The sequence below is a fragment of the Cyprinus carpio genome, chromosome B19, assembly GCF_018340385.1.
Source record: "Cyprinus carpio isolate SPL01 chromosome B19, ASM1834038v1, whole genome shotgun sequence".
Lineage (NCBI taxonomy): Eukaryota > Metazoa > Chordata > Actinopteri > Cypriniformes > Cyprinidae > Cyprinus > Cyprinus carpio.
Genome location: NC_056615.1, coordinates 3,259,831 through 3,404,009, shown reverse-complemented (window position 1 = coordinate 3,404,009; position 144,179 = coordinate 3,259,831). Strand labels below are relative to the sequence as shown.

Genomic DNA, 144,179 nt, shown 5'->3' with positions numbered 1-144,179 from the left:
AGGCTTTCTTCTGGAGATTAAACCTGAATGTTTCCTAAAGCCCAGAGATTTTTTATCACCTTGTCATTATTAAGTTTTAATGCTTAGTCAGTCACTAAAATAATATAAATAATTCAGCTGCAACTGTGATTTCACTATAATTGTTATGCAGCATTAGCAATCACAGAGTTAAGTATTGACATAACATCTGATGCATACTGTAATGAAATTCAAACTAACACTTTAAGTATAGGGACTGATTCTCACTATTACCTAGTGGCTTATAAAGCATGGCTATTATTACCATATTGGCTGTTTATTAATAAAGGACACATTCTGCATGACCATATTCTACATCCCTAATTCTATCCAATACCTAAACTTAACAACTACTCTTCTAACCATTAACAATCAGCAAATTAGGAGTTTATTCAGGCTAACGTCATAGTTAATGGCTTGTTAATACCAAGAATTGGACCTTAAAATAAAGTGTGATCAAATTCAGGTATAAGTTCTTCTCCAGGGTGTTCCTTTTTCAGCACAGTCATGGACATTTGTGATAATGAGCTAAGTTATTTAATAATTTCACATGGACATCATGTGTTTAAGCCCTGTGACGAACTGGCCATCTGTCCTGTGAGCCCCCTCCCTATGACCCAAGACGCTGACGCAGACTCCAGCCCCCCGTGACCCTAAAGAGGATCAGCTTTTTGGAGAATGGATGGACGGGTCATGTAGTTAAAGTAATTCCAAAACACACAAGAACTGACTGCACATAATCAGCTCCATATGGCTTTTCAGAAGTAGTAAACTTGCTCTGTAGCACACCCGGTTCAACAGTGCATTTGCACACTTTTATGTCCTGTGAAACACGAGTCATGACACTTGATAAAAGAGTTCGAAAAATTGATCTAAAAGTCCATGACTGCTTAAGCAATTGAATATTTTCTAACATTTGCTTTTGCTACCACTATTGGTTAGTTTTAGGCTAGGGTTTACGTAATTTTTTTTATACTATTATTAATTACATGATAGAGCATTAACCTTTGCCGCCACTCACCGGACATTTATTTTACAAACTTCTGCAACAATCAGCGTAATAAAAATTCATCACATTCGGGTTCGTCTGTTTTGAATAACAATAAATACACTTTTAGCACCACTCACTGGACATTTTACTTTTAATGCTGTGAAACATGCAAAAAGATTTGCATTTTACAGAAATCTCACCAAAGGTCGCGTTTGTCCAAAAAGCCTTGGTTGCAAAAGTCATGGTAATTATTTATATTCAATTACTGCTGTATGTTCATTTGTGTCCAATGTTACGGCTAAGCAACTATTTAATAATTATAATGTAGTTAAGAAATGACTGCACAAGAAATATATATTTACATATATATATTAACATAATCACAAATATTTCATGACCCAGTGAAAAAACAAAAAACAAAAAAACATTTTTTTTTTTTTTTTTTTTTAGTAATTTCAATTGTAATGAAAAAAAAAAAAAAAAATTAACAAAAAACATTCCAAAGCTTGAGCAGTCATATACATCTCTGAGGGCACCATCATTTATTTCTGATATTGTAAGGCTGCTATGATTAATATGCTACAGAATGTTTAGTGATCATGTTGGCTTGTGCATTAATATCTTCTGTACACTCCTTCCATTTATGCAGATCTTCTTCTTCACTTGTTTTCGGATCCAGAAGTGCCGCATTATTTCAGATGATCCATAACAGTGCCCCCTACAGTATAACAGTGACAACACTTCCGGATTGCCAGAATAACTTGCCGTTGGTGGGGAAGCGTTGTGTCAAAAATGACTGAAAATTGTAACAGAGAAATAGTTGATATAATGGTTTAACTGTTAAAATCCGTCCACCTCCATAGTGGTTCAGATCAGAGTGTGTGAGTAGTGCTGTGTGGAAACCGGGTTGTGTGATTTTGCCTGGAGCGAGGAGAAGATTTTTGAAAGTTGGTGCATCTGTGTTTTCTCTGGTCCCAAGATCGCTCGGAGTTGATGTGACTCAATACCCTTTGAACGAGGAGGAGAAATTGGTGTCATTCCAGTCTGTTTGTTGCTTGATGCTTTGGCTTGTTTTGTACCTATATTTTATAGTGGATAAAAATATATGAACTAACTGTCCACATTTGCTCGGAAACTTTCACTTGGTGGTTTGGCTAAACTCTTATAAAACATGCCCTATGACATAACAAATCCACATCAAATCCCATGTAACACTGGGCCTGCACTAAAACGGTATGGAAAAACCCTTCTCTTGGTTTTAGGATAAAGCAAGCCATGCTTTTTGCATCACTGTGAGTCATTTGACCTCTTGTTCCTGGTCCATGCTCAGAGCAGTGCACCCCGATACGTAACTGTGACCCCTCTGTGCTGTATGCTAATTCTGTCAACTTTCCAAGCCTTCAAGATGGGTATCTGTGTCCCTTCATGTCTGTCACATCATGGAAAACGATAACAAGTTGTTGGAGGAGAAAGACTGTTTTTGAGCAGTGGAAAACAGGCCCAAATTTAGCAGACCTGACAGTCTGGAGATTGTCATATAGTCACACAGGAAAATGGAACAATGGCTTCCAGCTACAGAGGAATCTGGGTGTACCCAGAGGGAGCGCAGACTGACTTGATTTGGAGGGCGTTTCAGGACAAGAGTTTAATGGAATAGAAACTCCAGGTCATCACACTGGAGAAAGCGGGTCTCAGATGTATTGTGGTATGTTTATCTATTACCTAACAGTGGGTCAGGAGCGGACAACAGTGAAAAACAATTAGATCATGACTCTGTGGCAGAAGATGTAAACACCTCATGAATGTGAACAGCAAAAACAAGGTCATAGTTACTTTAATCAAATGTAATTCCTGCAATATTCTAAAGATGCTCTGTGTCACATTTACAGGGGAGCTCATGGTTGCATTTGGGATCTTTAAAGGGATAGTTCACCCAAAAATTATGTTGTCCCATGTTGTTCCAAACCTGTATGAGTTACATGTAGAACACAAAAGAAGATATTTTGAAGAAACAGCTTTTTCTCCATATTATGGAAATCAGAAATTACAGAAACTCATGCAGGTTTGGAACAACTTTAGGGTGAGTAAATGTAATTTATGGGTGAACTATCCCTTTAATAAAACTGTTCTTTTCTTATAAACTACAAGCTTTAAAAAAAAAAAAAAAAAACGTATAAAGTAAACTTCAGTGTGGGTTTGGTAAGACTATAGCTAGGGTTTAGTGAGAGTTTAGTAATGATTTATAAAGGGTGGTTACAGTAAAGGTGTTCACTTGGTGCTTATACAGTATGTGACTGTGTGACAGATCTCAGAAAGAAGAGGGTGAGATTTCATCCGGGACACTAAAGGACACTTACTTTTAAAAAGAGTAGCCTACTTATTATGGAAATAATATATTTTAGAAGATATACTTCAGAGTGAAATTAATATGATTTCGGCACTTCTTTTCATTTTAATTGCATTTAAATTAAAGTGTATTTTAATTTTAATTTTAATTAAATGCAGTTAGCTGAACTTTACAGTGCTCTGGTAGTTTATTTGGGAGTCATACTTGTGTTGTTCGTGGTCAAAAGTGACCAAACACCTGATATGTTTTTTTTTGTTTGTTTGTTTTGTAAAATCAATGTAATATATTTTTGTTCAATTATATTTTTTCTTGTGTATTTTGAGAGAATTTCAATAGGACTAAATAATATTTATGCAATAATTATGATACATTTTTTCCCATTGAAAATAATACTATATATACTTATATATATATATATAAAAAAATAAAAAAATTTAAATAAATAACTATTTATATCTATTCAATCTCTTTTTCACCAATATATATATATTCAATTACTTTTTAAGTGGAGTGTGTCTGTTTTGCACTCTTGATATTTTAAAGTGTCAACCCTTTATTGCTGTGCAATTGCTGTGTCTGCATCATGAATGATTTGTAGATTGTACACACACACACAAAAAATTCTCTGTACTTTCATATTTTTGTGTATTTCCCATTCATTTTAAACAACACAAGTGTGACTATTTTTTCTGACCATTTAGCTTTTTCAAACCAAGTGCATGATTTTTATTTATTTATTTATTTATTTTTTAGCTATTTAATTTTTTATTTTATTTTATTTTTTTATGGTCACAAAGTGACTGCCATAAAAGTCATTGAGTTTCGTACCATTCCAACGAAGTAGCGATTTTTAAAAATTTGAAAACTTTTTTTTTTTTTCTCCAGTCTAAAATGACCAAACATCAACAGAGGGTTAATTCACTTGTGTACAAGCTACAGTACATGCATCATTTTTGTTGACATAACTAACTGGTCAGTAGACATGTAGTTCCCAGAATGCTTTAGGACAGTAAATTTAAGGATTAAGTATTATTTTATGCAGAACCATTATGCAGACGTGTGTATCGCCTAATGTATGTTTAGACTGTGGACATTCAGTGAGTGATCACTATTCTTGTACAAATATTGACATCATTTTTTATTATTATTATTATTATTATTTGTTCATTATGTATATTGTGCATTAACACAATTGCTCATTTTAAAAATTTAATTCATTATTGAAACTAATAAAAAAAAAAGATTTGATCCCACATAAGAAAATTTCATTTTTTCAGTGTTGTCTGTCATGTATCTAACTATTTTGTAATAAAGCATTTGTAACAATGAAGTTGCAATTTAGTGTTTTTAAAATGTTTTGACTTTGAATGTAATAACATTACAGGTAAAATTATAATCAATTTAGTATGTTGGTCAAAACATCAAACGTAATTTTTGAAGCACAACAAAAATTATTAAAACATAATGATTTAAAATGTACTTTAATTTAGAACTTGTAACTTGTCATTATTACCAAGTGCACTTTTTTTAAATGTAATGTGTGTTAAGAAAGAGTCTTTAAAGTGAACTCTCTTCAAGTACACTTAAGTATCATTTATTTTTTAATCAAGTTGCCTTTTATTTAATTAATATAATATTATATGCAAATACAATTTTTTTAACCTTTTAAAATTTGAAGGACACCTCAAGTGCAACTTCAGTACAATTAAGCACACTTCTTTTTCACCAGGAGAGGTATGACACCCCAAGCAAAATCAAGTTCTTTCAAGTCAGCCAGTCAAGTGCCTTCTATTGGTATGTTAAGAATTTAGTAAGGATTTAGTAAGACTTTGCTAAGGGTGTGACATATGTCATTAAAGCCATTAAGGTCGTCTGTTCTCAGAATGACGTCATTCCATCATTCCAGATCAGTCACAGTTCATATACAGAAAACCACACCAAACACTGAAAAAACCACACTCCTTAAACGCAAGAATGACATCCTTTAATATCATGTGAGATGTGTGACTGTTTCAGAAACTTGTGCTACTTGAAACGAGAGAGATTACAAGAAATCATTTGGCATTCTTTCTGGTAAAGCACCACATTTTAGGAAACAGTTAATGTTAACTTGTTGATATTAACAAAAAAAAGGTGTCAAGAATAGCTTTGGGGCAAAAGTTATGAATAATGATGTTGCCATATGACGGTTTTATGGTTTGTATTGTTGATTCATTTGTTAGGGGTGGCACAGTGACTCAGTGGGTAGCAATGTCAGCAAACACAACAAGAGTTGTGTTTCTGGTTCGAGTCCTGGCTGAGCTTAAAAATATAAAAGAAGAGTCATTCTGAACTCTTTAAAGAACTTTTCTGTGAACTTTCAGTTTGTTTATAATTGTCTGAAGAACATTTTAATAATCTAAAGATTTTTTTTTTCCACTAAAAATAACCTTTTGTGGTAAAGTATGGTAAACTAAGATATATTTCAATTCTATTGAACCTTTTATGTTATGTATTTAAATATATTTGTAATTACACATTTGTAATAATGAAGTTGCAGTTTAGTACATTTAAAGTCTATTAACTTTAAATGTAAATACTGAATAACAAACTACAGTTAAAATGATAATCATGTAATTTACATGTGTTTTATATTAGTCAGCACATCAAAATTGTGTGAAAAATGTCAAAATTTTGAGGTATAAATTTGCAGTGGTGAGTAAAAAGTCAGAATTGTGAGATATAAATTTGCAATTGTGAGAAGAAAATCAGAATTGCATGAAAAAAGATTGCAAGATATGAATCACAATTGCGAGAAATAGTCCGAAGAGTAAGGTATAAATTTGCAATTGTGAGACAAAAAGTCAGAATTGCAAGAAAAAAAAAAACTGAATTGCGATAAACTAATTTACAATTGCAAGAAAAGTAAGAATTGCAAGATATAAACCCATATTTGTGAGAAAAGACATAACTGCAATACAAAAGTCAGAATTTCAAAAAACTCCCAATACAATTAAATAAAATATATATATACAAATGAACTCATACCAGCCTTAGTCTGTCCAGACCACGGCGTGCCTGCGGCATCAGCTGACACTCAGCTGATCGTAACTCCTCCCACTACAATTAATAAGATATATAAGTTCATCCGTACTCACACTTGCCATAGTCTGTCACACAGACATCACCCTCCTCCATCCCCAACTCCTCCTTATGCAGATACACGATCACTTAACTGCTTGCACACAGAGATACATCATCTGTCCAGCTCATTGCTAAACTGTCCAAATTTATTCACAGGACTGTATAGGGCTGTCACGATATTAGATTTTTTGTATCACGGTTATTGTGGCCATAAGAATTAACAATATCGACATATCGTGATATCTGTAGAAACCTTGGGGGGGAAAGATATCAATCCAAAATTTTTTACTTTGTTTATTGAGTTTTTCTTTTTCACCCAACAAACATAAACGCAGGGCACAAGACTCTGGCTTTCTCCGTCTTCTTTTGAAGCTCCTATGAAATAACAACAAAGAAAACACTCTCAACTTCAACAGTATGATGAATAAATATTAATGGTAACACTTTACAATAAGATGTAATTTGTTAACATTAATGTATTAACTAACATGAATGAACAATGAAGAATACATTTATTACACAATTTATTAATCTTTGTTAATGTTAATAAAAACAGAGTCATTCATTGTTCATGTTAGTTCACAGTGCATTAATGTTTACAAACACAACTTGTGATTTTAATAATGCATAAGTAAATGCTGAAATTAACATGAACTAAGATTAATTAATGCTGCGGAAATATTGTTTATTATTATTTATGTTATTTATACATGTTAGCTAATGTAATTAACTAATGTTAACTAATGAACCTTATTGAAGAATGACCGCAGATGAGGCATTAAGTGCATGGTACTAAGACCAACTTAATATTTTACAGAGTTTAATGTAGCGATGTGGTCGCTCAGTTTTTCAAGACCAGTTTTAATTGTGTAACTGTTAATAAATTTGAACAAAGAAATAAAGTGTTACTATGAACAGGCCGTATTGATTGCAAAAACAAAAATAAAACAAGTAAATAAAATGCAGTAACGTTACTTAATTAAATAATCACCCTTTACTTAAATATATGAACACAGAAAACCGCTGTTAACAGGTTAATATAACGTTTCCCATTCTATGACTAGTACAATAATGGCAACTTACTTTGCCGTGAGCACTGCGTCTTCTTCTTGTGTGACAGGTGTCAGCGTTAAGGCACAATACTGCCACCTGGGAGCTCAACCAGGTACTGGCGCTGGAGTATTTACCTGTGGTGTTATCATAAGAGAACTGTTCATTTTAAATATTGTGGTTATCGCTAACCGGTATATAGTCACACACTAAATTAACACAATATCAATAATTGTTGCTTTGAATATCACGGTTAGTCAATACCGGTATATCGCGACACCCCTAGTACTGTATTACTCTACTTGGAATATATAACTGTAACATCTAAAATACTGTATCTAGGAATTGCTTCGGCTTCAGTGGGGTTCAAACCTCAGCGAGGTTTGCCTGTTTATAGCTCAGAACTGAATCCTTCATAGTGAAGCCTGCCGCCAAATATAAAGTTCAGGACCTTAACAATAATCTTACTCAAACAGAGTGGTCCTGACTGAACTGAAAAAAGTCAAATTTCTGAAAAATGTCAGAATTTTGAGATATACATTTGCAATTGCAGGAAAAAATCAGAATTGCAAGATATTAATGCACAATTGCTAGAAAAAAAAAGTCAAAATTGTGAAAAATGTCAGAATTGCAAGAAAATTGTGAAAAAGTCAGAAAAAAAGAGTCAGAATTGTAAGATAGAAATTTACACTTGGAAGAAAAATTTCAGAATTGCAAGAAAAAAAGTTAGAATTACGAGGTATACATTCACAATTGCAAAAAAAAAAAAAAAAAAAAAAAAATGATTTTCAAGAAAAAAGTCAGATTTACAGGTTTATATCACAAAATTTTCAGGAAAAAGTCCTGAACCTATAGTGAACCTTTATTTTAAGAGTGTAGGTGTGTGTTGGATGATGGATGCTACAGGCTACAGGCTGAGATGCTGGGAAAAGCTCCACAATCACTGTGACACTGTGTAGGACAAGTCAAGTCAAGTCAAGTCATCTTTATTTATATAGCGCTTTAAACAAAAAAGATTGCGTCAAAGCAACTGAACAACATCAATTAGGAAAACAGTGTGTCAATAATGCAAAATGACAGTTAAAGGCAGTTCATCATTGAATTCAGTGATGTCATCATGCAGCTCAGTTCAGTTTAAATAGTATCTGTGCAATAATTTGCAATCAAGTAAACGATATCGCTGTAAATGAAGTGTCCTCAACTAAACAAGCCAGAGGCGACAGCGGCAAGGAACCAAAACTCCATCGGTGACAGAATGGAGAAAAAAAAAAACCTTGGGAGAAACCAGGCTCAGTTGGGGGGCCAGTTCTCCTCTGACCAGACGAAACCAGCAGTTCAATTCCAGGCTGCAGCAAAGTCAGATTGTGCAGAAGAATCATCTGTTTCCTGTGGTCTTGTCCCGGTGGTCGTCTGAGACAAGGTCTTTACAGGGGATCTGTATCTGGGGCTCTAGTTGTCCTGGTCTCCACTGTTTTTCAGGGCTGTAGAGGTCCTTTCTAGGTGCTGATCCACCATCTGGGCTGGATACATACTGAATCTGGGTGACTGCAGTGACCCTCTGACTTGGATACAGACTGGATCTGGTGGCTACTGTGACCTCAGAATAAGAGAGAAACAGACTAATATGAGCGTAGATGCCATTCTTCTAACGATGTAGCAAGTACATCGGGTGTTATGGGAAGTTTTCCCGGTTCCGGTTTACCTAATTCATGCAGCCTAAAATCCTTTAACGGATTTGGATACTAGAAGTGTATTAGTATGTTATGTGTAAGCCAGGTTAAAGAGATAGGTCTTTAATCTAGATTTAAACTGCAAGAGTGTGTCTGCCTCCCGAACAATGTTAGATAGGTTATTCCAGAGTTTGGGCGCTAAATAGGAGAAGGATCTGCTGCACACAGTTGACTTTGATATTCTAGGTATTATCAAATTGCCAGAGTTTTGAGAACGGAGCGGACGTGGAGGACTATAATGTAGCAAGAGCACGTTCAAATACTGAAGTGCTAAACCATTCATGGCTTTATAAGTAATAAGCAAGATTTTAAAATCTATACGATGTTTGATAGGGACCCAGTGCAGTGTTGACAGAACCGGGCTAATATGATCATACTTCCTGGTTCTAGTAAGAACTCTAGCTGCTGCATTTTGGACCAGCTGGAGTTTGTTTACTAAGCGTGCAGAACAACCACCCAATAGAGCATTACAATAGTCTAACCTTGAGGTCATAAACACATGCATTTCTGTATTTGACATTGAGAGCATAGGTCGTAATTAAGATATATTTTTGAGATGGAAAAATGCAGTTTTACAAATGCTAGAAACGTGGCTTTCTAAGGAAAGGTTGCTATCAAATAGCACACCTAGGTTCCTAACTGATGACGAAGAATTGACAGAGCAGCCATCAAGTCTTAGACAGCGTTCTAGGTCATTACATGCAGAGCTTTTAGGCCCTATAATTAACACCTCTGTTTTTTCAGAGGTTTCGTCATCCAGTTTTTTATATCGACTATGCATTCGAGTATCATCAGCATAACAGTGAAAGCTAACAAGTCACTGAAGCAATTGTAAAACAGTTGTTCTTCATTATTTTTTTTAATATTCACATTTACCGTTAATCTTCTTACTTTTTGTTATTTTTTCCCCACTAAAACTGGATGTTTTATGGATTTTAGCTTGAAGTTGCTAGTTTAAAGCTGTTTTATGTTTCATACGAGCTTGAAAGACAGAAAAGTGTGACATTAGCAAGGCCGTTTATGATAGTTTATGACTTTGATCTTTTATATAAATGGAAGCTGTTTATCTCGAATGCTATCTTTGGATTGCTTGAGTCTCTAATGTGTCGTGAGAGGACCACTTCTGTGGAATCCTCCAAACAATAAATTCTGTAATTAAAACCATTTTATTATTATTTTATTATTATGTAGCTTTTTAATATTATTCATAATATACTGTATGTATACATATATATATACAAACCCGATTCCAAAAAAGATGGGACACTGTATAAATTGTGAATAAAAACAGAATGCAATGATGTGGAAGTTTCAAATTTCAATATTTTATTTAGAATACAACATAGATGACATATCAAATGTTTAAACTGAGAAAATGTATCATTTTAAGGGAAAAATAAGTTGATTTTAAATTTCATGGCATCAACACATCTCAAAAATGTTGGGACAAGGCCATGTTTACCACTGTGTGGCATCCGCTCTTCTTTTTATAACAGTCTACAAACGTCTGGAGACTGAGGAGACAAGTTGCTCAAGTTTAGGAATAGGAATGTTGTCCCATTCTTGTCTAATACAGGCTTCTAGTTGCTCAACTGTCTTAGGTCTTCTTTGTCGCATCTTCCTCTTTATGATGTGCCAAATGTTTTCTATGGGTGAAAGATCTGGAATGCAGACTGGCCATTTCAGTACCCGGATCCTTCTCCTACACAGCCATGATGTTGTAATTGATGCAGTATGTGGTCTGGCATTGTCCTGTTGGAAAATGCAAGGTCTTCCCTGAAAGAGACGACGTCTGGATGGGAGCATATGTTGTTCTAGAACTTGGATATACCTTTCGGCATTGAGTGGTGCCTTTCCAGATGTGTAAGCTGCCCATGCCACATGCACTCATGCAACCCCATACCATCAGAGATGCAGGCTTCTGAACTGAGCGCTGATAACAACTTGGGTTGTCCTTGTCCTCTTTAGTCCCGATGACATGGCATCCCAGTTTTCCAAAAAGAACTTCAAATTTTGATTCGTCTGACCACAGAACAGTTTTCCACTTTGCCACAGTCCATTTTAAATGAGCCTTGGCCCAGAGAAAATGCTGGATCATGTTTAGATATGGCTTCTTTTTTGACCTATAGAGTTTTAGCCCGCAACGGCGAATGGCACGGTGAATTGTGTTCACCGACAATGTTTTCTGGAAGTATTCCTGAGCCCATGTTGTGATTTCCATTACAGTAGCATTCCTCAAAGATCACGGGCATCCAGTATGGTTTTCTGGCCTTGACACATAAGCACAGAGATTGTTCCAGATTCTCTGAATCTTTGGATGATATATATATATATATATATATATATATATATATATATATATATATATATATATATATATATACATAATACATAATATCATTTATATATCTATCTATATAATCTATATATATATATATGCTTTTCTTTGATTAGCATTATTCTGTCTGCATGTCATAGAAAATGTGTTTATAAGGTCCTGCTGCTTATGTTGCTTCCTACTAAGTGACTGTAGGACTATACAGACACAGCACTAAGTCCACCCCTGTCCACCCAGAGAGTGAGTGTTTAGGTGTGTGTCTATTTGATATCTCCTTGGTAACTAAACATTTCCTAAATACTGTATCTCAACAGAAATATCAACACACCAAAGGTTCACAGCACAAACCGATGACCTGAAATAAGAGCACAATAGAGCCAAAATACATAACAGGCACTCACATGCCACAACCAGTCCATCAACCTTAATTACATTAGATAATAGCGATAGCATCTATATACAGTACATAGAGCAAAACAAGTGAGCTTAATGTACACTTGTAGTGTACTTCAAAAATCACATGCAGATATTATATTAATGAAACAAAAGTCCACTTACAGTAAGTGTACTTAAAGTAGTTCACTTTCATGACTGCTTCTTAACACACTTAAGTACACTTTGTAATAATGTCAAAACAAAGTTCTGCATTAAAAGCAGAGGTGTAAAAAGTACTGAAAAATTTTCTTCAAGTAAAAGTACAGATACTTTGTGAAAATTTTACTCAATTAAAAGTACAAGTATCTGGCCAATAACATACTTCAGTTAAAGTAAAAAGTACAACTTTAAATTATACTCAAGTGTTAAAAAAGTAGAAGTACTTTTTTTTTTTTTCTAACAGATGTAAAGAAGTTTTGTTAAAAGGAGAAAATGAAATTATTTAATTAAATAATTATTTTGATTAATTAATAAGCAAATCGTATAATCACATGACATAATATCCACTACCTGGCAAGAACATCACTAAACATAAATTACAATTTATTTAACATAAAATGTTCATTTAAACACTTTTTTTGTTGTTGAGACTTGTAACATTTAATATAAAAAAAAAAAAAAACATTCCCACAAAAATATTTATTGTATTTAAATTCTAATCACTGATTTATTTGCACTCAATCTTGTGCATTACACAGCTAATGGCTCTACAAAAACAGAAAGAATAATGAATAAACTTTTTTGGGGGAAATGCAACTTTGCTACCTCAATATGCTTCCTCAGATTGGATAGTTAACTTTTGAAGCCAGACATTTACCGGATGAAAGTCACAACTGAAGTAGAAATGTCTGTGCTTGATGCGTGAAAACAGTGATCATTGGTTCTCACGTCAAGCACACACATTTGGACATCTATTTACCATATTTATTGTGCATAAGATACAATAAAAATGTTATGTACTTTTTAAGATGAAATTAATTGTAAGGAGTAAAAATGATGTTTTTTACTCCAGAAATGTAATCAAGTAAAAGTACAAGTAACCATTTTAAATTGTACTTGAATAAAGTACAAATCCCCCAAAATAAAACTTAAGTAAAGTAATCAAGTAAAATTACTCAAGTATTTTACACCTCTGGTTAAAAGTACATTTTAAATCATTATTTTTATTAATCTTTTGTCAAATTTTAAAGTAGTGCGCTTATTCTGATTTGTTGACTGACATACTAATGCACATCTAAAGTACTTGCTTATGATTTTAACTCTAGTGTGTTGTTTGATATTACATTTAATGGGTAATATATTTTAAATGTATTAAATTGCAACTTTAATACAAATACGTAATTACAAACATTTTTAAATACACAGTGGTGGCCAAAATTGTTTGGCATATGTTAGGCAACACTTGGCATATTTAAGAGGTTTCATTTGTTTTGGTTGAATTGACCATTGCAATACCCATAAAACGAACTACTGCCGGTGTTCTGTCGATTTGTCCTACCCTGTCAGATTTTGCTACCTCCCATTAAAACAGTGGGTAGTACGATTTGACAACGAAAAATGCTACTGTAAAGTTATGGCTTATTAACGTCTACACCTACCACAACCCTAAACCCACCCTACAGTGATGCAGATACATTAATTATGTGTTATATTCACAGTTGTAACTAGAAGGGATATAGCTACAGGAAACCAACAATAAATATTTTTTTTTTCTACCTATTAGATTGTGTTTTTATTAAAGTCTACACCTACACCAACCCTAAACCTACCCTACAGTAATGCAGATACATTATACCCTGGTAGGAAAATCTGACGGGTAGGAGAAAATGTCAGGACACCGGAACTACCTGCAACTGAAGGAAGGAATCTGCTGGAACATTGAAAATGATGGAATGGCCCACTCAAAGTCCAGACCTTAACTACTGAATCTATTGTACATTGAATGGAAAGCCTTTGGCTTGAGTTAAAGAAGGCATGGGATAACATTAGTGTTGAAGTTCTCAGGAAATATATTGACCCTATTCCAGAGAGATGTGCTGCTGTAATTGCTGTAAATATATTAAATAAATAAATAAATAAATATTAAAGTTAATAGTGGATAAAAACAGTACGACTCACTTCATCAGATATTTGTTGTGCTCAAAGCAGCCATCTGAATGTTTCATGAACATTATGAAATGAAATCATGTTTTGGAGGCAAAAAAGGTCAATATTGTCAGATCTGTCAGGTGTTCTAAAAAAATTTTGGCCACCACTGTACATGCAGCTTAAATAGAACCAATTACATTTAATATAAATTTAAACTACAATTAATTTTCACTTAATTGCCTTTTACATGCAATGAAGTAACTGACATTAAATTCAATTTGCACTTTAGTATATTCTTTTAAATTGTAAACTTGTAAACTTGTAAAATTGTACTCTTTTTTTAAAATATGCTCTACTTAAAAAAAGTAAATACTTTTTTTTTCACAAGGGTATACATGCATATTTACATCTGTCCAGAAAAAAAAAAAAAATCCTACTTTACTATACATCTTGCAACTACTGTATGTGTCAACTAGTGGCAGAACTAATCTACTTTGCATCTGTTGTGATTTACATGCATTTGTCTGTGCTTCTGTAGTTGAATATCTCTCAGTGGTGTGTGTTTTGGTGAGAGAGTATTCTTTAGAAACACCAAGAAGGTAGGACGTCTTTCATTAGAAATAGATGCTTCTCTTTCTACAAAACACATAATATTTCCCTGAGGAAATGCTCTATTACGTGACTCCCAAGGAGACAATTGCCACAGTATTTCTTCTTTTCACAACCTGCAGTAATGACTTCCCACAAAAACAAGTGTGTTTGCTTCTTCCTAGTGTTTAGACCTGCTATAGGAAACAACTGCATCTGCAGTCAACAGCTGTATCTTCATGCACCTGCTCGCAGTAGACGTGACTGCCTGCATTCGTTCGCAACATGAATCCCAGCAGATTCCAGCGTCCTGCACCAGGAGGCACTGGGTTTCCCTTCATTCTCTGGAATGTGGATCAGGGTCAACCGCAGATGGTTATCACTGCCAGCTTTGAATGAGAAATTAAGATAGTGATTCAATGCAATTAAACTGACAGACTTGACTGTTTACAGAGCTGGCTGAAGGTTGTTTATAAAGAAGGTCTGGCTGTCTCCAGGTTAGAGAGTCTGTCTATCCCTTTAGGCTATCTGCTGTACGTGTGCCACAACAAAGGAGTGACCGACCGTGATCTGCATCTTGAGCTGTTATTCTCAAATATGTCTCAAGTCCAGACATGATAGAGAGAGCTGTTTCAAAACAGGATCCTTATAAGATACACTTCTTTTGGCCATACACTGTATGCATCCTTTAAGGAGAACACAATACCAGAATGTGCTGCAACAAAAAGTGATTTTTCAACAGGATATGAATTTTTGTGGTTTTAAATAAAAGATTTTGGTTATAAGACAATACATTTGTGAATCAAAACCACTCCTTTCCTGGTAAGAATGAATAAAATAAAATAAAATAAAATAAAATAAAAGGGGGAAGTCGTGGCCTAATGGTTAGAGAGTCGGACTCCCAGTCGAAGGGTTGTGAGTTTGAGTCTCGGGCCGGCAGGAATTGTGGGTGGGGGGAGAGTGCATGTACAGTTCTCTCTCCACCTTCAATACCATGACTTAGGTGCCCTTGAGCAAGGCATCGAACCCCCAACTGCTCCCCGGGCGCCGCAGCATAAAAATGGCTGTGTGTGTGTGTGTTCACTGCTCTGTGTGTGTGCACTTCGGATGGGTTAAATGCAGAGCACGAATTCTGAGTATGGGTCACCATACTTGGCTGAATGTCACGTCACTCACTCACTTAAAATAAAATAAAATAAAATAAAAAGAAATACTAAATTTTCAAAAGTTAACAAATCTGTGACAGCTGAATGTATCTGTCATAAAATAATGTACACAATACACAGTTGTATTTCGAGAAGCCTGCAAAATCCAAGGGAATACACACATTTTCTGGAAAACCCACAGTTTGGGTGTTTTTGATTATTCCACTGCTTTCCAAGAAGGAGAAAATGGCCGCCTGAACAGCTTCAGCATGCTGTCTGTTCTTATCTGACCATTATCAGTTTGTAGCAATGAATGAAGCAAATATCATATCGAGGTATCATATCGAGTTCACTATGGAGTGCCACAAGGCTCAGTACTAGGACCGTTACTTTTCACACTTTACATGTTACCCTTGGGAGATATCATCAGGAAACATGGTGTTAGCTTTAACTGTTATGCTAATGATACTCAAATTTTGAAAAAAATAAATAAATAAATAAAAATAAACAGAGGTGTCAGACCAAAAACCTCTGCATGTAATAACCTAGAATACTGTCTAACACTTGATGGCTGCTCGGTCAATTTTTCATCATCAGTTAGGAACCTTGGTTTGCTATTTAATTGCAATCTTTCCCTTGAAAGCCATGTTTCTAGCATTTGTAAAACCAAATTTTTCCATCTAAAAAAAACTCTCAATGTCAAATGCAGAAATGTTAATTCATGCATTCATGATTTTAAGGTTAGATTATTGTAATGCTTCATTCGGTGGTTGACACTTAATAAACACTTAATAAATGAACTCCAGCCAGTCCAAGATGCAGCAGCTAAAGTTCTTACTAGATCCAGGATGTATGACCATATTAGCCCGGTTCTGTCAACACTGCACTGTCTATTGCTAATTTCTTATAAAGCCCTGAATGGTTTAGCTCCTCAGTGCTTGAGTGAGCTCTTATTTTAATTGCATTTACATATATCCACGAAAACGGCCAAAGATGCTGTATTACGTACAGTATGCCAGGCCAGTAGTTGGCACTGTCACTTTGTTAGTAAACAGTAACCTACCTGTAGGGAAGTGATGATTAGCTTTTAGCGGGCAGGAGTTCTGTCACTAAAATCACAACACCAACTGTTGCTCTACTCCTCATTCATAGCGATAGCAGCTATAGCTGCATTAGCAAACTCTTAAGCAGCAAAAACAGTACCATGTACTCTGCAATTGTTGTGTATGTTAGTTCCCACTTGCCTTTAAAATCGACACGTACTGCTCCTGTCTACATACCTAACACTGTGTTGTTAGTAGATTACCCACACCTGATCATCAAGTTATGTAGACAAGTTATGTTGTATGTAGTAGTAACCATTTTATAAGAGCAACAAGAGATAACACATAATTTCAAACACATATTACATCCTTTGAGCAGCAGAGCTTCACAAAACACATGTTATGCAATTTCACACATCATTTCTCCTGAACTCAAATGTCCTGTCACACACTCACACATTCGTTCAGATATCATGATGGAGACTTCATACTGACTTTTACTGTTTTTATATTCGGTTTAAAAATATGGACTTAAAGTACAACTAACATGAATTTTACACTTCATTGCATTGTGTTTTAGAGTTAATAGAAATGTGCGTAAAATTAATGGCTATTGTCATGTGTAATGAGCTGCCGGTACTTTTTCTGTTATTTTATGGATTTATTTTTTACAGTGCATTTAGTGCAGACTAATTCTATCCCTAAAAGAAGTGCTCTGCATTTGCATTGCCCCCTTTTGAGAAGACAACCCCAAAATGAGATTTTGCCAGATTTAGCTAAGCTCTGGGGACCTTTTGTCCCTAATGTAAAGCACACACACAGACACACATTCCTGCAATGAAAGAGAAGGAAGACTAGGAAATTTCAGTCTGTTGTAATCACCACAGTCTGAAGAAAAAGAGCAAAAAAAATATAAAATGTCCTTAAAATGAATGCTAACCTGCAGACATACATGCACCTGCATCCACTGCTAATGGCTTAAATGGCACAGAAAATCTTAGAGAACACAAAGGCAAAGAAACAAAGCACGCAGTGTTATGACAACCACAACAAATAAGTCGTAATCAGTTTCCGTCCCAGCCACATTAGTTCCTCTCACAGAGTGTTTTTCCACTGTTTTTCCATTTTTTTCTCCTGTTAGTTTGTTAACTGTGCGTCTGAAGGAATGCGACGGGAATGTGCAGACGGCATCCTGTTTTTTCTTACACTTAGTCAGCTGTTTACTCTCAGTGAGCTGTGTGAGCACAAGGTGCTTTCATCTCTGTTGAAGAAAGAAAGACAGATGAAGGGGGGAAAGTTTGTTTCACTGTAATTGAGGCCTAGTTGCACATAATGGTGTAAAATTCTACATTTAAATGTTAAGGTCCAATTGTGGTCATTAACAAACTATTAATTTGCTGCTCATTAATAGTAAGGTAGTTGTTGGTAGTTGGGTAGGATTAGGGGTGTAGAATATGGACATGTAGCATATGTGCTATATAAGTACTAATAAACAGCAAATATGGTATTAATATGCATGCTAATAAGCAACTACTTAATAGTGAGAATTGGTCCCTATTGTAACGTGTTACCAAATGTGTTGTATTAAAATATAATCAAGATAGAAAACCTTACTAAAAACACTCCTATTGCTGGTAATTACACTAAAAAAAAAAAAAATCGGTGTAGAAGCAATTTTCACTCATAAAATTGCTAGTTTCATAATTAATTATAAAGAAATAGCAGATAACATGGAGGTAAATATGATATTTTTACATTTTTGAATTCAGAAATATTTTCTTGTAAAACGAAACTCCGATAATATTTATTTACATCTTTAAAAAGTTACCAGTTAATTTGAATGTTAAAGGGTTAGTACTAGAAACCTATAAGACCTTCATTCATCTTCCAAACACAAATTAAGATATTTTTGATGAAATGTGAGAGCTTTCTGATCCTCCATAGACAGCAACGCAACTGAAATGTTTCCAGGTCCAGAAAAAAAGTATTCTCGCAGCTTCACAAAACTGAAGTTGAGCCACTGTAAGCTCTCAGATTCCCTCAAAAATATCTTAATTTGTGTTCCGAAGATGAATGAAGGTCTTACAGTTTTGGAACAACATGAGGGTGACAGAATTTTCATTTTGGGGTGAACTATCCCTTTAATTTAGTGCAATTATAAAATTATATTAGAAAACAATATTTAGTAACTATAAGATTTTATAGTTATAAAAATCTAAAAATATCATAGAAATTGTGGTTAATTTGATTAATTAATCAGCACATCATGTAATTGATCTAATATAAATTGCAATCAACTTATGGCTCTGATAGTTACTCTATAGTAACCCATAATAATTATGCATGGAATTCCAAACATTTTACATAACCCAAATTCTATAGGTCGACCCGCATCATGAGGGTTTCCTCCTGCATTAAGGGAACTTAAATCTTCCTCGGAATTTCAAAACTGCATGTGTTGAGTAAACATTTGGGCAGCTGGAACGGGCTGGTAGACAAAGAGACTGCACATCTCAACAAGATAAAATACCATCTCAGACGACTGTCAAACACTGCTTAAAAAAGAAATAACACAAATGCTCTGGCCTCACCTACAGCTAACCTCTCTGCTGACTTTTGAGAAAGTATGTTGTGCACCTGTCCGGATGGACATGTGGAATTCGCAGTTCTCCGAAGTTCTACATTCATCAAGGGCATCTAAATTGTATGAAATATGACATTGGCTGAGCAATAACATGACATATATGTAAGCAGAAGTCACATAAGATATCCAAATATGTGCAACTGTAAATATCGTTTATGTATGGGTGCACATTCCATAAATTTGCCTGATGTGATTTTGCTGACAATAAGATTGCCATAATTTATACACACCCCAGAAAATACATAATAGAGCACACAGAACCTTCCTAATCGAAAGTGTATTGCTCATACATTTACAACCCACACAAGTGGATCGAACAAATTATGCATGAAGTCACTGGCCATTATGGGATTGTGTTAGATTCGTTTTTGAGGCAGGTTTGTAAAATGTAATGTACTGTTGAGGAGTTTAATGTTTAACAAGAAGTGCAGTGTTATATTTTACACATCTGAACATGACTGATTCAACAACACAGAAGACAGAGTAGTTCAATACAGACTTCTTTGTTATTCGGTAGTATATTGTTTATTTATAGATACAATAATACAAAAATAAATTTCATTCAATAAATTAAATAAGTTAACAAATTGACAGCTGGTTGCAAGCAGTGTTTCAAGTTTAAACATTCAAGTATCTATGAGTAACTAATAGTCCTTTCCTTCACAAGAAGAAAACAAGAACAGGTACAGCAGATCTAAGTGCATATTTTACAAGAGTCAAAACTCTGGTTGTATAATTAAAGTAGTCATGAACAGATTGTATTTAATCGAGGCAGTAATGGGAATTCTACACAGTAGCTAGTACAGTATTTATATAATGGAGCCGGCAGACAGTAGCAGCCGGGTTTTACTTAACAGCATTTTTTGGCAAGCTTTGAGCTATTGAAACTGAATCGGCTGGTATCTGAACACGCCACTGGAAGTATGCAATAAATATTTCCGCCTTCACTGAAGGGAAAATTAGGAAAAAAGGGGGGGAAGTAAGAGCCATAAAAAAAAAAAAAAAAAAAAAAAAAAAACAACAACATTCCTCACGGCTTCTTTTTTTTTTTTTTCGTGAAAACATTTGGACACTTTCTTGAGCAGTTGATCACAGAAAGCATCAGACACATTCATTTGCAAATAAAAGAAAAATAAATACGTAAATAAATAGATAATAAAATTAAACTCTGATACAGAGAAAACCTAATAAATAAAGGACAAAAAAAAAATCAGTGTCAAGAATAGAGATTAAACAGTATCTAAAGTCTTTCAGGCAGGGGTAAAGGGGTTTCACCTTTCCCACATTATTTCCCAGATGGCAAACTTAAATGATGTTTGCAGTACTTCTGCTGTTTTTAACTCACTCATTCGGAAATGTCACCATTTCACTGGTGCAGAAGGTGATCTTTTCTTCTTTTCACCACCTAAATCATTGTTTACTCTGGTGAACAGACCGTTCTGCTCCTCTTCAGCTGAAGTACCCGAGGGTTTGTGCCTCAGCAGTTCAGCTCGGTCTTGAACTCAGTCAATCCATCCTCTTCTCACGAGGCAGATCCTCTTCATCCAGGACTTTGTTCAGGCGCTCCATCAGACGACCGTCACCTCATCCCTCTCTAACTGATCAAGAGATTCCTGAGTCTGGATTTCTTCTTGGTTGAAGCTGTTCGTGAGGCTGTCGTTAAGTTGTATTTAATCGCCTTCCTGCAAATGAAAATAAAATGTAGTTTAGCCCCAAAGCAGGATATTTTGTGTTCACTGACGCAAAAAAGCATGTACTAAATGTGTTTATGTTGATAGACAATGATTTACCTGAGAGATGACAGTAAGTAATCGCTAGTTTTGCCAATGTGATTTGACTGGTCTTCAGATTGGGTCACAATCTCCATATCTGGATTTTCTGAACTAAATAAAATTTGAGAATAAGGTTACATACTGAATTCAGCAGTTAAAACTTTGGTCATTCAGATGTGTCCAAACTTTGACTGGCCGTACGTGTTAGAAAGCTATGGTACAAAAGATTAAAATAATAATAATAAAATAATAGTGACTTGCTCTTGTGAAACCAGATCTAAATGTCTCTCACACATAAATACAAGGGCTAATGCCATCCCTGAACAACCACAGGAATCTTCAGATGCTATTAAACTTGTCCAAAAATAGGTGACTCATGACTCATAAGTGCTTTAGTCGTTAGACGGTTTCTCATTCACTCCCTTATTTGCTTTCATCTCAGAAAAGAGCATGCGTATCAGAGCTTGCTAAACCCCCCACACAAGCTGCCCTGATCTCCGCAGGTCACACATGGCTGCCTACGGCATCCGCGACTGACGAAACCAGGACATTTTCATCTTCAGAGTCTGAGCTCACCTGCTGTGACAGAAACTGGAGCAGGTCCGGTCGGCGGGATTGGCGCATTCACAGCGGCCCGTGGAGCGCCGGCGACGGGACAGAGGGCTTCCCAGACCGAAAGGAGTGATCTTACTGTAATGAGACGAGAGGGAGAGGGTTAACAGAGAACTGTGAGCGGACAAATGCAAACACGGAGTCATATTTAGACCCCTACAGGTGATAGCAATAACATATTATGGATTCCAATTCTTATAAATCATTTTCTATTCCCTACATTCACCCTTCATCATCTAAGATGTACTCACTTTGGTGTGTTGACCCAGATGATGTCCAAATGGCAGAAATAGATGCACTCATTGTCTGACCAGCTGCTACAGGAGCAGCGTTTGGTACGGACCCGTTTGAGAGCAGGGGGATTGCTTGATGCTTCAGACTGATCGGATATTGGATATCCAAACCCTAGAAAACACAGACACTGTGATTAAAGCCATTCCCAAAATGTTTATGTACTTTGTGTCAAATTTACTGCCTCTGTTGAAGTTTTATATGACTAAATCAATCTGTATACATTAGGTTACACCACCAAAAGTACTTTTTACTGATCCAACTGCACAAATTTTGGTATTATTCCATATTATACGTTTCTGAATTTCTTTCTGCTTAATCTGATCAATACACAAACACTACAGATACAGTATTCTGTCATTACTCTATATAGATATGACACTAAGTTATAAGTGCTGAACTTATCTGTAAAGATAATAAAGCATAATGATTTTCTTTGTGTGTGAAGTTTTGACTGATAGCCACCAGTGGGGTCATGAAGTACAGGAGAATATCACTACATGTAGACTGATTATTAAAAAATCTGATAAGCAAAATTTCCATTTGGGCTCCATAAAATCTCATCACTAAAACAACTGAATTTTGTATGTAGTCTCTCTGATAAATAATGGCACAGAATTGTGTCAAACCACAGAAAACACACATGCTGTGGAAAACGAAAGTGCATTTTTTTCTTCTAAAAGGTAAAAGTGTCTTACCTTGCTGCAGCACACAGAGTGTAACTGAGATAAAGACAGCAGTCCACAGTGAGCAAGCCATTCTCGAGAGTTGAACACGTCTGTTAAATCCAGTTAAGTGATGATATACAGCTAGTATCTGCAGTCCACAGAGACACTGACAGGTGCTTGTGTTCAACTCAACCTGCCCGCCTTCATTTATCCTCCCTGAAGCTCCGCCCACTGGCTGTTACTCATGAACGAGGTGGAGGGGAGAATGAAAGACAGCCGCTGATGTCAGTGACTCCCCCTGGACGAGTCAGTGTCACAGAAACAGGAAACCTGTATTTCCGCAGGGGAGGCCGTGTGCTGTCATCGTCACAGGAGATAGTGTTTAATGGCATGTTTTGCATGTGTCCCGGGATAGACTGCACAAAACCCCGGAGGAAAAAGCAGGACTGATAGTGCATGTGCAGGATATCCAGTTAAGTCCAGGAACACAGATTGTGGATACGGAATGGGTGCTGCAATGATTTCGTATTGATATCAAGCTGAAAAACATGCCAATGCAACATTTCACAGTAAAAGCACACATCAATCTAATAGATATTTTGTAAGAGAAGAACTGTTCAATGTGATCTCTACTGTATATACAGTAAGCATATCGTATAAGTTTGTGGTCAGTAGGATTTGTTATAGTGTCTTCTGCTCATTAAGACTGCATCTATTTTAGTTTAGTTTGCTGTCCAATTCTCACAATTAACTGATATATTACTATTAACTACTACTGTATATTAACTTTTATATTATAACCATATTAATTACTACTACTACTTTAGCCTCAGTAAACTCCCCCTAATTTGCTGATATGGTCATAAACAAAACAGCAAAAATAATTAATAAATTTACACTGTAAAACCGAACAGTGAAATTAATAAAAAAATGAAAGTTAATTTCACTCAAATAATAATGAAAGTTCATTGGACTTAATTGAAAAAGTAAGTTTGTAAACTCAAAATGCTGTTGTAGTGAGGTTATTATTGCATTTTCAAGTTCCCAGCATGCATAGCATCAGCAAACAAGGAAAATAAATGTAGAAATAAGGTGCTATTTTGTGTGTTTTTACACAAGAATAACATAGAGAGACATAAGTTAGTACTTAAATGTTGTGTTATGTTAGGATTTACATATGTTTCTGTTATGTTAGTCTTGTAGTGTACCGTTGTGGTGAGAGTAGAGCCTGTGGTTAGGTTGAGGATGGAAAGCAAAAGTATAGGCTATATATACTGCAAGTGCAAGTATTGTGAGTCTTTTTTGATAACTACATTAGTAGTTGCGTTTTGAGTGTATTTCCCCACATTATAAGGGTTGAAAAATAGCGAAAATTTTTAGTGAATTACTCCCTAATAGTAAGTTGAAAAATATCAATATTTATAAGATAATATTTAGGTAATTTAAGGCAACTGTAATATAAATTTTATTTTATGTAAACTTAAAACATTAAAAACATCACTTAAATGTTTTTGTGTAATCTGTTACAAAATATTTTTTGAGTTCTGTGAACATATTACATTCTACAGTAAACTAATAAACAGCCATTATGCTAGTAATATGCATTATAATAAGCACTGTTAGTTAACATTAATAACTTGTCCCTAAGTCTTACCATATCAGATGAGATCAATGTCTGAGCAATAATACTTTCCTTCTCAATATTGTTTTAAGGCATGGAAGCTACCCTATGTATTTTACCAATGAGATAACACTCACAAAATATGCAAATCACACAAGAAACCCCCTCACTGGAGATAATGGCAGCCTCATTTGTCTGTCATTAATATTATCAGCACACTCCTGTTAACAAATGTCACTGATTCAAATATGCAAAATATTGTGACCTAGAGGAAGACATTGTATTACACACTGGAAATGTGTGCTGGAAGATCCTCTTGCATTAGCTGCGCTTCCAACTAGTGAGTGCTATTAATATCCATTTTTTCCTTATTATAACTCTGTAAAATAATTGCAGTGATAAAAGTGTGCAGTGATAATGATAATTATATATATATATTGTGTGTGTGTGTGTGTGTGTGTGTGTGTGTGTATGTGTATATATATATATATATATATAGATATATATATATATATATTACTGTTAACTTTATTTATTTGTATGCATGCTTATTCTTGTATTTATGATAGATAGAATGCATGGATATGCCTTAAAAATATAAAACAAAGCAAAACATGCCATGGCACCTTTTTAAAGAGTGACTTTTTAGACTAGTTTAATGATTTGATATGTTTAAAAAAAACACCATTAATAATATTCATAAGGAATAAAACAGAATTTATGATATGTAAACAGCAACTGTTCCATTAAACAACATTTTTTTCCCTCTATGAACTGGGAAAATATTAAACATTCAAGTCACTGCGGGGGGCAGGAAATGCCAGAGTGATGTCACAATCCACTAAACAATGGCACCTCACAGATTGTTTGTCCTGCTGAGGTCAAAAACATAAAACAATAACTAAAGCAAAAAATTTTTAATAATTACATAAATCACAGACAAAAAAAAAAAAGTGGCAGTTTTTCAGCTAAACCAAGATATTTGAGGATTATGATCCATCTTGTGTGATTACATCATCTTTGTTTTCCAAGCAAATGTATTTCATTCATGTCAGAATAATGAGCTAAGAGCCAGTAAGAATGAGATTAATGATGCTGTATGACATTTATAAACCGATTTGTCCTGAGACATATTATTGTGCTTCATAATAAGTTAATGATTGCTCGGGTCACCGTACTCCACCTCAGACCCGCTCTTTGTTTTTCTGTCTCAGTTTCTAGTCACAAGCTAACAATGTGGCCTTATCCATTTCCTCTTCCACTCAGCGCAGTGGATTGCTGGAGGAATGTGGCGCTGTGTGCTGACAAACACACAAACAACTGAAAGCGCCTGTGGAATTCCTCCAGAAGCTCTCAGGAATGTGCTGCTCCACTGCACTTTGACACCTTACATGCCCCTTTAGACTTTCCTGACCAAAACTGGTCACTGAGAGAGAGAGAACAACAAAGATGACATGCAGCATTCGTTTAACGATGCTACAGGAATAATGATGTCATTGTTGAAACTTAGCTGTGGAATTGAGATGCATGATATTCCACGCAGACCATATTAAGACAACGCATAACAGCGACATATTAAAGGGAGAGTTCATCCTTGTATGACAATACAAAATCATAGAAAGATAATTTTTTTTTTCATACAGTGAAAGTGATTGGTATGGATATGGAAGCCCATTTCCGCCACTGAAAAAACAACAACAACTGATTTTATAACTCACAATTGAGAGTTGATATCTTGCAATTTTGACATTTTATCTCAGAATTGTGTGTGTGATATAAACTCACAATTGTGAGTTATAAAGTCAGAATTTGCGAGTTATATACTGTAGTCAGAATTGCATGATATAAAGTCAGAATTGCGAGTTATATACTGTAGTCAGAATTGCATGATATAAAGTCAGAATTGCGAGTTATAAACTCGTTATTCTGAGAACATATCACCCCCCCCCCCCCCCCCCCAAAAAAAAAAAGAAAGAAATTGGACTTTAACTTGCAATTGTGAGTTTATATCTCACAATTCTGAGAGGAAAAAAAAGTAAGAATTGCAAGATATAAACTCACAATTGCTAGAAAAAAATTTCAGAATTTTTATCTTACGATTGTGACTTTATATCTCAAAATTCTGACTTTATAAGTCGCAGTGGTGAGTAAAAAAAAGTCAGAATTGTGAGATAAAAAGTCGCACTAACCATTTTTTTTTTTTTTTAAGTGGCAGAAACGGGCTTCCATAGGTTTGGAACAATTTGAGGGTGAATTATTTTCATTTTCAGACTTTTTGTGCTTTGTGAAAAAGAAGGGCAAATTGTCCTTTTTATACAAAAAAGTACAGTACGCAGAAAATATAATATTAGTGAAATAAAAAAAAACCAAATTCAACATAAAAAATGTACACACAAACACATCTAAACACAAATAAAACATTGTGTATGCACTAAATGAGCTAAATTGCAAATTCATCATTATAAATGTGCTTACAAACATATTTAAATATTTAAGTTTCAATAGAAACTTCAATACATATATATTTAGTTTACCATAACTGCATTCAGCAGTAACTTTAACCATATATCAGAGACAACTGAAGTATTTATGAAATTATAAAGATGTACTCAAGTCTAAGCTAATTGCATTTACTGTAATGTAAGTTTAAATGGTACATTTCCATATAATTGCAATTAACATTAACACAGTGTTTAGCAACATTACAGTTCACACGTAAGTATATTCCTTATTTCTGTAAGTACTTTTTAACAGTGTACTTTTTCACAAGGGATTCCTCAACGCTCTCTCTTTTATATCTTTTATTTTGTGAATAAAATATGAGTGATATAATTTGCTGCTATAACTCAAGGGTGTTGTATGTGCTTGCTAATGCAGTAGGTGGTGTTTTGGGTGTCACAGTGCAGGACGAGCGTAGTTTTGGTCAAATAACTAACCTTCCTTATGTGAGTAATATCTTATCTGGTGAATATACTTCATTGTGCCATCAAACATGACACTGTTAGGGGTTTTTGAACAGGTGAGCACACCCTTAAAATTGCAAAATGCATTGTTATCACATGCTACCTGCAGCTAGAATGGCTTTGATTGTTATGCCCCTGTAACAGAGGTGTTTGAGGAATTCCAAACAATGAAAAATGCATTGATGATTCAGTTTTTGGCAAATGTCTAAGAAGGGTAATGATGGTAGATGATAGTGCACACACACACACACACACACACACACACACACACACACACACACACACACACATTTGTTTTTTGTGAATTGTGGGGACATTCCATAGGCGTAATGGTTTTTATACTTTACAAACTGTATGTGATATTGCCCTACACCAACCCTAAACCTAACCCTACCCCTTACAGGAAACTTTGTGCATTTTTACTTTCTCAAAAAACTCATTCTGTATGGTTTATAAGCGTTTTGAAAAATAGGGACATGGGTTATGTCCTCATAAGTCACACTCTCCTTGTAATACCTGTGTCATACCCATGTTATTATACAAAGTTGTGTCCTGATATGTCACAAAAACACACGCGCACACACACACGCACACACACACACACACACAGTGCAGTTCCGTTTCCTGTGCATTCCTCTGGTGTGAGCTATGACCTGCATCACAGTTACGAACGTAAACAGCATTTGACGATCTAAGGTCTGGAACTCAGGCTTCATGGGGGCTTTACTGATAAACCCTCACTTGTCTAATTAGAACACCTGCATATATTAAATATGAAGTCAATACCGACACCTAGGCAGACCTGTAACAATGTTGCTGTGGATACCAGCGGTTCACTTTGGCGCCATTTGAGTTTTGACAGAATGACAGAATAGTTGCACAACCATAAAAACAAAAAATGTTGTAATGTAGGCCAATATATTTACATTATAAAGCCTATTTAATGTGCACACACATAACATATTTATTCAGCCATCGCAGTGAGGACATTGCATAGACTTTCATTGTGTTTCCATCAGGTTAATGATATTTTCTATAACCCAACCCCTACTTACCCATCACAGAAACATGTGCAGAACACTAGATTTACATCTAAATATTTTGAAGACTATTGAGGACCAGTAAACTGTCCTGACTACTGGGTTGTCATAGTAATTGCAATATAAGTGAGGACATTTGGCCCTAACAAGTTTAGTCAACATAACACACACACACAGACACACACAGACACACACACACACACACACAGACACACACACACACACACACACACACACACACACGCACAGTAGGCCTATGTATTTCATGTAACTCGTCTTTTTAGCGCATTTGCAGCGACATCTAGTGGCAAGCTGAGAGTAGACACTCCATTTATTACGAAATTTATTGAAAACGAATGTTTTTTTTTAAAGAACATGTTATTAATGACTTAAAAGCCTGATATTCTTTATATATATATATATATATATATATATATATATATATATATATAAAGAATATATATATATATATATATATATATAGGGAGACTGAAAAAACCTTTCAGCATTTTTTTGTTCTAAATAATTGAAGGACGACATTTAGAGCTATGATCACACCAGCAGGGGGCGATATTTCCTCTGAACCTATTCCTAAAATCATAGACTAACAGCGTCTTCAAGTGGAGTCAAAAAAAACAAGAACGAGGTTAAGTGCACAGTTTTGCTGGTTGGCATGACCCCGTTAGCCCTTTGCTGGAAGATAATGATGTTTAACAAGAACAGATGTCTTATCCTTATTAAATACCAAAGACATTCACTGGCTGAGACGACTTTTTAGAGGTATCCTACTCTTGGTCTGAAATGAACGAAAATCACTGTATAGTCTTAATCAGAAAAATTCGAATTAATGTATTTTAAATGACATATAACATTACCAAAGCTGAAAATGGTCAGATTAAACAGTTGCACAAACATTTGTAAACAAGAATGCTATTAAAATGCTATTAATAGCATTAATTAATAGAAACATGAAGATGATAATCCATGAATTAACAACATATTTGCATATAGTATTTGCATATAGATATAATTATGACAGAACACAGGAACATTTTGTGCATAGTTTATCGAATAAAATAAACATAGGTAAAGCAACAACAGACTCTTGAAACTACCTTTTAATGTGAATTCCTGTTACTCTTATATTTCTGATAATACTTTGTCCTGTCTGAGAGATTACAACACAGACTGACATCTTCCCACATCTGAATAATCAACACCACAAGAACAACTGAACCATCAACCAGAGCTGCTCATCTTCTGGGTTTGACCACATTCTAGCCTATTTACTGGAAATGCATGAGTGTTTAAAATGCTGGCCAAAAGCAGTCTACCGACCATCACATACAACAAAGAAAAACAGATGCTGCAATGCCATAGAATATAGTATAAATGCATATAAAAACATACATTTGTACAGTAGGATTTCTACTAAGATTTACAGTCGATATAGATATATTTTCTTCATGATGAGTGGAAAATTCCTTAGTTGAATGCTTCCATGCTGTAACACAATAAAATGTGAAAATGGGACTTGGATTTTATTGGCACCTCATATAATATATGTATTGTTTTATTAAATACATGTAATAAAATGTATTCATTTTACACCGCATATCATACACACACACACACACACACATAAATGTGCATGTGTGGTAAGTCTATGTAAAATGTGAACTGCAGACAAGAAAATATACATAGATCAGGAACGTAATTTATCTACACATCTACAGAACTAGCAAAAATTATTCAGCAAAGCTTAGTCCAATGATTTGAATCATGGTCTAGACATTTTCTCTGCTACCCAAAATCTGACAGACCCATAAAAGGATAGTTCACCCAAAAAATAAAGCTCTGTCATCATTTACTCATGCACCCTCGCATCCAAACCAGCATGTTAGGCAGAATGCTACAAAAAGCATCCTATAAAATACCCTAGAAATACACATCATGTCTCCTAAAACCATGCAATGGTCAGAAACTGCATTTTTCAGTTTTTTATGCTTCCTGAGCTGCACTTATAATGTTAACAGAATTTTTACACCAAAACTGTGATCCTTTCGAGATAAAAGGCTATTCAATTTCAACCCTATGATTTAAACACTCTGCTGTGTCTCCTTTAAGACTTCACTGTCAACGGCCACTGCTATAATTGTTCAACAACTTTGCATATGATATAAGAGTCACATGTGAAACTCTTTTGAAAACTTTTAATATCACAGCTGCCCTGGTTAACTAATTGTAAAAAGTGTTGATTGTTAGCATTAGAGCTACAGCTAGCATTGTACAGTAGGTGCAGTCTGTTGAGCACACAAATGCAATGATCTGCCAATGCAGTTTGACTTCTACACTCTGATGCTTTCACCATAACTAGCACAGTGAAGACATGAAGTAAACCTGGACTTTTGCTGAACTGAATGCATGCAGGCAGGTATTGTTTGTAATCAACCTATTATGGCATGCGAGAAGGTGGGGTCTAAAGATAGTCAAAGCAATGCAAATATGTGCAAATATAGTCTATGAGAACTGTACACTCTCAGAAAAAAAGTTACAAAAGCTGTCACCCTTTCAAATAGTACATATTTGTACCTTATTTGCCCCCAAAAGGTGCATTTCAGTACTATTGTACCTTTTTTTCTGAGACAGTAGAGAGCAAAAACCCAGATATCTTAAGAAAATTAAGAAATCTCATGCGGGGCAATTCTGGAAAATAGGCTTGATTCACTACCACAAAAACAACAGTTAACAAAAGAACATCTGACTGTAAATGAGTCCTTATATTACCATTAACACGCTTACATTTGGTGGGTCCATAATCTTTCTGTAAATGTCTGTTTGCAAAGCCTGCAAAAACTATGATCCTGTTTTATTATTTCTCCTGCATGTGGGCGGGCCAAAAAAATCAAAGATGTAGAATTGAAATCTGCTGATGTTTTCATGTCTATTATGTCATAAAAACCCAGAGGTAGTTCTTCTGGCAGCTTAGTTTCAATAAAAGCTGTTTTGGACTAACAAGATTCCATAAAATCATAGTTTAATTCAAGACCCATATAAGTTGTTATTCAGTGACAATCTTCCCTTCCGATTCAAGTATCTTTAAAAGTAGCGCATGATGAAATATCTTACATGTTGGACAACATGGTCAGAAATTAACTTTTCCACTAAGGGGCAATATTTGCATTTGTGGATATTTAGGGTATTAAAAAAAAAAAAAGAAAAGAAAAAGAAAAAAACTTATTAAACATATCTGTATTGTCTTAAAGTGCCCCTATTATGGGTTATGAAAGGTCATATTTTGGTTTTGGGAGTCCCCAACAAAAGGTTGACATGCATGCAAGGTCAAAAAACACTTTCATTGTCTTATAATATGCATTTATTTTTACCTTACTTGCTCAACAACTCCCAAACGATTTACTCAATGATTAATTTTCTTAAATTTTCTGCGGTGATTGGTCCGATTTCATCATACCTGTAACGCCTGATAAAGCTGCGTTTGTGAGCACAGTGCTGCTTTGTGTACAGCGTTTCCGGGGAAACTGCTATTTTTACGTTTCAAAAGCGGCACCTAGTGGCAAATAATGAATATGCAGTTTCATCCAGAATAATGCGAAAATACCAACAAGTGGGCGGGCAATATGCTTATATTTCATGTTGACGTCAACATGAAATGGCTGGGATTCGTTTTAAAAATGACTCATTTCAATGATTCAGAGTCGACTCTTTTGTTTAAGAGACAATAACTTTATACACGGTGCACTTTCAGATTTAAAACTTTGCAGGATGTTTTCATTTACTTCGATCTGCGTTACACACTGCATGAAAGGTAATTTTCAAAAATCTATAATAGGGGCACTTTAAATGTTTGGGAAAACCGCACATAATAATCTGGCTACACAGACAAAACAAGCTTAAGAACCATTTATGAATTAGTTTATTGCTGTTTACACTTTAGAAAATCAAGACTCTTTGTACTGCATCTGCACATTGTTGTTTATGATCCGAGTATTTGACAAGAGAGCACAATTCAGTCAGAGAAGGTGAACGCTGAACAAAACTGGTGTTTTCAGCAGTGACCAATCTAAATGCCTCTGACTGGTCATAGCATTCATGAGCTCAACAAAAAACGTGTGATTGGTTATGATGCTCAATTCTGCAAAAAAAAAAAAAAAAAAAAAACACTGATGAGATCTGATGAGAAGCAATCTGATGCAATATGAGCAGATCTAAACGTGATGCCAAAATCATCACTTTTCATTCATTTTCACATTACAGAAATAATATAGTTTCACAAGTTCTTGTGCCCATATAAACTTAGCATTAGTGGTAAACAGATTTGACTTGATGTCTGCAATAGAGGGCTCAGAGAGACTATTCTACTCAAGGTCCGATAGCCCCCATATAGACAGAAAGATAAATAAATAAATATGCATAAAAGGTGGAGATGGGGAGGAGGAGGGATGCCGAAAGTACTAACCACGGAAGTGGTAAGAGGCTCTATTCAAACTCAGATATTAATGTTCCCCTCCTGAAATTACGTTAATAACTTCACTAGTTTAATTGTGCAGGGGCGATTTTTGCACCCTTATTTTGAATTTGGGGACATTTTTGTTCCTTTTGGTTGCATTTTGCCCCAAGCTCCCGTTAATTTCCAACCCTGTTGGCCAATACCAAAAGCTATTGTGTGGAAAGAGCAAAACTGATCATTGTGCCTAACACGCAAGTTTGAAAAGACAAATGTGTGCATAAATCATGAAAACGTATTCATTTTTGGCTGAACTTTTCCTTCAACACTTAGCATCCATGGATGTTCTTGAAGCGTCCACTGGCTGAGCCTTCTTGGGACTTCGAGAATTCTTTCTATTGTTTCTTTGAGAGATACTCTTCCAGGTGGTCATGGGAACACTGGGAACCTCCCTCTTTTTTGATACGAGCTCTGCTTGAACCACTCCTTCATCGGAGGAAGCATCGCTCTTCGAGCTCATCTCCACCACAGGCTCTGTGAACACTATCAGCTGATTTCTGGGATGAGGAACTTCACCTGCAGGACTCCCATCGGCCCCTTTCTCCTTCGTCAGCACGGTGACGGTCATCTGGGCCACGCTGTGGTTCAGAGATGCGCTTCGGAGCAGCATATTGGAGCGTGGCTGCACCATCTGGATGCCGCCGATGGGAATGGTGAGGCTGAGGCTGGGAATCATCACCTGGGGCTGCGAGTGCAGGGGCAGGTGACTTAACACACGCTGGCCTTCCCTGGGCTGCGTGTTCCTGGAGAGACACCCCTGTGCCGGAGGCCAAGACTGTGTCATGCCGGTCCTTCTCTGAGGACTGTGTGTCTTCTCTTGGGAGGAGCCAGAAAGACATTTTTAGTGAAATCACCATGTAGAGTGAGCACTAATGCAGTCATCTTTATTTTAGGCGAAACTGTGCGGTAAGTCTTGTTTTGTGGCTATAGCTAAAGATAGTCCTGGTTCATCCCAAATGTGTATTTCAGACAGTAGATGGTAAACAGACGTGTGTGTATTTAAGTTCAGCCGTCTGTTGAACTGAGTTAGTATCTTAGGTTTTGGCTTCAATTGTTTGTAGAGACTGGCGGCCTGGCTTCTATTGCTAATAAAGGTGTGACACTAAAATAACACAAAGTGTGCTTTTGGAATCAGGATATTTGTTTTGGATGTTTATCTTGGATATATTTGTCTGTCTTGTTTTCAGACTAATTACATTTTGTGTGCTAATAAAAACTATCATTCTATCCTTCAAACATATTTAGCTATCAAGACTAGAAAAGCACAGTTTACTCACTATTGAAATATGGGTGAATGTTTGGTAAAAGAGGTGGTAAGGGGTTACATGGTTCGGTCTGAGAAACTATATATATATATATATATATATATATATATATATATATATATATATATATATATTATATATATATATATATATATATATATATATATATATATATATATATATATATATATATATGCTGATTTTATCTGTTCTGTTCATCCCCATAATTCTGTGGTGAGTTTTTTTTCATTATTTGATCTTTCTGGCATCAAAACATCTTGGATCATATGGTTCAAAACACTGTTGTTACTAAAACTATAACATTATTTTATAAAATCATTTTAGTTAATTGACATAAAGCTGAATGAAATAAAATATAAATGTCAGATGAAAACACTTAAATTTACAAAAGACAAAAAAAAACAACAACATTTGTTTAGGAATATTGCCTTAGCGGCTAAATTAAATAAATAGTTAATGGTAAATTACTGAGATTACTACACTAAAATAAAAATAAATTAAATAAGTTACTTTGTTTTGATATATATATATATATATATATATATATATATATATATATATATATATATATATATATAAATATATATGTATATAAACAAAAACAAACACAAACACACACACACACAATTACCAAAACGTACTTTGCAAATATAAAAATACAAATTCTAAATAAATAATAATTAATAAATATTATAATAAATAATACGGGTTATATATAAATAACACTAATTGACAAGAAAATAATACTTTGAACCATCTAAAAATACTCTAATTTGCTCCAGCTATGTATTAGTTTTAATCATATTTATGGTTTGGTTTAGATTTTATTTTATTTTTTTAAATAATTTTTTACTTTTAATTTTGATTTTTTTTTTTTCCAAAGAATTTTGAATTAATGCAAAGTAAAAAGATAATTTATTATTCAAACAATATATCAATACTCTTTCTTTAGACATAAGCCAAAATGTTACTTAATTAGTCAATATAATATAGTTTTAAGAATAATTTTATACTAATTATAACTATAAATAAGACAATTTTGAAATATTATGATGTCTTTTTTAAAATATGAATTACATTTTCTGCTGTTTATTAAAATAATAACAATAATAATAATAATCCAACCGACAAGCTTTATTGCAGTCAGTAATTCTAGCCGGTATGTGTTTTGCACATCAACGCTCTGTTGTCAAGCAAAAATACTATTTAAACAAAACTGTTTGTTTTAGTTTTTTTTTTTTTTTTCTATGGGGAGCATTATTTGCTTTTAGACAAACTGAACAAAACAGGTTTAAACTGGAAACCACAATTTCAGATTAGACTAATATAAAAATGCACTTTAAATAACTGACATCATTCATAAGTGTTGGTCTTTTAGCAGTATTTGATTATAGTTACTTGGCACAGAAACCATAAATAAGCCAATCAGTAAGACAAAGCTACATTAAGACACTCACCAGTTTGGTCTTGAGGTGTAGTCTGCTGGACGGGGCTTTTGTTGAATCTCTGGGTTTATCGGCAGGGTACTGAATAGTCACACTGGCCCCGACGGTCAGTGCAAGGGGACAACTGGGAGACACAGGTTGTATGGGGGACAGGGCTCTAATGGGGGACACACGTCTCTCTGGGAAAGACGAGGCTGGGTGGTTTGAAGCAGACAAAGAGGATAGACAGGATGCCAGAGAGAGACTGAGTCTCGGCGAGGGACAGCGTCCAGGAGACTGCGGTAAAGCAGGGGACATTTGCAGGCCAGGAGACAGGCTGCGGACTGGGGAGGAGCACTTCCCTGCTGCGGGTTCGAGGAGTGGAAGGGTTACGACAGACTTGGTGGTCTTAGGAGAGGAGGCTTCTCCGTAGTGGCTCGGTTTGCGGGGGCTCATGCTGACAGGTGCTTTGGGATGCTGCTCCCAGCCTGGGTTTGACAGGCCTGAGACGCCACAGGAGCCAGGAGGGTCTCTGGACAGAGACGGGGTCTTCGACGACGAGGACGAGCACGAAACTTGCTCATCACCTTCATCATTATCTTCAGGCTCATCCACATCTGTCTCCTCTGCATCTGAGAACTGATGCTCCTCCACCAGCTCCGTCTCGAGGAGATGCTTATCGCTGTCACCTACAGCACAGGACAGTGTCTCTATCAGCACTCATTTGACACAGTTAATTCATCAAAAAAAAAATATCAATAAATATTATTAAACCACATGCCACAATAATCTATTGTATTCACAAATACTAGTATATATTATTATTTGTAATTAATCAAATTGATTATTCTGTGTATTTTATAATTTGATAATTTTTTAATCTAAGTGACTGTCAATAGTTTAATGCTTTCAATTAGCAGTACTATAAAAAGAAGTTAATTTTGAGAAACTGACATTATATAAATGATACATGTGTGCTACCAATCAAAATTTTGGGTCAGTAAGTTTTGTTTTCATAATTAAATTAAAATTCATAATATTTAGCAACGATGCAAGTCAATTTATCAAAAGTGACAGTAAACATTTATATTTTTATTAATATTTGAATCAAATATTAAGCAGCACAACTGGTTTCAACATTGATAATAATAACAACAAATCTATTATACAAATAATAAATCTTAAGCATATATTAGCATCAAATCAGCATATTCGATTTTTTTCTGAAAGATCACGACATTTGAAAATATATTCAAATAGAAAACAAAAAAAAAATATTTCAGAATATTACTGTTTTTACTGTATTTTTGATCAGAGCTTAACTATATTACATAATATAAATTACAGCGTTTTATATATATTGTTAATATACATTTTATATTAAATAAATTAAAATTTGAAGCCTTTTCCCCATTCAAAGTTCCTCAAGGTGTTTTTGTTTTCTCTCACCTCCCTCATCTGTCTCAAGCTCACACTGGACCGGTCCTGGAGCAGTTCCCTCTGGACATCTCTTCCCATGAGCCTTTGACTTCATATGTTTAGTAAGATTCCCTGAGGAAAGCCGTTTCATCATGGGAACACAAAAGAAAATATGAAATGTATTTATATCATGTGCATCCCTGTGAGGGTACAGGTGTAGACTTAACCATGTGCATACTGTATAAACAACGTCTGATGTCATAGAACTAGTGATATTATAACATCTTTATAAACCTCATAAAAACAATTTTAACCATATCTGCTAAAAATGTTCTTTTTTAGTTGTACACTAATGTATACAGTAGATGCGCTTATATTGGCTTTTTATCTAATTCATACATGTCTGTTAGTAATATTAATGAAATGTAATATGGGCAGACATGGACTAAATGCCTCAGCTGTGCAGCATACACTACCTTTGGTTTTGAAGGCGATGTTGCAGTGCTGGCAGACGTAGGGCCGAGCGTCCGTGTGCAGTCGTATGTGTTTGCGCAGCATGCTGGGTTTCTTACAGCGAATTCCACACTCTTCACATACATATCGGCCCCTCCCACGGCCCCGGACATACACGTACTCCTCACTCGACCTGAAGCTGGAGAACACAACATAACAGCTGAAAGAACGTCACCATCACTGACAGATGAACTACTTGAGCATAAGACTATCGATAACCCAGAAATCTCTTTTTTTGTGGAACAGAATAGAAATATAAAATAAAAAAATAGGTATTGCAGGATTTTGAGAGTGCAGTTTATACCATAACAGGGTCAAACTCTAAAAATTGTCTTTAAAAAAATCACAATTAGAGCTAGGTAACAGAAGGAAACTTGTTGGGCAATCCTAAAAATTCTGTACACATGGGCTAAAAAACAAAACACAAGTTTTGAATTACAGACTTGTTTGGAAAAACGGAGTCAAATTTATTCAATAAGGCTCAGAGGTCAAAGGTCATTGCCTTGCATATCTTGTGTGATCAATGTATTACACCTGGTGACAAACACAGGATATTTGAATTAAATTAGACTTAAGATGTATTGCAGAGTGGAGAAAGAAAAAAAAATCCACCAATTGATGCACAATTTTTTGTTCCCTCAACAATGGCTTCAGAAGTCTTGGAATATAATGCACAAGCAGTATGGGCCACTTTTGCTATTTTTGGTTCTTATTATAAATAATAGTACTCTGGGAGCCTTCTAAAAAAGAATATAAGCATACTTTTAAAAAGAGTTCTTACTTATTATGGAAATAAAACAATATACTTAAGTGCATAATGTAAGGTTTTCAGAAACTTAATTGCCTGTTAATTGTTATTCGATTAAACCACATTAGAGTTCAAATTTAGATGAATTTTAGAGTGTGTTTGACCCACTTAAGTAGGACCTAAGCACATCTTTATATGTACAGTTTTTATAGTTAAAGTGTACTGTTGATTGTACTGATAAGCATTTATGATAGACTAAAATATAATGTAATTTCTTGTGAAACTTGTATGTCATGTATTTGAATGTATTTGTAAATACAGATGTGTAATGATGAAGTTGCACTTTAGTGCACTATAAACTACAATTTATTAACTTAAACTAAAAACTATACTCAGGTATGTTAATCAACACAAAATAAGTGTACGTCTGTAAAGCCTGACAAAAGATTATTAAAACATTTATTTAAAATGTACTTCAAAATAAAGTTTTTAATTTGACATTAGTGTAAAGGATGCTTTTAAAAATGTATTTAAGTGTGTTAAGAAACATAGCCATGAAAGTGCAATTAAGTGCCTTTTGATTTATGTCACCTGCAAGGTTTATGTTTTTTTGTTTGTTTTGTTTTTTGTTCTTTTTACTGCACTTTTGTAAGATCTGAAGTACACTACAAGGGCACATTAACCCTTTAACTGTCACCCCCATTTTTTAAAATAGGCATTAAAGTGCTCTATCCAAACTTAAATTGTTGTAATTTATGAACACTTTGGAATATAGACCTAAGGTTGGTCTCTTTTTAAAGAAGAAAATTAGCAATTTTGGCAAAAGTGGAATAAAAAAAAAAATTAAAGTATAAAAAAGTTATAGAAGTTTACGTGTACTGTAAATAAAATGCGCTATATTAATTTTATTTTATTTTATTTATTATAAATATTTTACATAACAGGTTTTACTCTAAAATTGGTATAAAATTAAAGTCTTGTGTCTAAATAAGCTATGTTCCAAATTTGAAGTTGATATGAAAAACATTAAGGTTCCTCTGAGATTTTATTTAGGGCGTCATACCACAAACAGCCACTGGGAGCCATCAAAACTACTTTGAATTTTGTCCAATGAATTTGTCTCTAGATTTCTCTGTCACTTTTACTTCTATCTCAAAATAACCACCAAATATGGAATCCTGAGACTCAGACCTTTCCAGTGATATGTTTGTTGCCAAGATTATAAAAAGTTTTGATTCTAAAAGACCGTGATGCATTTTGTAATATGACACTTGACTCCGCCCACTAAGGGGGAGGAGACCGCCGTAAGATTTTAAAGTACCACTTCCATGGTAACGCAATGTCCGATTTCAAAATGGATTTCACAGGATGAATCTTGGGCTTCTAAGCTTTCAAATGATATATAATTCATGATAATTACTAAAAGATTTTATAGAGAAAAAGGACAACAAAAAAAGAGCGCCAAGCGTCCCACAGGTGAGACGGTGACAGTTAAGGGGTTAAATACAATTAAGCACACTTATTTTCGTAGCTCATGTATTTCAAGAGATTACATGTGGATTTGTTGATTAAATAATAATAGATGCTGAATTTTGGAACTACATACAGTATTAGTATACCACTCTTACTATTTGTAGCATCTCTTTCTATGGCAGAAATAGTAAGAATAGTATGCTAGCATGCAATTTTGAAATCAGCAACCTTAACTGGCTGAAATGCGTCCAACCAAAAGGTGAAACATATTAGACTAGCAATATTTATTCAATGTTACACAAACAGAATATAACAGAAAACAGCACATGTAGGTTGACATTGAAGCTGTAAGTTCTCAACATCACCTCTAGGTTAATTAAAATAGCAGCGGAGCATAGCCTCTGGGCTGGAATACATGCATAAAGAGGCCTATACATTGATCTCACAGGTCTGTGTGGGAGATCTGATCTCCAATCTATGGCACCTGCATGCTACACTTTTAAAGGTGCTCTTAAACAGCTTGATATGCTTGGCACAGTCCCTCTTTCAGACACCAGGCATGCATATATATCCATACACACCCCCTCCGCCTAGTCTGGCAGGGTATCCACCCTGTTTGTGTCCAGAAAGTCCCAAAACGGGGCCTCCACTTGACCTCAAACAGAGGGCCATTTATAATGTCAAGAACTAGGGCCCCCCTCCCTTCCGACCCCCTTCACCACCACCCCGGCTCAAACCTGGGGTTCTTGCAATGCCGCTCTGTGCCCAGAGTCCATGCGTCTGTGCCAATCCAAACAGCTGAGTGGGGAGGGGGACCCTGGTACCAACCAGATGCTCATAGCCAATGATATGAGCACAAATCAAGAACTGTGGGCCAGCTTTCTTAAAAATAAGTCATAACAGAGTTCAATTCTGGGGGCTTAGTGTTTTAATTTTAGACTGTGCAGCTATTTAATATGTGGTTTCCCAAAGTAAGAGACTACTGTTCTTCACAGTAAAAATTTCATTAATGTGATCCAAAAACAAATATCATACCAAACATACACTAATGTACAAAAGTTTGGGATAAGTTAGATTTGTAATGCTTTTTTAAAGTCTCTTTAAAGTAAAAACAATAATATTGTAATGGTTTTCAATTTTCATATATTTTATTTCTTTTTCAGAAATAATTCTAATATGCTGATTTATTGTCAGTGTTGGAAACAGTTGTGCTGCTTAATATTTTATTTATTTGTTTGTTTGTTTATTTGGAATCTGTGATACTTTTTCCAGGATTTTTTGATGAATAAAAAGTAAAAAAGATCAGCATTTATACACTATCATTCAAAAGTTTTTTTTTTTCTTTTGAAATTAATACTTTTATTCAGCGAGGATATGTTAAATTGCTAAAAAGTGGAACCTACAAAAGATTTTCTGATATTCTGGTGTCTAGAATATTGCTTGCATGTGTCCCTCCTTTAATGAAAGTCTGTAAGATTTTTTGCCCAATTTATCATCTGCCAGGTCTAAGAATAATCATGATTTGATTTTAAATCTAGATTTTTAAGTGTCAATCATGTCTGTAGCAGGGTGTGGGGTAAGTTATGCACTTAAGTGCAATACTTAATGCCTAAAGAAAGAGCTTCAATCTTGATGTTTTAAATAGAGATTAATTGTGCAGAAACCACATAATTAACCTCCACCTGAAACGCTTACTAAATCCGTTTTCTAGACTTTCACGCAAAATCACTCAGCTCATTCATCAACTTAAACCTCAGAGCTTCCATTTTAAGATTCACAAACCACCTTAACCACCTTAAGCCTTTTCATTCTGAAGCGACAGAAATGTGTCCTAAACTGTTTTAACGCTCCCCAGAGATCATACTTGCATGGTGGAAGAGCACAGCCAAATTATGAGTAAATGTCATGGCTGCTGTGAAGAGTATGTTGTGTGTTACAAGTGCCATCATTCCTCAGAAACACCACAGATGGTTGTTTCTAGGAAGATGTGTGCCTGTAAACTGATCTCAGTCACGACAGACTACATAACCTTGAAAACTTACATTCCCTTCTTGTATTAGTGTGTATGACTTCTTTTGTAGTTCATATAAGGCTTGAAGCTAGACTGATTAAAAGTTCTAATGCATAGCTCAGATTATTTTATTATATAGACTTCCCTCTTTCATTAAAAATAACTACTTACTCTAATGAACATCCCTTAGATCTTGTAAAGCACAGAGCGTGCTTCGGTTTTTATATGCTAAGGTACAGTATTTGAACTGAGCGTACCATAAATTTCATCATTAGCAAAGTATGCATAAACTCTATGCATGCAGTCAGAATTTTTCATGTACCTTGTTTTTTTATGAACTAATTTATGTATTTTTGCAATAATTGATTTGTCCACAAGGTGGCAACACCATTGTTTCACAGTCGAAAAAGAAACGGAAGAGAAGTGACAACAACAATTGACAACCACGTTGCCAAGCACTTGGTTACAAGATACTGGTTTAAACCAGTGCAAAGACATTTTATCAGTCATAACTTATAAAATAGCACAGATACTAGATTAAATGTGCTGATCATATGGAGTATACTCTGAAAAACTAAAGTTTACATTATTTTTTACACATATGCTTTGGTATGCGTACAGTATGCAGATGACAATGTGCATTATGTCACATAAGCACGCACAATCTGAATTTTCTAATTACATGTATACTGTACATGTAGGCTGAACATGTGCATTGATTTTTTTGCAAAAATTAGATTGTCCACAAGGTGGCAACACTGGCCCGGGCTGTTATTTCACAGTCCGAAAAAAAAAATAGTAGAGATGGAGCTAACACTAACAACAAAATACTGGAGATGCCAATAAGATGCACACGATGATAAGCACTTTTGTGAAAGGGGTTAACAGATTGCTGCAACTCTAATAAAAAATAAATAAATACAAAGGAATTTTACTGGTCATAACTGGACAAACATGAAAATTTCTAGAATGCATGTCACGCCCCAAAGTAAACTTCAGGTTTTACATGTGCACGCTCGCAGTGAACTTACTTTTTTTTTATGTTATTTTTTTGCGCTAATTGGTTTGTCCACAAGATTCCAACACTGAATAAAAACTGAAAACTTTATCTCACAATTATGACTTTTTTCTCACAATTGCGAGTTTCTCACAATTTGAACCTTTTTTTCTCGGGATCGAATGATAAAAAACTTGCAATTTTCAAGAAAAAAGTCATAATTGAAAGATATAAACTCACAATTGCGAAAAAAAAAAGTTTTGTAAGTTTATAGAATATATTACACATTTCCGACTTTATTATTCAAAATTGCAAGTTCATTTGTAACTCGCAATTGCGCTTTTAGATCTTGCAGGTCTGAGAAAAAAATGTCAAATTGCGAGATTTTGCGAGTCAGAATTGTGGGACAAAAAAACATTATTACCCTTTTTATTTTTTTATTCAGTGTTCGAAGTAGAAAAAGAAATGGATAAAACAGAATAACAACAAATTACAGGAGACAACAACAGATGCCCATGCTGATGAGCATTTGTATTAGAGAGTTATGAGATACCTGCAACTTTATTTTAAATGAGTACAGGAGATGAATGCACACATTTGGCAAATGTGAAACGTGTGCAAGTGCACGTGTTGAGCGTCTGTGTTTGCATAAGGTATTAAATTCAGTATACTGAAGGCTATATGTTCAGCTGTGTGCAAACGCTAAGTACTTGCATCAAAACCAAAGTATGCTTTGGGCTTTAGACTGGTGGTTCCCAACTGGGTAAAGATCCAAAAATGGTCTGTTTTGATTGAATCTTGAAATGCTAAATGCCATGCATCCAATTAAAAAGCTTCCAAATGTTATCACCCAGATTACATTAAATATGGGTTTAATTGCAACAAGTGTTAAAATCGTTCAATCCGTGGCCAAGTTTTAATTATTTAAAACAGAAGAATAATATCATAACCTGTTCATTGTGCTGTCAAAGAAATTTTGAATGTTCAAAGTCATAAATATAATATAATATAACCATCGTAATATAACCATGGCTTTATGCTAACCATAATGGTTTTGTGAAGTGAATTACTGGCTGCCGAAAACATTTTACTTTTGTATTACAAACAATTTTGGTACTGTGTTTTGTTGCCACTAAGAATCTTGGTATTGAAGCAAACCAAGTTAAAAAAACTACTGTCGTAAATCTCTTAGATATTGGTTTTCCATTCATATAAAACACCTCAAAATGTGAGTCTACTACATCTTGGCCATCTCCATATGCCTTCAGCTCAATGACCAAAATCATTGATGCAGTATGGTGTAAATGGGACTCTGTGGGGTTCCACAGGAAGTGACCGCCAGGCTAGGTAGTTTCCTGGCTCGGGCTGTGTAACAGACGGTCCGTGTTGGCTCTGACAACCAACCGATCTCCTGCAGCGGGGCAAGAACAACACTGCTCAAAATACTGACAAACTGGTGACAGAAAGCCACCATACATACAGTAGCCTATGAGCAGGGTGCACCGTGCAGAAACTACCACAGAAGTGAAAGACTCTTGCTTTCAAATGGATGTGAAGAAGAAGGAAAAACCACAGCTGCTGCATCTATGTCAGTATTAAAAGCCAGATTTGAATAATAATAATAAAAAAAACATGCTGCTTGCAAAGTAGCAAAATAATTTTATAAAGTTACATTTGCAAGATATAAACTCACAATTGCAAGAAATAAAGTCAGAACGGCAAGATATAATTCTGAGTTTTTTCTCACAATTCTGACGTCTTTTCTTATAACTGAGAGATATAGTCTATTAAGTTATTAAGTCCAGTTCTGAGGGAAAAAAATACAAATTTGACTATAACTCACAATTTGCAAGTAAAAAAGTCAGAATTGCTAGATGTAAAATCACATTTACCTTTTTTTATTTTTTTATTTAGTGGCGGAAACTTGCTTCCATATATATCGGACTTGGCCTTGCTGTTTTCATGATGAATTGAAAATTATTATGCAAATATTTCAATGATATTATCATTTTGTTTTATTTAGTATGGCTAAATAAGCCTAACTTTAGTATTACATTTTACCAGTATAATGTTTACAAAAATAGACAGCACATACATAGCATGCATGAGAATTAAGTAGCTACAAAAAGTTGAATGGACGTTTAAGCTGAATTGCTTGCAGAAAATTGTGAAGAAAAGCAACAAAAAATGTATTAATATACAGTGCTGACTTGCATTCACCATAGCTAAGATAAACTGCAATCATCTACAACATCATACTTTTACACATTGCATCTGTACAAGTGTTATGTATCAGTATGACTTACCCTCCCTCACAAATCTGAACCCGTGAGCTGTATTTGGAGGTAAATAGTTGATCCTCCTTCTTCTCCGATGTTTTCTTTTCTGCCTCTGTCAACTCAGCTTGCTGGGTTTCTTTCGGTTCTGTGGGCTGGGTGGCATGTACCTACACTCGAGAGAGACACGGGCAAGTTCACCAACCCTATTCCAGGTGCCCAGGGAGACAGAGATGGGGGAAGTCTCATTCAACATTTTCCAGATAGCATTAGGTCTGACTTACTTTTACGTTGTCAAGAGTAAGTTTAAAAAAAAAAATATTAATAACATAAAAAAGACTGGAATGTGGACTGTAAATCTAATTGTGATATTTTTAAGTATTTTTTTTTTTTTTTTTACTTTTTATGTTACTAAAACACTCATATACATTTTAAAATACTTAGCTAAACAAACATAAGCCCCCAAGTTAATAAAAATCAATGTCAGCTACCATATTAGTCATTCTCCCTCAAATTTTTAATGGTCGAGCTATTTTGAGAAAATGGTAACTGGTTAAACAACTAATGACCAGCTTGGAGCAGATTGGAAACAGCAACCATGTTCCAAAACACAAGTGTAAGAATTTTCATGCATTGACTATAAATTCAAGAGTTGTTACATTTACCTCAGTCACGTTAGGCTTTTGGGAGTCAGGTGTTTCTTGTTTCCTGTCCAGCGAGGGTGACATGTCCGCCGTGGTGTAGATGAGTCCTGAATGTCTCTGCTTGCAGTGCAACAGGGATAGCATGTCCTTGCTTGTCAGGCCAGGAGGGTATGGGTTGCGGGTACTTGTACACCATGAGGAATAGACTGAGTTTTGTTGTTCACTCTGTATGGATGGATTGGGCTTTATGTAGTTTAGATAGCACCAGCTAAAATTAAGGTTAGTGTTAAGATTCGGAAATGATGGTTCTTTGTGTTCTATAGGGAAGATGACACTTTGCTCACCAAGTCTGTCTTCCTTCTTGCATTCGATCAAAACTTTATCATTTCTACTTTCATTTTCCTGATTGTCCTCCTCCTCTTTCACTCGTTTTTGTTGTTGCTCACTTTCTGGGATGAGCTCCTCACTGTTCGTGGGGGACAGCACACGTTTGGTTGCACCAGCACTTGCTGATTTGGATCCATCAGATATTGGCTGTTGGTCCATGATTTCAAACTTCGACGCCACTGCAACTGAACTGACTCCAGAGCAGCAAGGTTCCTGAGGCCTTGCGGTAAATGTTTGTGAAACTGTAGTGTAAATTGAGCCTGCATAATGAGGAAGGTGTGAATTGAGACGGACTGGAATTCTCTGGGCTGGTAAAGGTCTCAGTGGTTCTGGATTTGAAGTAACATCAAAATCAAGATTCTGATGGTGATAATGAGTGAGGTATGGTTGGTTGACCCTTGTATCAGAATTCACCAGTTCATTCTCCAGTGGAATTTCAAGCTTTAGTCCCGTCGACATTGAAGAATAATGAGCTCTGGCAGCACCTGATGGACAAAGAAGACTTCCCACTGTTGTAAGCTGATCAGTGTGAATCATTGGGGTCAACTGCAATGCATTCTGCTGGGTATTCTCTGATAAAACATACTGTGATTGCATGGCCTGCTTCTCACCAAATGAATGTAAAGTATTGCTTAAGGTCACAAGATGGGTGGTGGTTGGACTGTAGGAGGTGCCTGGGCTATAGCTAGGTGATGTGTTAGTCCTTCGAGTGGGATAACTGGTGTTGATGGCTTTAGAAGATTGGTCTTCCTCCTCAGGTTCCCTCACTGCACTATGCCTCATTAGAAGGCATTTCCGCCTTTCTCTCCATCCTGCAGGGGTTCGATCTGGAGACAAACTACTGTAGTCAAACGACTTACTGCGAGTTTCCGTAATAAGGTTAGCATGTTGAGGAACATGGGGCGCCTGCTCAGATGCAGAGCGCCTCATTTCCCGGTGAGAATTTGTGGGAATTGTCAAAGTATGAGTGGCTCTTGATCTCCTAGTTGGTGTCGTGTCTGCATCACCTTTGCAAGCCTCTTCAAATGAAGTTGATCGACTGGACGTATGAGACACACAACTGTCTTGACTTGGACTATGAGGCAGGGACATTGATTCAAAGCTTGAGTCCCCTGATGACTGGGCAGCTTCTGCGAGACGAAGACGTTTCTTTTTAGGTGGTAACTTCTCAATTGGAAGTTGGGCCAAAGTTGTACTTCTTTGGGGCCATTGGAACTCACTGACTTTTTCAACGTCCTTTATTTTGGGGACAGTTGGAGGGGGTGATGCTGCCATGATGTTGGTGTTTGAATCTTCAGTCACCAGGATTTCTGGCACTTGGACATTGTGTTGACGTACAAGTTTACGGAAGGATGGTTTACTTGCCTGCTGCTTTGATTGTGAGTAAGGAGAACAGTGAGAGACATCATGAGAGTGAGAGACCTCATCTGGTCCAGGGGTTTTTAAAGTACTATCATGTTTTTCAAATGAACTAGTATGCTGTATGACAGATATTCCTTTCAAAGCACCTTCTGTACCATGTTCGTGAGTGGTCCCTTTAACAGGCTGTTCACAAGATGGTTTATAACCTTTCAGTGGTATATAAGAAACAGAAGGTAAAGAAGGATCTTCAAGTTCAACACTCTCTTCTTTCCTTCTTTTTCTAAATGCAAAAGCACCAGGACGAGTTGTGTGTGTTCTTGTGGGTTCTTCCACTTGATAGACTTGACTTTCAGTTTGTTGAGAAATATGAACCATGCAGCAGTGCTGTTTGTGTGTTTGATATCTCTCCCAGTCGGTAAAAACTATACTACATGCATCACATTCAAATGACTCTTGTTTTAGGCTGGGATCAGGCACTGTAGAAACTGAGGGATGCAATGGTGAGCTGGAATAGGATTGTTCCTCCATGGTCATTTCAGCACCTATGGGCAATTCAATGGCAGGCTGCCGTCTTAGCATACCGTGACGCCGATTCTGAACTGGCTGCTGGTCATCAAAGGATTGGCTAAGGCGAAGGCTACGAGAAGTTTCAGACACATCACTAACACCTGCATCTGAGGGCATAGAGTGACTTCTTAGAAGAGGAGCAGTGGTGGTCGGGTCAGCTTGCTGGATACTAAGAGAATGGTGCTGAAATTTCTCACAAGGAACACCAAGAGTAATGGAACCACTGCTCTTTGCACTCAGATCTATTTCTTTTGGACTATGAAGAAAGGACTCTTTAGAAGAGGTTGGCTTGACTTCTGTGCTGCTTCTCCTAGAGAGTGAAAACCTTCTGGGTTTGACACTGTCAATCTTACTGGTGTCTACCACAGCCTCATTGATGGTAATGAGTTTAGTTATGTGGTCAATAACTTGCTTTTTAGGCACAGTGAATGGAATTCTTTTCCCTTCTTGCCCAGCAGGATTGCCATGTTGTTCATGAGCATTCCTTTGTAAATGACCAAGGCGACCAAACTTTCCAAGTATGACCTCTGCATAGCTTTTGGCACTTGTGTTTGGTGGACTATCTTGAGAGACTTCTGTGCTCTCAGATCGAGAGAAATAGCCAGACTCTGTGCTACCTTTGCTACTTAGACCAAACGATGAGGACGCTTCATCAGATGATCCTATAGGTGTTCGTCTTCCTCTGCTAAGTCTCATTGCAAGTCTCTTTTTAACTGCATGGGAGTCTTCTATACCTTGTAACTGTCCCTCAGAGCCCTTGTCTGTGACATTTGACTTTTCAATGGACATTCTTTGCTTTTCTAAAAAGGAAGATGGTTGGCTTTCTTCATCTGATTCTGTAAGTGGCTCCTCTGAAAAACTTATACCTGGTCCCTCCGTTTCTGCAGTCAGACCAGCTTTCACCCTATGAGTGTGGGACTTTCTGTGTTTGTAAAGGTTACTTTTAGTCTTGAACGAGAACCCACATGGTGCACAGGGGTAAGGTCTCTCTCCAGTGTGGGATCGAATATGTTTCTGAAGCACACTGGGCTTAGCACAAGCCCGACCACAGTATGAGCACACATACTTTCCGGGCTTTTGAGGTTTACGCTCACGTTTTTGTCTAGGTGTACCTTCCAGGGCCTCATCCGTGGAACAGGACGGTATAGCTGATACTGCTGAGGATGCAGCTCCAGATGGCATTTCACTAGGCTGCCTCATGTTAGTGTCAAGACATTCAGATCTTCTCTGTGACGTTCCATCTTCAACAGTCTCTGTCTCCTGAGCAGTTTTCCTCTGCAATCTGAGACGTTTTCTCTCAATATTAAGATGCTGTTGTTTTTGCTGTTGTGCATGCTGCTGCTCGGTGACAACCTTGTTCTGTTCATGATACTGTGGGACTAAATGTGGCTGGGGGCTGTCCACCGGAGTCTCATTCTGCTTTTCTAAACCTCCAGATTGCTCCCCTGTGGTCAACGGGCTATGCAAGGCCTCCATAAAATAAGATGAAAGCTTGAGGTACTGTTTATTCCAGACTGTATGAACGATCAGTTCACTTATGTCCATTCAGAGCATCGCATAATATTTTGTACCATATAGCATATGCATGGATTGTACAGTTTTGGAGCATTCTGTAAACATTATTGCTTAATGTGAGAAGAGCTTCTTCAAAGGAATAATATGAAACGCTACAATTTTTACAATTATACAATTTCTTTTTTCATTTTTTTTCAGTTAGGGGAAATTCTGCCTCTCCTGTTTCTTGTTCTTTCTTGTCCTTGGAAATCCATGGCAATTATGTTTTTCCATGAATGCTCTCAAGTTGCCTTATTCTGCAGATGCTTTGTGATGATCCACTTCAGAGATTTGAATTCTGTGAAATATCAGAAGACAACATTGTTACAATTGCTAATAAAATACAATGCACAACACACTCTATATTCATGTGTGTAGCAATGCTCAAAACCTCCTGGCCACATAGCGCATTCACACAAACACATATGCGAGCAGTAGAAAGATGTCAACTGTCAGTCAAAAAGATCCAGCAATGCAGGGTATTGTTCCAGGTTGTTTTTTTGTTTGTTTTGTTTTTTCATATCGAACTTGGTACTAAGGTACCGACACTTTTGACATTGAATCACAATGGATTGTTTATAACCTTCTTCCATTTCGGTTTTAACAGTAGATCACTTTGACTGTTAAAAGTAAACTGGTTAAAAAAATAAATCATCTCACTGGGCTTAAAAGAACATTACAAGGTATAAGAGCTTCTATAGGTTTATGTGTATATAAAAGAGAAAAGGGGTCTAAGTAAAGAGTGAAGACGTCAGGCTTCTTTGGTATTCTTAAAAAAAAACACTATTTAAGATAGCATGGAAGCTTGTGAAAATAAACTCTGACACTGTTTTCGCTGGAACACAATAAGGAATTAGACATCCCACTCACTGACCAGCTGGTATTGGCACCCACGCTTTGCTTTAGGGGGCGGTTAGGTGTGGAACCACAGGAGATCCTGCTGGTACATATCAAAATCACTGCCAACTATACATTCCAGCACAATTCTTGTGTGAATCTAACTCCAAGTGTTTACAGACTTCCAATTACAGTGAAAACAGAACATACTGATGAGTGTATTATTAAAGAATGCTGTAGTGTGTGTACATATAATTATACAGAGTGTAGAGAATCTGACAGGTGACATTCAGTTAACCAAAAGAAATGATCCATGGAAAATTAACCGATACCATTGAAGCTATAAACAAATCTTTTTGTTTTAATGAAAAGGTTTGAAAAGCTCAACCCAAAAAGGTTGAAACAATAAGACATGAACCTCGGTTTTAACCAAAATAAGATAGAGCTGCCTGGGTTGTATTCACATATCATTCTTTGGCTCACGGTTTGTTGGGTTTGATGAGGATATATAGGTCGGACGGATAGTGTAGGAGGCCTAAAACATGGTGGTTGTCTGGACTTGGATGTGAGTCAAGCAAGCATTCATCTCTCTAGAACCACCTGTTCTGTCCTCCCACTCAAAAACACTGGCGACCTTGAATCACAAACTGCAGTGGCACATCATAATGACTCATTTTAGTTCGAACAGAGTTCTATAACCAGTCCACAATTCTGTATTCAAACTACACACACTGCTTCTACAGAGAGGCCCGATCTGTCTTCTCTGTACTGTTTTTCCAAACATGTTCTTGATTAGGAGTCAGGATTAGAATTTAACTCGAAAAACTCAAGGTCTTTTGAGGTAAACTCATAAAATCTCTGCAGGTAATCAACTCAAGCCATGATGATATCCTAGATTACAGAGAGAAATGTAAAATTTAAAGGGATCGTGCCGGCAACAGGGAAGAACCATAGGCACTGATTTGTACCCACTTGATGAGAACATGAAAACAGCCAATATGTGTCAAACAGAATCATCAAGCTGCACTGTGAATTATCACTGGGCACCTGTGAGCATTTGAAAATATTTTATAACGATGTCAGTGATGAGTCTTCCCAAACCACAGTGTAACCCTGCCAGGCTCAGATGGTTAGAATATGCGAATAAAGCTTTGTCCACTCTGTCAAAACCACAAACATGTGAAACATAAGCTTTACACTGTACTTAACCAAATCTAAAATATGTCGTTTAATACGTTTAAGAAAGCTCGCCAATTTTCCCTCTCGCTCACTAATGGGCACCCAGTGGTGGTTTCTATGGCAACGGCCCTAAACCATGCAATGGCAGATGGAAGCAAAGCTGGAGGACTAAATTTATCTCCCAGCATCCTCCCTGACTATAGAGTGAGCGCCTGACAAGCCAAGGTGCCCCCCCGACACCTTCTCTCCAAAAACCCTCATCTCTCCAGATAGAAGCGGATGGACAAGGAAATCAAAATCTAGTATTTATTTTCATTGTTTCATTAAAATACTAAATCAAATCAAATCTTAAAATCAAATGACATATTTTCAAATTCAGTTTCAAAAGATGAATGCAAAAGAAAATTAAATTCAAAGTAGAAGACCGCAATAAGCAAAGCTCATGATAAATAAACAACTTCACACATAGATGCCACTTACAGACTTAACTATGAGATCAAGACAAATAAAAAGTGCATATTTGAACCATACTGGAAAAATTCTGAGATCTCAGTGCAACTAATGCTCTGTCTGCGTTTGCTGCATGGTCATAATGAAATCTCTTGTAGAACTTCACATTACATAAACATTACTCACGCAGACAGAGACAAACACCACAAAGCATCTCAGCTGTGCAGTCATTCTCTCTCTGTTGCTGCACTAAAACCCTGTGTCAGGCATTCCAGATAAGCAGTCTTTTGCCTTTTCTATACATCTGTCTCTTCCGTACACATTCGCAAACCATCAGCCGAATCATTTCCATCTACTAGGATTTAAATTTCCCCTCCCTCCAGTGAAAGAGCCCAGGGCCACCCCCGGCATCCATCCGCCCCGAGTCTCATTCATACGGCAGCAGTGTAGAGGAGGACACATACGCAGTACAGTCAGTCCATTCATCCTCTGTTTGCTTGCCTTCTGTACTGACACACACAAAACACACACACACACACAGTACACACACGGTACACTACAGGTTGCATGCAGCATCACAGACTCAACGTCAGCCGGTACACACTGTACAACCAGTATGTATAACTCTAACAATTCAGCATAACACATTACACAAAACACACAGACTAATGCTAAGAAGAGCAGCATCATGATGCTGTGAGCCCTGCAGGAGTGGACGCGTGTGAAATCTGGTGATCAAGCAGATTAGACTAGTAATCATCAATCATCAATCATCATTTTACCTGGTACTGTAGCTGCAGGTCTCCTCTTCAGCCCTGCTAATGTGTGAGAGCAGTCAGGCTTTGAGTGAAGGCTGAGAGTGTGTGAGTCATACTGTAGCGAGAGAGAGAGAGAGGCTGAATGTATGAATGAGCTGCCGTAGTCTAGCGCACTAACCGTGAGGCGAAGGGGAGGTGAGATTATGCTTTGTGTAGCTACGGTGGACGGACAGCAGATATTTTCAAAGAGTGGGAGGCACAGATACCACTTATCAAATATTTTGAACATATCACCTGCATGCTCTTATTGAGAACTATTCATTTACATTTACATAAATTTTCATAAATGCTTGTTGCCTCAGAAATGGTCAGTTTCTGTTGACATCACATAGACCGTGCAAGCTATTAGGTCCTTTTTTTTTGCATCAAGGTTTGCTTTCATTCTAGTAATGCCCATCCAGTCAATTCCCAGCGGAATACAGACAAAATGAAGTCTCCTCAACATTATTTTCTTATTCAATACATTGTTTTGCTTGGAAATACATTGCATCATGTGAGTAGAACGGGCGGCAATTCACTGTAATGAGCTGTAATGCAATGAAAGCATCCTTGTCAGAAGAAGATCGGGTCTGTCGAATATGCATATAACATGGAATGAAAAAAGAGAGTTCAACTAACTGCACCCTCTGACTTTAGATTGCTGGATTGTAAAATGTTAAAGGCTGACGGAGTACAATGATTAAAAGACATGTCTTTCCAATTAACAATCAGATATTCGTTCAAATGTTCTCACAGACTGCCAGTGAAGCATGACATCCAGTTGGGACACATAATGATGTTTTTAGAGACTGTTGTCTAGCAAACGCCAAGAAATAATTTCTTAGTTAGTATGTCTATCTTTTTTATTAAAGTATTTAATGTTCTATATACGAAACAATAACTTGTTTTTTTCTGACTCTTTTTTTCTTTTTCATTGATTTTGATAATGGTTGATCATGAATGTACAATGCTGTGTGATATTTTACACAAAATGTGGGCTTAATTGTATTGTATTTTGAACGTGCTCTTGTAGTGTACTTCATACCTTAAAAGTATATTTAAAAACTACTTGCAGATTGTAAATCAAAGAAATAAAAGGCCACTGAAAACCTTTTTAAAAAGTACACTTTGTAATACTGTCAAATTCAAAGTTTTACTTTAAAATACCTTTCAGAAAAAAAAAATACTATAAAGTCTAACTAATTGCATTTAATACATAAATATATTCTTTAAAAGCATATTATTTCCATAATACATACTATATATATTTTTTTAAGTATGCTATTCTTTTTCACAATTATCATAGATAATTTTTTAGTCATTGCTGTATTTTTGATGAAATTGTAAGAGAAGGTGCGTTTCCCACCTGAAAGGTAATGTGGTCTAATGCACATCTGGTGTCTGTCGACACATCATTTAGAAGAATTTAGTAGGATTCCCTCATTCACTCCAGACAGAACTGGACATTTCTAGTTGTTTTGAAAAGCTGCTTTTTTCTTTTTTTCCAATGTGGAGAGAGTGAGGGAAAAGACTTCAAGTACACTTTCCCATTCAGCTCTCTGCTGCACCCATCAGTCCTGAATCTGCACAAGATGGAAAGAATCAGGCCGCAGGTGGAAAAAAAGGGGGTCCAGTTAGAGAATGGCTCTGGAGAACTTCCACATGTTACTGCCCAAACTCTCTGAAAAACCTCCGCTCCAGCTGAAATAAGACCAGGAACTCTGACATCACCACAGTTTTCGGTTTCTTTCCATTCATATAGTTTGAAGGAAGCTGAAGCACAGAGTGCAATACTGAAGGAAATAGGCTGGTGGGTGAGAGAAAGTGCAAACTAGAAACACGTCCATGCTGAGAAGATCTTTAATTGCATGCACTTGCAATGCAAACATGTTGATTTGAATTGACAGGTTTGAGTCAAGGTAACAGCTAAAATTTTTCATACTGATAATTTGTTTCAATGAATTGGAAAAGGAAGTGAGAAATTAAATAATGCAAATGGACAGCGCGTTCCTGTTTTATTCATGGTTAGAAAAAACAATGACCTTATAAAGGCAAAAATAAAGGAAAAGCAAAAGTTCTAACAATGGTTTAAGGTCTTCCCATAAGCATTGTTAGCCAGCTATGGTCGCAAATCCCATTGTTATCAACATAGTTGAGTGATTCTGTGTTTCCCGAAACCATAGTTCAAATGAACATTCACAAACAGCATTGCAAACTAATTTGGTTGGAACTACAGCTCTCAACCTGTGGTTAGAAGCAGTTTCTTGTTGTAACGTGGGAGGCATTGTGACAACAATCCAATGCAGGATCCAAATGCAGCTTTTAATGACAAGAGTGGTCAAAACAGGCAGGGTCAAACACCAGCAAACAGCTACAATCCAGGGTGAGACAAAAGAGTAATCCGATAAACAGTCCAAGGTCAAAAAACAAGGCAAGGCAAGACAAGGCAAGTAAACAGAGACAAGGAACAGGGTACAGGCTAAACAATAATCAGCAAAGTGTGTGTGGACGTGTGCAACCTTTATAGTGTCCCTGATAGGAAACAGGTGTGGTGCAATAATGAGTTCCTAGGCAGGGGTTTATGGGAAATGGAGTCCGGAGAGAACAAAGACAAAACCCCTTATCGTGACAGAGCCCCCCCAACTTAGAGCGGATTCCAGACACTCCAAACAGAATTACGAGAACAATTATCCATCCACGGTGGAGTTGATGGATGGACGAACCATGAGGGGAGTGAAACAGGAGGTCTAAGGGGTCCGACTGACAGAAACAGAGCCGGTGGACGGGGTGCCCAAGGTGAAGACGGAGATATGAAGAGCCAGGGTGAAACTGAGGGATCGGAGGGCCATGGTGGAGCTGACGGCTCTGGCAACAGAGGCAAAGGTGGGGTTCCAGAAGGCCGCAGTGGAGCCAGAGCAACCAAGGACCAAGGCAGAGCCGGTGGGAGAGAGGAGCCTAACGGAGCCAGAGGGATGTAGGGACGAGGCAAAGCCGGAGGAATGTAGTCCTGAGGCGAGGGAAGGTTGACGAATGACCAAGGTGGAGCCGGAGGAATGAGGAAGCATGGTGGAGCCAGTGGACTGATGGGCCACAATGGAGATGAGAGAGCTTTGAGCCAAGGTGACACCAAACGGTCGATGGACCAAAGTGGAGTCCAGGCCTCAAAGGCCAGAGACAAAGATCTGGAATCCTCCAAGCTTGGTGCAGCTGGAAGCTGGCTGTCCCAAGGTGAATCCTGACCCTTCACCACCCTCAAAGGATGACCTGAGGAACAGACAGACAAAAGCGGAGACAGAACAAACAGCATGACAGGTAGAGGAGGAGGAATAGGGAGGTTGGGTCGTTTCAACAAGTTCAACATTGATTATTCAGCATGGTAGAGCAGGCAAAGAATTCTTGAATGGCCTTCGTGGCCATGACAGGACAGACATTGAGTTCATGAGTGGCCTCCTTGGCCTTAACGGGACAGGCATTGAGTTCATGCACGACCTTCTTGGCCATAACAGGACATCTATGACCATGGCAGGACGCCTCCATGGGCGTGGCAGGATAGGCAGAGAGTTCATGGACGACCTCCTTGGCCATGACAGGACAGGCAGAGAGTTCATGGACGGCCTCCTTGGCTGTGACAGGGCAGTCAGAGAGTTCAAATGTAGGCGCCACCACCTCGAGAGGTACTGCAGTGGAAGCCACCACCTCTGGACGTTCTGTAGTGGACGCCGCCAACTCAGGAGGCAATGAAGTGGATTCACTGTCAGGAGAGGCCTCAGGAGCAGACTCGTAGACAGGAAAGGTCTCTGGAGCACAGTGTGCAGCCAACACACTCAAAATGGTGACTGCCATAACAGGAAGCACTGAGGACAGGGGAATAGTCTCTGTGACAGCCAGTGCTGAGGCCCTGGGGATACCAGCTGCTCGCACCGACATCAATGGTGGATCCATCATACTGGCAATCAGTCCTGGCCCAAGCTCCGCATCTGTGGAGGACTCAGGCCTGGCAGCCATCTTGGCCGGGGACTCAGGCCTGGCGGCCATCTTGGGAAGACACTCTGGAGTGGGAGATACTGCAGGACTGCTGTGTTCCTCATCCACAACACCCATAGTAAATGCAGAGCCACTTAGTTGAAGTGCCAGATCTATGTAAAACGCCAGTGTCCACTTTGGATCATGCAGTGGCATAATCGATTTCAGCGGTTCAGCTAGGACTCCTTGGAAAAATATCATGAGGCACATCTCGTCCATAGATGTTAAATGGGCCAGTTCAATAAAGTCCAACACATAATCCACAATAGACCGCTCACCTTGACAGAGACCAATTATTTTTGATGCTGGATTCATGGCTGGCCTGGATATACTCATAAAGCTGCTGGATCTGGGTGTTGGCTGATTATCCTGTAACGTTGGAGGCATTGTGACAACAGATTTGAGGATCCAAATGCAGCTTTTAATGACAAGAGAGGTCAAAACAGGCAGGGTCAAACACCAGCAAACAGGTACAATCCAGGGCGAGGCAAAAGAGTAATCCGATAAACAGTCCAAGGTCAAAAAACAAGAAGACAAGGCAAGTAAACACAGAGACAAGGAACAGGGTACAGGCTAAACAATAATCAGCAAAGTGTGTGTGGATGTGTGCAACCTTTATAGTGTCCCTGATAGGAAACAGGTGTGGTGCAATAATGAGTTCCTAGGCATGGGGTTTATGGGAAATGGAGTCCGGAGAGAACAAAGACTAAACCAGTGCTTTTAAAGAGTGTGCATGTGCATAAATGCATAAGGGAACCTTGGGTTTGCTGTAAGAGAGAATCCATGATGAATCAAACATCAAATAAAACAAAATGACCAGGAACAAAAAATAATGAAGTAGTCGTGAAGTGCCATGTTCATTAGCAATCGAATCAATTATTTTGGATTAGTTATTACTTATTAGATTTTACCACTTGGGTCATATATAGCATAACATCATTCCTTTATTTTTGAATCAATGTGGACCAGAGGTGCGACTATGTTACTATGGTTTTGGGAAACAGTTGTGACTAGTTGGTTAGTTTCACTTATAATGCGCTATACTATGGTAGATAAGCAGCGAGTTACTTCGTTGCACTAGAAATGACCCCTGGTCAGTTAGGGCTGTCACAACAATGCTTACAGAAAACAGAGGCAGCAAATGAGCCATTCTGCCTCTGAGGCAGTGATAAAACAGACAATGTGTGTCTCTTGCTGCCAGAGCCAGAGCAGACAAGACTGTCTGTGCATTTACTTTGCAGAAATCTAAGACATAACAAGCATTTAACTTATGTACAGAACAGGGAAAAGAAATCAGTCAGAAAATTATGAATAAAATTGGTGTGGTACAGCTATGACAAAGGATGACCTACTAGCAACTTTAATCTCCTATGTGGACAAGCAAATCTAAAAAGAAAAGTCAAAGTATCACACTGTTGGAGAATATAAAACATCCACATCATATGATTCGCTAATGTAGAATTGACTAAGTGTGTGACTATGGTGTTTACTTTCAAGTCAAAACTGCCGTTTAGGGTACATGCGTTGGAATATAACAACAACATTGGCAGTAAGTATTTAGTTAAGTCATAGGTCTATGTAATTGTCCTGAAAAACACTTACCTTTTTCACTGAAATGGTGCTGGTTCTTTTGCCAGAGGTGAAACTAAAGTGGGGGAACCACATACTACTCTGAATAATGATATAACTTATTACTGTATGCTACTACACAACATGTCCATAAATAAACACAGCAAATTATAGTCTTAGTTTACTCTTAATTTTAAGTAAATATTTTTAGCCAATGTTCAACACGCCAAACATGAGAATAGGATGTATGTCATCTAGACATATGATGCATTGCAACATCAGGCATTTCCAGTTTAAACAGTTCCTGTTTTGTTTAGCATTTGGAGCAACCATACCAGCAGCAGTAAACTGACAGTGGAAAGGGGATATAGGGTACCTCAGGGATCTGTCCTGGGACCTTTTATTTTATCCATTACAATGCAGCAACAATACCTGCATTAAACTCTGTAAATTACTGTAAAATTTTGGATTCTGTACACACAGAATTTGAAATACTATTCACACATCAGCAGCAAAATACTAGTAAACTATGATGTCAATCATTGAAAATTTACTTTTACCTTTTTTACCATCTGCTCTGAATGAGATATGTGTTTTAGTTTCTGTCTAATCTGATATGGTTTTTTGATTTACAAGTGACAGAGCCATTCACACAGAACACATTTTTACCTTTAAAAATGCAAGATGCTGGACAACAGCAATTTTAATAAATAAAGCAGAGTCTCAAGAGGGTTTTTTTTTATTTTTATTTTTTTTTAAATGCGCTGCTCACCTGCAAGATCTGGCGCAATGGACAAATTGATAGAACTGATTTACTGGTATATCTCAAAAAGCTCTGTTCACACATGATTTCTAAACCATTTACTAGTAATTTTCCAGAAAGTGTTGTATGTTTGAAAACCCCTGATGTCCCTGCACATTACTAAATAAAATATACGAGGGATGTGCACCAGCTCTCTCCAAAGCAAGGAAAACAGCACAGCAGACAGACCCTGAGTTACTCAACAACCTCACACATCCCTTAGATGTCCTTGTCATAGATCACATTCAAATTGTCCTTGCCTGTCACGTCACATTAGACTAGAACATCAGACACTAGGTGAGTCTCTGTCTTACCCGTGTACTCCAGCTGGGTCAGTCTGAATATTCTGTTCTTTGTGCCAAAGGAGAAAACTCTGGGCTCAATGTCACCTGCAAAACAGAGAAAGACAATCACTCACTCAGACAGTCTATACCAAAAGCTAAATACACACCTCAATATAATAAATAACTGTAAGCCAATCTGCTATTATATATTGAACTGCTTTTATGTACAACACCAAAACTCAAATGTTTGGATACACCTGGTCATTTTAATTTCTACAATTTTCCATATCACCATGTAGAATTGTAATGTCAAAACTATGAATTAACACAAACATATACATACCTGTATATTGTGGTGATGATATAAAGTGTCTATCAATAGAGAGTTTGCTATATTGTGTATATTTTATTATCTGAATACATATGAACAGTGCAAGACTGCATAAAATATTAAAGAAACATGCATAAATGAGAAAGTAAAGTGCGGGACATACTTGATGTTAAAAAGTGCTGTTATGCACAATAAACCGTGAACTCAATGTGTACTCGCACTGACACAGATCTGAATCATACGCGCAGAAAGCCATGTCCCAGATAACATGTGATAACAAATTCTTTGTCTTTCGTGGATTTTTGTGGCAGAACAATCAAACATAAAATTGCCAAAATACCTGTCTTAGTGAGTATTAATGTAAACACAGTTGGTTATGTCTTCAGTTAACTTAAGAAGTGTGTATTGGATCAGTGCATTAGGTCTTAAAGTGACAGCAGTCTAATATACCTGCAGATATCTATTAGGGCTGCATCAAATAATTCAAAAAAAAAGGTTAATCTAATGATTATTAGAATGATTTATCAACTAGTTGTCAATTTTTAACCAATTAATCAGTAGGCTTTGATTAATTATTCATCTTTTGGAATTTGTTAAAATAGTTATACATATTCTATACACATTCATATACAAATTGAGCTGTTTTGTAGTAGAAAATCAAGTTGTAATTTTAACTGAAAGTGATATTGACACTTTTTTCATGCTTAATACTGTAAAAAAAAAATTTGCTTCAAAGCAGTCTATTGCATACTCCACTTGCATATCTTAATTTGCACTTCTCATAATTATGTCTTCTTTTATTGGACTGCATCCAGGAGAGCTGAATTACAATCTTGCAGTATAGTGCCACGCTGGTCAAACCACATCACAGCAGGCCCTTACATTAGGTCATATGAGATCAAACAACTATTTAACAAAAAAAATATTTGCTGACAATTTTTTTTGTCGAAGTTGTTAATAATGTCGACTAATCATTTTAGCCCTATTATCGATCCCATTAATGTTAATAAAAAAAAGAATGAAACTCAATCACTGCTCGACTGAATAACATTTGTAGCTTTAATAATTAACTGTGTATATTTAATCTATACAATCAAGATTTTTAAGTGTTTTGTTTTCACATTTGATAATTCAGTTTCTTAATTGAATGCTACTGTTAAATAGAACTACTTACTGAACAAATTGAAAGCACTGTTTACTTAATTTCTTTCTTTCATGAATTGTATTTTTGTCCTGTTGTTTCTACTTTGCATCTTTCACTTTTAGAAAAAAAAATATATATATATATACGTGTGTTTGTTTAAGAGTGTGAGAGAGTATGTGTGTGTGCCATATATTCACAATAAATAAGGGTCTTTCATTTCCCTGTGAGCATCCAGAGGGGCACCTAAGAGGGGTTAAAAAAACGACCATGTCTGGGGTGAGGGCCAGTCACACCCCTTGTCCATAAACCCACATACATACAGTAAAACATGAAAATATGTACACACACGCATACAAACAGCCTTAAACCTGAGGCTATGATGCACTTCCCAGCATGTAACAAAAAAACCATAGACTGGACTACTCCTTCAAATAAAACTGTGATATATAATTAAAAAAAAAAAAAAAATCAAGCACAGAGTCACTTCAAACACATATTTGTAGCCACAACGTACCTTATGGTGAGGCTTTCTGGAATATGTGTTATTAACTATAAAAACAACACTGTTTACACAGTATCTAACACTGAAAATATTTGTCAAATAGTAATAAAATCTGTCTAGGAAAATGTGGGCTCAGCATATTATTGTCACTGCTGTTAAAATGCTGTCACAGCACAGGATCACACATCTGGACCATGGCGGATTAAACCAAGATGGATCAAACCAACTGTATCCGACCAGAGAGTGCTGGAGAACTCAAAGAAAATTCATCACATATGAGTCACCTTATTTCCAGTAAAGAGTCTCACTGAGCAGTCTCATTCCTGACTTACCACTCTGTATTACTGTTTCTTGTGTTGCTTACTGGAAAAGCCCTGATTATTTTCCCAAAAGATTTTTTATTTTTTTTTGGAAAAAGTAGTAAAACACTTACAAATGGTAGTTCATTGAGGAGACCTTTGAAACAGAGAATAAGAAAAATATACAGAAGAGGAAAAAGGGCAGTCGCGTATACCATTCAAAATAAGTGGGTGGGGCTTGTAATTGATTCTAAAGATAAAAATGAAAATATTTACTTGTTTTGACAAAAACTAAAGAAAATCCATCCTCCACCCACAAAATACACAGACCATACATTCATCATATACAATATCAGTTTCATACTATACAGTACAGTTTCCAAGACAAAGAGCAGGGCTCTTCACCAAACTTTTCTAATCTAGCTATCCTAATCTGAAACTCAGAAGCATATTGCTTTACATCAGGCCTGCACACACTTCTATTACACACATATACAGTACCATGTGCTTATCACCTAAAGATAGTAGGTGTTGTCTTTAAAGTAACTGTTGAGTAAACCAGTTAAAGTGAAATGATGAAAGCAATTAATGTGATGCGATTCATGCGATTTGTGTCGTTTCAAACCCGTAAGACCTTCATTCATCTTCAGAAAACAAATTAAGATTTTTTTTTTTTTTTTATGTAATCTGGAGCTGTCTAACCCTGCATAGACAGCAATGCAACTGAAATGTTCCCAAGTCCAGAAACATAGCAAGGAGATCTGTGAATGAATCCATGTGACATCAGTGGTTCATCCGCAATTATACGAAGCTACGAGAATACTTTTTGTATTACTTTTTGAATAAATGACTTTATTCAACAATTTGTTTCCTCCGCCTCACCCTGGTGCCATTTTGGAAAATATCTCATCTGCGTCACGCTGGAACTGTTTCCTATGTTGTTGTGATCTGATCTGATTTTTTTTTTTTTTTTTTCGTACAAAAAGTATTCTCGTAGCTTCGTATAATTGCGGATGAACCACTGATGTCACATGGATTAATTCACAGATCTCCTTGCTACGTTTCTGGACTTGGGAACATTTCAGTTGCATTACTGTCTATGGAGGGTCAGACAGCTCCAGATTCCATCGAAAAAAAATCTAAATTTGTGTTCTGAAGAAGAACGAAGGTCTTACGGGTTTGAAATGACACAAGGGTGAGTAATTAATGACAGAATTTTCATATTTGGGTGAACTAACCTTTTAATATAACATTGGGTTGATATGCAGCTGTTAATGCACTAGTTAACCACCATACAGTAGTCGTTTGAAACTGTCTGAACGTGCTCAGTGTATGTTACTGCAGATGGGGTGCTGAATGGATCGATGCTAATGGTGTCAGGCAGGATGCATTATCACTCAGCTAATGTTAAACAGGAAACAACCTGAAATTTGACAATCACTGAAGCTGTTTGATGCTCAAACCAGGCTCGCTGGAATACATGCCTGTGGCAACATTTCAGCAAGTTGCTTCTTCATTGTTTTGCAACACACTCAAAGTGAAAAAAAAAGGTATGTTCAGTTAAATCTAAAACAGATCAACATGAATCTGGCATGGTTTTGGTTGTTGTCCAGAAATAAACTCTCTGGTGAGTGGCGCTAAACTTTTAACTTTTGTTAACACTGCTGGTTAGGTTTAGGTGTAGGTGGTACAATAGATCCTTAACATGAAATAAAAACTACCATACTATCAAACTATCAAAATCTCTTCTATCATAAGTGCAATGCTGCACCAGGTGCACTACCGAGCAAGTGTACCACACCAAAGAAGCCATGCACACAGAGCTGGTTATGTGATCCAAATGTTAAAATGTATTTAAGCAGGTCTTTGGTAATCAAGAATCTGCCTATAATCATAATTTGCGCTAAACGTTGTTGGTGTTTTACTGCCACTAGTGTTTATTTTAGCTAGAAACTGCAGCAAATTGTAAGCATGGACATGCATTTGGAGTTTTCCAAAAATTCAAGTCACACTCCAAGGAGTCTATGTTGTTAATGGCACAACTTGTGTTCACCAATTTAAACTGAATTGAAACAAAGCAGCTAGGAATCTATTCTCATTTAGTGTTGGCTATCCTGGTTTTCAAATCAAATAAAATAGTGAGGGAGTAGAGGGTTTTATTATGAAAGCGACTATGGTTCCACCCCATGAGAACAGCCCAGGCAAACAGATCAGTTCTGATAGCAAGGTGATGTCATGCGGAGAGGGACCAGACATATGTTCTCTCATTTCACCCACACTGAATCAAGAGACAGGCTACGGCACAATTCCAAATCCCTGCTGCCCCGAAATCTATAGCATTCATAGTACAAGAGATGGATAGATTAGGGTGGGTGATGGGGCTTTGATATGTTTATGTAACTACATCCATAAATTCTATAATTGTCTGAACTTATTGGTTTTAGAAATAGCACACTATTGTTACTCTAACAGGCATGACCGATGTGCTTTTCATTTTCTTATTTTTAAGTATTTAAGCCACCATAAGACAATGATGAAGATGATTTCACTATTCTAACCACAACAGGGGGAAAGAGGGAGTGTGCTTTCTTTTGCATTTCCTTCTGCCTAACTGGCTGTTCTGTCCAAAGCAGAGAGACAGTCAGAGGAAACAGGAAGATAAATATGCTATGAAAGCTTGACAATTACATATTGTCAGGTCAAACCTCCTGTACACTTGTCAGCGTTGCTCCAGGTTCCAAACAGGATGTGCTTCAGCACCGTGGACAGGGGCAAAGCAGGCAGGCCAAGGACACAACATGGACATTAAACCACTCATCCCTGATCACAAGAACAAGCGCTCCAAAGACTGGCTCCAACCTAGACAGGATTCACTTCTCTGCTGCCCCCACCAGTTCTGGAGTACCCATGTGACGGTACCACAGGTTGATCTTTGAATTCATCTTAAGTAGTGCTGGATAAACCTGTATATTGGTTTCAGTTTCACATATGGTATGTGTTTTTCAAATCTCGCCATAATGGAGCATAGCTGAAACAATTATCTTTTTTTTCTGGACTTTACTGTTAATACTGTAATAAAAGTTGCATAGTACAATGAATCAAATTGTGATATATACTAGTGTCCTTGAATATTAAACCACAAAAAACTGTTATGTAACATGAAGTCGGCATGTTTTGCATGTCTGTGTGAATGAGTGACACTGTTTCATGTACGACACATATACTGCAGCACACGTGACATTTGTGGTGTTTTTAGCATCTGCTGTTTCACTACATGAGGACAAGAACACATGAAATTAATCTCTAGGGCTGTCACTTCAACTGCATTTTATCATTTCTTTAAATAAAATCTCTCAACATATATATAGAAACTCAAAGGAAATGCTAGGTTCGTGACAACTCATCAAAAAAAAAAAAGTTTGGACTAACTTGAAGAAATTTACTAATACATTACCATTGTAAAGTAGAATGTAGCAATAGCATTTATTTAAAGACACAGAAACACAAAAGGTCTTCATTACTATACAGACCGACAAAATAAAAGTTTGGACTAACTTGAAGAAATTATAACAGACTTTGTACTTCTCAAATTAAAGTAAACCTTCCAAAAAAAATTAAAAGAATTAAATTAAATTATTAAAACAAATCGATTTGATAGGATTTGACATTACAATAGTTTTATATTCTATATCCTCCTGACTGTGGAACCCCAAGAATCCTAAAAACATACACTGATACAGATTTTTGGTCATAATACCTGTAGATCAAGCATGAATATCAATTGTGTTTATTAACTTGCAAACTGCTAATTGCGAGACATGATAGGACATGGTGGCTACTATGAGGGTGCGGCTGCTTCAATTCGAATAAAACATATTTTAAATGATTTTAAAATATATATTTTTTAATTTATTTTTTTTTTTTTTTTTTTTACACATCTGTCAAATCTACTGGCTTAATTATTAGGTACAATGATGACCTACATTACTCTTTCAGTTACCCATCAGAACTACAGTTTCCTTTGTTTCAATGTTTTTCTTAGCTGAGCATACAGAACTACTGGTCAAATCTTTGATTCCAGTTGAGGGGTTAAAGGTTGGCAGTGCAGTAGGCTATTTTTTTTTCTTGTGTGATGTATTGCTAAGGTGGGCTGGACAGTAGTCCAAGTCCCAGTTCTCCAGAGGAGCCACCTGACTGACAGATACTGAAATGTGAAAGAGACGTGAATATCAATATAGACTTCACTGGGATTTGTTGTGCACTGCTATGATTGAGGTGTAATGTAGCTGTAGGGAACTTCACAGTACAGAACAATTAAAACAACTAGGGATGAAAGTGACAGTACTTCAGTACCAAGCTGATGCTAAAATCATTGGTAGTATTGGCAGAAACCTAAAATAATAATTTAAAGTTTACTCTCCGTATTAATATCCTTCTAAACCTGTAGGGTCATATATATTTGTGTATGGGTGTGTGTATTTGTTCAATTGCTTTCATTTATTACTATAAATCAACTCAAATCAATTTATTACTGAATAATTACTCAAATAATTCATTTGTTATTATGATGGAATAATTATTTTATAATCATCTTGACTTTGTGGTCAAAGTGTGCTATATTGAATATAATACAGTTCGATTAGTATCTGCAGGCTAGATTGAGATGTTTTAATTTGTTAATATGAACACCCCATCTTTACTTTAAATGAAGAGTGTGCTCAATAGTGCATTTGTTTTCCTTGGTGATTAAAATTGGTAGCAAGAATAGTGAAATTTCACCGGTATCACCGCTGACATTTAGGCATCGTGGTAACCCTGAATTCAACATATTTGGCCAACCGGGATTTACTGTAATCTCCTCAAGTTCAAAACTTTGGCGGAGTCAACAACAAAGACAGAGCTTCATCGTGGTGCACATCACCAAATATGAGTCATGTTGTCATTACTCTCATTCACTTATCAAACAGCTCAAGCACTAAAGCAGATTTGGCCCTCGCTTGGCTCTTGTCTGGATAGAATGGGTTTAATTCCTTCTGAACTGTGCCTGTATCAGGTATCAAGAAATCAAACTCCGTATTGGCTCTGATGACACACCTTCAGAGTGCCATTTGGGCTCTGGGCCTATCAGTTTCACAATCGAGGCTTTATTCCTCTGGACTATGACGGCTGAGACTTTAAGTATGATTACAGAGGGATTGTCTTAAATAACCTCCGAGAGAAAAGGCACTGTGAGCTAAATCTTATGCTGGCAGAACACATTTAGCAAAGAGGAGAGCCGAGTTACGAGAGTTACGGGAAGGACAGTTAAGCATCAGGTTTGAGTTTAAGGGAATACTTGGGATTATTTGAGGTAGCCATTGAGCGATGTAAGAAGTAGCTTTATATTTGGTTACATAAGCAGATACCATTCGCTTTACACACAATTTAAGGCTGTCATTAAGAAACCAGTGTCGCTTCCACTTCGTCCTCTATTACTTTAATGTTGTCGTTTAAAGTTTACCAGTCATTTATACACTTCTGGCATGACTCTACTGGCATTTTGCATGTTGATTTGAGCCACAAACTGCACAGACGGAAGCAGGCCAGTGGTTTATACAGAAAGTAGGCTGTGTAAGGTAAGATCCTGGTCGATCTTGAGCAGCATTGAACTTATGCACTCTTTTTCAAGGCTCGTTAAAGAGTAAAATGCATTCATTTCCCTGTCAGTTGTCTTTGACATCACAGTTCATTGAAAGGTTTGGGACAGTGCGTGTTAGTTTTTGTGGTACCATCAGCCAATCAGTGCTGTCATGACATCACTTTTCTGCAGCTGCAGAGTTATTGCTCACATGACATTTTATTAAAACACAGTATACTATCAGTATATATCTCTTAATATTTAAACATCTCTCAGACACAAGAAACTGAACAATTCCAACCACAGTGCCAGACCGTGTTATGTGTTATGATACTCTTGCACACTGTACAGCATGGAAATGTCCAGCTAACAACTGGGTCAAATGCAGCAGGTACAATATCAGAAATACTGTGTATTTGTCCTGAAATGCTCTCTGCCTGACAGCACAGACGTCTAGGTTTCTGGATGATGGGTAATGGCAGTTTTACAGTAGGTAAAATCTAAATGAATGGTTTCATTTTTCAACAATCTCTCATTTGCTCATATTGTAATCATTTTGAATACTGTGCCTTTGGCTTTTTTCATGCAGAATGTGACTGGAAATGACAAAAAGGTAGGCTATAATTAGGCCACATTACCATAAATCACATGAGCTATAGGCTAGCGTCATCCACAGCGCGAGCGAGCGACGCGACGCGCCAAAAACGCTGTATTGTTGTAATCAGCGAAGCGTACGCTATTTAGGGGGCGTTCACAGAGAACGTTGCGTTCAGAAACAACAAGACAGAACGCAGGGTTGTGGAGACGTTGCTCACAATACACTTTGTCTAAAACGCGACGCATCGGCGAACGATATCCGTACGCGTGTGTACCGAGAATGAAATTAGCGCTCTGTGAAACATCGACGCTTATTCTGAGGGTTAGCGATTGTACTGTTAAGGCGCTCATATTCTCCTGCGATAATTATTGTCTTGTACAATGCGATGCACTCGCGCGTATTGCACCGCTGCGCGGATGTCGATGTAACAAAGACGATGAGCAAACGACGCGACTGCTTGGTTGATTGACTAATCGTCATTACGAAGTGACACTTCGCATCTTTCTAGGATCGACAGGATCGCAATGACCCCCGTTTAACCCAATCCCGCATTCTGCGATTATGTAACATTATTGATGATTTCATCGCGCTCTGGACAATGCCGGGAATTCTGTGCGCCTGCAATACTCCAGCACTTTAAAAACGGCACGCTATCCAGATCAACGCTGACTAGGCACTATATTAATTCTGGTATTCATATGCAGTAATGTTGATTATTTATGTAATAATGCTTCCCAGAGAGACTGGATTTCCTGGTGACGCTAATCTGCACTTGAAATAATAACCGGTAGGAAAAGAGCGATGATGTCATTATACTTCAGTGTCACTATATTAAGGTTTAACAAAGAGCTTGCATGTTAAAATGCCTATCAACAAGAGGATGGCAGCTGGAAAACACATGACTGTATTCTTCCTGAAGCCACTGAACATGTTTGGTGACCCGCTTTACACCACTGACAATGCAACATATACCCACCCTGTGCCTTGGCACCTAGAGTGATGCTCGCAACGAGCATGTGACTTCACAGGGTTATAAATCACTGACGCACTAAACGCTCCATTTTGGCGTCATATTAAAGATCTAGCACATGCATTATTCTTTAAAGGATATTTACACGCCGCGTGGGACAGGCTTGGTTTCTTCAGATGCAATGCTCTGTCACTGTACCCTGCAGGAAAGATCTGTGAACACAATGAAAGCGATGTCAGAAAAGAGGCTTACCTGACAGTGCGCCCGTTTCTTCTCCATCTATTAGTCCACGATGACTCGGAAACCCGATTGCTTTGCAGCATTTAGGTCCGGAGAGGCAGGTCTGTCGGATGCTGGGACATGTCCCTCCTCTCGTCCCGCGGATGGCACTGGCAGAGCTGCAATCTCGCGCAGGACACGCTGCTTCGCTGAGCGCAAGCGCCGCGCGCCACGCTATCCCGCACGAGCCCATTGAGCGGCCCGCGCCACGCCCCCTTCAGTGAGCTGTCAGTCCCCTGCATGCTTCCATATTACAGTCGCTTACAGTATGCTTCTCCATGCAGACCTACAGTGGCCCCAAAACGTGTTTGTATGCTTAAATCAGCTTTAATGTTGAATGTTATTCATGTTATTAGATAATATATAGTCAAGTGGCACGTGCAAAAATGTGGAATGTGTTGCTAGAGCTCTAAAGGGGTCATGACAGATTTTTTTATTTTTTTATTTTCGGTGCACACAACAACAAAATACAACAAATAATTATGTGGAAAAATTATTATCTTCAACCCTCATTCGGACCCTCTGTCTAAAACAGCCTGTTTTTAAGGGGCGGGTCCTTTAAGGCATGTCAGTAATCAGCCACTGTTATTATTGGCTAATTTCACTGCACAGGAACAGTATCAACAATGTGACGTCACCTTGCCCCTCAGATCCAAAATGAGCCATTTTTTGGAGTTTAATTAAATAAATGCTTTGTTTTGGAGGATGTTTTAACCTATGAAACTTGTAGGATGTTTAATGGTACAAAGACCTTTTATACACCAAAAGATTAAGCCAAATTGGATTTCTCAAGTCATGACCCCTTTTCCCCAAGGTGCCCAAACGTTTTACTGTGAAGAGCCAAAACTGAGGTCTGTGGGTTGCATTATATCTGTCACAAATTCAGCCTCTGTGGCTACCTCTGATCACCACCAGAGGGAACCATCACCGGAGTACTAGTAAACCTTTCGGACTTCATTTCCCACAATGCCCCGTACCTGAGACTAATCACCTGCACAGGTGTTACCTATTGCCCGGCCTATTTAAGCTGTGCCTTCCCTGTGCTCTTTGTGAAGTCTTGTTTTGCCCTGCATACATTTCTGAGCATTTCTCCTGTGTTTGACTACCGGTTTATGATTGATTGCTGCCTACCTATTCTGACCCTGCCTGCCTTGTGGTATTGTACTATTCGCTTGTTAAGTCTGACATCACGTGTCACCTCTTCCGTGTCCAAATGCTCTATCAGATCCCACGAGAAAACAACAAAAGGTGCTAATATACACTCACAATGCGATATAATACTACCAAAACAATTATAATCCTAACCTTTAACTCCATACCGAAATCCCAGAAAGACAATGAAAATAAAAATAAAAATAAATAAATATAAAAATTATTTGTGTTTGGGACGCTGTGAGCATGGAGACTGTAGTGTACCATAAGTTTGAAAACTTTTAGCTTAAATGTTTAATATAAATAAACAGTGCTCATAAATGGCCGCTGAGGTAGTGAAGCGAGTTGAGGCTTGGACCCGGAAACAGCGCTTCTTACGTCACCACTTAACAACTGAATCGTCTGTCTGCCGCCTGCCTCGACCCTGCTTACGAACTCCGTTTATGATTCTGCCCAGCCTTTGTTATATCTGAAGCCAGTTACTGATCTCTGCCTGTCTGACCTGCCTTGTGATTTAATAAAGCTGCACATGGATCCCAACGCCACTGTCTCCTCGTTACAATATCCATCTATCAGTTCAAATGTACATTTCAAAGCAAAAATAAAACAAAAATGATAATGCTAAAGATAATGCTTCAGTGTCATATTATTTATGTATTTATTTTTTCGGGCCAAATCAAAAGTTCGGGATAACATTATACTAAAATCTACTTGAAGGTTAATCAAGGCAATGATAAAATCTTTATTTACTTTTTTTGTTGTTGTTGTTGTTTTGGACACTGTATTAATATGTAGTACAATGACTCCTATCTACAGCTGCAACCAAATGTTCTGCATGGTTTGCCACTGTTCAAAAAACAGAAAAAGAACAAAAATTTGCATGAATGAATCTTTCTCAATAACATCAAAAACGTGTTTTGAAAAAAAAAAATTCATCCTCAAAGCTTTTTTTTTTTTTTTTTACCTCTCCTCTGGTGTACTAACCAGACTCCTAAAATGAGCTCTGATGGACAACACAATGAACACCATTAGGAGCAATTACTGTTGTTATGGAGCAGGTGTAAACCGTTGCTGTTTTCCCGCTACATAACCATAGCAGCCTCCCCACACACCACACTGTTGTCTCAGAGGCAGGCAGCTGAACCTTTAATTACCCTGACAGCAAACACACAGATCTGGAGAGTGCAAGAGGGTCCCTAACCAGTGCATCATCCTCTATTTGAGTCAGTCCCTTAAGAGGGACTTTGATATTGTGAAAAGCCGGTTTTGGGCCTTCAGTTTCCCGTGCTGACGCGATGGCAGCCGCTGAACTCAAACAGACAGACAGTCCTACTTTAGACTATGTTGTGGTGTAGTTACTGGTTATATAACAGAATTAGATTTGCCTGCTGCTCCCTGGAGTGTGTGTGCGCGCGCTGACATTAAACCATCAGGAGTAACGACGAGACAGACAGGGAGATACCCGCACTGTGACAGCAGTGGGTGGAAAGTGAGCAAGAGCACAATTAGTGAGGTCACTGCAAAGTGATGCGTAACAGGAAAGGACTCCTTAGTGTTGTACCTCAGCCACGTCACACAGCCACTTCAGGATCTCACTGTTACATAACTGATGCTTAAAGGACAGCAACACATATTACAGCTTTACAGGGTTTCAGTAGACGCTAGTGGAGTTTTTGACTCTCATTTATCGAATATTTATATATACATTTTACATTTCTAAAATAGTAATGTAAAAACACAAGTAACCAACAATGACTGCAGTATGAACAATTAAATCAGCTCATAAACATTCAATGCATACGGCATAAATACAGAGTTGCTTCAGTATATAAGGAATTATTCCTGTTTGGGATCTAGGAGTTCACAGTCTCCAGCTGTCACATAGTTTGAGGGTTCACAAGTAAATTGTTTTAAAAAGTTACAACATAAATATACAGTATATATAAAAACATACACATTTACTCATCCATAGCTTTCTAGTGATTGTGCAGTTGGGACCCTCTTTTTTAATTTATATATTTTTAATTTAGTTATTTAAGTTTTAATGTACTTGTGCCGTCGTGTGTTTATTTTGTTCTAATTTTTATTTATTTACTGTTGTATGTAATTGGTTGGTGGGATGACAATATTGCAGAATTTTAACTGGCAATTGGCTCAGTTATTTGTGTACTTATTTCATGGATAAAAATCCAATATAGAAATTGCAACTCACAACTTGGTTCTCATAAGCAGTGTTGAGTAAATTGAACTGGGAGTGCCTTTGAACTAACGCCTTTTGTTTTTTACAGTGTTCTTTTTACACCTTGCAAATCCTTGACAGTAAGGTTGTGCATAATTACATGGAACTAACCGTAACCAAACTCTAATCCTAACCCTATAAAAAGGATAGTATATGGATAAGTATAGGACATTGGTTATTAATATTTCTGTCAGGATGTCCAGCTGCAGTGCCCATGAGCTCCTCTAGAGGGCACTCCATCCCATACCTTTGCCATTCAATCCTGGGCTCCATTTTCCATAACCCCCTGCCCAGGAACTGATTACAGACACACCTGTTTCCCATCAGGAGGACTATTTAAGCTGCACACTCTCACACACTAATTACTGTGTCTGGTTTAACTCCTAGAGGACATTTATAAATGTTTCCTTGTTTCCCCATGTTTTCCTCTTGCCTTGCCATGCCAGTGTGTTTTTTTTTTTCTTTGGACGTTTTCCTTGTGTTGTGATCGTTTGCTGCCTGCCCTGACCTTTGTCTGTTTCTTGGATTACTCTTTTGTCTTGCCATTGGATATTGTTGTTTGCTGGTGTTTGACCCTGCCTGTTTCGACTACGCTCTGTAATAAAACTTGCATTTAGAAGCCCCTACTCCATTATCACACCGTCCCTAACAATTTCTTTGTTGCATGTAATTACACACCTTAAAATAAAGTGTAACTGCCTTTTATATTAGAATTCAATTTCTGAATTTAAATTGTGGTAGTAAACAATGAAGATACATTGAAATTCAAAGAGATTTATGCAAGTGTAATTTTTAAATAAAACAATCAGATGAAACAATCAAAAATGAACTTGACTTATAAATAAAGTGTCTTGAAAGGGGTCATATGACGTTGCTAAAAAGAACATTATGTGGTGTTTTGGTGTAATGCAACGTGTTTATGCGGTTTAAGGTTCAAAATCACATTATTTTCCACATTATTGTTGCTCCTCTATGCCTCGCCTTTCTGAAACACATTGATTTTTACAAAGCTCATCATTCTGAAAAGCGAAGTATACCTCAAGCTTGTGACGGAAATGTTACGTCCCTTAACATACTGTGATGCTGTGTGTCCCAGCAGGACGAGACAAAACCAGTAAAACCCATTACAAACGAGGCATTTGTTGCATCCAGTGGGGACATAATTACTGATTAGAATGTCTTATACTGTGCTTTTACACGTTGCATTGCGTATCGCGCTGCAAAAACATAAAACCATGTCTGCATTTGTGATCTGAGAAACGACAAACAAGTTTTACTCTACACTGTATAAAACTTGCGATTGAATCATAAGTGGCAAATTCTTTAAATATAAAGCATGTACTTACAGGCTGTTATTTCTCAATCTGAGCAGTCCTTAGCCATCTTCAAGAAAAAATAAATAAATCCCTGCCATTTTTAGACTTGCACTCTATTCATTTACAAATTGCTTGTTTTCTTAAAAAAACAAAAGAAAAAAAATCCTTACTCTAGCTTCTATAATCTTTTTTTTTATTCTATCCATTTGGAAGAAAAAATTGCTTCCATTGTCCTAATTTGTAAGTCGCTTTGTATAAAAGCATCTGCTAAATGACTAAAGGTAATGTAAATGTAATGTAATGTAACTAACCCTTTCTGCAGTCATAATTAAATGGGCTTGTTCAAATTTGTAACTACAGTGTACAGGTCCTTCTCAAAAAATTAGCATATTGTGAAAAAGTTCATTATTTTCCATAATGTAATGATAAAAATTAAACTTTCATATATTTTAGATTCATTGCACACCAACTGAAATATTCAGGTCTTTTATTGTTTTAATACTGATGATTTTGGCATACAGCTCATTCCTATCTCAAAAAATTAGCATATTTCATCCGACCAATAAAAGAAAAGTTGTTTTTAATACAAAAAAAGTCAACCTTCAAATAATTATGTTCAGTTATGCACTCAATACTTGATCGGGAATCCTTTTGCAGAAATGACTGCTTCAATGCGGCGTGGCAGGGGGCAATCAGCCTGTGGCACTGCTGAGGGTGTTATGGAGGGCCCAGGATGCTTCGATAGCGGCCTTAAGCTCATCCAGAGTGTTGGGTCTTGCGTCTCTCAACTTTCTCTTCACAATATCCCACAGATTCTCTATGGGGTTCAGGTCAGGAGAGTTGGCAGGCCAATTGAGCACAGTAATACCATGGTCAGTAAGCCATTCACCAGTGGTTTTGGCACTGTGAGCAGGTGCCAGGTCGTGCTGAAAAATTAAATCTTTATCTCCATAAAGCTTTTCAGCAGATGGAAGCATGAAGTGCTCCAAAATCCCTGATAGCTAGCTGCATTGACCCTGCCCTTGATAAAACACAGTGGACCAACACCAGCAGCTGACATGGCACCCCAGACCATCACTGACTGTGGGTACTTGACACTGGACTTCAGGCATTTTGGCATTTCCTTCTCCCCAGTCTTCCTCCAGACTCTGGCACCTTGATTTCCGAATGACATGCAAAATTTCGCTTTCATCCGAAAAAAGTACTTTGGACCACTGAGCAACAGTCCAGTGCTGCTTCTCTGTAGCCCAGGTCAGGCGCTTCTGCCGCTGTTTCTGGTTCAAAAGCACACGCTGTGCACGGTGGCTCTGGATGTTTCTACTCCAGACTCAGTCCACTGCTTCCGCAGGTCCCCCAAGGTCTGGAATCGGTCCTTCTCCACAATCTTCCTCAGGGTCCGGTCACCTCTTCTCGTTGTGCAGCGTTTTTTTGCCACACTTTTTCCTTCCCACAGACTTCCCACTGAGGTGCCTTGATACAGCACTCTGGGAACAGCCTATTCGTTCAGAAATTTTCTTTCTGTGTCTTACCCTCTCGCTTGAGGGTGTCAATGATGGCCTTCTGGACAGCAGTCAGGTCGGCAGTCTTACCCATGATTGCGGTTTTGAGTAATGAACCAGGCTGGGAGTTTTTAAAAGCCTCAGGAATCTTTTGCAGGTGTTTAGAGTTAAATAGTTGATTCAGATGATTAGGTTAATAGCTCGTTTAGAGGAACTTTTTCATGCTATGCTAATTTTTTGAGATAGGAATTTTGGGTTTTCATGAGCTGTATGCCAAAATCATCAGTATTAAAACAATAAAAGACCTGAAATATTTCAGTTGGTGTGCAATGAATCTAAAATATATGAAAGTTGCAATAGCAAATGACTTTTCAGGTAAAGGAAATGTACTTCTGTAAGAACAACACTTCCACCTAGAGGAAAATATAAGCAATAGAAAATGACTTTTCAGGTAAAGGAAATGTACTTCTGTAAGAACAACACTTCCACCTAGAGGAAAATCCTTCCTGTATTACAGCATCAGGATAGGAATAGCTGGATTAAAGACCCATAACCTCTCGTGTACAATTTTTTAATCATTAGTTTTATGAGAATGGATTAAAGTACAAAAGATCAACTGATCTGACAACCTACAAACTTTTGGTCAGAAGTGTCATCATAAAGCTCATAAAATAAAGCTTCAAAACTAAATGGATACAGCTCTAGATAAACATCTTAAAATGTATGAGGCAATCTAGCAATCCACTGAACATTCATCTTTGATTTGATCAGACAGTGCAATTTGTAACAAAACTGGACCCAAGACAGATAGAAAGGACTATGAAATATCCAAAAATAGATGTTCAAATTGTGTACATATATGAATGGAAGTTTACATAATTCAAAGAATTCAAGCTCAGAATCCTGGCTTTCTGAGGTGTACTATGGGTAGAGTTTAGGATATTGTTAAAAGATTATGATTAAGTAACAACAAAAAATATGAAAGGTGTCTTGTGAAAGTATACAAGTGTGCAAAGTGCATACAGCTCAGCGCATCTTAAAGATTAACAAAAACTTCTATAATGTACTAAATAAGTGAATTCTGCATATGGTTATAAGGGGTATTGCTTCAGTACAAGGCCACTTTTTGTGTTTAGCTGAAGTCTCGGTCGCTCAGGATTAGCGGAGCCACCAAGGTCCAGAGGTACAGCACCAGTCCCAGCCAACTCGAGCAGATCTTCACCCACACAGATGGCATGCTGGTTTTCATGGCTGTGTAGTCTGTATCAGGTCTGAGAAGTAAAGAGAAAAAGATAATTTTTAAAGAAATACGTCACTCAGTTCTCAATTGTTTCAAATTAACATTTATACAGAACTCTCTAAAACTCCCCAGCAGTATAGAGTGGAGCAGCTGATGGGGCAGAGAGGATACTCTGAGAGACACTCACTGGTACCAGTTGGTCAGGGTCATCATGATGTAGAGGGAGGCCAGGAGCAGAGAGAAATGGAAGAAAGAGTAGCTGTATGTGACGCCATCCTCTTCGTTATCCACAGCGCGTCTCGCGCCGTCCTCAGAGTCGCCCTCGCTGGCATCGGCGACCACCAGCCCCTGAACATCCTCTGTCTGCATCAGCCTATTCACTTGATTGTTGTTTGAGGAGCGAATGCTAGAAAAAGACAAGAAGCAATCACATATAGATGGCGAAGATAAAATAATTTAATTAAAAATGACAAAAAAAAGTTTGGGGTCAAAAGATAATTTTAATTGATTGATTGATTTTTTTTTTTTTTTAAAGAAATAAATACTTTTATTCAGAACAAAAAAAAAAATGAAGCAGCAACATGTTTTCAACATTACTAATGACAAATGTTTCTTGAGCAGCAAATCAACATTCAAATGATTTCAGAAGAATGTGACACTGAAAATTGGGAAATAAACGAAATATTTTAAATTATATTAGGACAGAAACAGTTATTTTAAATTGTAATATTTATTTACAATATTACTATATTTTTGATCAAATAAATGTACCCTTAATGACCTTTAAAAACAATCTTAGAGCCAAAATTTAAAGCAGTAATGTGAAATACTATATATATATACACACATACATACACACAATATATATATATATATAATATATATATATATATATATATATATATATATATATATATATAAATATATATATATATATATACATATAGCAATGATTTTAATGTACTTTGTATTTAATCATTATTTTTCCAACAAATCAAGTCAGTAGACATAGCAGATTTGCATTATATATATATATGTTTTTTTTTTTTTTTAGTTTAAGCCATTTCACAGCAAATACACCAATAAACATTTATTTTAATGCAATTATAAGAAAGAAAGAAAAAAAAACAGAAATATTTTAAGATATACTGTTCAGCACAGCTTGTATTAATTTAGCTAACGACATTGCATGAGGATGATCGTAACCAGCTGACCTGGCATATAGTGTGCAGAGGAGGAAGATGACCAGCCCCACAATGCTCTGGGCATCCCACCACTGTGTCTGGACGCCGGGGGCGCTGGTGGGAGTGACTGCTGTCGGCCCGCCGTGGACCAGACTCAACAGACTCGGGTTACACTTACGATCTGTGCGCAGATAAGAGCAATGCAACAAATGAGAAACAGGTTATTTATGAGCATAACATAGCACACTCTAAAACAGATAGTGATTCTGTTATTAATTTTACACACGCTACCTGGGCTATTAAGCACTGGCTGTGAGTTAAGCAGTGACAATTATAGATGGGATTGTTACACAGAATTTCCATACTGCACTCCACAGCAAAACAAGCTCCTTTAAACTTTAATTGCATTACATCCCATTACATTTGGCCTGGAGGTTGCTGAGGTTTGTCATTTTTTCCATTCAAGCAGCTCCATGTGTTTATGCAAGTCTTATTTCCCAGAATCCAATTATGTAAACAAACAACCTGCTTCTGGAATTTTTGCCATGTCTTTCTGAGAATTCCTTTGTTTTGGTAAAACGTGATCAGGCATGTGATTTTCAGTTTTGGTAGCGAAATGAAGTTTGAGACAGCATACAGATTATTAACAGACTATCAGAAAATGATAGCAATGAAACTACCTTAAAGAGAGTTTGGGTCTGTAACATTATTTTTTTATTGTATATATATATATATATATATATATATATATATATATATATATATATATATATATATTATTTATTTATTTATTTTTGATTTTTTTGAATGGAAATGTACATAAAAAAATAGTGCTGGGCAGTGATTAATTGCATCCAAAATAAAAGTTTTTTTGTTTATATAATATATGTGTGTGTACTTGTATATTTATTATGTATATATAAATACACCCACATGCAGAGCTGGGTAGTAACGGATTACATGTAATCTGGATTACGTAATCAGCTTCCCCAACTCAAGTACTTGTAATTAGAGTCACATACTTTTTAAAATACTCCTAATAAAACTACAGTTACTTTTTTATGGATTACATGATTACATATTATTTACACAATGGTAATAAGTCGTTCACAATTCAATGATTCACCTAAGTTTCCTGTTTTTAACGTTTATATTTTTCCTATTAAACACAGAACGTTCCCCTATTCGTGATTCTTCGAGTTTTTCCGGCTGAAGGGGGGGGGTGTCAGAATCGCGCTCAGAAGAAATCAGCAGCAAGATGATGGAAAATGGAGGGTGAAGAACGCAGCCTTTAATCACTGGATGTACTGACATCATTTCATTTTTAAAGAAAGACACGGGAAAAATGTCACTGTTCAGTGTAAGCTCTGCCTACCAATGACTAATTTGCTGTGAAACCGATATTTTTTTGAAAGCGGGTCCCAGAGTGGATCAATTTGAAAACGCAGCCTTTGCGTTTTCGTGCAGACAGCAAATCTGTTTATTTTCTGAAACGATGACGTCATCAGCCCACGTCTCGCCCCCAGTCAGACACGTAACAGCAACAAAAACATGAACAAACACTGAACGATTGTCTTTTTATTAACTAACATTAACACATATTAATAAATGTGTTGTTCCATGTTCGTTTGTATACCACGCACAAGGTTTATGCGCATAGTCCATGTAGTCTTCTCCGTTTTTAGTGTATCTCTGTGGCAGAATTACAGCGCCACATACTGGTCTGGCATGTATACTACATCGTTTTGTGTTGGTTTTGTGGTTTCGTGTGGACGCAGATATTTCTTGAGACGAAAAAAAAAAAGATCAGATAGGAAAAGCTGTTTGAGATGAAAGATTTGACCCAGAAATGGTCTTTAATATATATATATATATATATATATATACCAGTGTTATTGTTGTGAGTTTCATGTTCTTTAATATTAATTCCTCATTGTTACTATGCACTTAAAATGTTTTGAGATGGATAGAAATGTCATTGCTGTGTGAATTTATTCTTTTTCAAAATTCATGTTTGCAATGTAGCTATTGTTTGATGTTTTTCATTGATACAGTCATATACACTTCTAATGTTTTTTAGATTAAATATTTGACCTAGCAGTGATATTGCTGATGAATTTCATGTTTTTCAATATTGTTTTTTTTAATGTAGCTGTTTTCTAAATTTACTTAATAAATTTCTTAAAAAAGTAAATATGTTTTAAAATCATAAGATGTGATTTTGTTTTATTCAGTGTTACTAGCAAACACTGACAGCAAGGTACATTAGTGTTTTTTAAAAATAAAAACTCCACACACATCACACTAAAAAAAAGATATAATATCTCTCCTCTTTGAAAAAAAAATATTTTTTTGGAATATATTTTTTCTTCTTTGTATCTGTCAAAATAGTACAAGATTAGGCTAATTCAATATAGCCTATGGGATATCAAATTAGGGTTAGCACAAATGTAATCTAAATGTAATCCAAAAGTAATCAGATTACGTTACCAAAAATTTGTAATCTAAGAGATTATATTACTGACTACAAATTTTGTCATGTAATCTGTAATCAGTAACTGATCAAAACTAACAAAATGCATCAATGTTCACGTGCACATGCATGTAAATATTTAAGAAAAAAAAATTATGTTTATGTATTAAATATATTTATATATGTATATAATATAAATTATAGGAATATATATATATATATGTAAATACATGCAAATATTATATGTGTGTGTCTTTATATATACATAATAAATATACACAGTACACACACATATATTATATAAACAAACACTTGTATTTCAGATGCGATTAATTGTGATTAATCATAGCCCAGCACTTATAAAAATTAATTTCTGCAAAGGATCACAGAAACAGGTGTCACTTGTTTCTGTGAAGGCCTCCTAGACTCTTTCTCTCTTTGCTTGTCGGTCATTTTGCACATTCAAGTTTGAGGTGTGATGAGGTGTGAAGATGAGGGTGCTTATGAACTAGATTCTCATGAATTAAAATAAAATCAGAAAGTTCGGAGCTACAACAAACAAGCATTTCTTGAAGTTCATCTCATACGGACATGTGATCTGTTTGTGAGACTCACTGGGGTTGTTGCTCATGGCAGACCATGTGAGATACATGATGTAGAGAGAGATGAGAGACGCCTGGAGCAGGCCAGAGCTCGGCTGAGCCTCCTGTAACACAGTTACTCACAATCTAAATCATTCTGTCAGTTTATGTGATGTGTGCAGATATGATGATAGGCAAATGTTCACAATCTGACAGACTTGTCTGCTTTATCTTGTTTGCATCCATTCAGAGAGAAAATGAAGAAAACAAATGGAGCAAATGAGCGTGGTAATGACCTGCACTTTTGGAAGAATAGCCACCACAGACACAATGATGCAGAAGATGAGGTTGAGACTGATGAAGGCTTTGTGCTCGGCGCAGTCATCCGGCTGTGTGTAGAAAATATAGAACAAAACCACAGCGGCAAAGGCACAGATATAGTGCACCAGTGTGAACGACAGCAGGGCTGTGGAGAAAAAGGAATACAATTTTAGCCAATAAGCTCATATTTGATATTTAATATACAGTTATGAGGATTTTGGGTCAAAGAAAGACACGAAGTGACTAACAAATTGGACCCTTTTCACAGTCCTCGGGTTCTTAAAAGTGGAAGTCTACATAGTACGTAAACTTTAGGTATTGAATAGGGTTAAGGGATCTAGAATAGGGTCAGAATATGGCATTAATATATGCTATTTAAGTACTAATAAAGAGCCAATATGCTAGTAATATGCACATTAAGGTGCAGCTAATTCAGCTTTTGGCAACCTTTTGGGCAAGAAGTGCCATTTAAATTTTTCTGGTTAACCACTGTGGCTCGTATGCGTAGCGGTCATGCAAATGGTTTTCAAGAGCCACATGCATCTGTAGACTAGTGCAGGTTGATTCTCACATGGTATTTATAGCTCCTAACAGGATGTGTGACTCAAAATGTACGTTGATAGCGTGCCATAGGTTGGCGACCCCCGAACTAGTCCATAGTGAGAACTGGTCCATAATCTAAAGTCTATATATAAAGTATATACATATATATATACACCGCTTGCATAATTATTAGGCACTTTATTATTCTGATGCTATTTTTTTCCAAGCACATTTTACCAATTCCAAACCACATCAATCTTAATAACTACTATTAATTTTGTATTTAATCATTTATGAGTGATATATAATTGTCCCTGAAAGCTGGAAGAGAAAAACTCCTTATATTCAGGTGTGCAGAATTATTATGCATGTCTTCTTTTACAGATAAAATGAGCCAAAAAAGAGGCTTAACTCACACTGAAAAGTCAAAAATTATTAAATCCCCATGAGAAATATTCAATATTAATGCAATATATCAATTGCAAAGGACAGCAAAATGCTCACTGGGTCAGCAGGGTCAGAAAAATAATGATAATAATAATAATAAATAACTATATATATATATATATATATATATATATATATATATATATATATATATATATATATATATAATCAGGTCCACTGCTTGTCAAAGCTGCAGCTGGTTTGAAGAGAATGTTATACCAAAGACAGCTTATATTGCTTGTGACTTTAAGATGACACCTGCATTCAGCTCTTACCTTTATCAGTTTAACAGCTTAGTTACACAGACATAATGTTGCTGAACATACCTGCATACCAGCATTTACTGTTCCCGTTCTCAGCGTTCTCCACCCACTTCTGGTTCCAGGTGTGAGCAAAATCCACCAGCAGAATGAGCTGGATCAGAATAAAGATGAAGGACCCAACCACGCCGAAGTAGTACCACACTGCAACAGACAAAATGTAGGCTAAGTAAGACATCCATTCCTGACTTATGAACTGGCATGACTTCAGCAGCTGTTCCTGACAGCTGGGAGGGATTTCTCAATTTATAGAGACTGCACTCACAAAGTGCCATTTCTAGTCATTTACATTTAGTCATTTAGCAGACACTTTTATCCAAAGCAACTTACAAATAAGGAAAATAGAAGCAATCAAAACCAACAAAAGAGCAATAAAATGCAAGTGCTATGACAAGTCTCAGTTAGTCTAACGCAGTACATGTAGCAAGGTGGGTTTTTTTTTTTTAAGAATAGTAAACACTAGTGTTAGAGTTTTTTTTATAATAAACATATAAAAAAAATCATTTTATAAGAACAGTGAAAGCTAGTGTTAGAGGGCTTTTTTAAATAATAATAGTAGAATAACTTGATACACAAATGGCTATATTCAGTGATTATACTTAATTCATATTTTGATTAATAAAAATCTTCTACATACAGTATGTAGTATGAGTTAAGGCTACTGTGCCTGCTCAAAATTCTGTGTAAGGACAGACAAAAATATGCCTGTTCTCACACCTCAGAATAAAAGTATCCAGCTGTAATTGCTGTGCAATTGCATTCATACTACCTCTGAGCCATATTAAACAGTTTGTGTACAGACAGCTAAATGAAACTTCAGAAAGCACTTCTGTTACAACTTTACATTGTGACTTTGGAAGACTTTGGAAGACTTTTGTCAAGGAAATATTTAAAAGCTGAGACATTATTTTATCACTTTTATAATTTTTTTTTTTTATTTTGGGACTAAGATTAATTACCAGACTTTTCAGGTCATCCAGTCTTTTACATTTTTAACACACTCTATTAGTTTAAATAATTTGAAAGTTTCATCTGGTCTTGTTGAAATATATAGTTGAGTATCATCAGCATAACATGGAAACTAATCTCGTATTTTCTAATAATATTACCAAAGGCCAACATGTATATTGAAAATAGCAGAGTGCCTAGGACTGATCCTTGCGGCACTCCATACTTTACTGGATTTAATTGAGATGATTAATTAAATGAGTAATCCACCTATGGATTAATAGGTGGACTGGATGAAAAAGGTCTTGATCCACCTATGATAGGTTGACATTTTTAGGTTTTCAATGACAGTGTGAATCCTGGTGTATGCATGGGATTTATCACCACTTTTAAACATTCATGTAACCAGAGAAATGCAATGTTAAATAAGCAGTTGGTCATTCACTGTGTTGTCTAGGATGCATGAGGAAGCGATAGTTTTTACTCTACAAATGTGATGTGGTCACACGGGTATCAGGTGTGAACAGGGCCTATAAATGTTGTTTGCTTGCATTCCCAACTGGTTGTACATGAGAAACTGCTATTCCTCCTGGGAACTACAGAGCACTGAAAAACAACCTACTAGTTGTGAATGTCAATAAAAATATATATATATATATAAAAATATATATATATATATTAATATGTAATATAGCCACACACTCAATGGTTATGTACCATAACCTATAAAGAGTGGGAAAACAGCTTTTATTAGTCCTTATTTGTGACCATGGTCCATGACCACAGTCATAAGGGTCAATTTTTTTTTAAATTGAGATTTATACACCAGCTGAAAGCTGAATAAATAAGCTTTCCATTGATGTATGGTTTGTTAGGATATGACAATATTTGGGCGAGACACAACTATTTGAAAATCTGGAATCTAAGGGTGCCAAAAAAATCTAAATATTGAGAAAATTGCCTTAAAAGTTCACCAAATGCAATGCATATTGCTAATCAAAATTACGTTTTGATATATTTAAGGTAGGAAACTTACAAAATATTTTCATGGAACATGATCTTTACTTAATATCCTATAATTTATAGTTTTGACCCAAACATTGTATTGTTGGCTATTGCTATGAATATACCCCCGGGCTACTTAAGACTGGTTTTATGGTCACATTTATCAGCTGATGTACCTGTGTTGAATGTTCCATCTGGAATGAAGAAAGCTCCCACTGTAAGAGCCACCAGAATCAAGAACTTGAAGAACCAGAAACTGAAAAACAACATACACAGTCACATTGGCATTGGTGATTACGTAAGACTTCCCAGGAAAAGTAAAACTATTGTGCAAAAATGTAATTTTCCATATTTCAAAAACCCCAGCTTTCACCAGCAGAGGTCAGCACTGTTGCAAACATTTTCTGAGAACGCCCTGTCCATCTTTCATCCATTCAGTAAAAAATACAACAGCTACAACAAAAAACAAAAAAACACCATACCCGAATTGAATTGCTCGTGGACCCTTGCATCCTTGCTGCTTCTCACACGGATCATGATGATGGAGAAGAGGAAGAAGAAACAGGCCATGGCAAAGCACATCCTGTAGACCGACTTATAGCCAACAATGATCTCACAGTTCACCTTCCCATGAACTCCAGGTATAGAAGCGCCTCCTTCACAAAAACCAGGAATTTTTGATAAATTAAAAAAAAAAAAATTAAATGCAGGTTTACACAGGGGTCAAACAAATATAATATTTCTCTCTTTACATCTTGATAACATACTGTGGCTGTTTATATGTTAAAAGACATTAATACATATATATAAAAAAATTGAGATTATGAACGTGAGATTATAAATGTATAAACCACTAAATAAACTTAAGCTTGCTGTGTTTTCATAAAGCTACTAAAGCATAGCACAAATGAGAGAAAGAAAACAAACCAGCCAGAGAGCAGTTTGATGTATTTAGAGGTGGGGGAAAAATCTTGTTCACTTGCTTTTCATACAAGTATGAAAATATAAGCACACACAAATATTTTTGAATTATGTTGTTAGTAGTCTAAGGTAATTTTCCCATAACCTGGAATATATCCATGTCAACATCAAACAGAACTGAAACGTGGATTTATATGAGGCTTTGAAAACTGCAGAAAGGGGACTAATCTAATAATTTAATTATTATTAGAATAATTCAACTAATAGGCCTACTGATTTCAGACCACTACACTGCCCTGGATCTAAACGTAAAAGTTTATTTTACTTACAGTGGGTTTCAGATTGTCAGAAATTCACTTACATTTCATTATTTAGAAATAACCTAGAAATACTGCAGAAATAATTATGTACACTACCTGTCAAAAGTATGGAGTAGTTACGATTTTCGTTTCTGTTTTTACAGTATCTAATAAAATAAAATGCAGTCTTAATGAACACGTGACTTCTTTCGAGAACATATCTTAAATATTTCAAATTAGTGACTAGTAGTGCCAGTATTTAGAACATAAATATAGAAACTCATATGCTTTGTTTATTTCCATGTTTGTTTTCAGATTAAATTTGAATTTCAGAATCAGGATTGGAAAGCAAGAGAGAAGAAATGGGATCAGGCCAGAATCAAGCTTTAAGAGATAGCTAGTAGAGCAATCGGATTCCATCAAAAAATATCTTAATGTGTTCTGAAGTCTTATTGGAACGACATGATGGTGACTAATTAATGACAGAATTTTCATTTTTGGGTGAAGTATCCCTTTAAGCACACCAGCTCTGCATGTGCTGCCATGACCCCTGCACCAGTGGTCTGTGTACCTTCTTCAGCTGTGTCTCCATGCCTGGCAGGATCATGATGATGGACACTATAGTGCCCAGCAGCATGAAGAATGAGAAGGCCAGGCGGGTCACAGTGGAGTTGTGTGTAGAAGGACAGCATCTTGATAAAAGACATGATGCAGAGCCGCACAGACAAGACGCCTACAATGACAGAAACACACTCAACACAGAAAATACACACATTTCTTCTCTGCACTACAGGGAGAACAAACCTACTATATGTGACCCTGGACCACAAAACCACTCATAAGGGAGGGTCTTTTTTTTGTTTTTGTCTTTTTTAAATTGAGCTGAATAATAAAGCAGAACAAATAAGCTTTCAATTAATGTATGGTATGTAAGGATAGAACAATATTTGGTATACAACTATTTGAACATCTGGAATCTGAGCATGCAAAAACAACAACAACATCAAAAAAATCTAAATATTGAGAAAATCGTCTTTAAAGATGTCCAAATGAAGTTTGTAGCAATGCATATTACTTATCAAAAATTAAGTTTTGATATATCTACAGTAGGAAATTTACAAAATATCTTCATGGTACAGGATCTTTTCTTAATATCCTAATTATTTTTGCAAAAATCATTAGGATATTAGGATATTAAGAAAAATCGATAATTTTGACCAAAACAATGTATTTTTGACTATTGCTACAAATAAACCCTTTCTTCTTATGACAGGTTTTGTGGTCCAGGGTCACATATGAGTTCAACATTTATATTAATAGTACTGGTAAAATTGGAAATAATTGGACTGAAAGGGACCTGCGTGTGTGGAGTCAGATGTGCGTCAACTAAGTTAAAGTTAATCAGAAACTCGAGAAACTTATTAACTAATAGTTTTAAAGTAAGTTACGTCTTTTACATATATTACAATATTAAGAGCAAACAAAGTCTAAAAACATACAGAAATGCCATCATTTATATATGTTTTCTCAAAACTTTACAGTTTATTTACGTAAACAAAAGGAGGAAACGGCCTCTAAAGCGCATTTATGAACAAGTCGGTTTCAAAGGTTTAAAAAAAAATAATGATAATAAAATGCGTTGCTGTCTTCAGCAGATGATATTTGACAACATGAAGAGACGACATGAGTTTTAGTCGAAATAATATTTTAGACTTACGCAGCTCGCCAGCGAGCACAAGGCCATGCACGCACCCATGATGACGGAGAAAACAGAAACTAAAGCCAAAACACGGAAGTCACTTCTTCCACCTCCTTCGAGTTTCTTATAAAACTCTAAAAAGTGAGCAATGATTGGCTGGGAGACGCATCGCAGGACTTGCGGACCAATCAGACGGCGTTACAGAATAATCGCTGAAGTAACAAACCAATCAGATGACAGTCTGGCAACTGCGCCGATAGGTTTGTGTTTGGAGACACAGGCGTGTGTCTGACTTGTATCCAGCGCTGGAAAGGTATACGGATTTAATAGGTTAAAAATTACAAGTTACCCTATCTCAAATGTAATAAGTAGTGTAACTATTTCAATTACTTTATTAAAGTAATGTAACTGATTACATTCTATTACTTTTTGATTACTTTTCTAAATGTCTAATGTTTTCATCTGTTAATCATTTTTAAACATGAAAACCAGGCTCCTTACAGTAGAACTCAACACTGATTACTGTCATTTTCAAAATCCTTTCTCCCTTGAATTAAGATTATAATAATTTAATTTTAAAGCACAAAATCAGACTTACTTTGAGATCATTCTGAGGTTAAAAACAGATTTAAAAGTTTAATAGCTATGGCACTGTTTTTAAAGTTAAAATTTTGCATATCTATGACAGGAAACACTGGCATCTAACAATGGCTGAGGAAAGAACAGTTAAACTTAAAAAGTAAAGCATATACCCAAATAGGAAATAAAACAGTTATCAAATAATAATGTGTCCTATATTCTGCGTCCTCCTGAAACATTGGTCTCTCATATTTTAGTGCCGTCTCTGCAATTTCTGAAATAAATCAATTTAATCTATATGTGGGTGTGTAAAAAAATAAATAAATAAATAAAATCCAATGTAACCCCCTTTGTAATCATTAACATTTTCAAAACTAACTAATTTAATTACACATTTTTTCCCAGTAACTGTAACTGATTACAATTACATGTATTTAAATAAATTAAATTAATTTGTAATTAAATTGTAATTAAATTACGTAATTTAGTTACTTGTAACTAGTTACTCCCCAACACTGCTTACTGTATATCCACTGGCAGCTCAGTTTACAGTATTGCATTACATTCGTATTTATGTTCTTGTTGAAGCGATCTATAAGTCAGTAATACTCAAATAAATATAACCAAAAATATATCAAGCAAAATTCCATAAAACAGTAATATTGTGAAATATTATTACAATTTTAAACAACTGTAAAATTTATAATGTAAAATGACATTTATTCCTGTGATCAAAGCTGAATTTTCAGCATCATTACTCCAGTCATGTGACAGTTCAGGTTTGCATTATAGGATAAATTGCATTTAAAATATATATATTCAAAAATAGAAAATATTTATTTCAAATTGCAATAATATTTGAAAATATTACTGTTTTTTACTGTATTTTTAATTTTTTCAAATAAATGCAGTCTTGGTGAGCATAAGAGACTTTATTAAAAACATTTAAAAATCATAATGTCGTACAAGTATTGAATAATTCAGCAGAATAAGTGAAAAATAACAATGCAAATCAAACACAGCACCCCAGGGACATACAATTAAAAGGCAAACATATCCTCTGAATTATTTATTTTTTAATTTAAGAGATCACTTAACCTATAGTTATGAACAATGAAATGTAATTGACGGAATTCAAAAAAAAAAACAACTGAATTACAATAACTCATGAATTAAATAATAAAAACACCATTAGCAACAAGCAAATGGCATTCTGCCCAAATTCTGAGGCAGCATCTTTCCCCAAGGGTTTCACTTCAACTTTTCTAATCACAGAAATATAATTTATGTCCACAAATTCAGCATTAACAGGCATGAATTTTAATAGCTGTAGTGATTTTTGCTTTCACCAACCTAGGGAGGCGAAATAGTGTAGTAATGGGTACTCGCGTCACCAATGGTGTTATGATATTTGGATCACGTGTCACTTAAGGTGTGGTTATGAGTACATCACATAAGAAAGATTGGTGGGATCCCTAACTTGTAGGACCTCTTTCTGTATCATCAACACAAGGAAGACACAAGTGTAATAAAATAGATTTTATTAACAAAAGATAGACAAGAGAATCAACAACTACTAAATGAATACCATAAATGAAATGGGAATAAAATGCAAGTGATTATGTTGGGTGTTGCAATGTCAGAGCTATGTTATCTGGAAAGATAAACTGATGCTACTCTGAAATAAATAAGGTGAAGAACCCTATTATGCATCAAACAAATACATGAAAGATTTGCTATAAACTGCAATCAGCTATCTAATATCTAATGCAAATTAGAAAAATCATATACTGATAATATCTAACAATTCCAAGGTCTCTGGAAGAGGTTTGGATAAGTGATATTTACGTTCTCTGTGATCGAGTGAGCAGTCCGGTAGTGGTGACTTCATCCACTGGTTGTGCTGGTAGCAATGCAGAGGGGAAAGGAGCAGGAATCCGTTTCGACAGCCTTGAACACGAAGCACTGGAGGATGCTGATCTCCTGGAGCATCAAAGGGTCCTAAAATCTGGAACACGCAGAAGTGGCCCTGGAGTGGGTGCAGAAGGTCCTTAGCCTGGACACGCAACCAAAGGCTCTTTGGAGTGAAAGTTTGCTCACCAGAGCTTTACCTTGTTGCAGATGTCTGTGTGTCTTCTGCCTCTCTGGGCTAGAGACTTAGAACTTGGTCGATCCGCTTTGTCTCTCTAGGCTGGAGACTGTTGTTTGTGCTGCATCTGTTGTTGTCTCGCTGGACGAAGACTCCGAATGAAGTCTGAACGTAGATTATCTCTTTCCTCGCACACTGGAGGCTCAGAACATGGTTGTACAGTATCTGTTGCTGCCTCGAAGCTGGAGACTTAGGACTTGGTATCTGTTATTGCCTCTTCCCTCACAGGCCCGAGGCTCAGAATGTTGGTGATCTTTTGCAGTCCTTTCCCTGACAAGACTCAGACTCAGAACAGAGGTTGATCTGTTGCAGTCTCACCTTCATAGGCAGTACATTATCTGTTAGTGTCTCAGCTTCACAGGCCGGAGACTCAGAACGGTTGTTGATCTGTTAGTGTCTCCTGGATGTGTCAGAGACTCAGAACCAAGGTTGATCTGCTTTTGTCTCACCCACGCAGGCCGGAGATTCAGAACGGGTTGTTTCTGTTGCTGTCTCACCCTTGCAGGCCTCAGACTCAGAACTTGCTGTGTTAGTGTCTCTCCCTGACAGGACTCAGACTCAGAACAAGGAGTGTGTTTTGGGAAGGTACCTTTATCTCTTTCCGATGAGGAGGAGATTGCAATCTGGCACTTCTCCATTTCCAGGCTGTGATTGGCTGTTTCCATCAAAGTGGGGGGACACGGTGTGGACCACCCATCTTTCCTCCTGTGGAACTTATTTGCATGGTCCAAACACACATTTAGAAAAATGTCACTAAAGCTTTACCAATGCATTATTCACTTACCAAACCACAACCAGAATACATTTGGCAATGTTACGAGCACATTAAGTCCAAACATGATGGATGGATTCATTGAGTTTGTGTAAGCATTCATTAGTCCATTAACAGCTGAGTTTGTGTAAGATGTTGCACTACACGTTGCTGTCACTGCGAATACTTATTTCTCTGAATAAGTATGAGATGTATGTGTTGTAGTTTCATCACTTTAAGGTTTGAGAAAATAGTTGTGAATGGATTTGGATGGAACCCTGTGATCCCTTTGTTTCAACCCACTACTGCCGCATCCAGAGGTCCTATGGAATTTTTATGGCAGTCACAGGCCAAAACCTGAGGAATCAGTCTGTTGGTAGGTGAAGGGCAGAAACTGCATTTTGACCAATAGAAAGTCCCGTCCTTCCTGGGCTTTGTACCAAAGGTCTTCTTCTTGCCCTCTAAGAGGTGTCTGGCTGTTGTCCTGGCATCTTTATCTGATGGCATTGGACAGTTTGCTTATGTTAGTCAACTAAGATCCAATCAAAATGTAGCAAACCTTTGACCACTATTGTGGTCATAAAGGGGCCCTGCCATAAAATGGGCCCTGGAATGTGCTGTCCACTACATTAAATTAAATTTTAGCCAACATAAAATAAATGTATGGCACATTAGATCATATCATAACTGGTAGATGTAGTAGTTCTCACAGTCACAAATACTGATGTTCAGAGTAAATGGCAACCCAGATTCACACCAGTCAGTCATATGTAATTTCCACATGTATTCTTTTTCCATCTTTACACTACAGTTATCAGATGAATCTGATTATTATGATTAGAATAAACTGCATATGTCAGTATACTGGACATCTAAGTTTTACTCAAAATTGTTACATTAAAAACTACAAAGTTTATACAATAAGTTGTTTTCTCAAATTTTATAACAGTAAGACACAAAAATATTCAGGTAAAACATGGCATAATAAAAGCTTACTTTTCAGACAGTGTGAGAGATGAGGAAACTATATCAGTTGAAAATTACACAGTTTCAATGATGATTTATGACTAACCAGAAACCTGGGATAGAGCGGGTCAGTGAATGTGGTCTGGACTGTGTGGATGAGGTTCATTGTGTCAGAGATGCTGTAGAAGGACAGAGTTCCTGCTCTGTGATCCACATACACTCCTATTCAATAGCAGCTGGACGGAACGGGGAGTTTAGTCCCTTTGTTATTGTGCCAGATTGAGAATCTGGAGGGAGAGCAGGACAAACTCCAAGACTGATCATTACGTCCAAACACACATTGCCAGATCCCTTCCTGCTGATGCTCTTATATGACACTGATATACCCACATAACTCCCACTCCCCTCAAGCTCCCAGTAACAGCATCCACACACACACTCTCTACACAACACCTGAAAACAACCATAAAATCTGTCTGGATGATCAGGACACGGCTGGAGTGTGTCAGTGTAAGTCACCACTCACACAGATGGAGGCATTTATGTGCAGTGCTTGGATGCAGAGTGAGCTGATGGGAATCTGATGATATAATGATTTAGAATATTTTGATTGTAGCTTAACACTTCCTTGCTCATATTGAGTGTATGCGCATCAAACAAAAGGTCATGTATTAAATGTGAGCTCTTTAAAGTTTCATGAGTTTGATTTGAAAAAGTAATTTGATATGTGTGCATTCACATTGCTGGTTCAAGTTTGGAGCACGAGAGAATATGAACTGTGTTCACATAAACTTGAAACATGATTGCTCACCGCACCGCAGACACCTCTCTCTCATGCATGCTCCACGCATTGTGACATATTAAGTATTGTTACGGTCGTGTTTACAAAGATGAACTGACGGTGTGGAAACTCCCATTAGATTTGAATTCTCTACTGTAAGAAGACCTCATGCATAATACAGTGCAGGGATTGGATCATAAGAGTTCATTTTAATGAATAATACTGAGAAAAGCTTGTAAAACGGATGACGTAGACTCTCCAGCCACGGCAGCCAATCACCACTGCAACTGAATGCATATACATCACTTTTCGTGACGTTGGTTCAACTTTTCTTTTTAAACCGGAAGAACAAAATTGTTCAAAAAAATAAAAAATAACCACTTTTCACTTAATAATAGACATAATGAGTGATATTATTGTTTTTGCTTAGCTTTTGGCTTTGCTACTGTTCGGACGCTCTTGCTTATTCCTCTGTACTTTGCTCCTTGTTTATGCACTTTTCTCAGGTTTTTAGATTGTAAGATTTTAACTTAAGCAGATTAGTACAGTGCTCAAACAATAAAATTTTTGGCACAAGCACCAAAACTAAAAACTTTTTGGGATTGGAATAATAATACGAAAAAGAAGACTCTGTGCCTCCCACTGCCAGCAGCGTACATTCCCGAGACGGGAAAAAACAGCTGCCTACATTCAAACAGACGAGAAAGAAAATGCCTCTTGTGGAATCTACTTGCTGCATGAACTGCCACAGACTTCTACAAAGGATCGCGGTTCTTGAAACAAAGTTACTTGCTGGACTTCCAAAACAGGTGGAACACACAGCAGAGTGTCATCACAGACCCCCTCAGCATACAGCCGGTGAGCCCTGTCAATCTGGTGAATCTCAACAGGTTATTTCAAGTGTAAAGAAACAAGCCAAAACTGATTGACACACTAATCGATGGCACAAACAGGGAGTGAGACCCAAAGGCCAGTGGGGGATGAAGTACACAAGTCAAGTACTTAAGTAAAAGTACAGATACGTATAATAAAATATTAGTCCAGTAAAAGTACTCCTTTTTCAATTTTACTGTGTGAAAGTACAAAAGTACTCGGTTTTTTAGGTACTTAAGTAAAAAAGTACCAAAAGATAGATTTTGCAATTTCATATAGGCTACTTAATTTAATTTTATATTAGCACATATTTTGTATGATCCTACTGCTCAAAAAACCTGGGATTTTCCCAAAATAACCACTATATGGATTCAAGATATATTTTTGTTGTTGATATGGACTATGTTGACGAGAGTAATGTTCACTGTGAAGTTTACACTGCGATGTACCTGAGAGAAAACAGATTTGACCATCTGATCTTCACCAGTAAGAAAAAAAGTGTTTTAAAGTTTGTTGTTGTGCAGAACATCACAGTTATATATGACATGAGAATAAGGCCTGAAGTAAGGAAGAACATTTTAAAGAAAATATTTTCATAATGATTTTTTCCTTCTTAAACCTTGTCTGTGGTGTAAAAACACCTCTGGCCAAATGCCCCCAGAGGGCATCACTTCCCACTTCTATAATTACTGTAGTTACCATGTTCTGAACATCTCATCCTTTCTTTTTCCCCCAGATGTAATCTATCTAGGTGGTTGAATAAAAATATTTGTACTTTATATCGAAAAATTAGCTCAACTTAGCACCAGCAAGCTTGCTAGCTAGACAGTTAGCATCAGCTAACAATATTTACTTATTTCCAGTATGGTTATGAATAAACATTAATATCTGTCTACTAGGCTAGTTAATCCAAAACAATATAAAAATATATACTGTTGATAAACAATATAAAAACAGACGTCACATAGGACTAAATGCTTAGCATTTTAATAAAACTTTTAACATTACGGCAGCGGGGAATTTGAACGTGCATGAGTTATTTTATTTAATCTGTGGTATTTTAATGTTTCATTTTTTTTTCTTTTTACCTAAAACATAGAGACACTGATTGATGTGTCTACATCGTCTGCACTCAAGCATTTCAGTGGGCTTAAATAGATCAGTCTTTACAGCAGATTTAGTTCACAAACAACTGACAGTTTTGACCTAAATATGATTTTCAGTTACAATAATTAATCCTACATTTCGACATTAATAACTTACTTTTAACAGCATCAGTCACGCGCGCACTCAAAAGATCTTCTGGTTGTGAATTCAGTTCACTGGAGACTCACATTAAACGGTTCATTTAAATCAGTGAGTTGACAACTCGAGAACAGCTGCAATCGGATTATTCTAATTCGTAAACGAATCGTTCGGTGCGATTTGCGATCCGATTTGAAAGGTTCATTGAAAACACTCAGTTCGTTCATGAATCAGACACTGCTTCTTCGTGTCGGAGCATGTGATATATTATAAGGAGTAACGATATGTTTTATGAAATGTAGTGAAGTAAAAAGTACGATCTTATGCTTTGGAATGTAGTGAAATAAAAGTAAAAGTTACTCAAAATAAAACTACTTCAGTAAAGTACAGATACTTGAAAAATTTAATTAAGTACAGTAACGAAGTAAAGCTACTCCGTTACTGACCACCACTGCCAAAGGCATTTGGAAAGAGCAGTCAGCACTCTTTAAGAAGGATTTTAGTGAGCTCCTTAAAACACTTCAAAGACTTAAAGTTTAGTCGTTCATCAGTGGACCACTTCCAGCAAGGGGAACTAAAATGTTTTCATGGTTGCTTGGGCTGAATACATGGCTACAAAGAACCTGCAGTATAAAAGGTGTCAACTTCATCGACAACTTCAATCTTTTCTTTGCCCATAGACAACTGTTTAAACTGGATGGCCTCCACCCAAACAAAGTTGGTGCAAGAGTGCTAAAGGACAATATCTGGTTTTCCCTCCACCATCCTTCAGTAGTGTGTGCCAATCCACTCAACATGAATGGCACACACACCTGGACAAAGTATGTGTGGCTCATGAGTGCTCATGGACACCATCCCGGCTGAGCTCTGTGCACAGAGCTCATCACAGACAGAATGTGACATATCAGAACAGCTCCAAGACTCAGCACCCAAGGACAACTTTCTGAAAAAAAGCCAGGGAAGCCAGTACAACATATCACAGCCACTAGAAACACATGAGCCAGAGCCCCGCTCACCAGACACTTTATCCCACTCTTTAGCCTCTCCGCTTCTAAGCTTCTCACAGAAAATGGAGGAACTGGTGTGTGCTGGGATCAAATTCTCCCACTTTTTCGCTGCAAGCCCCCAACCACCAAAGCCTGTGGGCCCAGCTTGCCCTCCTCCTCTTGTGAGAGCTATCTACCCGCTGCCACAATGCCAGGGCCCAAACCCTCCTCCATCTGCTGTAGGACCACTGATATCAGCTGTAAACAACTGATATATGCTCTCAGTGATATGTGTCTGTTCCTCACTACAATAGCAGCAACTTTCACAAATGTTTACAGAACAAGTGGGAACCCAGTGTGCCTATAGCTTTCCTTATTTCTGTTTTATCATGAGATAGAAAGTCTGAGGCCTTCTCAAGCCATACAGCTGATTGATATAATCTGCAGCCTATTATGTGTCAAACTAAGATTGCTGAGGTGACAAAAAGTAATTCCATTAAGTTAGCATTTTTAAACATTCGCTCACTAAAAATAAATCATTGCTGATCAGTGACCACAAACAACCTGGATTTTATGTTTCTAAATGAAATGTGGCTAGAAGACAGCTGCAGTGCAACAGTCCTCAATGAAACAGCCCCTCCTAACTTTGCCTTTAAACATGTCTGCAGAGCTTTTATGAGAGGTGGAGGTGTAGCTGCTCTATTTAAAGATGTCTATCAATGCAAGCAAGTGTCATTTGGTCAGTACTTGTCTTTTGAATATATTCGGCTGAAAGGTATTCCACACATTCTATTTATTATTATTTACAGGCCTCCAAAATACTCTCCAGCCTTTGTTGAAGAGTTCACAGTTCCCTATCAAATGCTACTCTCGATGCTGCATTCAAAACACTAACGAGAACATTCTTTGTTCGACCGGTTGTGCAATTCTCCTCTGGCCAGACAGAACCAGCAGTTCAATACCAGGCTGCAGCAAAGTCACATTGTGTAGAGGACTCATCTGGTACCTGTGTTCTTGTCCCGGTGGCCTTTAAAAAAAGAAGGAATATAATAATACCTTTTCTAGTATCTTGGACAGAATAGGGAGATTTGAGATCGGTCTGTAATTAACTAGTTCTTTGGGGTCAAGTTGAGTTTTTAATGAGAGGCTTAATAACAGCAAGTTTGAAGGTTTTGGGACATATCCTAATGGCAACAAGAAATAAATAATTATCAGAAGAGGATCTATGACTTCTGGAAGCACCTCTTTTAGAAGTGTAGATGGAATAGGGTCTAACATACATGTTGTTGGTTTAGATGATTTAACAATTTTTACAATTCTTCCTCTCCTATAGTAGAGAATGAGTGGAATTGTTCCTCAGGGGATCTATAGCACACTATCTGATGCAATACTATAGCTGACGGATGCATGGTTACAATTGTATCTCTAATGGTATCTTGGAAGTAAAGTAGTTCATAAAGTCATTACTGCTGTATTGTTGAGAAATGTCAACTTTTCATTATTTTTCATTAATTTAGCCACTGTATTGAATAAATACCTGGGGTTTTGTTTGTTCTCTTCTGAAAGAGACGAAAAGTAATCAGATCTAGCAGTTTTTAATGCTTTTCTGTAGGATAGGGTACTTTCCTGCCAAGCAATACAAAATACCTCTAGTTTTGTTTTCCTCCATCTGCGCTCCATTTTCCGGGCTGCTCTCTTTAGGGTGCAAGTGTGCTCGTAATACCATGATGTCAGACTGTTTTCCTCAATCTTCCTTAAGTGTAAAGGAGTAGCCGTATCTAAAATTAAAAGATTAAAAGCCCAGGATAATAAATGAGATTTTAATCAAGCTTTAAAAGTAGATATTGATGGAGCCATTCTGATATGCAGAGGTAATATGTTTCACAGTTTAGGTGCAGCGACTGAGAAAGCTCAATCACCCCTAAATTTCAGTCTGGATCTGGGAATAGTCAAGAGCAGTTTATCAGAGGACCTAAGAAATCTAGCAGATGTGTGCCGTTTTAATAAGCCAGCAAGGTATGGTGGAGCCAGGCCATTTAATGATTTAAAAAGAAATAATAAAAGTTTATATTCAATTCTGAAACATACCGGCGACCAGTCAGGCGACAATAAAATTGGTGTAATATGCTCATGCTTGCCTGTACTTGTCAGTAGTCTAGCGGCCACATTCTGGACTGCCTGCAAACGCAGCAGTGCTGTCTGGCTGACTCCTACATAAAGAGAGTTACAGTAGTCAAGCCGTTAAAAAATTATGGCATGCATGACTTTCTCAAGATCATTAATAGAAAGAAAACTCTTTACTTTCACCAAAAGTCTCAGATTAAAAAAGCTGGATTTGACGACGCCATTTATTTGTTTATCAAATGTAAAAGCTTTGTCAAATAATACACCCAGATACATCACAACTAACTTATTATATGGTGCCAGTGGACCAAGCTTGAGGTTAGGAGGCACAAAATTATCTGATGGCCCAAACATTCAATTAAATTCAATTCAAGTTTATTTGTATAGCGCTTTTTACGATACAAATCATTGCAAAGCAACTTTACAGAAAATTAAGTTTCTACAATATTTAGTAGTAACTTATCAGTGGTGACTCAGTTTATGTGCATATGGCGTAAATGTTCAGAAAAATCAATAAAAGACGTAAACAAACAGACGATTAACACTATTAATAGCAATTATGGAATCAAACTCATAGCAAAATGTGGTAGTTCTGTATGTTGTCTCTGGGTTGGCATCATCTGAGGTCCTCTAAGGGGTTGGCATTATCTCTTCTCAGGTGTGCTGGATCCAGACTGGAGCTTGTGTAAATCCTAGTTACCACAGGATGTAAATCCCGTGGCAAAACAGAGTAACAAATAGAGACATAATTAGCATAGCTGCTGTTCCAGCCAAGTAAAATTAATTAGTTTAACCCAAGCTAAAGAATAATAATGTGCATTTGATCAGATATAACTGCAGTCCAAAATTATGGGATGCATTATTTGAATGCTTGACCAAAAGAGATGTGTTTTTAATCTAGATTTAAACAGAGACAGTGTGTCTGAACCCCGAACATTATCAGGAAGGCTATTACAGAGTTTGGGAGCCAAATGCGAAAAAGCTCTATCTCCTTTAGTGGACTTTGCTGTCCTAGGTACCATCAAAAGTCCAGCGTTTTGTGAGTTAGGGAGCGTGATGGATTGTAGCGTACGCAGGAGCTAAACCATTTAGGGCCTTTTAAGTAAGTAATAATATTTTGTAACTGATACGGAACTTAATGATCTCTGTTTTTTATCATTCATTTTTTTTTTTAATTTAAGGAAAATCCAGCTTTTTATGTCATTTAGACAGGCTAAGAGGGGAGTTAGAGTACTCTTATTATTTTGTTGCAGTGTTAGATAAATCTGCATATCGTCAGCATAGCAATGAAAATAGACACCATGCTTCTTAAAAATAGATCCCAAAGGAAGCATATGTAATGAAAACAAAAGAGGAGCAAGAATGGACCCTTGAGGAACCCTACAATTTAGTGGAGCTGGAGTTAAGAAAAATTCATTCCAGATTAACTGCAAAGCTTCTATGGCTGCTATGGTCTCCACAGAGAGACACCTGTTTATCTGAGATGAGAAGCTCAGAAGGAGAGTGTGGCAAGTTGTGCGCCTCCTCAAAAACACTGGGGAGCGGCTCGCCACCCTCCACAGACTGCTTCTAAGAAGCCAGACCTGAGGAGCTTCATCTCCTCATAGAAAAAATCCTGAGGCTGATGCACCCAGGACCGTGGTGATGTGTCCCTTCGGGGAGGGGAGCGAAAAGTTTTAAAAGAAAGTAGAGGATTCTTCCTGGCACCCTGTGAATTGTTACATGTTCGGTTTCAGGACACCAGGCATCTAACATCCCCCCAACAAAGCAAAATGTCAAAACTATGTTATATTTAAACTAATATTAAAACTAGTGCAAACTGAATCCTGTAGCCTTTCTCTACAGGATTCAGTTTGCATATCGTCCTCCACGTTTGAACGGCGTGGTCTCCACTTCCGTGTAACCAGACCGAGTTCATTTGTTGACACAGGAATTGCAAGCCCTGCTGGACAAAAGGAGCCATAAAATGTGTTCCCCTGCCAGACAGAGAGTCAGGCTATTACAGCCAGTTGTCAGAGTTTTTGCTTTGCAATGTTTTATTTTGGCCACTAGAAGTCCCCATAGTACTCTCACATCAAACTTGCCTCTTGTAATCAATGCTATTGTTTTAACATGTGACTTATTCTGGGCTGTGTATCTTTGCTTGGTTATTGTTGTTCCTAAGCCAGTTGCTGCCGTAAATCTGCTCTAGTTCTAAGAACTATTCTTTGAAAGCCTTTTGGATTGTTTCCCTATGTTTATTTTATTTTATTTTTTTGCTGTTTTTGTATTCTTTTTCCTGAGTTTTTGTTTTGAAAATAATTTTTGTACCATTTTTGCTGTTTTTGTTAACCTGTTAGCCAGCACCCCCCATTATGGGAATCACAGCTGAAAAAGCCCTACCTAACTTAAAATTGCAACAGTTCCTTACTTCATGTGCTACACACAATTTTGGTGTCTTTGAAAAGAAGACCCTTTGGGCTTTACTTTTCATCATCCAGAGTTGATAATGCTCAAAAAGATTAAAAGTTACAGACAGAAGAGCCTTGAAAAAAAATTGTACCACACTTAATATTTTTTTTTAATTTCATATAAAAATACATGAAATCAGTCCTGGAGCAACCTAGAAAAGTAATGTGTTGAAAGTCACATGTCCCATGAGTTTCTATTTCAAATCTGAAGAAGATACGATGAAAAATTTGATTCCTGCAACCATTTTTCTGATAATATTAAACATACCAGTGCATAGTGCTTGAGGAAAAATATTTAGCAAATGTATCGAAGGGTTCTACAAACTATTTTAGTCATTAAACATACCAATGCATAGTTTTTTCAATTATAAAACAATAGACAGAATCTTAGACCTCATAGAAGTGATTTATTTGAGCACTAGAAAAATAAAATAAAAATAATTTGAGTAATAAAAATAAAAAAGTATTAACTATGTATGCCAATTACAGTACATCCTGAGATTGCTAGAAATACAGCATTTACACTGATAGATGCTCATATAGTCAATTATCACGTGCTGATGTGCTGATGGCCAGTTATAGTGATGGTAATCATACAGATGCGCCATAAAGTCAATAATCACACTCTATTCATAGTAGATGGTGTTTACATTGAAAGCTGTGATTACACAGCAATAACATGCTAATTTGCGCTCAAACAGATGGTAATCATGCAGATACAGCCACATTGCCCACAAAACACACACACACACATATATGAAAAATGTTGAAGAAGAAAAAAAAAGATAATTATTTGTGCAAAAAACCAATCGCTAAGTTACGCCTCCATCAGATGACAGGGAAGTCACAAGAGAGCACCAGAATTCAAATAAGCAATATTCCGCCTATCTTTGACTTTTTTTTTTAGTGGATCATCTCATTCTGTTTGTGACATTGTATGCTACAAAACCATGCTGCTTTTTACTACCAAGACGCAGTTTTTTGAGAGTGAGTTATTCCATAACGGACACAAACAATACTGACCCTGAAGAACGGAAATGTAAACAAAGGAATTACTACCCATATTACAATGTTATTGCTTCGTTGGACTAAACGTGCTCTTTGGGATGTCGTTCAGTGGACCCATACCTTTCTTACTAAACCGGGATTTACAGCTGTGGAAACTCTACTGATTTAATTTAAGAACACATTTTACTATTGGGTTCAACTCCCTTCTGTGGCTCAGTGGTGGAAATTAAGACTCTTGAGTCAGAGACCCAAGTTCAAATCCCGGCTCTGACAGAATAACCAAGCCACACTATGAACCCAGAGACGCCTAATTCTCAAGAACTCCTTGCCACATTTGCTCAGCATGAGTCCACAGTCCAACGCCATGAGATAACACTAGTTCAACAAGAGACTTTGATGGTTAAACGCTCACAGGTGCTGTCTGATCTCATGACTTCTGTTCGTCAGATCTTTGACCGGCTGAATATGTCATAAAATTTCGGACAGTTGCAGCAGGGAGCAGCTGGAACGATAAGGCACTCATGGTGTGTTACTTGAATGGTCTGTCAGAGGCAAGCAAGGATGATCTGGCTACCAGAGAACCTGCTCGTGATCTCGAAACTTTTATGGATCAAGCAATCTGGCTGGATAATCACCTGAGGGAGAGAAGTCTGAACCAGTGTTAATTTTGACAGGAATTTTTGATTTAGTCTTAGTCTTTATCTTGAGATGAGAATGCTTAATAGTCTTAGTCACATTTTAGTGACTAAGACTATTCGAAAAGTCAACTTGCATTTTTGTCAACTTTTAGTCATTACTTTTAGTCAAACTGCAGTTACCAACATTTATTTTGGTAGCTATTTTATATTTATTCTTCAAACAAAAATAGTTATCTTAAAAAAATATTCTCTCTTTAGACCAAATCAATTAAGCTTATGAGAAATTTGAATCAAGATTGAATTTGGAAAAACTTGAATAAATTATGACAATTTTCATTTTTGGGTGACCTATCCTTTTAACAGTAGTGAAAAGGGAACAACTTATAAAAATTATAGTTGTTCATATATATATATATCATTTTGAAAAAGAAGCAGAACAAGACAATAAGACATCTATGAAAGAGATATAAATTAAACTCATTTTTCAGATACAGTAGATTTACTTAACATATTTATTTAACATCGGAAGGCATGCATGTAATACTGATACACGTTCAGTTTTCACCCACCTGTTTGTGTTCACTTAATCCATAACCGACTGTATTTATGTGAGATACTCTACACGATAGATGTTTGGACTGCTGTGTGTGTATTTGAGCACTGAGAACTGATCGTGCGCTGCATATGGGAACTGAAGAAGTGGAGTGTTCTTGAGAGAGAGCACTTCTATCAGCGTGATTCCACCTATCCTGCCTTTACTAACTTAAGTTCATCGACAACAAATTGTGACTTCCGGGAAAACAAGACGTCCGGTCACCTTATCCCTACCCTTTCGAGTGCTGAGGCCATTGTTTCAGATCGCTAGTTCGGATTTTGGTAGCCTATCCATCCACAGTGGCTGCCATACTGAGACTAGATATGCAAACGCCCCTTATCCGACTGCAATCCAATGACAGGGACGCACATTTTGAAGGACAAGACAGTAGCCTATAGGATGTATTTTGAATGTCCGGTAGTCCTCAAATAACATTATAGTCCCGCCGAGTCTTGTTAACGAAGATGCAGCATAAATTTTATCATAGTTTTATCATCAGATATTAGTTTTAGCTTGTCAATGTCTCATCTTAGTCATAGAAAAAAATATTAATTAACTATTTTTTGTTGTGTGTTTGTTGACGAAATTAACAAAATGCTCAAATGCTGCTAGTGCCCCAAGATTCTTTGGAACCCATGCAATTGGGTAGGACTAGGCTTTTTCCATCAGAACGAGAACGTCGCATGAGGGAGCGCTGTTGTCTATATTGTGGATTGTATGGTCATTTTTGCTCCACCTGCCACAAGCTTTCGGGAAACGCTCAGTCCCATGCAGACAAAGAAAGTCTGTAACTGGAGTTACACACACAGTTTCACCTTCCAACTCTGGGTTGTTCCTTCCCATCACACTCACTTGGGAAACCAAAAACACCAACTCCAGGCATAGACTGATTCTGGCGCTGCTGGGAATTTCATGGATATTTCCCTTGCCAAAAGTCTCCAGATCCCTACTAATTCCCTTCCTGTCCCCCTAACTGTGACAGCCTTGGATGGAAGACTGTTAGCGTCAGGGAAAATAACCCACCTCACCTCTCTCATTTGTCTCGTCACTAACCAGCGCCAAGAGAGAATGTGTTTTCACCTTATACAGTCTTCAGAATTCCCTGTTATCCTCTGTCATCCTTGGCTCCTTCAGCATAACCCACACTTTGACTGGTCCACTGGTGCTGTCCTCAGTGTGGGTCCCACCTGTCAGACTACATGCTTGGCCCAGAACTCCCCTGATCCTGCTCTTGAGTCCAAGGAACCCCTAGATCTCTCTCAAGTCCCTGCTCAGTACCACCACCTCAAAGTGTTCAGCAAAAGGAAGGCCACCTCCTTATCTCCTCATCGCCCCTATGACTGCGGCATTGAGCTACTCCCAGGAACTTGTCACCTCAAAGGTAATTTATTCTCTTTGTTTCTCCCCCAAACGGACTGCTATGGACAAAAAATACATCAACAAAGCCCTTGCGGCAGGATTCATTCAACCATCCACTTCTCCTTTTGGAACTGGATTATTTTTCATTGGGAGGAAGGATAGCAGACTTTGGCCATGTATTGATTACAGGGGCCTTAATAAGATCACTATTCAAAACTGCTATCCCCTGTCGCTAATGGCCACTGCCTTCGAAATTCTGCAAGAAGCCCCCATCTTCACTAACACTGATTTGTGCAATGCCTACTATCTCGTGCACAGACAAGAAGGTGAATGGAAGACCGCCATCAACATGCTCACTGAGCACTATGAATATTTAGTTATGCCTTTTGGTCTCACTAATGCTCCTGCAGTATTTCAAGCTCTCATCAATGATGTCCTCATAGACATGCTCAACCAATTTGTGTTTGTCTACTTAGATGATATCCTCATCTTTGCGAGTTCCCTCCAAGAGCATGTAAAACATGTAAAACATGTCTTTATGTTGAAACTGAGAAATGTGAGTTTCATGTGACCGAAGTTCATTTCCTGGGGTTCATCATCAAGCATGGCCAGATACAAATGGACCCTCAAAAGTTTAAAGCAGTTGTGGATTGGCCCTCCCCCTCGTTGGTAAAAGAGGTACAGCGTGTCTTTGGCTTTGCCAATTTTAATCGCAGGTTCATCCTCAACATCAGTACTACCCCTCACAACCAGCCTTTATTGTGGACCTGAAGCAGAGTTGGCCTTCATCAAACTCAAAAGCCATTTTACCTATGCACCTACTCTTATTCTCCCTAAACCAGATAAACCATTCATCGTAGAGGTTGATGTTTCTTACGTAGGGGTTGGAGCTGTGCTGTCCCAAAGGGGGGAGGACAACAAGCTGCATCCATGTGCATTATTTTCCCATCACCTTACACAGACTGGTACTTCTTGCGCTCTTGAATTCCTCCAAAGACAATTTTGGTGGCCAGCTATCAAGGAGGATGTGACAACATTTATAAACATGTCCCACATGCAACTAAGTGAAGTCTCTTATCATTCACCTCAGGGGCTATTGCACCCTTTTTCCATACCTCATAGAACTTGGTCTCATCTTTCCATTGATTTTATCACTGGACTTCCACTATCACATCGCAACACCACTATCATGGTCACAGCTGGTAGATTCTTCAAGGCCGCCTGGTTTATTCCCCTGCTCAAACTCCCCACCACTAAAGAAACTGCTGAACTGGTTATAAACCATGTCTTTCGAGTCTTTGGCATCCCACAAGACATCGTCTCTGATCAAGGACCCCAATTTTTCTCACAATACCATCTGTGCATCTGCTACAGCCATGTCCCCTTTCGAGTGCCAGTTTGAGTACACCCCTCCACTATTCCCTGTGCAAGAAGTGGAGGTTGCAGTTCCCTCTGCTCAGCAGTTCATTAAACGCTGCAGCCAGACATGGAAAAAGGCCAGACTCAAGCTCCTTAAGGTCTTTCAGCAGTACCAGCAACAGGCTAATAATTAGTAAATGAAAGTACTAATACAATTCTAATAAAGAGACAGGAGAAGGACTGGATCCTGTCATGTCAGTTTATGTGTGTTGTACAGTGTTTTCTTTTGGCTGTGACTTGTGGTTCTGTTCTACTGCTTGTCCTTTTATCATGGCAGGACTTGACATACCTTGCAGCCAGGTTAGAGCTTGTTGAGTTTTCTCCCAGAATGTATGGCAGTTTGTCCTTTTGTTGTATCTGGTTGAAGTCTTTGTGCTGGTTTGTGAATTGGGGGAAGAATGTTTCCCTAATTTGTGTATAATTAGGCCATGTTGTTAAAAAGTGCAGTTCTGTTTCCACTTCATGTTGTGTGCAGTGTGGACACAATCTGTCTTCTTTTAGTAGCCAGGTCTGTCTGTGTCTGCCAGTTTCCATAGTGAGGTTATGGTCACTGAGTCTCTACATGGTCAGGACTTTTCTTAGTTTAGGGTTTGCCACTGTGTTTTCTGCCAATTTATATTCTCTGTTAAGAGACAGATAGCATTCTAAATTACTTTTTTGAGCTGTTGCTTCTGTCCAATGTTTCAGATATTTCTCTTTCTGTGTTTTAATTATTTGATTTAGTCTAGCTGGGGTATTGTAAAGTTAGTTCTGAGACCAGCTGGCTGAGGGTGCTTTTCTCTGGGTTCACTTGGTAGTTTAAAGCTTTATGGTGTAGGGTCTCAGTATGACTGCTTCTTAGGTGCGCAAGGAATTTAATGGCTTTTTTTTTGGGGGGGGGGGGGGGGGGGGGAGGTTAATTATTAGTGGGTACAGCCCTAATTCTACTCTGCAGGCATTGTTTGGAGTTTATCATTGTACACGAAGAATATTTTTACAGAATTCTGCCTGCAGAGTCTCTATTGGGTGTTTGTCCCATTTGGTGAAGTCTTGATTTGTGAGTGGACCCCAGACCTCACATCCATAGAGTGCGATTTGTTTTATAACTGACTGGATTATTTTTAGCCAGATTCCATATGGCATGTCAAGTTTTATATTTTTCTTGATTGCGTAAAAAGCTCTTTGTGCCTTGACTCTCAGGTTGTTCACAGCCTTGTTAAAGTTTCCTGTGTTACTGATGTTTATTCCGAGTAGGGGTTGCATGACTACTGATTTCTGCCAGTCGATTTCTTATTTAAAAAATACTTGAGTTACTCAACTACTCGTGGTTCATGCTACTGAATAGACATGAAATAGTTTTTATCAATAGTTTTTATAGCGCCATTTTGGCAATTCTGAGCTGTATGCAGATGAGGTACGCTCTTCTGTGTCAGCCGCGATGCGCCGATGCGCTGTTTGCTTTCAAATCAAAGCATAAATACACGTAAAAAGCGTATCTTTGTGGCGCGGCTGATACAGAAGAGCATACGTCATCATTACCTCATGTTATAGAGTACAAATAACACAAGCATTTAATAAAGTAAGTATTTAATTTTAATATTGAACTCACCAATTCACTGGTAAACACTCAGTTTCTTCCGTGTGACACAGCTGTCATTAAGTGGATCGATCCAATCTTGAAGTTTCTTAACTCGGCTTTATGAGTGCAACTCTCACTCAAAACAGCAAAATCTCATTTATCATATTTTTCTTACAACTTAAGTCTTGTTTCAAATTATATTTTCTTTAATATACTTTTTTTTTTCTGCAGAACCTTATCTTCTCTCAAGGTCAACCAAATTGTCTCCGTCTAACTGGTGGGTGGCTAATTGGTTGATCTACATCTGCAGTGAGTTTTTTTTGCAGTATGTCTTAATTACATTCAAATGAATATAATTTAATATTATTGTACTTCTTAGAAATTAAACAATTTATTTGATAAACTAAGAGAGTTTTATTTGTTATTTTCTTGGATCTGTAGTTGTTAATTTTTCCCTAATTTGGCCCTGGGCTATACCAGTGACATATAAACACACAGAAACTTGATTACTTTATTTAGCGTTTATGTAAACACTACATTCAGACTCATCAACTGGAATGAATTCAGTCTGACTGAAACAAAAATTATGCACGTAAACATAGGGCTGTGTGGGCAGAATCATTCACACTCACCTGCTGCTAATATTGAACAAGCTCTGCACTGGTAGTTGACTCCACAGGAGGACATGGTCTTGGCACTTGCTGGACATTCTGGGATGTTCTGGAGCCTTCATTACTGCATCTCTCCTTGAAGTTGTTGATGATGCGGTAAATGGACCTTTCATGTGAAATATTCTTTGCAACAATTTCCTTGCACTGAGACCATTTTGATGCAATGTTAGCTTCTGAAATAGTTTTTTAGAGGAAAAAAAAAAATAATAATTTTGGTACTTTTGGTATGCTAAACTGGTATACTTAAAGTCTGCTAAATTGGAACAACTAATCGACATTAAAACAAGAAATGTGCACTATTCAACAAAGAAAAGAAAAAAATCATTTGACTAGTGCTTGTTCATACTTTCTGCTGATGATATTAGTGAAATGATGTTAGCTGCTCATTTTGAGCCAAAGTGGGCACTTTATCGTCAACGATGCCCCCTGTGCACGCCACTGCCTGTGTGTCTAGAGGTATGATTCTTTCTGGTGCACGAGAGGTCCCAGGTTCAAATACTACCCCCACTTGCTACGCACCTCATTCAAGTTTAGGAGTAGGAAAAGGAGTGTAACAATCAGGGAGAAGAGGAGAAAACTGCCTTCTCCAGGTTGCAAGGCAAAAACAAAACCTCATCGAAACCAGATTTCAAATAAAACAGAAAATAGTTTTATTATATAAATTGTAAATTGTATAATAAAACAACATTTGGCTACATTTGCGATCAGAAGCCGAAAAAGCTAAGTATAATATCTGTGATAGCTAAACATGTTGCAAGAGAGGTGTCACTACCAACATGACGAAGCATTTTAATTTAATAGGTCCTTAAAGATTGCAAACACGATTCAAACACCAACGTGATTCTATTCCTAAATTACAATGATTTGTCTGTTTCATTCCTCAACCTTTGACATGTGCAATCAATGTTGTGATCACTTGGTTCATCAGTGCAGCATACAATCACACCAGTGTGATTTGAACATTTAAATTTGCGTTCGCGCTGCCATTGAACTAAAGAGAGCAGCTGTCATCTGTCATGAATGAAAACAGCTTCACAGACTTTTCAGCCACACAGAATCATTATTTCTCTGTTACAAACATTCTAATCACAGAAGGATTGTTTATAATTCAGATATAAACTGTGTGTACAATGTGTATGGTAGCGATTAAAATAGAGTAAGTCACCTTTTGAAAGTATATTTGACACTTCAAATGAAGATTTGTCGAGTTCATTGTAACGCCAGTAAGTGGCGAAAAGGGGCTGTTAAAATATATTTGTCTTTGAATAATATAAGAGATTCATTCAAGAACGCTGATTCATCCAGTAATGAAACAAGTACATCTTAAGTGAGTCATTGAATCATTCATTGATTTTCAATCATGTGATTTTTAGTTGTCTAATGTTTTTTCTTCAGAATCATAAGAGAACCACAACTTCCATTGGGGGAAATAAATAAATAAATAAATAAATAAATAAAAAGACTATTTTTTTTTCATAATCATGCAGTTCTATTTTGCACACAAACAGCTCTTTCAAAGAGTGCAGTTTTTATGTAGCATGTTGATTTTTGTTCATGGTATTCAGCTCCAATAAATGGTTTGCAAAAAAAGAGACACAGTATAAATGTTTGATATCATTATTCAATCACATTGGAATCGAAACTGGGAATCGGAATCGATAAGCAGAATCAGAAATGGAATCGGAATTGATAAAATTAAAACGATACCCAAAAGAAATGAATGAACACAGGCATATACATACATGGTTTCACAGTAGGGGAAAAGTTTATTACAATATGTTTGTGTAAAGGAATACATTTTTATATTACATGTAACATACACAATGACAGTTTAATAGTTTCAGTTCGCTCACCCATCCATTTTACAATACTGAACTATAACAACCTTTAATGAACTATGAGGGCAAAAAATAAAAATAAACAAAATAATCATTAATCATAATTGAGGTAAAGTGTTCAATTAATCAAGGCTTTGATTTTAGGCCATATCACCCAGCCCTATAATAGAACATCTGATGTACTCAAAAGTTTAGCTGATACACAGCTCAGATTGATCTTAAGTCTCAGGTACATTATAGAGAAGTTAGCATATAGAAGAATACAGAATACACAGAGAAAAGCAGCCCCCCTCGTACACAAAGCATTCAAAATATGGACATAACAGCTTGAATACATGGTTTATGAGGACACAAATGTGTATACTGACACGGGTAACACAACATAAGCATGGATTATGAGGATAATTACTGTGTCCTTAGAAAAACATAGGCAGTGTTTTTGACATGCAAAAAAATGCCTGTAGTTTTGTTTGAGGGGTAGGGCTTGGGCAAGGGGATAGCATGTACTACGGTGGGCGAGAATTGCAAAACAAATCCCAATTCTGAAAACAAAATAACAAATTACAAATGCAAATCTAAAAAACAAAATAACAATTCAGAAAACATATCAACAATTCCGAAAACTTTATAACAAATCAGAAAACACAATGACAAATCCGAAAACAAAACAAGTCCGAAAAGTTCACATGAATCGTACCCCAGAGACCACCCATTTTAAGCAGACTCTGATTTTTTGTAATCTAATTCAAAGGTAATATAAGTACAGTGTTGTAAACGTACATGCATTTTTTTTTATTCCATAGTAAGGGCATAAAAAAATTCATACAATGCATTTAAATTGTGTTACTTTAAGACCATCTCCAAACTTTCTACCACTACTCTGCTCTTCTTCCTGTACACCTTGATTGACAGATGTCTCGTCCGGTCAGCGGTGAGTAATCTATTCTCACGCGGTCTCAAACTATACCTACCTCTTCCGGTTTGTCTGAATTGTTGTTGTGTTTTCTGACTTGTTATAATGTTTTTGGAATTGTTGTTGTGTTTCCTGATTTTTTTTATTTTTATTATTATTATTATTATTATTTTTATTTGCATTTGTAATTTGCAAATTTGTTTTCAGGATTGTGACTTGTTTTGCATTTCTGGGCCACCGTAAAATACAATTTGTAAGGTAAAAAAACCATTACGCCAATGGAGAGTCCCCGTAAACCACATACAGGAATGAGTGTGTGAATGTATGTGTTTAGTATCTGAACACATTTACTTTACACTTTAAATAGAGTTGAAGAGTTTTCTCATGTCAGTGTATTATAGTGATGTAAATATTGCTGTGAATATTATCTTCACTGCAGATATGTATCAAAGATTAAAGACTGATCTGTTTTTGTTTATGAAAAAACAATATATAACAAACTGTCACTCTCTTTCAAATCCTTTTCCAAAAAATTATTTTTCTTGTGATACTATAACATCTCATGGTTGCTGATTTATCATACAGCTCATTATTGGTGGTACAGTAGGTAGACATCCAAAACGTTACTTCTACCGCCGCTCGTACCGCCGCCGCGGCGTCTGTAAAGTGCATTTGCAGCTTTTGACCGCTGAGTGGCGCTTTAATCACAAGTTTTCAAACAAGCGCATCAAAGCACATTTTCGCAAATAGACGTCAGTTTTGCCTCTCTGATGTGTTACATTTGACGGCTGCAGTCAGGGAAAATGAAAGAAAAACACTATAGTTAAAAATATTTAATATTCACAGATGAAAGTTTGGTAATTATGAAGTTATGTGCATTTCTTAGAACGAATTCAAGCAGGATAAATGTCAAGCCTGTGCCTGAGCCTGTGCTTATATTTTCTCTAAGCTACACAGTATTACACCATATTTTAGATTTGACACATTTAATAGGTGTGCAGTATTATTTATATAATATGAATTATGTGTTATATTATTCAAAAGAAATTGTGGTTTACTTTGCATCAGAGCATTAAAAGTGGTAGCCTATTTTAGTGAGCTAGGCTACATGGATTTATATGCAAAATGTCAATATTCTCATATATTAGGCCTATATTTTAATTTATATTTTAAAATTCCTTTAATAAAACAACATGCATTTTTGTTATTCGTTAACTGTCCTTTATTTTGACAGACAACTTCTTGGGAAAATATATTTGTCTGTAAGAAATTGTTGCTTGTTTTATAAATTATTTTCTTTTAGTAAAACGTGAGGCACTGTATAATTTCGTTCCCATTATTTAGGCCTAATTAAAACAAGAAACGAATAAATTAAACCTGCACGATTTAGCTAAATCATTGAAAGTCTAAAGAATGGACGGATTAATAAAACGTCCTCACGATTAAACTCAAGTTCTCTCATTATAATCAACAAACTGCAAATGATGTAAAAAAAAAAAAAGAGCTTCATTAATAGACAACTTCAGTGATTTTAAAGGGAGCCACCGTTACTTGCTTACATAGAATTTAAGTAAAAAAAAAAAAAATTGCAGCCGCATTTAAATGCAGGTGTGTAAAATGTCTGCGTGCAAGATTTGCTCGGCGCCAGTGATGCTGAGTGCATGCGCAGCATTTATTCTTATTTGTTTTATCTTCACTACAAATCTTGTTTGGTTTTATTTTGGATAATTGCATGTAAAAAATAATTTACGTTGTAATGCATATGCAAAATGTGAATAACTATTCATATTTAAGTGTTTGTGCGAAAATTATTAATGCGCATGCAGGACAGGGAGGAGACCTCAAGATCACTTGAATTTTTTCCTGATAATGAATTAACTTAAAATTGTGGTGTCTCACATACATGAGAAATATATCTACAGAAAGCTTGAAATGTCTTTTAAACGAATCAATTCAGAACGAAAGCATTGTGTAATCTGTGAAGGTTGTATGTCTCTTTAAAGGCGCGTTCATGTGGAGAGAGGCAGCACTGTGAATTTCATCTTGCAGCCGACAAGAAAACATTTGTTTATTAATAAATAATTAAAATGTCTCCTTTTTTACAATTATTGGGCTACTTCTGCCTGTGCTTTGTGGCAAACTTAATGCATGTGCTTGAGCGCGAAATATATTAAGGCTCATTATGGATTATAGATGTAAATGTAATATAATCCTGCGATTATATTACAAATATATTTTCCCAAGAAGTTGTCTGTCAAAATAAAGGACAGGTAAAGAATAACAAAAATGCATGGGACATCAAAAATGGGACATCAACCTTTATATTAAACATTTTGAAATCGTCCACAGCTGAGCAACGCGCGAGGCAGGTTGAGCGTGCGAAGTGAATGTGCTGCACAAAGTCATTTTTAGATGCAATGAAAATAAAAAAATAAAAAACCCTGGATAGCCTAGATTAGGCCCAGACTCTGTTCCTAAGTATATAATAATTATAATTACTGTTAACCCACAGTAACAAATTTTAACCGATTAATCGCCTATATTTCGTTTGCTCCATTTTTTATTTTTTATTTATTTATTTTTAAACAGGCTAAAAAATAAATTAAGTTTGTGAGAAGAAAAAAAAAATATATATATATAAGTAATTTATAAGTTGCATTTTATTACATTCAGAAATAATAACGGCTGGCCTAATAATGTTATAATGTGCCAACAGGATATTTTTAGTTCCCTTCACTTTACAACAAATCCTTTAAATTTAACAAATTTATCAGAACAGAACAAGAATTAAAAATATCATTGCAGTAAAATAAAATTGCAGTATATAATAATATAGGCTTAGCTATAAACAAACAAAAAAATAAATGAATAATAATTTAAAGCGAACCATAAGGTTGGGCTCTCATTCGGGAGAAATCCAAACGTTTCCATATTCGTGATGTTGCCTATTTCAAGCTTAACTATTATTAATTTAGGTAAAATAGGCGTTGTAGTTCACGCATGTTTCAGTATCAACGGAAAAAAAAAAAATCATAATTAGCAAAAATATGCCAAAGTGGACCGCTGCTCGCGCCGAATGGCACGGTGAACGGCTACTGTTTCCAATGAATGTGCGTGAGGCACCAGCGCGATCAAAAAACAGAAAATACTAAATTTTTGGTCACACAGTAAAGGCATAATTCAAAAATGCAAAGTGTTAGGAGTTTGAAAAATCAAGAATAATAAAATAATTAATAATAATTATTGCTAAATGCTGGACCGTTCTCATTTCTATCTGCAAATGGAACCTGAAAGATTTTTTTTTAAACCAAGAATGAACCGAAATGAAAACATTTAGCTTTTTATCCGTATATATAGGCCTTATATTTAATGACTGTTTAATGACAATAGCAAGCATAAGATCCTTTGTGTAAAGGTCTTCTTTTAATTTTTGATGAGTAGACTGTAGCCTAAGACTATCCTACATTTTGAAATTAACTCACTGTAAATTTTTTAATGGCTTTTAAAGATGGTACAATGTTATATCATAATGTTATTGTTGTTTTACCTCCTCCTTTTATCTCATTTTACAATTACATTCAGTTCGCAATCCGTCCCTTTGCGCCACCTGGCGGTAGTTTCGCGAATGAATTTAACACGCGACTGACTTGCAGTTAACGCCGCGGCCCTGCGGCGTCGGTACGCGCGGCGGTAGTACCCATTTTGGTTGTCTACCATCTGTCCATTTCAGAATCATCTATGATTGCTAATTTACCGAGATTCACTGTTCCCCAAACATAAAACCCAGGATAGAGCGGGTCAGTGAATGTGGTCTGGACTGTGTGGATGAGGTTCATTGTGTCAGAGACGCTGTAGAAGGACAGAGTTCCTGCTCTGTGATCCACATACACTCCTATTCTCTCGCAGCTGGAGGGAACAGGGAGTTCAGTCCTTTTGTTATCGTGCCAGAATGAGAAATTGAAGGGAGAGCAGGATAAACTCCAGGACTGATCATTATATCCAAAAAAACACTCATAACCAGATCCCTTCCTGCTGATGCTCTTATATGACACTGATATATTCACATCACTCCCACTCCACTCAAGCTCCCAGTAACAGCGTCCACTCACACTCTCTCTACATAACACCTGAGGATAAACATCAAATCTGTCTGGATGATCAGGAAACGTCTGGATACGGTTGTTGTTGAAAGTCACCTCTTGCTTCCAATCAGAAAATACGAGGAGTTTATGTGCAGTGTTTGGATCCAGCATGAACTGATGGAAATCTGATGGAGAAAATAAGAGTTAGGAATTTTAAATTGCACACAAGTTTGAATTTGTCCTATTCCAAATCCCAACTCCTCTATCTCCTCTCTTTCCCGCCTATCTCAACTAAGCTAATATAAAATTAATTACAATAAAAATACAAATAAATACACACACATGCACACTGTAAACACAAACTGAGCAGTGGGCAGCCATTTTTGCTGTCGCCTAGGGAGCAGTTGGAGGTTCGGTGCTTAGCTTAAGGATCTCACCTCAGTCGTGGAAGAGAGCGCTGTATTTTCACTCCCCCCAACTACAATCCCTGCCGGTACCGAGACTCGAACCCTTGATCTTTGGGTTACAAGTCAGACTCTCTAACCATTAAGCCACAACTTTTTTTTATTATTATTTAAAGTTTAAAGAATGAATTAGCCGTCTGTATTGGATTATGTTTTTAAATTAAATTCCAAATGTAGGTTCGCTAATCATTCAGTCCTGTCAATCATTGCGAGCCTATATAAGCAGCTCTCATTGCATCGTCCCAGTGTCAACTCTCCCGGCATTTCTGTTTTCCTCCCTCTAGATAGTACAGTATGGGGGGTTCAACTCGGCGCTCAAGCCGAGCCTCGGGTTCGAGCCTCCATTAGGGACAGCAAGCCAAGTTTATTTACCATTAACCATCAGGACTTGATGGGTAGGCGAACTCGTGGAAAGTTACAGGATATATGACTGATTCTTAAGACATGGGACAAAACATGTCCAGCAACTGTAACTGCTAATAGGTTTATAAATGAAAATATGTTCAATTGTAAATGTCATGAGGGATTAATAATAGAATTTAATTAACACAATTACCCCCTTCAATTTTATTTTATCATTATTATATCAAATACTTGTCTTCTCACTACATCTAAAATGTGACCACAGGGAAGGGATTATTATTATTTTTTTTAATGGTGAAAAAGAGTTTGTTTTATCAAAAGCAACATTTAATAATATCTCATTTCAAAGCAAGGTTGTTTTCAATGACACATGTGTGTTTCATAAGGTTTCAAAGTTGTTTCCCCACATTTTGTCAACACTGTCAGACATTCATTAAAAAAAATAAATAAAAAGAAATCTTGGAAAATCAGGGGCAGCTGTCACTATAAATGACCCCCTTGCCACATTCCACCTCTGCAGAGTTCATCGATGTCAGACAGGTTTTATAGTATATTTATTTTAAATCCTAATGTTAATATTTCCTGTGTCACAGCCATGATATGTCAACACCATCTTCCAATTTCTGAGAAATGTTTAAGACCATTTTATTCTCCTGAAGCAAGTTCTATTAGCATCTAGCATCAACAGAAAAAACAAAATAGCTACTACATGAACTCCATTTGCTTTGTGAAAGAAATGCCAAATATGTCACCACCATCAGATTTTCTGTCTGATGGTGGTGACGGGCCAGTGATGGAGTTGACATTATGACATTGACATGGGAAGTCATTATATTTTTGTGGTTTTCAAATAATTTTTACATTTAAAATAGTGTTTGACTGTTCTAATAATCTATAAATATTAAATATACAGCATATATTGCTTGGACTGATAGTCAGTTAGGTCTGAGGGAACATAAGATTCAGGGAACTTAAAGCTGAGGGAACACATAACACTGGATAAAACATATCTATACATACAGTTTGTTTGTATTCTGATCATATGTGTTCTGATTTGTTAAGATGTTTAAATGTGAATATTAAGATCATGGTGAAATTAAGTGGATAGAGGTAACAATTGATTTTTTATTTTATTTATTTATTTATTTTTTGTTCATTTAACTGTTTTTAAAAGTTAACTTGTTACCATAGCAGACGCACAGCAGACATAGGCTACTGTTCTGAGATGAGAGCAAATATATAATTTGTGTTCCAATGATATATCAAAATACTTAAATGTGAATCTTGAATAAAAGCTTTATAAACAATAACACTGTTTGTTGTATTAGTTTTAATACAGTAATTGATTGGGGGGTGCTATACCTTGCAAAGGATGTAACGCCTGTTTCACACATACTCCGTCTGCAGTGCGTATGCAGTCCGTGTGCGTTACGTGTGTGGTGCAGAAGCAGCACGGACTCATTGTGCTTTCACACAGGACGCGTTTGCAGTCCGCTACTGATCCGCGGCTTTTTAGGCCACAAAAACAACATTTGTCCATTATTTTGATTTCAAATCATGTTAAAATATATATATATATATATATATATATATATATATATATATATATATATATATAAAATAATTAAAGCTTTTTCAGCATTGTGATACTCTTTTATCACAGTACAGTAATGATCTTTCATAGATATAGTTAAAACTCAATAAATATAAACAGCGTAGCCTGTCATTCATGCATTTGACTTCTAGGTTTGTATAATAAGTTGCTCAAGCAAGTGGCATCACATTTAAACAACATTTAGCCTACTTTTCTTGTTAGGCTATCACAAACATTTAAAATTAAAACTCACCACTGTCACAAACAATCGACTCTCGTGCCTTTTGCATTTAAATCTTTATTACAAGCAATCCCGCGGGTTTTAAAGAACTTAGTTTTTCTGCCTCCATAAAAGTGCGTATGTTGCCTTGTTTATCTAAAAGTGCACTTTTTCTTGTTTTAAACCTAGCCAAAAAGCCACGTGTTGACTGTGAAACACCGTACACTTTAATTGAATCAATTTATTGTGAAATTACTGCATTTCGGTGTCAATCCATGTTCATTTTTACCGCGAACAATGTGCTGTCACTTTAATTCAGCGCATGCAGCACAGCAAAAATAGACTCGGTATGTAAACAATCGCTGCACTGCTGAAGACGACCGCTCCTGGAATGCACTTACGGACCACAACCGCATGCAGTATGAACGCTCTAATCCTTTAACATGGGTGCTTAAAAAAAATAAATAAAAAATGCTACGCACATGCACTGCAGACTGACGCCTGTTTCACACATACTCCGTCTGCAGTGCGTATGCAGTCCGTTTGCGTTACGTATGCGATGCAGAAGCAGCACGGATTCATTGTGCTTTCACACAGGACGCGTTTGCAGTCTGCTACTGATCCGCGGCTTTTTACCACAAACACAATATTTGTTCATTATTCTGATTTAAAATCATGTAAAAAAAAATATAAATAAATAAATTAAAAAAATCTTTTTCAGCATTGTGATACTCTATCACAGTACAGTAACAATCTTTCATAGACATTAGTTTAAACTCAAATATAAACAAGCTATTATTTATGCATTTGACTTCTAGGTTTGTATAATTTGTTGCTCAAGCAGGCGGCAACACATTTAAACAATATTTAGCCTACTTTTCTTGTTAGGCTATCACAAACATTTAAAATTAAAACTCACCACTGACACAAACAGTCGACTCTCGTGCCTTTTGCATTTAAATCTTTATTACAAGCAATCCCATGGGTCTTAAAGAACTTAGTTTTTCTGCCTCCATAAAAGTGCGTATATTGTTGCCTTGTTTATCTAAAAGTGCCCTTTTGTCTTGTTTTAAAATAGCCAAAAAGCCACGTGTTGACTGTGAAACACAGTAGGCTTTATTGTATAAATTTATTGTGAAATTACTGCATTTCCATGTCAATCCATGTTCATTTTTAGCGCAAACAATGCGCTGTCACTTTAATTCAGCGAGTGCAGCACAGCAAAAATAGACTTGGTACGTAAACGATCGCTGCACTGCTGCAGACGCACCGCTCCTGGAATGCACTGATGGACCGCCGCCGCGTGCAGTGTGAACGCTTTAATCCGTTAACATGGGTGTGTAAAAAAAAATTCACAATGCATACGCACTTCAGACGGAGTATGTGTGAAACAGGCGTGACCCCTGATTTCTGCTGCACACATCTGCAGCGCGTTACGGCTGCGAAGAGGTTTTGTTACGTCCTCCACGTGGTGCCAACTCACACCAGAAGCGGAACAGAAGCGCAGCGGTAGGATTCGCGAGACCACGTGATTTGCCTGTCCAACACTACAGTCGTGGCCAAAAGTTTTGAGAATTACATAAATATTGGAAATTGGAAAAGTTGCTGCTTAAGTTTTTATAATAGCAATTTGCATATACTCCAGAATGTTATGAAGAGTGATCAGATGAATTGCATAGTCCTTCTTTGCCATGAAAATTTACTTAATCCCAAAAAAAACCTTTCCACTGCATTTCATTCCTGTCATTAAAGGACCTGCTGAGATCATTTCAGTAATCATCTTGTTAACTCAGGTGAGAATGTTGACGAGCACAAGGCTGGAGATCATTATGTCAGGCTGATTGGGTTAGAATGGCAGACTTGACATGTTAAAAGGAGGGTGATGCTTGAAATCATTGTTCTTCCATTGTTAACCATGGTGACCTGCAAAAAAAAACGCGTGCAGCCATCATTGCGTTGCATAAAAATGGCTTCACAGGCAAGGATATTGTGGCTACTAAGATTGCACCTAAATCAACAATTTATAGGTTCATCAAGAACTTCAAGGAAAGAGGTTCAATTCTTGTAAAGAAGGCTTCAGGGCGTCCAAGAAAGTCCAGCAAGCGCCAGGATCGTCTCCTAAAGAGGATTCAGCTGCGGGATCGGAGTGCCACCAGTGCAGAGCTTGCTCAGGAATGGCAGCAGGCAGGTGTGAGCGCATCTGCACGCACAGTGAGGCGAAGACTTTTGGAAGATGGCCTGGTGTCAAGAAGGGCAGCAAAGAAGCCACTTCTCTCCAAAAAAAAACATCAGGGACAGATTGATCTTCTGCAGAAAGTATAGTGAATGGACTGCTGAGGACTGGGGCAAAGTCATCTTCTCAGATGAAGCCCCATTCCGATTGTTTGGGGCATCTGGAAAAAGGCTTGTCCGGAGAAGAAAAGGTGAGCACTACCATCAGTCCTGTGTCATGCAAACAGTAAAGCATCCTGACACCATTCATGTGTGGGGTTGCTTCTCATCCAAGGGAGTGGGCTCACTCACAATTCTGCCCAAAAACACAGCCATGAATAAAGAATGGTACCAAAACACCCTCCAACAGCAACTTCTTCTTCCACAAACCCAACAACAGTTTGGTGAAGAACAATGCATTTTCCAGCACGATGGAGCACCGTGCCATAAGGCAAAAGTGATAACTAAGTGGCTCGGGGACCAGAATGTTGAAATTTTTGGGTCCATGGCCTGGAAACTCCCCAGATCCTAATCCCATTGAGAACTTGTGGTCAATCCTCAAGAGGCGGGTGGACAAACAAAAACCCACTAATTCTGACAAACTCCAAGAAGTTATTATGAAAGAATGGGTTGCTATCAGTCAGGATTTGGCCCAGAAGTTGATTGAGAGCATGCCCAGTCGAATTGCAGAGGTCCTGAAAAAAGAAGGGCCAACACTGCAAATACTGACTCTTTGCATAAATGTCATGTAATTGTCGATAAAAGACTTTGAAACGTATGAAGTGCTTGTAAATATATTTCAGTACATCACAGAAACAACTGAAACAAAGATCTAAAAGCAGTTTAGCAGCAAACTTTTTGAAAACTAATATTTATGTAATTCTCAAAACTTTTGGCCACGACTGTACAGTCCATGGTCCAACATTGTTTTTCTTGATTTTTGTGTGTTCTAACATAGTTGGCTAAATGTTAATGTTTTGTCCGGTTTAATTCTGTTTATTCCACTCCTACAACTCCTGCAATTAAACTCCACACCACGTCCTTTTTTAATTGTCCTTGTAAAAAGGATGTCATATAATAATGTGAGGTTTTCAACTTTGAGGATGAACCTCTCGTCATCTATTTCTGGAATCCTAGCATGAATATAGTAATGTGAAATATGATTGGGGGTTTACACAGGGTGTTTATTTTGAAATGTACAGGATTTTTTTACTTCTATTTTGTATTTGCTGTGTGGTTTGGACGTGGCGTTTGTCAAAAATAGACTAGGCTCCTATCTTTAGTGAAGCGGTGCGGAGAGCCGCTTCTGGGACGCTTTTGAAAAGTGCCGCGGCGCGTCTGGTGTAAACACAAGCCTTGATTAGAGTGGCCACGATCAGCTCCGGTAGCCGCGTCGGAGCCGTAAGGCGCCACAGACGTGTGCAGTGGAAATCAGGGGTCAGACGTCTTTCCCCGATGCTCTGTGAGAAAGTGTTGTATTTATTAATTTTTTTGACACAGTTTTGTATAATCACTTTGGACAATTTGATAAATTAGCATACTAACAGCATACTAACTGTTCTTCAGGGAGTGCTGGAGTCAGTAAAAAATGACATATGCACACTTCGGGAGAGCCCAAAAAAAGGGGGAGCCTCCTTGTCCCCTCATCATCAGAGTCCACTACTTTCAAGCCCGCGACGAGATTCTATAATGCGCTGCATGCGCAACTCTTTCCTCTGATTTACGATGGGAATAAGCTATCCGTCTTAGCGGACTACACAACAGCTGTTGTGAAGAAACAGACTGCTTTCAAGGACACAAAACGTCTCCTTCATTCATGCCCCGGGGTTAAATTTGGCCTACTGTTTCCTGCTGTGTTGCAGATCACTCTTCCAAGTGGAGCTGTAGGCTACACAAGTTTTAGGACCCAGCCTTTTAGGATTTGCCTGCAAATGCTTGAGATAAATAATAGGGGTGTGCCCGAAGCCGAATACCTTATTCCGAAAGGCATGGATAATGGCTTCAAAAACGAATAACGGATAACGAATAATTCTGCCCGAATATTCGGCTGAGGCTGGAACACTCCAGTGTTTGCTAGGTAACAGGTGAGCCAGTGGATCAGCGCAATATTTTACACAAACCTCCTAAAGTCACACAATAATGAGTGTGTGAAGTGAATTAATGTAAACTTTAAGAATGAAAAGAGCGCAAATCAAACACCACATTGCTGTTGCTTGTCTGTGCATCTCTCAGAAATCAGAGCTTGGCAAGAGTAATATCAACTACAACAATACATCATTCATGTTCTACTATTTATGTCTATTTAAAAGGCAATGATTTAAACCTTATAGGCTACGATATGATACATGAATGAATGGAATAAGCACTGCGCGATCACCAATCAAACAGCTGCATACCGTCTCTGCGCGTCTCTCAAAAACCAAACCAGCTCTGTCAAGAGTAGGCTAATAATCAGCTTGGATACAGATACATTTTCTACTAGACCTACATGTTTGCTTCTTTATCTTTTGCTGGTTTTCATGGCACACGCTCATTTGTTTAGTGAAGTTCAAAAAAGACTGCTTAAAGAGTTATGCGTGTCGTGTTCAGATGATTGCTAAACGTTTGTCATGAAAGCTCTCTACTTGTATGATCAATTTATTTTTAGAAATTAATTTTATACTTTAGAACACTGAATAGGGCAAACAGTTGAAGCACAAATACTTTTCCATACTATGTTCTCTTTTTACATACTTTTCCAGACCTGCAAATTACTTAAGGAAATAGATACTTTTTTAAACTGCGCAGGAACCGGTGAGCCAAAGGAAATCATTTTGATTTACATAAACCTCTAATATTACAATGCGGCAGCAAGTGTGTGAAGTAGCCTAAATGAGTGTAAATTCTATAAATGAAATAAGCACAAATAAAAGAGCAGTGTTGCACTTGCCTTTCTCCATGCATTTCCTGGAAATTACTTAAATCAATTTCCATATTTCTAAACTGCATAGGAACCTTTACTGTTTTTATTAGAAGATATTTAAATATTTATCAGATCACAAAAGGTCCCCAAAATGGGGCTCGAACTCGCGTTCCCCCAAGCACAACTGCACTTCAGCTCCACCTATTCCGGTTTTATCCGTATACAGATACAAATAATTTTGTGATTGTTACATATACAAATACAGATACTTCGTTACTTCGTCAATGTTTTTTTTTTTTTTTTTCATAAAATTGACACCCTGATTCTAGGATTTATTTGGAATAAAAAGATCCCCAAAATTCGAAAGGCTTTTCTTCAGAGATCCAAAATACTCGCGGGTATGGCTTTACCTAAACTACAGTTTTATTATTGGGCTACAAATCTCAGGATCATGCAATATTGCTTAAACCAAAATCATTCTCAAGATTAATCTGTGTGGCTTACCATGGAGGCTACTTCATGCATGCTAACTTCCTTGACAGCCTTATAACATTCTCCTGTTAAATGCTCATCTTCTCCCTATACCAAAAATGTCCTTGTTAAAACATGCTGAGAATCTGGAGGCAATACAGACATCATTATGGATTACAAACCTCTATCTCTGCACCTATAGCAGCAAATTTTGCTTACTCGCCATCAATGATGGATACAACTTTTTTACAGTGGTTAGCACTGGGCATTGCAACACTTAGTGACCTATATATAGATAATGTCTTTGCATCTTTTCAGCAATTAGCAGAAAAATTTGCATTGCCAAGACATAATTTCTTTAGGCATCTGCAGGTTCGAAGGTTTGTTTAGGACAAATACCCTCAGTTTCCTAGTCTCCCTACTGTTAACCCTATTGATTCTTTCTTCAAACCTATCCATAACATGAAGGGTATGATTTCCTATCTGTATGATTTAATTTGCACTCAGTGTAAAATTCTTCATCGCACTCACTGGACCAAAGTTAGACTTTCTAAAAAAAATCCTGAAGTAGATTCCACGTGTGACCGCTGTCATCAGGCTCCTGCTACCACTTATGTTTTGGTCCTGCCCATCTTTACATGAATATTGGTCCTAGATCTTTAATCTGAAGTTCTCAAAATTCACATTAAACCTATTTCTTACACATCATCAATCGACACACCTCCTACATCTCTGGATATGCCCAAATATAAGATTTACTAAATTGGAAATCGCCCATACCCCCTACTCATTTTTTATGGATTAAAGATATTTTTCATTTTATTAAACTAGAAAAAAATTAGGCACACAATAAAGGGATCCTCTAACAATTTCTATAAAATTTTGGGAACCATTCCTAGATTGTGTAGGAAAATAAATATTTCTAAAAACCTGAGTTTAAATCTCTTCAGGCAATAACTCCTTCCTCCAATATATAGATTAATAACATACTCTAGGGATGTGTCGGCCGGGTTCAGCATAATTTCTTTGCACCTGCAATATTTATTTCTATATGTTTTTTTTTTTTTTGGATGACCAAGCATTCTTGTGTTGTTGTGGTTATTACTATTAGTATTATTATGATTATTATTCTGTTTTTTTTTATTATTTATTTATTTATTTATTGGTTTATGGTTGCATTTCTGGTGTATGCTCTAGATACCTTTGATATTATTTTATTTTATCCTTGCTTTTATTTTCATGTCATGTGGATTGTATTCCATGTTCTTTTCCTCAGTTTGAATCTTGTTTTGTGGCTATTTGCTGCATGAACCCTTGGAATGGAAGTCTTACAGTATGTGTATATCAACCAAATATATAGGTTATCAATCAATGGTATCTGTAATTGTAGGCTGTATTCTATTCATATGGAGAAAATAAAAAAAAAAGAGGAAAAAAATACGGTGATTGATTCAATGTATTCTACTGTTAAAATAACTACAAATTCAGGTTTTTGTCACCACCATCAGATGTGTCAACTCGGTCAGGTCTATGTCACGTCCGTCAGATGAATATTTTGATAATATTTGATTATGATATTTTATATTTGTTGAGGAATTGTTGGTCACGTGAAAATGCAATCTCTCTGCTAACATGAAAATGTGTTTGGAAATGTTAAAAACAAATTGATTGCTTGAAAGCAAAATAAGTGATGGCAAGGTAAAAATCACATTTTGATAAAAAGAGAAAAGTTGGGAGGTTGAATAAAAGCATAGGTCAGTAGCTTAGTACATGTTAGATACAAAAATGTATGTTTTATTTGTCTGAATGCAGTTTATTTATTTATTTATTTATTTATTTTTCAATATTGCACCCTGTTTTATCCCACTTTTCAAGAATTGGTGATATGTGACCTTTCTAGAAAGACCACGTCAACTCGACAGCATCGCGCTGGTAAATCTTACCGGCCAATGATGCTTGAGTGCTCAAGCTACGGGTGGAGCCGTCTACTATATAGGTCAGTGCCTAGTGCCATTAACTCAGAATCTTTCAACTTCATGAAGCAAGCATCAAAGGCATGCGAGCCTCCAGCCCCAGTCAATGAGGAGCTTATAAGGATCCTTTCTGGGGCTGTCCAGGATTAGGGACGACTGGTTGCACCTCGAGCAACCAGCCAAACACAGGTTGGATATGTGGTATCTGTAGTTGGGCCACCATGTTGAATCACCCTAGAGACACGTACACTTTTCCCCTGAAGTACGCAAGGGGATCTTGTGGTCTTGGCGCTCCCCCTATTCGGCCTGAGCCCAAGCAGCAGGCTTGTGTATGCTTTCCTCTGTCAATGGAGCCGACCACTTGGGTTACTGTAAGCCGCCGCCCATTGAGGAGCCAGTCGCCGCACACCTTTGTCCAACCACATGTGGGTGGAAATCCTCACCATCATTTCCATCTAAGCCGTGTAGCACCACAAGCAACATCACTGACAGAGCTTACATGGCAGCCGACCAAGCAGTCTCGGCGAATCATTTCGAATTTCCAAGCCAAGAAGTAGTCGAGCAGCAGAAGGAGGACAGCAGTCTGTAAGTATTTTTATCTTTTCTCATTAGATTTTAGCGCGGTTGTCGTTGCTAGGACACAATGTTTTGTTTACTGTGTTTACCGTGGTAAACACGCTGAAGTCGTGTTTGTTCTCGTGCGAATCACATGGCTTTGCAGTTACGGTTTAATAAGTAGTAAGGTGTGGCCAAAGCCAGGTGTAATTTACCTTGTTTGCACGTACTTGTGAGTAGAAGCAGTCGAGCATCAGAAGAGGACAGCAGTCTGTTTGTGTTTTGTATCTTTTCTCATTAGATTTTGACATGGTTGTCATTGCTGGGACACATTGTTTTGTTTACTGTGTTTACAGTAGTAAGGCATGGCCTGCTGAATTCAATTACGTGGAATCAGGGAACTACATATTTGCTAAGTACACCGCGGCAACCCTTGTGTGAAGACTGACGAGTGTAAAGACCATCGACTCTACACAGTTGCGACTCCACTGAGCAAGGACATCGACAAGGCACCTGAGTATTTCTTGTTTTTCCCCTTTCTTTACTTTTTGTATAACTTGTTCTCATCTACTTGTTCTAGTCAGTTGTACACAATATGTGCTTTCAAATCTCTACTATTTCTACTAACACTTGTAAATCACGCACTGTACGTTGGAGGCAGCACAATCCTAATAATCTGCATACTGTCCCTATGTCCTCCACTACTTTACTCTCTTTTCCAATTGGTCTCTGGAATTGCCAGTCTGCTGTAAACAAAGTCTCAACCTCATGGCCCTAACTGAGACTTGGATCAAACCCGAGGACACTGCCACTCCTGCAGCCCTCTCCACTAATTTAACTTTTTCCCACACCCTACATCCGATTGGGAGGGGTGGAGGGATGGGTCTACTTATTTCAAAAGAATGGAAATTTGAAAGGCTACCATCGCTTACCTGCAACGATTCATTTGAATCACATGCAATTACTATTACCCACCCTGTTACAATCCATTTTGTAGTTATTTATCATACCCCAAGTGAACTGGGTAACTTCTTAAATGAGTTAGATGTATTACTCTCAAACTTCCCTGAGGAAGGTACTCCTCTGGTACTACTCTGTGACTTCAACATCCACCTAGGCTGCTGACTTCAACACTCTGCTTGCCTCATTTGACCTCAAGTGCGTGTCTACTACAGCTACTCACAAATCAGGTAACCAATTGGACCTTATTTACTCACACTACTGCTCAACTGACAACACTTTAGTTACGCCGTTGCAAACCTTGGACCACTTCCTTATCACTTCTAACCTCACACTGACTCCGGACACAACGAACAATCCTCCGCAGGTCACCTTTTGGTGTAACCTACGCTCGCTCTCTCCCACTCGTCAATCCTCTATGGTTTAATCCTCACTTCCTCCTCCCTCTCAATTTTCAGCACTGGAAACAAACACTGCTACTGACAATCTTTGCTCCACCCGAACATCTTGCTTAGACAACTTTTGCCCCCTTTCATCCAGATCACACCACCTCCTCTGCCCCCTGGCTGTTTGATGTTCTCCGGCAACATCTCTCTAGATTTAGGGCTGCAGAGAGGAAGTGGCGCAAATCAAAACACTCTACTGACCTTAGTGTATATCAGTCATTCCTCTCCTCTTTCTCTGCAAGTGTCTCCACTGCTAAAACAACATACAACCAAAACAAAATTAACAACTGTTCTGACTCCCGCACACTTTTCAAAACCTTTTCTACTTTTCTTTGTCCTCCTCCACCCTCTCCTTCATCAACTCATACTGCTGATGACTTTGCAATATTCTTCATAAATAAAACAAGAACCGTCAGTGACCAGTTCTTCACATCACAAACTGACAAAAAACTTAATAACCATAAATACTCATTCTCTCTCCTCTTTCTCTTATACTTATCCTTTCCAATCATCCTACTACCTGTCCACTTGATCCTATCCCCACTCACCTCCTTCAGGCCATTTCTTCTTCAGTTATACCCACGCTCACTCATGTTATCAACATTGATACTGGTACTCAACTCTAATTCTCATACCAACCAGATTATCTGACAGTAGCTGTTCGCATTGCATGGAGAGCGGCCTTTACAGTCACTACATCCTTGTCCCCAAAAGAATGTGGGTCTTCGCCCTATTCTGGATTTGAGACCGTCTGCTGGCAAAGCACTCATTCAAAATGATAATGGTGAACCATGTTCGCGTTTGAAGGCAGAGCTTATCACTTCAAAGTTCTCCCATTCGGGTTGGCATTAGCCTCAAGAACCTTTGCAAAGTGTGTAATTCAGTGCTTTCCCCTCTCATGCAGAATGGAAAACGCATCCTGAATTATCTGGACGATTGGCTTGTTATAGCCCAGTTGGGGTATGTTCTGGAAAACCACAAGTGTACTTAACCCACACTCCCCTATGCAATTATAACTCATTTGAATCTCATACTTTTAGTCTTTGGTGACTTTAATATTCATCTGGACAAGCCTTATGCTACGGACTACCACTCACTCCTTGCTTAATTTGATCTCAAACGCCTTAACACTACATGCACAAATCAGACAACCAACTTGACTTAATTTACAAATGCAATTTTATTGCAGACAACATTTTGGTAGAACCCCTACATATCTCTGACCATTTCTTCATTACATTTAAACTACATTTTGCTACCTATGTGCCACCAACCCATATACCAGTTACTTTAAATGAAACCTACGCTCCTTTTCACCCTCTGATTCTTCCTCTGTAGTATCCTCCTTTCTTCCCTCACCTACCCATTTCTCATCTCATCTGGATATGAATGCAGCAACTGACACTTTATTCTCTACTTTAACCTCTTGTCTAGACGATATTTGTCCTCTCTTCTCCAGGCCAGCCTGGTTATCCGATATTCTTCATGAGCATCAAATCAAAAGATCTATCAGACCTGAGTATAAATCAGTCTTTTTTTTCATCGTTCTCTGCTGAAGTCCATACTGCCAAATCTTAATAGTTCCACGACAAGATCAACAGCTCTCGAGACACATGTAATCTCTTCAAAACATTTTATTCTCTCCTCGGTCCCCCTCCACCACTTCTATAACAGCTGATTATTTTTTAAATTCTTCACAGACGACACTAGAATAATCGGTCGTCAATTCTCAGCCCCCCACACACAGGAACTCAAACCAACCACACCCACTGCTGAAACTCCTATCCTCTCCTTCTGTCCCCTCACTGAGGCAGCAATATCAAAACTTCCCCTCTCCAGCCATCCTACAAAATGCCATCTAGACCCATTCCCCTCACACCTTCTTCAAGCAATCTCTCCTACACTCTTAACAACACTCTCACACATCATCAACAAATCTCTCCTCACAGGCACTTTCCACACTGCATTCAAGCAGGTTCAAGTAACCCCAACGCTAAAAAAAAATACATTAAACACTTCACTTACAGATAGCTACAGACATGTCTCTCTTCCATTCATAGCGAAAACCCTCAAACAAGTTGTTTGCAACCAGGTATCAGTTTCTTTCACAAAATAACAAACTGGACCCTAACCAGTCGGGTTTCAGGAGTGGCCATTCAACTGAGACTGCGCTACTGTCAGTCACGGAAGCCATGTGGATTGCAAAAGCTGATTCCAAATCATCAGTTCTTATTCTCCTGGATCTATCTGCTGGTTTTGACACTGTCAATCATCAGATCCTTCTGCCCGTCCTCTCATCACTGGGCATCACACGGATTCCACTTCGATGGTTTAAATCTATCTCACTGGTAAGTCTTTCAGGGTGGCCTGGGAAGGGGAGGAATCCAAAGCACATCGACTGGTCACTGGGGTTCCTCAGGGATCAGTTCTTGGAGCCCTCCTCTTCTCCATATACACTACATCACTGGGTCCCATCATACAGGCACATGGCTTCTCCTGCCATTGCTATGCTGATGACACACAGCTCTATCTCTCACCAACGGTAGCTGCACAGATCTCAGGCTGCCTGGCAGACATCTCGGCATGGATGAAAGAACATCACCTACAGGTCAACCTGGCAAAGACTGAGCTTCTTGTCTTCCCTGCCACTCCAACTCTACAGCATGATTTCACCATCCAGCTAGGTTCTTCTACAATTACCCCATCTACTTTGCTCAGAAATCTTGGTGTAATTTTTGATGACCAGCTGACCTGACTGCTCAATCTTGCAGGTTTGCCTTGCACAACATCAGAAATATCAGGCCATTTCTAACGGAGCATGCTGCACAACTTCTTGTCCAGGCCCAATCAAACCTCTACAAATGATTCAGAATGCAGCGGCACGACTGGCCTTCATCAAGCCCAAAAGAGCCCATGTTACACCTCTCTTTATCTCCTTGCACTGGCTCCCGGTTGCAAATCACATCAAGTTCAAGACATTGATGCTTGCATATAGAACAGCCACAGGTTCAACACCCACCTACTTACACTCACTATTACAAATCTACATCCCCTCCAGAAGTCTGAGATCCGCTAGTGAGCGACACCTCGTGGTACCATCACAGAGAGGCTCAAAATCACTTTCCAGTACATCCTCATTCACCATTCCTGGCTGGTGGAATGATCATTTTCAAGCGACAGCGTCAGCTTTTTCAACGCTACTTCACTTCATCCTAAAAGTAAAAAAAAAAAAAAAAAAAAAAAAAAAAAAAAAACTTTGTCTTTCTCTTTATTTATACTTTACCTTTCTAGCGTGTACTTATTTGAACAAATTCCTGAAACTTGGTATTACGAGCACTTCATGTGTCAGTTTGCCTCTTTAAGAAGAATCACTTTATGTATTCCCCAAGTGTAAGTCGCTTTGGATAAAAGCTCTTCAAAATGATTAAATGTAAATGCATGACAATAGTCTCCTGGTTCAACAAGAGGATGTACAAGCAGGGGGTCTCGATGGGCAGTGGTCAGCAGGAAAAATGTCACTATGGATGCATCATTGATGGGCTGGGGAGCCCTTTGCGATGGCAGACTGGCTTAAACAAGACAGCACTTAAACAAGCACAAAAGCAAAGTGGCATATAAACTGCCTAGAACTGGAGGCAGTATTTGTAGCTTTGTAATGCTTTCTTCCTGTCATAAAGGATCAACGTCCTGGTTCAGATGGAGAACATGTTGGTCGTGTCCTATATCAACCATCATGGAGGCATTCATTCATGCTTGCTACAAAAGCTGGCAGAGCGTTTCCTCTTTTGGACAAACAAAACCTTTTGTCTATTCGAGCAGGACATGTTTCCAGTAGTCAGAACTGTGGTGCAGACATGCTGTCCACAGGCTGCCCAGTTCACAGGGAGTGGAGGCTGCATCCGTAAACTATTCAGCTGGTCTGGAGCCTGCTGAGATCGACTTGTTTGCCTCAGAGAAGAATGCAACTTGCCAGGTGTTCTTCTCAATGCTGAACACACCCCTGGAGGGGAATACTCTTTCGTGTTGCTTGCCTAGAAAGCGCAAGTATGCTCTTCCCCCATTGAAGATCATGCCTCTTGGGCTGCACAAGGTCAGAGAGGAAAGAGAGACTGTGCTCTTGGTTGCACCAAATTTGCCCAACCAGCCAAGGTTTCTGTAGTTGGTGGAGCTTCTAATGGCTCCCCCGTGGCAGATTCCATTGTGGAGGGATCTCTTATCTCAGACGAAGGGCGCAGTATGGCACCCCAGGCTGGAGCTATAGAACCTGCATGTTTGGCAGGTCAGCATAAGGGATGAGTGCTAAATGTATCCCAGCGAGTCTTGGATACAATCACAGAAGCAAGAATTCCTTCGAACAGAAATCTGTATAGTTTGAAATTGAAGGTTTTTGTTTCAGTGTGTACGACGAGAAACAAGGATCCAGCCAGCTGTTATGTGTCTGTCATCGTTTCTGCAGGACTGCTTGGATTGTGGATGCACCCCATCTACTTTAAAAGTATATGTGGCTGCTATTTCAGCTTTTCTTGTGCCCATCGCTGATCGTTCAGTGGGATTTTTAATTGGATTCTAATTTTATTTGGATTTCTAATGATGGGATTTCTAAGAGGAGCACAGCGGTTGTACCCCTCTCGCCCTCACTTGGTACCAGTTTGGGATCTGTCTCTCGTGCGTAGTGCACTCTCTGAGCCAACCTTTGAAAAGCTGCATACAGCAGAGTTGAGAGTCCTCTCATTCAAGATGATGCTTTTACTTGCTTTAGCGTGTGGTAAGTGACTGTCTACTAACACTGCTTGTATGGAGTTCGGTAAGGATGACTGTATGGTCAGACTGCAGCCTAGATGAAGATATGTGCCTAAAGTACTCTCTACTTCTATTAGAGTGCAAGCGTTTGCTCCTCAGGATTCCAAGTCAGTGTCGCATCCACTATGCCAAGTCCATGGTCTGCGAGCTTATCTGGATAGAACCAGTCATTTCAGACTGGCAGAACCAGTTCAAAGGGCTGCCGGTATCGAAACAGTGGCTGTCACATAGGATAGTGGAAGCAATTGCGTTGGCGTATACCTCTAAGAATAAGTCTTGTCCGAGGGGAGTACACACCCACTCCATGAGAAAAGTGGTTTCGTTGTGGGCTTGGGCTAAAGCAATGTCGATTCAGGATATTTAAGTGGTATATGCTGCATATGTACGTGGCACCAGCGGCACTGGGTCCAGTCTATGTGTAGTCTCCAGTTAGGTATGTAATCTCAGTTCCTTGAAAGGAGGGAACAAGACATTGCGTGTGCTGCTGTGTTATAATTCTCAGAGTCCTATTCGAACAGTCAAAAGATTCTTAGTTATTGAGGCTGGGCGTCGACCTATATAGCGGATGACTCCGCCCCTAGCTTGAGCACTCAAGTGTCATTGGATTTACCAGCGCGATGCAATCAGGCTTCAGTATTTCAGGAAGGAGGGGGATAACCCCCATAGTGTGAGCTACGTCTTCTTCCCTCCTTTCAGGGAACCGAGGTTACGTACATAACCAGAGACGTTCTAGAATCTAGATGAAGTATCTTAGTGTGTGCCACTGTTTTTGTTAATGACTTACATTTTAGGAAGTCCTCTCTGGTCCTGGGAACAATGTTACTGTGAGTTTCTGTGAAAATAACAGATACAAACTTCTAAATCTTATTCAAGGAGACATATTATAGCTTTATATATATATATATATATATATATATATATATATATACACATAAACTCACCAGCCACTTTATTAGGTACACCTGTTCAATTGCTTGATAACACAAATTGCTAATCAGCCAATAATATGGCAGCAACTCAGTACATTTAGGCATCTAGATGTGGTGAAGACGACTTGCTGAAGTTCAAACCGAGCATCAAAATGGGGAAAAAGGGGGATTTAAGTGACTTTGAATGTGGAATGGTTGTTGGTGCTAGACAGGCTGGTCTGAGTATTTTAAAAACTGCTGATCTACTGGGATTATCACGCACAACCATCTCAGGGTTTACAGAGAATGGTCCGAAAAGAGAAAATATCCAGTGAGAGGCAGTTGTGTGGACGAAAATGCCTTGTTGATGTCAGAGGTCAGAGGAGAATGAGCAGACTGGTTAGAGATTATAGAAAGGCAGCAGTAAGTCAAACAACCACTCGTTACAACCAAGGTATGCAGAATACCATCTCTGAACGCACAACACGTGCCGCTCCTGTCAGCTAAGAACAGGAAACGAAGGCTACAATTCGCACAGGCTCACCAAAATTGGACAATAGAATACTGGAAAAACATTGCCTGGTCTGATGAGTCTCAATTTCTGCTGCGACATTCAGATGGTAGGGTCAGAATTTGGCGTAAAGAACATGAAAGCATGGATCCATACTGCCTTGTCTCAACGGTTCAGGCTGCTGGTGGTGGTTTAATGGTGTGGGGAATATTTTCTTGGCACACTTTGGGCCCCTTAGTACCAACTGAGCATCGTTTAAACACCACAGCCTACCTGAGTATTGTTGCTGACCATGCCCATCCCTTTATTACTAAAGTGTACCCATCTTCAGATGGCTAATTCCTGCAGGATAATGCACCATGTCACAAAGCTCAAATCATCTCAGATTGGTTTCTTGAACATGACAATGAGTTCACTTTACTCAAATGGCCTCCACAGTCACCAGATATCAATCTAATAGAGCAGCTTTGGGATGTGGTGGAACGGGAGATTCGCATCATGGATGTGCGGCCGACAAATCTGCAGCAACTCCGTGATGCTATCATGTCAATATGAACCAAAATCTCTGAGGAATGTTTCCAACACCTTGTTGAATCTATGCCACGAAGAATTAAGGCAGTTCTGAAGGCAAAAGGGGGTCCAACCCAGTCCTAGCAAGGTGTACCTAACAAAGTGGCCAGTGAGTGTATATTATGTGTAGCTCATTACAGAAAGCAGATGAATCTCTAATATTTTACCAGATATCTTTTTCATCTCCTCTTTGCAGAAATCTTCCAGTTTGTGTCTCAGCTGACAGACAGATTCTCTCACACCATCAAAAGAAAAGAGGAAACTGACAGATATGTTTTCTGTAGATTCAGGAGGAGCTGAGAGAGACTGAAGACTCTACAGGAATAACAATTAATAAACCAGAAAAAAAAAAATCTTAAAGTATGAGAGACATATTTGGCAAAAGTTCACACTGTCTCTTGTTCAAACTTCCAAAACATAACTGCCTAGAAAATAAAAAATACAATTAAAAACTGCTTTTTATTAGCTAATTCCTCATAGTGCAGTGTTTAGCTGCCCACTTAAAACACATAATCAAATAATGATATGTGAATAAAGATTTGCTGTCTCATGATGCATTATTGAGAGGAGAAGTTTAACTCTTTGGTGCTCCCCATGTGGCAATGATCAGTATATATTTCATTGAAATTAATGTACTATGTTTTAGTTTGATCATGTTTTTTATTGAATATTTTGTATTTTTAGGTTGGGCTAGATTTTAATAAATTATACTTAGGCAGTAATTAGCATAGACCTGAAAATTTCTTACTTAAACTGTCATAAATCTCAAATTCACTTAAGTTTGGTCTCTTTTTAAAGAAGATACTTGGCTGATTATTGCTGAAGTGGAGAAAAAAAAAGTAAAAAAAAAAAAAGTATGGTATTTTATTATTTATTATTTTAAAAAAAGTAAAAAAAAAGTAAAAAAAAAAATATACTAATTTCGGATTTTATGTGAAATACATATTTTCCAAAACATGCTTTACTCTTAAACCATAAACCAAAGCCATATATCTAAACATCTTAGTTATGTTTCAAATTTGAGGTTGATGTCTTAATAAATGAGCTTCAAATCCTGTTTGGGAGCAGTAGCAAATGTTTCCTCAGATTAAATTAGTTTCTCATTTGTTTCCATTTAAGTTAATTTTGTCCATGACGGGTACAAGTCTGACTGTTTTTTTTTTTAGTAAGTGTATAGTAAGTTTAAGGCTTAGTAATAGTAATTGTGCAGTAAGTGTATAGTAAGTACCAAAACTTTTATGTGCATTGTACACTTTCGATGAAGTAAAGAGACATTCTAAAAAATAAATAAACTTTCTTTGGCAAAATTTAAACAGTACCAGAAGGTTAAACATAATTAAGACTATGATTTTAATGATTTATTGGGCAAATAAAACTGTCATATAATGCATAATGGTCTATATTATTACCATGTTTCAACATGGCACCAAACTGCTGCAATGTACCTGAGTGAAACCAGTGTTATAGTAAAAACCACAACATCACTAGAAAATATTTCTGACATCATTCCCATTAGTAGAATGATGCTTATTCAATCAGTCAATCAATGTGTATCAAACAATAAATGTTAGTTTATTAAAGGCTCAGTACATTTAATCCCTTTAACAGCAGACCTTGCTAAAGTCTACCGTTTTTTTTTTTTTTTTTTTTTTAGATCTCTGTTACCTGCAGGAATTGGATGTGATCATCTGTGTGTGAAAGCTGCTCCAGCTCAGTGTTTCTCTTCTTCAGATCTTCAATCTCCTGCTCCAGTCGCTCCATTTGTCCTTCAGCTCGACTCACTGCAGTCTTCTCCTGATCTCTGATCCGCTGTGTCACCTCAGAGCGACTTCTCTCAATGGAGCGGATGAGCTCAGTAAAGATCCTCTCACTGTCCTCCACTGCTGTCTGTGCAGAGCGCTGTTAGACACACATCACAATCAGCTCTTACTGCTTCCTCACAGCGGCTTCAGTGGGACTGAAAGAGGAGTCAAACTGAGTCTCAAACTTCTCTTCTTCTCCAAACTCACCTTATGAGACTCCACAGCCTCTCTCAGCTGCTCAAGATCTTTCTGTCTCTGCTGGATTCTCTGCTGGATTTCACTCTGTGTCTCCTTCAAGTGTTTCTAGAGGAGAAAAAAAAAAAGAAAACAAAAACAGCAAACACAATACTTTATTACATAAAACTATCACAAATTCATCATGTAAAAAAGGCACCTGTTTGATTACAAAAAAAAAAAACTTTAGAGCATTTCTCAAGAGTTGTGAGATCATTATATGAATTTAGATTAGACATGAAGTCCTTTCACATGAAGGGGACATATATGATTATTACTGTCATATTCTGGAATCATAAATTAATGTGAAGCCAACATGGACCTTTAAAATGACTGCAATTTGCACCAAAAACCACAACTCTGATGCATGTTCGATTAGAGCAGAGAACATGAGCAATGTTACAAAAATGAGCAAAGTTCAACTCATGCTCTAATGCACAGAGGCGTCATGTAGTAACTCCCAATGAGAGAGTAGATCACATGATGCACTCATGATACAGCTGGATACTGCAGTGAGGAGAAACACTTGAAGGGTCAGCATTAAATGTGTCATTTCAGTTCATACTTCTTTCTCTTTTCTCTCTGCTGCAGTTGATACAGTCTCGTGGTTTTTATGTTCATCCATTGCACACAGCATGCAAACACATTGCTGGTCAGTACGACAGAAAACCAACAGAGGCATATCATGTTGATGGCAGATCATCTGCTGCAGTCGTCCAGTGGCATCAATCACTTTGTGTCTCTTTCCTGAGTGAAACTCTTCATGACGCTCAAAGTGAGTTTGACAGTAAGACTCCAGACACGCCAGACAGGACTTGACAGCTTTGTGTTTTCTTCCAGTACAGATGTCACACTCCACGTCTCCAGGTCCAGCAGGAACAGCAGCTTTTAGTTTGGTCTTCTTCAGTTTCTCCACCACTTCAGCCAGAATGGTGTTTTTTCCTAAAGCAGGTCTTGGACTGAAGGTCTGTCTGCACTGAGGGCAGCTGTAGACTCTCTTCTGATCCTCTTGATCCCAGCAGTCTGTAATGCAGCTCATACAGTAACTGTGTCCACAGGGAATGGCCACAGGATCCTTCAGGAGATCCAGACACACTGGACAGCTGAACTGCTCCACTGAAAAAACACTGGCTTCAGCCATTTCACTGTCTACAGCAATACAGACACACAAACAACAACTCAACAGCAGAACAGACTTCCTTAGCTGGGCTTCCTGGTTCTGTGTTTGAGAGACGTGTGCAAAACAGGCGTGTCTGTAAGTCTGTAAACTCACACCCTAAAATGTCCACTAGATGTCAGTCTCATACAGAAAGTCAGAGCTGGCCAGAACACAAAGCTGCTGCGAGCCAGATACACATAAACTGAAAGAACAAGTCGATATGAAGAAAGTCACCCTACTCTGTATGTGTTTTCTAAATAAAGGAACTTTTTGTTTCATTCTAGCATCTTTAAACAAATGCTGCTAGAATTGTTCTCAGAATACTTCACTTTTCTGAGACATTTTTGCACTGCCTTTTAAATGTTTTGGTCATTTATAGTGGATATGTGAAATCAGTTATATCAAGTTCACATAGGCATCCTAGCAGAGTACCCACGTCTTGTTCATTACAGTAACTAGGAACATGTTCTAATTAACAAAAGTATTTAATGTAAATCACACACACACACACACACACACACACACACACACACACACACACACATATATATATATATATATATATATATATATATATATATATATAGCACATCATAGAGGATCAAAATAACAATTTATATAAAAAATCACTTTCTGCTGTAAAGCAGCTATGCAGTAGACAATAGTGTCATTATTCAGCTCAACTTAGTTTGCATTCATCTCAGTCCAATAAAAGTGTCATTGTTGCAAAGCTCAGTTCAGTGTTTCTATTGATTTTCCATGCATCTGTAACCCTGATTGTTTTTATGGTTTCATGCATTTCTATCTTCTGATTTAAAAAGTTATAGCCAAAGGCTGATTGTTTGAAAGCAAAAAAAGCAAAAAAAAAAAAAAAAAAAAAAAATCTGATTTTAAGGAATGTTCCAGGTTTAGTAAAATGTAGGTTCCGTGGAGCACAATGTATCAGTGGTATAAAGTGATGACACTTCATTCTTATATTTACTGTATTATTGGATACACACATGTATATACATGATTCTCAGTTGCATCATAACTTATTACGACATCACCTATGGTGAAATAATGAGACTGCAGATACAAGTGGCTGAAAAAAATGGAATACAAATGTGTTATTTTTGCTTATTAGTATGGTTGAATTAGAATGCATCATTGAAGGTCAGTAGCAAAGACACTGAGTAATAAAATGGGATTAAAAACAAAAATACTGTTTTTATTAATTTTGATGAATACTGAATCTGTTTTTGTGTGGATGAGATGAGTCAATACATGTTCATATTTAGTCTAGAACTCCAGTAAGCTTCATGTTCACACAGCGCACACAACACCTCTGCCCTCACTCCTGATTTCTCCCAACATGGCAACACGAGAGCCGTGAGTCAATACATAGAAGTATACAAGTAACTGGAGTTACTTATTTGAAAACGTAACTCAGATATTTAATTCCAAATTAAAAAGTAATGCGTTACTTTACTAGTTACTGTTACTAAAATCTGATTACGTTGCTTGCGTTACTTGTTATGCGTTACCCCTAACACTGGTGTCTGGTGCTAAACATCACGGTTATGTATGTATCTTTGGTTCCCAGAGTAGGGAACGAGATGCTGTGTCAGTAACTGACACTATGGAGACACTCTCTGGGTGTGACAATTTTCTGAAACCAGGGCCGTCCATACACACCTCAAAAGGACGCACTTGTGCCATCACCCTCAGATTTCCAATTAAGGAAGTAAAGCAGGACTGATAAGTATGGCAAGCTATCAAGTGTCTTGTTCCCTACTTTCAGGATTATGTTTAGATTGCTTTTTATTTTTGGTTTTTGCTTGCCTGCCTGCCTATCTGATTTCCTTGTTTGTTGCCTTGGTTAGTGATTTGAGTTACACACCTTTTCCGGACAACCTTAAATCCTAAACGAGAGAACACACATACATTGGTACTCCTTCACAACAGTTCCCCCTTCACCATCAATGAGAGCGAGGAGGAACACAGAGTGCCAGCCGCAGCCCCCACCCCAGCGACGAACCAGCCTGAACACACTGCAGACACGGAGCCGGAGCTTGCCAAAATATCAGTGCCAGTCATGAGAACTGAGCCAAAGAGCACCTTGTAATCCAAGCCTGATAAAACATCTGACCAGGTGCGTGAGCTGGTATCAACCTCAGTGCCTGAGCAAATTTTGTAGGTGGAAGGGACGATGTGGAGTTCTACCTCACTATGGCCCATTCTGGCTTTTTGCGGGCACAGTGGGCTAGGGTCAGACTACACCAAACCTAAACAGGTCCAGTGCGGGCTTGCCCAGGCGAGGCCCACAGCTTTGGGCTCACCACAGGCTCTCTGTGAGCAGGCCACACTAGTGGACTGCCCACATTAATCCAGTGATGGCCTAGTGTGGGCCAGCCCGTTTGGGCCCAGAGCAACTTTTGTATCCTTTGGACCCATGTATAGGCAACCCTGTAATGCATCTAGGAGAATACAAACAACACTGACTGGCCATTCTTTAGCCACTCAAATGAACTGGAATGGGTCAAACCAAAAGAGACCTTTACAGAACCTGTTGTTTCATATTGGCCAGAGATCCTCAAATCTGGCTCACGAGATCCACTTTCCTGCAGAGTTTAGTCCTAACCTTAATGAAACACACCTGAGCATGTCTTCAGGATCATTAGAAAATCACAAGTGGGTGAGTTTGATCAAAGTTGGAGCTAAACTCTGCAGGAAAGTAGATATCACAAGCCATATTTGAGGTGTAACAGACATGAGCTTGTTTATAAGAATATAGTCATAAGATTCAATCCCAACCACTACTTTCTCTATGGAGTTTTACAATCCCTTAAATAAAGCCATGTGGGTAGAGGGAGTTAGCAATAGCAAGCAGCAGTAGCCAGCATGACTTACCTGCTGAACACATTGTGCTGTATCCTGGTTGGGAAATGTGTCATTTAAAAGTGTACATTGCAAATGTTTTTTGCAGAGATGTCACATGTACTGTATGGCCTATGTTTGGGTTGATGCTAAGAGTTTAAGACAGTGTATTTGTATGCATTTTAGGACTCTTTATTGGTAAGGTTACCACATCATGGTCCAGTTTGAATATGGATTTAAAGTTCTTTTCGACATTTTTTCGACGTTTTTGACAATATAGACATTAATTGTGGTGACTGCATCCATTTCAAATGTATAATAACTGATTTTCCCAAAGACTTAAGTTATAGTAGCTGAAAAGTATTTAAAGAGAAACAGATGTATTGTTATAGAACAGGGGTGCATCCTGTTCCTGGAGATCTACCTTCCTACAGAGTTCAGTTCCAACCCTGATTAAACAAACCGGTCTATAATTATCAAGTGCTCCTTCAGATCTTAATTAGTTGGTTCAGATGTGTTTGATCAGGACCAGGGCTGGGCACCCCTGTTGTAGATTAAAGCTGTGTCCCAAGGACGGGTCCGAGTCTAGCCTTCGCAGGGTTTCCTGATTGCACCAGCTCTGTCGCATAGCAAGAAGAGAGCTGCCATTCTGAGATTTTATTTATTAATGAAATTGAGAATAACTATGGAGCCTGAATTGTTAGTTTTTGACTTTTAATGACTGAATTACACTTTAAATGTAAGTATTGGGTTTCGACTTGGTTTTGAAAAAAAATACTAAACATAAAGTGGTTAAATGTTGACTTATATCTTACCAAAATGCAATGTTATGTAGTTTGTTGTATTATTCATTTTTATGTACATAAATGGACCATGGTAAACATTTTTAAACAGGTTTCCAATCCTGTTTAGTTTTATGCAGTTGAATATAAAAAGTCCACTTACAAACATTACTGCCGCTCATCAACGGCAGCTGTCACAGTTGCTAGGCAACAAGAACAGGCTAGGCCGAGTCCTTTGGAAGCAGCTGTAGTTAGCAACTATTTGTTAATATTCTAGCAATAAACTTTGTTCGTTTCATTTGCAAAATAACAAAGTGGTGGAGTGTGACAAAATGCATTCCTAAAGTATTCGCATACAAGTAGCCTATTGAGTTTTTTTTCTTTTCCTCACAGAAGAGCACTACAAAACATGGTCTTTTACAATATGATGCACTGTTGTAAATTAAGCTGCACAACATTATATAAGGTATTTTATACAGTATAATACATTTTAAACGTGCAATATGTAATACAGTGGTTGAAATTGGTACTGCAGTCCAAATTCAAAATATTGGAGAGAGCGTCTCCCGCTCCCTCCTACTCAGACTCGACGCTCACGCTGGTATCCCAGATTGAGGACACACGACGAGCCTTGCACTGTAACTTGAAGAGTTGATTTACAGTGTTTTCATGTTCCTCTGATTTGTGCCAGGGTCTGCTTCAGGGTCTGACAGAGTCCCCCATCTCTCTTGGGCACCATAAAATGGCAGCTGTAAACCCCGATCTCCAGCTCACTCAGACACTCTCATTCTATCACTCCTTTTGCGAGCACACTGTGAACCTCTCAAAACAGGCAATATGAGTGACACAACCACGCCACAGAAATGGGAAATAGAAATGAGAATACCTGTGCTCTATCATGCCCAGCAGCCAGCGTATGATGCCTAGAAAGCTCTTCATGCTCTCCAAAGCTCTCTAGGACTGAGATAGTGGGCTGTATATCTTCGGTCGCTATCACTGGCAGCAGTGTACATAGACTGGTACCCTGCACCGGTGAAGCTAAACGCACTGATGGGAAAATGGCTCATGAGGGACAACACTGGGCGGCCGAAACAGGCACAGACATTGACTCTCTGCTGCTCTGAGGCAGAGCGAGCAATGCCGTATCGATAGAATGAGGAGATACAGTTATTTTATGAGGGTGTTTGTGGAGACAACGGTCTCCTCAATGCGGGATATGTGCACGTAACTGTGGGCTTCTGCCCTGACCATGTGGGAAATGATTGACTTGAGTGCAAATATCGATGCGCACCAACTGGGGTGCAAACCATGACTTTACCACCTGCTCATTGACATAAGGAAAGAATAGACCTCTTCCTCGAGGGAGCCAGGTGGCAGGTTCCTCTGTAGCGTCTCTTCTTCGTTGCAGGACAGAGATCAGCATGGGTGAATTCCGCTGTGTAGATTAAACACCCTTGACCATTCATGCATGATCTGAGGAGAGAGAGCTAAGGGCTACTCTGTTGCTCTCCATTTGCTCTGTCTAGGCATCAGGACCACAAGCTTCCGACTCACACAGCTGCAGCAACAGCAGAACCAGAGCAGCTGGGGTTAACCAAACGGCCTTTTATTGTTCAGAGAGAAGGTGAAACTAGACCGGAGTACCTTTAATTTAAAATTGTCAATCTGAGAATTAAAGAGCATTTAAGAGCTGCTTGGTGCATGCTTAATCCTCAAACATTTCACGCACCCAGCATGCAACAACTGCTCTGAGGGTGGTAGAGGAACATGATGAAATGCCAATACATTCTTTGGTCTCATATATAAATCGAGAAGCACCCGGCTGCAGCCTGCAGATCGAGGCGGGGCTGCATCTGGGGCGGGGCTACACGTGTCGCCCCGCCCCGCCCCTTACCTACTCTGATTGGTTCGATCATCTTTCATAGACATACATGATAGGAAATGTTTGTGTAGTTGGTGTAGGATGGAGTATGTTGTTTAAAAAGCTAAAAACACTGTGCAGTTTTACAAAACCTTTATTATAATGCAAGGAAGAAGAAAAAAAATTAGCCTGTAACTCGCCATGTCCCTGAAATGATTGTTTTGCTAAATTAAGCTGATCTTTAGGCTAACAGACGAACAACCCACTACATTTAGTAAATTAATTGGGTTTATTATCGACAGTGGGAGGATCAGGTCTTCAGATAGAAGAATGAATTATGAATTAAATAATTTTTGAAAATTTGATTATTTCATATCATCAGAGTATGAGAAAGGAAATGAAAAGTACATATCAGTATTGCTTTAATTTATATAGCATGACCCTGTTTTTATACAGTTTATGAGCATAAGACAATTATTGTTACATATAATTATCTGTCAAGCAGTTGATAAATGACACTGCACTAGGCTAATGTGTCTGCTGTGTGCCATTTATATTTTTATAAAACTTTAATTTTCTTTACTACATTGCAAAGTAAAGACTTTTTCCTCACCTTTATTTCAGGAAAATATGCTGCTCCTCAATATTTTAAAGTAAAGAAATCGAGAAAATTTTATTTCTACAGGCCAGTTATGATTCTGAAAGGACATTCCTGTAATCAGTTGCTATTAATGAACATAATTTCATGATCATCATGCTCTTATTTTAGAGCAGTTGTCTCACAGCCACTGCGGTCAAATATTGAGATAAACTTTATAAAGTATCATCTATTTATATTAAATGAATATATTAAGTTTGTATCTTTTCCGATACCCAATTTGGAAAACCATTGGCCTAAAACGAAAACGTTTAACGTGGTGTAATAAATTAAAACGTGTTTTATAAAGACCAAACTCAGTAAACATTTTTAATAAAGCATTCTATTTACAAACAAGCAGGTTATGGGAGGAAAATGCTTAATGCGTAAACGTGTTGTGTTCATATTCTGGGCTCATATCTGCTTGTCTGTGAATATAATGCTTTATTAATAATTTGTGGGTAACTAAACCCTAATCCAACTTTTTTTAGTTAATCTGTAAGAATGGGGCTTTATTAACAATTGTTTTAGAATGACCCAATGATTCATTTGTGAATTCGACTGGTCCAGAAGATTAAACTTGCAGCAGCTAACATCTCGTGATTCAATACATCAGACATAGTGAGTCAAGTTAACAATAAACAACTGCATTATAATGAAGGCTTTGTAAAACTGCATATCCTTTTTAGCTTTTTAAACAACATACACTACACTAACTACGAACACATTTCCTATCATGTATGTCTATGAAAGATGATCGAACCAATCAGAGTAGGTAAGGGGCGGAGCGACACTTGCAGCCCCACCCCAGATGCAGCTCCGCCTCGATCTGCAGGCTGCAGCCGGGTGTACTTGTATAAATCACTTCGTAAAGACAGAAAATCTGAGGGGTGATACCACACGAGGCATCAGTGACAAAGCCCCTCAGTGGCCGCTGCAAGCACCGTCAGCCAATGAATTGGTGTTATTCTATACTGGCTTCAGACAATAATCACACCTGGAGGGTGTTCTCATAGTGTCAGCTACTGGCACAGCACTGAGTAAACCTTTGAAAGGGAACTATTGGTTTGAAATCAAAATATTCCTTTTTTCCCCTCCATCTAAGCATAAATGGCTGCCCACTGCTCCGGGTGTGTGTTCACGGTGTGTGTGTGTTCACTACTGTGTGCACTTTGGATGAGTTAAATGCAGAGCACGAATTCTGAGTATGGGTCACCATACTTGGCTGTATGTCACGTCACTCTCACTTTCAAAAAACTGTAAAAATGCTACAGTACAAACCTGTTAAATGGTTAACGGTAAGTTCCTGTAAAATTTACAGGGAAAAAACGTAAACTGACGTTCCCAAAAT

The 144,179-nt window shown here is 37.5% G+C and overlaps 3 protein-coding genes and 1 pseudogene across 6 annotated transcripts; all 4 read right to left on the bottom strand.

The window, feature by feature from the left end:
• Nucleotides 1–20,595: 20,595 nt before the first annotated feature.
• Nucleotides 20,596–23,075, bottom strand: LOC109071605 (endothelin-2-like). Its single transcript, XM_019088048.2, has 5 exons — nucleotides 22,914–23,075; nucleotides 22,176–22,329; nucleotides 21,889–22,002; nucleotides 21,331–21,423; nucleotides 20,596–21,222 (listed from the first exon to the last, which is right to left on the bottom strand). Exons 1-5 carry the CDS (start codon nucleotides 22,972–22,974, stop codon nucleotides 21,135–21,137), a joined length of 510 nt encoding a protein of 169 aa, XP_018943593.1. The 5' UTR covers nucleotides 22,975–23,075; the 3' UTR covers nucleotides 20,596–21,134.
• Nucleotides 23,076–31,155: 8,080 nt separating this feature from the next.
• On the bottom strand, nucleotides 31,156–69,551 carry LOC109085203 (transcription factor HIVEP3-like). 4 transcript variants are annotated; one of them, XM_042744708.1, is made up of 10 exons: nucleotides 69,348–69,551; nucleotides 59,665–59,739; nucleotides 58,582–58,624; nucleotides 52,942–53,032; nucleotides 45,845–49,991; nucleotides 45,210–45,349; nucleotides 37,638–37,813; nucleotides 37,192–37,293; nucleotides 35,776–36,431; nucleotides 31,156–33,849 (listed from the first exon to the last, which is right to left on the bottom strand). In XM_042744708.1, exons 5-10 carry the CDS (start codon nucleotides 49,682–49,684, stop codon nucleotides 33,295–33,297), a joined length of 5,469 nt encoding a protein of 1,822 aa, XP_042600642.1. In that variant the 5' UTR covers nucleotides 49,685–49,991; nucleotides 52,942–53,032; nucleotides 58,582–58,624; nucleotides 59,665–59,739; nucleotides 69,348–69,551; the 3' UTR covers nucleotides 31,156–33,294. The 4 variants fall into 4 exon arrangements, with proteins under 4 accessions (XP_042600642.1, XP_042600640.1, XP_042600639.1 ...); XM_042744706.1 differs by lacking the exon at nucleotides 58,582–58,624; XM_042744705.1 differs by lacking the exons at nucleotides 52,942–53,032; nucleotides 58,582–58,624.
• Nucleotides 69,552–76,137: 6,586 nt separating this feature from the next.
• Nucleotides 76,138–87,694, bottom strand: LOC109085202 (annotated as a pseudogene).
• Nucleotides 87,695–109,456: 21,762 nt separating this feature from the next.
• Nucleotides 109,457–136,753, bottom strand: LOC109111174 (tripartite motif-containing protein 16-like). Its single transcript, XM_042745022.1, has 7 exons — nucleotides 136,096–136,753; nucleotides 135,504–135,599; nucleotides 135,160–135,393; nucleotides 133,662–133,809; nucleotides 132,290–132,337; nucleotides 114,189–114,731; nucleotides 109,457–111,067 (listed from the first exon to the last, which is right to left on the bottom strand). The coding sequence occupies exons 1-7, from the start codon at nucleotides 136,669–136,671 to the stop codon at nucleotides 111,054–111,056; spliced, it is 1,659 nt and encodes a 552-aa protein (XP_042600956.1). The 5' UTR covers nucleotides 136,672–136,753; the 3' UTR covers nucleotides 109,457–111,053.
• Nucleotides 136,754–144,179: the final 7,426 nt, after the last annotated feature.

Excerpts from the sequence above, each read along its gene's own strand:
- LOC109071605 (XM_019088048.2), bottom strand. The coding sequence starts at position 22,974 with ATGGCTTGCTCACTGTGGACTGCTGTCTTTATCTCAGTTACACTCTGT. Across the intron at positions 22,003-22,175 it reads ATCTGGGTCAACACACCAAA|TAAGATCACTCCTTTCGGTC; the intron begins GTGAGTACATCT and ends GTCTCATTACAG. Across the intron at positions 21,223-21,330 it reads TACTTACTGTCATCTCTCAG|GAAGGCGATTAAATACAACT; the intron begins GTAAATCATTGT and ends TTTCATTTGCAG.
- LOC109111174 (XM_042745022.1), bottom strand. The coding sequence starts at position 136,671 with ATGGCTGAAGCCAGTGTTTTTTCAGTGGAGCAGTTCAGCTGTCCAGTG. Across the intron at positions 133,810-135,159 it reads ATCACATCCAATTCCTGCAG|AGTCTTCAGTCTCTCTCAGC; the intron begins GTAACAGAGATC and ends TTATTCCTGTAG. Across the intron at positions 132,338-133,661 it reads GGAGATGAAAAAGATATCTG|AAACTCACAGTAACATTGTT; the intron begins GTAAAATATTAG and ends TTATTTTCACAG.
- LOC109085203 (XM_042744708.1), bottom strand. The coding sequence starts at position 49,684 with ATGGACATAAGTGAACTGATCGTTCATACAGTCTGGAATAAACAGTAC. Across the intron at positions 37,814-45,209 it reads GTTCAGATTTGTGAGGGAGG|CTTCAGGTCGAGTGAGGAGT; the intron begins GTAAGTCATACT and ends TGTGTTCTCCAG. Across the intron at positions 36,432-37,191 it reads GCTTGAGACAGATGAGGGAG|GTGACAGCGATAAGCATCTC; the intron begins GTGAGAGAAAAC and ends CCTGTGCTGTAG.